At 39.8% G+C, this 144,179-nt stretch overlaps 5 protein-coding genes and 1 pseudogene across 10 annotated transcripts; all 6 read right to left on the bottom strand.

The window, feature by feature from the left end:
- Positions 1-4,774: 4,774 nt before the first annotated feature.
- On the bottom strand, positions 4,775-18,402 carry ZNF664 (zinc finger protein 664). Its single transcript, XM_074334493.1, is given in 5 exon segments — positions 4,775-7,783; positions 7,785-8,211; positions 14,432-14,558; positions 17,259-17,317; positions 18,358-18,402. Coding segments are annotated over 4 exon segments (657 nt in total). The 5' UTR covers positions 17,274-17,317; positions 18,358-18,402; the 3' UTR covers positions 4,775-7,695.
- A 6,721-nt stretch (positions 18,403-25,123) lies between these two features.
- On the bottom strand, positions 25,124-64,509 carry LOC109450121 (uncharacterized). Its single transcript, XM_074334606.1, has 13 exons — positions 63,750-64,509; positions 62,725-62,890; positions 62,103-62,584; positions 60,668-60,753; positions 55,902-56,028; positions 55,481-55,579; positions 51,044-52,176; positions 47,799-47,917; positions 46,922-47,202; positions 35,592-35,629; positions 30,776-30,902; positions 30,353-30,448; positions 25,124-26,687 (listed from the first exon to the last, which is right to left on the bottom strand). Exons 3-13 carry the CDS (start codon positions 62,227-62,229, stop codon positions 25,786-25,788), a joined length of 3,135 nt encoding a protein of 1,044 aa, XP_074190707.1. The 5' UTR covers positions 62,230-62,584; positions 62,725-62,890; positions 63,750-64,509; the 3' UTR covers positions 25,124-25,785.
- EXO5 (exonuclease 5) lies at positions 33,885-47,991 on the bottom strand. Of its 3 annotated transcripts, none has more exons than XM_074334488.1 (4): positions 46,922-47,057; positions 37,811-43,991; positions 35,592-35,629; positions 33,885-34,459 (listed from the first exon to the last, which is right to left on the bottom strand). In XM_074334488.1, exon 2 carries the CDS (start codon positions 43,963-43,965, stop codon positions 42,853-42,855), a length of 1,113 nt encoding a protein of 370 aa, XP_074190589.1. In that variant the 5' UTR covers positions 43,966-43,991; positions 46,922-47,057; the 3' UTR covers positions 33,885-34,459; positions 35,592-35,629; positions 37,811-42,852. The 3 variants fall into 3 exon arrangements, with proteins under 3 accessions (XP_074190589.1, XP_074190590.1, XP_019592669.2); XM_074334489.1 differs by having other exon boundaries at positions 33,885-34,325; XM_019737110.2 differs by lacking the exons at positions 33,885-34,459; positions 35,592-35,629 and adding an exon at positions 47,150-47,991 and having other exon boundaries at positions 42,480-43,991; positions 46,922-46,972.
- Positions 64,510-71,420: 6,911 nt separating the features above from the next.
- On the bottom strand, positions 71,421-84,492 carry LOC109450117 (zinc finger protein 69 homolog B). 4 transcript variants are annotated; one of them, XM_074334483.1, is made up of 6 exons: positions 83,781-84,492; positions 82,929-83,357; positions 80,409-80,494; positions 79,457-79,583; positions 78,925-79,020; positions 71,421-75,234 (listed from the first exon to the last, which is right to left on the bottom strand). In XM_074334483.1, the coding sequence occupies exons 2-6, from the start codon at positions 83,053-83,055 to the stop codon at positions 74,066-74,068; spliced, it is 1,605 nt and encodes a 534-aa protein (XP_074190584.1). In that variant the 5' UTR covers positions 83,056-83,357; positions 83,781-84,492; the 3' UTR covers positions 71,421-74,065. The 4 variants fall into 4 exon arrangements, with proteins under 4 accessions (XP_074190584.1, XP_074190585.1, XP_074190586.1 ...); XM_074334484.1 differs by having other exon boundaries at positions 83,866-84,492; XM_074334485.1 differs by having other exon boundaries at positions 83,873-84,492.
- A 4,599-nt stretch (positions 84,493-89,091) lies between these two features.
- SMAP2 (small ArfGAP2) lies at positions 89,092-131,968 on the bottom strand. The gene is made up of 10 exons (XM_019737165.2): positions 131,405-131,968; positions 107,521-107,654; positions 106,179-106,264; positions 105,108-105,186; positions 101,956-102,042; positions 100,855-100,936; positions 99,724-99,833; positions 98,752-98,917; positions 98,002-98,318; positions 89,092-90,471 (listed from the first exon to the last, which is right to left on the bottom strand). The coding sequence occupies exons 1-10, from the start codon at positions 131,505-131,507 to the stop codon at positions 90,346-90,348; spliced, it is 1,290 nt and encodes a 429-aa protein (XP_019592724.2). The 5' UTR covers positions 131,508-131,968; the 3' UTR covers positions 89,092-90,345.
- Positions 90,478-97,995, bottom strand: LOC109450140 (small ribosomal subunit protein mS35; annotated as a pseudogene).
- Positions 131,969-144,179: the final 12,211 nt, after the last annotated feature.

The following is a 144,179-nucleotide window of genomic DNA, read 5'->3' as shown; positions in this document are numbered from 1 at the left end:
CTGGAATCAAACAGTATGTAACCTTTGGAGACTGAGCACAATGCATTTGAGATTCATCCATGTTGTTGCATGTATCAATTGTTCATTTCCTTTTATTGCTGGGTGGTATTCCATTTGGTGGCTACCACAATTTGTTTGTCCATTTACCCACTGAAGGACATTTAGGTTGGTCCAGATTTGGGTGATTATGAATAATGCTGCTATGAGTATTTGTGTACACGTTTTTGCGTGGATATAAGTTTTCATTTTTCTAGGATAAATATCTAGAAGTGGGATTGCTGGGTCAAATAGTGTATGTTCAACTCTTTACAAAATTGCCAGAGTGCCTGTAAGATTTTGTATTCCCACCAGCAATGTATCTGAGTTCCTCTTGCTTTGCACCCTTGCTAGCACTTGGTATTATCCGCATTTAAAAATTTTAGCTCATCTAACAAGGGTATGTGGTAGGAAGCTTCTAACATGGCCTCCCACGGTATTCATGCCACCCGGTAATCACACCCTTAGATAATGCTCTTGAGTTTGGGCTGGTCAAATAACTTGCTTCTAACAAAAAGAGTAAGAGATACTAACAATATTAATTTCCCTTTCATTTTCTTAAACCAAAATAATTATGGCAACAGTGATGGGGTGTTATTTCTGTGACCAGATTACAAAAGACTATGACTTCTGTTTATGCTGGTCTTCTCTTTCTGGATCTTCTTACTAGCTTGCAGTGATGGAGGGAGCCACCTGACAAGGGACTGAGCATCTCCAGCAAACAGCAAGTAAGGAACTGAGGCCCATAGTCTGGTAGCCCTCAAGTAACTGAATCCTGCCAAATGGATCTTCCCTAGTCGAGCCTGCATTTGAGACTTCCACTCCAGCCAACACCTTTTCTATTCTGTTCCATTATTCTATGAGTATGTTATCCTTTTGCCCATATTATGCTGTCTTGAATACTGGAGATTTATAGTGTATTGTAAAATCAGGTATAAGTCCTCCAACTTTGTTCTTTCTCAAAATTGTCTTGGCTAGTCTAGTTCCTTTACCTTTATATATAATTTTTTGTTTGGGATTCCATTAAAATCTATAGATCGATTTGGGCAGAGCTGACATCTTAACTCTATTGAGTTTTCCAATCCATGAACATGGTATGTCTCTTTATTTCTTTCACTCTTTTTTCATCTCTTTCATTAGCACTTTGTAGTTTTTAACAAATAGAACCTGCATGTATTTTGTTATATTTATACTTAAGTATTTCTCTTTTAGAGCTATTACAAATGGTACTGTTTGTTAAATATTGGCTTCCAAATGTTCATTGCTAATGTGTAGAAATACAGTAGATTTTGTATATTGTTCTTGTATCCTGTAATCTTGCTAAACTTTTTAGTTCTAGGAGTTTAATCAATTTTTTTTTATAGTTTCCTTGGGATTTTCTACATAAACAATCACTATGAATACTTTTACATCTTCCTTTTCAACCAGAATGCCCTTTTCTCTAGCCTTATTGCAGTTGCTGAGTCTCCCAGAGAAGTATTCAATAGGAGTAGTGACAGCAGACATTCTTGTCTTAGTTTCCAATTTTAAGAGGAAAACATTCCATCTTTCACCATTAATATGATATTAGCTATAGTATTTTGTAGACGATCTTACCAGACTGAAGAAGTTCCCTTCTATTCCTAGTTTGCTGAATTTTTATTATGAATGTATATTAAATTTTGTCAAATGCTTTTTCTGTACCTATCAATATGATCACGTGATTTTTCTTGTTAAATATGTTAATGTGGAGAATTATCTTGATTTTCAAATGTTGAACCTGTCTTGTATTCCTGGAATAAACACCATTTGGTTTTTACCTTTTTACATATTGCTGAATTTGATTTGCTAGTATTTTGTTGAGAAATTTTTGCATTTAAGTTCAGAAGGGATATTGGTCTGTAGTTTTCCTGTACTCTTTATCTAGTTTTGATATGAGGGTACTGTTGGCTTAATAAAATGAGCTGTAAGAATTTCCTCTTTGCCTTCTGGAAAAGATTGTGAAGAACTGTTATTTTTTTCTTAAATGTTTGGTAGAATTCACCAGTGAAATTATCTGGACTGAGTTTTCTTTTTTGGAAGTCATGAATTAGATTTCTTTAATAGGTATAGGAACATGCACTTTATTTTTTCTTGCATAAGTTTGGTAATTTGTGTCTTTCAAGAAATTGTTCCATTTCATTTAAGTTGTTTTATATATGTGCAGAGTTCTTCATAGTATTTCCTTATTATACTTCTAATGTTGATTTCTGCTTTTATCTTTATCTTCTTATGATTTGGGTGTATTTTGCCTTTCTTTTTCTAGGTTATTTAAGGTAAATTACCTCATTTTAGAGACTGCATAATCATAATACCAAATCCTAATTAAAATAGTACCAGAAAAAGAAAAGAAAACAAACGTAGATGCAAAAATTACGTTTTATTAAAAATAATTAATACAATAGGGAAACCAATATTATAATATCAATAAATGCTAAAAAGCCATTCACTCATTAGACATTATTTTTAAAATAGGTAGTATGTTCAAATCAAAACTATATTTAAAAATACAAAAAGCAGTAAGTAAAAAGTACAGAAAAAACTCTCTCCCATCCCTGCTCCTCCAGACCATTTTATTAGTCCTTTGTTTATCCTTCCAGTGTGATAGTATACAAATATAAGCAAATATGGATATGTAGTCTCATTCTTCTTCTTATATAAAATGCATTATATATATATATATATATATATATATATATATATATATATATATATATATATTTAAATATATACTAAATTTTGATGCTTTTCCATACATATAAGTGCGACTTGTATTATCTCTGAACAGTCTCTTCAGGTTTTTTTGTGTTTTCCTTCTTGATATCTAAGAGCTCTGGATAAATAGGGAGATGGATCCCTTTGTGATATGGATTGCAAATATTTACACCAGTTTTTAATCTTTTAGCCAGTTTGTATTCTTCCTCAGAGAACTGATAAGAGAGAAAGTCCTCCTGTTTCCTGAAGCTCTACCTCAGGGCTTCTCTTTTCCATTCAATATTCATTCATTCATTCATTCATTCATTCATTCAGAGGGATTCAACAGAATGTGGATGAAGGCAGTGACTGGAAAAAAATAAAACTATTTCATGACCTATATACCCCACTGAGTTGACACTCCATAATAAACCAGTTATACTTACTTATGCATCATAATATTTTGATATTTTACAACAGACATATATAATTTTGTAATTAGAAGAATCAATATTATTGTCAGTAGGGATTGGGAAGCATTAGAGATTGCTGACAAAATCCTGAAAAGCATAAAATAGAAAATAAAAACATCCATTGACACTATTAATATATTAGTGTATTTCTTTCCAGGTTTTTTGCCTATGTGTGTATCTTTACATCTGCTATATCATGCAAATTTTCCTGTCATTAAAAATGATCCAAAAACATCATTTTTCTTGCTGAAGAATACTGTATTATATAGATATATTATGACTTAGAAAACATTTCTGTTATTACAAAGTATCCTTTCTTCTTTTTAAAAGTAGTAGAAATGACATGGTAATGTATACCTTTTATACATATTTCATCTGATTATTTCCTTAACATAGATTCTTGGATGCTAAATTTCTGAGTCAAATGGCACTGACATTTTAAAGGCTTTTGATATATATTTTGCCAACCTGTGTTTGGAAGGGATGCTGCCAAGTATTCAGGGGAAATTCAATTCAGTGAAATGCATTTATTACAAAACAAGCACGGCTGAAAATAAATAAGCTCTAACCATGTAACTCAAGAAGCTAGAAAAAATATAAATCTAAAAGAAGTAGGATATAATAAAGAATAAAAACGAATAAAACAGAAATTACCATGTAGAAACTGAGTGTGCCCTGATTAGGAAAAATATAAGTAAACCTACACCCAGATACATTTAGTAAAATGGCAGAATACTTGTTAGCTTTTCAGAATTTTACAAAACCTCTTTAAAGCTAAAGAAGTCATCTTAAAAACAACCAAAAACAAAAGCCAGACTGTCTGAAAGGAAATAATAATTAGACTAATAACAGACTTTTCAATAGCAGCACTGGTGGCTAAGGAACTGCTGAGTAAAACTAAATGTTAGCTTGCTAGACCCAGCTGTAATACAAGAGTGAGGGGAGAAATACAGAAACAAAGAATTTACCACTCTCAGACACACTTGCTGAAAAACGGAGGGATTCTTTTATTTTATTTATATAAGAAACATTTGTATAAGGCTTAGTATGTAGCAGGCACTATTTTAATCATTCTATAAATATTCATTTGATCCTAATAACAGCCCCATAAGGTAAATAATAATATCATCCCTATTTTACAGATGGAGAAATTGAAGCACGAAGCAATCAAGTAATCTGCTCAAGGTCACGTAGCTAAAGATCAGCAGAGCCGAATATCAAACCCATGGAGTCTGCCTGCAGAATTGGTGTGTTCAACCACATCACAAGCTGCCCCTGCTCTGGAAGGCTGAGGAAATGTACTCAGACAGGAAGGAGGAAATGCAAGAAACGAAACTGTGGTAAAAAAAAACTGGCAAATGTGCAGGTTAATCTAAACTTTCATTGGTTATTTACAATAATAATAGTCATTACAATAATAATGACAAATTTTGGGGTGTGTTAAAAACACAATGAAAATAAAACCATGTACAGCATGTAACATGGGAGAAGGAGAAGAGTTAAAGTGTTCTAGTCTATACTGTTAAGGAGTGACATAATACAAATTTTATTAAGTTATGTACGTTAATATAAAACAAAAAGATATAAAAATTTAACTACTAACCTTGTAGAGAAAAAGAGAGAAAACATCATCCAATGGAAGGAATGAAAGGGGAGAAAAAAGAAAGAGACAAAACCCCCAAAACTCTGAATCCAACAGATTTTTTTCAAGGACTTTAACAAGCTGATACTACAATTATATGAAAGAATAAAGGCCTTTAACTAGCCAAGACAATTTCTATAAAGCTATAATAGTCAAAAGTGTGTTATTGGCACAGGGATATACAAATAATCTATTAAAAAGAATATCTATCTGAGATAGTTTAGAACATGACACAAGTTAAAATCCATCAGTTAGTTCTAAATAGCATTAAAAATCTGAAAAATGTAATGTTTGGTAAATAAAGCACATTGCAAAAAGATAATATATATCTATATAAAAAATTAAAATATCAGGGACATACAGGTCATAAAAAGACAAAAACATATGCAGGAGTAATACACAGTAACTTAGGTATAATGGTTACCTCTGAGCAGAGTTGAGAGAAAAGATGGAGCATGAGGCTTTAGTTGTATTTGTTGCGGTTTTTTCCTTAACAAAAAAGATCTGAAGCTAGTATGGCAAAAATGTTAACATCTACTTAATCTCAGAGGAGGGAAAATAATTGTTATACTTTCTAAGCTTTTCTGTGTCTCAAATATTTTATACTTAAAATATTTTTAAAATCTAAACACAGAAAGAAAGAAAAAATAAAAGGAAAAACAAAGAGGAAGAAGGAAAAGAAACTAACATAAAACCTCAGAGCTCAAAACCTTCATCCAATGATGTTTGACCGCCTCCCCTGTGTCAGCTGTCATGACAGTCCCCAGGGATATAAACCCCCTTTCCCAACTTGGAGCAGTGGTGCCTGGACTGCTCAACTGGCGGTCCTCCTAAAGAGCCCCAAAGCCTCTCTAATCATGGATATCCTTTCCTCCAAAAGGACTGCTTAGGGGGACATAGCAGAACGCATTGCTAGGAGAAGGATTCCGTTGAAATGTTGACAAACTCTCCCTTCCTGACCTCTTCTTCACTGCTACTACCCTGGGTCTTCCCTCTTTATTGCCAGGCCCCCAGGCTTTGTCTCCCAATTATGCCTCCCAAAGGGAATCAGTCCTATTATAGCCTTCGTGTAAGATCCTTCTTTCCATTGGAGGGATAATGGTCTCACCTGACTTGGACCAGGTGGAGAAATGATGGGGCATGGAATTGCCTTCCAAGGCCCCTCCTAGCATTTGAGACCTCTGGTCTCGACTGGCCCTGACGCCAGTGGGGTCCACCTACCTGCCACAGACCACGCTCTGGTCAGCACAGACTTCCAGGGAGAGCCCTGGAAGGGGTCAATACACTTGCTAGAGACTTTGGAGAAGCCCATGAGATTTCTATCCCCACCATCTCACAACCTAGTGTTGTTCTTTTCTTTTTCTTCCTTCTAACGATTCCCTACCCTCTCAGATTTGCTTTCCTCTCCTTTAACTCGCTTCCATAACCCTGACCTAGTCCCTTTCTTAAGCTATGTCTTCTATAGACATCTACCTGGCAGATGCTTTACCAGGATGAAAGGCATCCAGCAGCCTGGTGATGCGATGGACAGGGAGACACTCATTTAGGGCTGGGAGGCTCTCACCCTAGAAGGGCACTTTGCCAGGTGTCCTTCCCAGGTGAGTGACGGGACCTGGGTAACTCACTGGTTATGTCTAACATGTGCCTCTGTGAGATGAAATATAAAAGAATAGTTACGGGTACCAGATTCTGGTGGAGTCAACCTTACCCACGTAGAGATAGTCAGTGCAGAGCTTCACACATATCTCATACCTCATTCACAGGATTTTCCCCCCAAATAATAAATAGACATGTTTTACCCTATGAGTTTTTACTAACGTATTTTTACAATTGACACAGTTTTGGGGGGTGGATTCTTATGTTGAAGATAAGAATATGGATACTACACTGATTTAATAACTCGAAAATTTCTCTCTGATTAAGTCCATTAGCATACTCATCAGGCTAACAGAATTTCTCTCCTGCAGGGATTGACTCATGATGAAACCCGTGATCTGACTGAAATCTTTACCACACAACATGTTTTTTAAAAAGGTTTCAATGTGTGGACCTTGAAGCCCTTACCACAGGTATCACACGAATAGGGGTTCTCTTCCACATGGATTTTCATTCAACAAGTATTTACTGAGTGACTACTTGTGCCAGGCACTGCGCTAGGAGCTGGGGACACGACGGCGAGCAAAGCACCCAGAGCTGCACTCTCATTATGCTCACCATCTTGTGAGAGAAATAGACTGTCTGCGAAAGGCGGAGAGCTGCACTCCAGCAGACGCTCTTACCACAGTCTTCACACTGGCAGGGGTTTTCTTCCACGTGGAATCTGACGGGTATGAAAATTTGAGCTCACATCTCACATGTACAGGGTTTCTACCACGTGGACTTTCTAATGAACAGGAAGGTTCGCTTTGTAACTGAAGCCCTTACCACAGGTATCCTGTTTACAGTTTTTCTCCTGCATCAACTCTGCTAGAGAAGATCCATGTTCCAAATGAAACCTTCACCACACTCAGCACACCTGTCACACTTCTCTCCTGTGTAGGCTTGTTGATGGATGCCAGCTCAGTGTTCTTTCCAAAGCCCTTATTACACTTATCACATATAAAAGGTTTTTCTTCTCTGTGAATTCTTTGAAAACTTCAGGATATATGCTCTGACTGAAGAAGCCCTTTTCACACATCATTTTTGTGGAGTTTCTCCCCAGTTCCATGCCCTGGAGGACACGAAGATTAGCGCCGTAGTCGAAGTCTTTACCACACTCCTCACACTTACCGGTTTCTCTCCTGTGTGGACTTTCTGACGAGCATAAATGTTTGCATCTTAGGAGTCCCACATTTAAACAGTTTCCCTTGTGTAGGCTCTCTGATGCATTTGGGGATCTTTGTTCCGACTGAATCCCTTACCACACTTAGCACATCTGTAGTTTCTCTCCAGTGTGGACTCTCTGATGGATGCGGAGATTGGAGCTCTGATGGAAGCCCTTGCCACACTCCTCACACTTAAAAGGTTTCTCTCCTGTGTGGACCCTCTTATGAACGCGAAGATTTGGGTAATAACTGAAGCCTTTACCACATGTGTCACATACGAAAGATTTCTCTCCAGTGTGGACTCTCTGATGGATGCGGAGATTGGAGCTCTGATTGAAGCCCTTGCCACACTCCTCACACTTAAAAGGTTTCTCTCCTGTGTGGACCCTCTGATGAACGCGAAGATTTGTGTTATAACTGAAGCCTTTGCCACATGTGTCACATATGAAAGGTTTCTCTCCAGTGTGAATTATCTGATGATAGCGGAGATCTGTGCTCTGACTAAAGCTCTTGCCACACTCAGCACAGTCATAAAGTTTCTTTCCTGTGTGGAAAGGGGATGCTTTGAGAATGAGAAAATGTTTACAATGATGAAGGATATGATTGTCAAATTAAGAAATCTTAATGGAGGGGCAAGCAATAGAGTATCAGACTAGAGAATGTGGGAAACTATGTTAGTCAATCAAATGACCAACTTGAAGAGTTCTATCAGGACTCAGGAAAAAAAGACTTTACAAAGTGAAATTGTGAGAAAAATATTAAGTCATGAAGGATACATCTAGAAGATCTTATATACATAGAAGAGATTCAGAAAGAGAGAACAAATAGAAGAAGTAATGAAAATGTATTTAATCTGAAAGAGAATTTGATTCTTTAGATTGGAAGTATTCCCCTAGTACCATGTAGGAGTGCCAAAAAAAAAAAAAAAAAAAAAAAAAAAAAGACAAACTAACATATACATATATCTGGATGAAATTTCTGAATTTCAAGGATCAAGAAAACATCTTATAAGCATACAAAATAAAAAACAAAACAAGTTACTCCCTCAAAACAAGAGTAATATTGGCAGAAAACGATTGCATAATGTCTCCAGAGTCCTGAGGGGAAAAGACGATAGTCAAGAATCCTAAACCTGAATTGATGATTCCCCTAGAAGGGCAAAAGGAAGATACCAAAAGAAAAAAAAACACAAAGACGACCACAATTAGTCAAAATAAAAACTCATAAAAAGGGATGACATGAAACATAAAAAATAGAAATGAATAATGTTCCTCCTTTCCCTCAACAAAAATCTCATCAAATACCAAAAGAAAACTTCCCTGAGCTGAAGGATTCAGAGATGAACGGGCTCAATGACTAGCAAACATGATTACTGAAGAAAAGAAAAAGAAAAAAAAACATATCTAAGCACATCCTAGCGCAATTTCAAAATTCCAAGGAGAAACAGAAAATTCTAAATGTTTCCAGAAGGGAGGGAAAAGAAAAACAGTTAAAATGAAATAAAATAAAATGACTAAATGAATTAGATTGGAATCAGCAATATAAGAAGCTTAAGAACACAGATACAATTACTATTTTGAAACTAAAGGGTTCTACTCTGTCAAACTAGTATTCACAAGTGGGAAGAATATAAACACCTTTTCAAACATGCAGGGACTTGGAACGTTTGTCTGAAAATGAAAAAATAGGGGGGAAAGGAAAGAAACAAGAATTTGTTTGGAATGCCAAATAATAATAAGGGGATTAAACAGAATGCATAAAATATCAGCAATCAAACCAATATGTCAATTATCACAGTAAACGTGAATGGGCTAAAGTCTTAGAGATGCCAAGATTAGGTTTAAAAAACCCAGCCATACTCAGCTTTCAAGAGACAAAGATATATACCAGGTAAATGCAAACTAAAAGAGGGCAGATGAACAACATAACATCGGACAAAGCAGAGTTTGAGGCAAAATACACTAAATAGGCCAAAAGGAATAATCCACTAGAATATAACAATCACAAAGCAATTGTCAAATCTAAAATTACTGTATATATATATATATATATATCTTTCTAAAACCCTCAGCAAATATGTCAACAGGAATATTAATTGCAGCATTATAATATTGCCAAATTGAAAATAGCCTAAATGTCCATCAGGAAGAGACTAGTTAAATGAATTATGCTGCTGTAGAATGGTATACAGTCCACCTTTTTAAAAAGGACAGGGTTAAGAAAAAAAAGAGTAAGGTAGATCTGGATACACTGATATGGAATAATGGCCACAATGAACCAATGACTAAAAAATAATGAGGTTACAGAATAGATCGAAAAATAGGTATCTGTGCCTCAGTTTCCTTGTCTATAAAATGGGGATGATGTTAATATCCACCTGTCTCACAGGGTTATTGTGATGAGAGTAAATCAATTAATTCCAGTGAAGTACTTTGAACAATGGCTGGCCTACAGATACGTCCATTGTGGGGAACAGTGTTTAAAACCTTAAAATGTGCATACACTTTTATATAACAATTCTTCTAGAACGTTGTCTTACTGAAATAATCAGACAAATGTACAATAATGTAGACTGAAGCACTGTTTCACAGCAAAATAACTACAAAGGCATACATTCAACATGCTACAGTCTGAATGTTTGTCCCTCACAAATTCATGATGAAAACCTAATGCTCAAGGTGATGGTATTAGGAGGTGGGGGCTTTGGCAGTGATAGGTCATAAGAGCGAAGGAAGCCCTCCTGAGTGGAAGTAGTACCCTTATAAAAGAGGCCCCACAGAGCTCACTAGCCACTTCACCATGTAAGGATACAAGTAGAGTGTCACCCTTTGGAAGACCCTCATCCGACCATGATGGCACCCTTATCTCGGACTTCCAGCCTCCAGTCCCGAGAGAAATAAATATCTGTTGTTTATAAGCCTCCCAGTCCAGTGTGTGGTATTTTGTAAAAGTAGCCCAAATGGACTGAGACACAATAATAGTGGATTGTTTATGGCACGTTCTTCCCCCACATGTCCTCAGTGCTTGCTCCCTCACTTCCTTCAGATTCCTGACCCAGTCACCTTATCAGAGAGGCCTTCCCCATCACACTCCACCCTTCCACTGTCCCCACCTTTCCTTACCCTGCTTCAGGGCACTCATCACCTGATACATGTACAGACGGTGCCAAAAAAATGTATACACATTTTAAGAAAGGAAAAAACTGTATTAAATTACGCTGACGGTAACCACTTTGAGCACCTCTTGTAATTGCAGAAGTCAAACATTATTGGTATATATTGAGTGTTACAATTTTAATAGTTTTTTCCTTTCTTAAAATGTCTATACATGGGGCGGCTGGTTAGCTCAGCTGGTTAGAGCGCAGTGCTCTTAACAAGTTTGCTAGTTTGATCCCCACATGAGCCACTGTGAGCTGCGCCCCCTGCAACTAAGATTGCACACAGTGACTGGACTTGGAGCTGAGCTGCGCCCTCCACAACTAGATTGAAGGACAATGACTTGGAGCTGATGGGCCCTGGAGAAACACACCGTTCCCCAATAATCCCCAATAAAATGTATTTTAAAAAAATGTTTATACATTTTTTTTGGCACCCTCTGTATATATGTGTTTATTGTCTATCTCGCCCCTCAATATAAGTGCCATATTAGTGGGACTTTGTTTTATTCACTGCTGTATCCCCAGTGTCTAGAATAGTGCCCATTATAAATATTTAATTCAATTAATAAATTTTTGGATAAATCAAGGTATTTTTCACACAATGGAATATTATGCAGCTATTAAAATGGAAAGGGGCTCATGGATGGGCTTCAGGGAGTTGATGACACCCCCAAAATATGTATAAAACTTTGTATGCATGTACTTCTGTTAACTTTTGGGGTAAGGGTCTTCTAAAAGAGATTGGTGAGTCAGAAAAAATAAAAAGTTAGAAAGATGGTCACACTATATTAAGTGTAAAGTGTAGATTAGAAAAATAGGCATTATATAACCCCATTTTGTATAAATACATATTTACATATGTGTATATATTATGTATCAGAAATAATAATGGAAGTGTACACATCAAATCTTATGTTTTTTTCTTGTTTGCAGGTTTGATTTTTTTTTAACCCCACCCCTTTACTTTGGTTTTTTTGTTTTAGCTGCAGTGTTGTTTTTAATAGACTTTATTTCATGGAGCAATTTGAGGTTCACAGCAAAACTAATCAGAAAACACAGTTCCCTTATACCCCATCCATCCCCCATCCCACAAGCTTCCCCCACTATCAACATCTGGTGACAAAGTGGTACATTTGTTATAATCAGTGAACCTACACACATTATCACCCAAAGTCCATAATTTACATTAGGGTTCATTCATGGTGTGGCACATTCTATAGATTTTGACAAATGTATAATGACATGTATCTACCATTATAGTACCATACAAAATAGTTTCAGTGCCCTAAAAAGTCTCCATGTTCTACCTATTGATCCCCCCTCCCCTCTGACCGCTGGCAACAACTCATCTTTTTATTGTCTTCAGAGTTTTGCCTTTTCTAGAATGTCATAGATTTGGAATCATACAATATACAGCTTTTTCAGAGTGGTGTCTTAGTAATATGCATTTAAGTTTCTTTCATGTCTTTGCATGGCTTGAGAGCCCATTTCTTTTTAGCACTGAATAATATTCCACTTTTAATGGAATATATTTAAAAATAAAATGTGGAATGGAATTTCATTAATCATCTGTATTTTCTAAGATTTCTACAGAAAATATATGTTTTCAAATCCAATTTTTATATATTTTTTTACATTTAAAATGATGAAGTCTACAATTCATAGACCTCATTCAAATTTCACCAATTTTATATGCACTCATTTGTGAGTGTATGTGTACTTAGTGCTATGCAATTTTATTATTAATACCTGTGTAGATGTGTAACTACTACAGTCAAGAAACAGAACTGTTTGATTACAAGGCTCCCTTGTGCTATTCTATTACAGCCAGACCGATCTCACCTCCTACTTCCCCCATCCGTAATCCCGGGCAACCACTAATCCGTTCTACATGTCTCTAATTTTGTCATTTCAAGAATGTTATCTAAATTAAATCATACAGTATGTAATCTTTTGAGAATGACTTTTTTTTCACTTAGCACAATTCCCTTCAGAGATCTATCCTAGTTTTTGTGTGAATAAATTGTTGTTTATTCCCTTTTACTGCTGAGTAGTATTCCATAGCATGGATGTACCCCAGTTTAACCATTCACCAACTGCAGGGCATTGGTATGGGAAGGTTCTGATCTGACTTAGTGTGTTAAAGGATCAGAGTGATTGCCATATGGAAAATAGGCTGGGATGAGGGGAGGAAGGAGGACCAGGTAGGAGGCTATTCAATGAGAGAGAGGATGGTTGATTAGAATAGGGTAACAACAGCGGAGGTGGTGAGGAGTGATTAGACTCCGGATATAATTTGAAAGCAGGACTGACATATTTGCTGATAGATCGATTTTGGGGTAAGAGAAAAGGAGTCAGGGATGGCTCCAAGGTTTTAGGCCTAAGCAACTTGAAGAGTGGAGTTTCCATTTTACTGCGAGGAAGCGAAGACTAGAGGAAAAGCAGGCCTAGAAGGAAAAGGGGGGAAATCAAATGATGGTCATTCTTACTTTTTAGATAGGCAAACAAACAAAAGATTGGGAGCAGTGAGAGTGTGAAGAACGGGAATTCTCATGAGAATATAAATTGACTCAAACTTCTCAGGAGGCAATTTGACAGTAAAGTAAATGTATAATCTTCTGATCCACCAATTTTTCTTCTACAGATTTTTTCTATAGAAATATCAGAATAAAAAATATCCAAAAATACAAGCACAAGCACAGCAATTTCAGCATTATTTGTAATAGAGAGAAATTGGTATCTTAAATATATATCAATAAAGCAGTGATTAAAAAATTAATTTCATTACATTAATATATCATAGAATATGATACAGCCATGAAAAAGGTTGAAGTGGCTCTAAATAATGAAAAACAGGATTGAAATGAGTCTAAATATTTTGACATGTAAAGATATATAACACATATCAACTGAAAGGATGTTGCAGAAGAACTCATTTTTGTCAAATAAATAAATACAAAGAAACAAAATAAACGCCTCATCTTATTGTACTGCGCTTTATTGTACTTCACAGGTGGTGCTTTTTTACAAACTGAAGGCAACACCCTCCACCGACAACTCACTTTAGTATGATACTCGTTTTATTGCGGTGGTCTGGAACCTAAACTGCAACATCTCCAAGGTATGCCTGTGTGTGTGAGTTTATATACTTTCTCCCTCTTTATATGTGAATATAAACAGAAAAGAATCGAAGAGATACTTTTCACTTTATGTATAATATCCTTTTAATATTTTTCTAATTAAAAAGTAATCACAGGGAGAGGGAATAGGGAGTGACTGCTTAATGGGTATGGGGTTTTCTTTTGGGGTGATGTTTTGGAACTTGATAGAGGAGGTAATTACATAACGTTGTAATGTCATTGACTTGTACACGTTAAAATGGTTAATTTTATGTTATGTGAATAAACATAAGAAAAAGAAAAAAGAGAACTACAAATGGGGGTGGGGAAAGTTTTTTTATTTAGGTAGCAACATTTTTCCTTCTTCAATAGTGATTTGGACACTCTGATATCTGAATCTCAAGCCCTTGCTTAGTTAAACCCTTTTGGAGCCCACAGCTTTTAACAACCAAGGAAACAAAAATTCTCTAAAGAGTAGTTGTCCTCACCCACTAAGACCAGGTTGGCATAGATCTCCAGCATCACCTCTCTGTACAGGGCCCTTTGTGCAGGGTCCAGTTGCCCCCACTCCTCCTCCGTGAAATCCATAGCCACATCCTTGAACGTAACAGGTTCCTAAAACACCAATGAACAGTAATTCCTCTTCAGTTATCAAGCGTCTACAACACCGTTGGTGGTACAAAGGGCAAACTTGGCAACACTGAGAAAGGTAGGCAGAATAAAAGGGACTTCAGAGTTCTGCCCCAAGCCATAAGAGTAATTAAAAGAACAATACAATTTTTTAAAAATACATAATATCTTATGCAGAGGCTCACCAAGACTAATAATATGAAGAGCACTTAAAAATCAATTTAAAAAGATAAAATATGCTGCCTGACAAATTATCAAAGAAATGGACATTCAGATAATGAGACATTGCTTCCCCCTATCCATTGGGCAAAGACTTATAATACCCATTACTAGTTAAAGTCTGAGGAAGCAGGTACCCTCATACACTGTTGGAAGGTATATAAACTGGTACAAACTCTTTGGGAGAACCGTTTGGCAGTATTTATCAAACATATCCTTTAATCCAGCAATTCCAATTCTAGACGTTCATCCTCATTAAGATAAGTAATAACTTTCTTGCTGATAAATCCAATGGAAAGTTTTTACTCCTTTTTATGCTTGACTCCGTGGCATTATTTGGCCCTGCTGACCACACGATCTTCCTCAAACTCTCTCCTCTTAGAGTCTGGATAGCCTAGTAACTTGGTTTTTGTCTACCTCTCTGATCACTTTTTCTTAGTCTCCTCTACTCGACTCATCAATGCTGGGGTTCTCTGGGTTGGATCCTATGCCCTCTTCTCATTCCCCTATGTGACCGCACCTATTCTGATAGCTTCAAATGCCATCTGAAGGTTGACAACTCTCAAATGTACACTGGCAGCCAAGACCTCTAGCTAGAACTAGAGTTCCACATCTAACTCCACTTGAACATCCAGTGTGAAGGAGGCCTGATCTATAGTAGGTAATCAATGAAATAAATACCCACTTGGATGTCACAAAGGCATCTAAATCAACACACTCAATTCAGACTTTATCTCCCTTTCTACACCTGCTTCTGGCCCAGTTCCCTGAATCAGGAAACCACACCTCAACCACCCAGGTGTTCAAGTCAGAAAAATAGGGGTCATGCTTGATTTCCTCTCTCTTATCCCTTATATCTGATCCATCACTAAATTATGGATGACTTTGAGGGGTTTAAGACTTCAGTGGAGGAAGAAACTGCAGAGGTGGTGGAAATAGCAAGAGAACTAGAATTAGAAGTGGAGCCTGAAGATGTGACTGAATTGCTGCGATCTCATGATAAAACGTTAATGGATGAGGAATTGCTTCTTATGGATGAGCAAAGAAAGTGAGATGGGATCTACTCATGGTGAAGACGCTGTGAAGATTGTTGAAATGGCAACAACGAATTTAGTATATTACATAAACTTAGTTGGTAAAGCAGCAGCAGGGTTTGAGGATTGACTCCAGTTTTGAAAGAAGTTCTACTGTGGGTAAAATGCATCACACACTACAGAGAAATTGTTTATGAAAGGAAGTCAGTCAATCGATGCAGCAAATTTCATTGCTGTCTCATTTTAAGAATTGCCCCAGCCATCCCAACCTTCAGCAACCCTGATCAGTGAGCAGCCACCAACATCGAGGCATGACCCTCCATTGGCTAAAAGATGACAACTCGCTGAAGGCTCACATGATGGTTGGCATTTTTTAGCAATAAAGTATTTTTTAATTAAGGTATGTACATTTTTAAACATAATGCTATTGCACAATTAATAGACTACACATAAACATAATTTATATGCACTAGCAAACCAATTTCATGTGACACCCTTTATCGTGATACTCGTTTTATTGCAGTGGTCTGGATTAGAACGTGCAGTATCTCGAAGGTCTGCCTATATCTATTACTCAAAGAGATTCCACACATATTTTCTCAATTACTGACGGGTCAAGCAAACAAAAATACATCAGCAAATATACAGAAATTTTGAATAAGTCATATCTTATGGACACCTACAGAAGTTGGCACTTACCTTTAGAGAATATACATCAAGCACACATGAAACATTGCAAAAACTGAGTATACACTAGGCCATAAAGCACTTATCAACAACAAAAAAACTTGAAAGAGGTATGGAAGTTCCCCATATATTCAAATCTTTTCTTTAAGAACTAAAAGCTCACCTCTTTCTAAAGTCTTCCTCAATCACCCCAGCGCACACTGATTTTTCCCCTCCTCAGCACACATAGGACTGACTGCAGTCTCAGCATGAATATACCACTGAGCATGGAGCAGTCATGACTAAGTGGATAAATGAATGAGCAACATGTTAGGAAGAGAGCAAACTTAAAGGAGGGCACCAGACAAGAAGGGAGCATTCCCTTAGGAGTCTTTCATTTCACAGATTAGGTCCAGCCCTCTAGTTGTGTACAATTTAGGATCAATCTCTGGATGAGGAGATTTGTCCATAGACAACACGTACAGCAGAGGAAACAGACCAAGAGATGAATCCTGGCTCCAACATTTAATAGCTTGGTGAACTAGACAAGTCTCTAAGCCTCACTGAGCCAGTTGCTATATGTGTAAAATGGGAATATCCACTTCTCACAATTGTGAGAGTTAAAAGTCAATGATGACTGTATGTAGCATGCAGTTAAGTGTTCCATAAATGTTGGTTTCCTTCTTTCCTAAGGAAGAAAGAGGAACTTATCATTTTCCTCAAGAGTAGATACATTCTAGACTGAAACGGGAAAATCGCACCTCACCTGGGAATTAGTCATGTCTTCTTCCTCGTGGGCGGGGGCAGGGTGTTAAGAAGGCCAAGCTGTAGGAGAAAGGAGCCATGAAGCCAAGCCTGACTTGCAGCCCCAGAGTGGCCAGCTGGGACAACTGTTCAGCCTTGCCTGAACCATTTCCACCACCTGTGATGCCTTCTCCACACCACAGATCGCCCACCATTTCAGGTAAGTCCTCTTCCCTCTATCCTGAGTCAAAACCTCCATGGACCCTCTGTTCCCTGAAAGTGGTCACCGCCCCAAGCCTTGCTAAATAACCTCTGCAGCTCCAGCAGCTCTGGAACCCCTTCCTCCTCCAGACGCTAGCCTTGGCACAGTAGTTTAAGCGGGAGACCACAGGTCACAGGTGTGTCCTCTCAGAATAGGTTCCAGCTGCCTGTGGGACTACAGCCTTCATTCTTATGGCTTGTTCCTATGGGCTCTGGAACACTTTTTCCTCGGCTGGCATCTTTCTGCTGGGCCCCAAGTCTTTGTACCCCCAGCAAGAGTCCTGCAGTCGGAAACCCAGCCGGACTCAAAGTTACGCTTAGTACCTCCCTGGATACAGACCTGGAGGAACTCAGACTGGGGACCTCTGGACACCGGGACTGCAACACTTGAGGGAGAAACCTGAGGCACCAAAGGGTGGAAACACCGGGCACGCACTGCTCTGTGAGGGGAGCTCCCCACCTCACCCCCGCGGCCGCTATCCCGGGATCGCGGCCGGGACCCGAGGCCGCTCACAGCCGGGAGCAGCGGGACACAGGGCTGCCGAGCCAAAGCTGGAATCGGAAGGCAAAAGGGATCCTGGAGCCACTCGGGAGGCAGATTCCTAATGCTCTTGTCTGAGGTGAGCTAAGCTGGGTGAAGTGACTGCTTTAGAGAAGTTGGAAGGATTCAACCCTCCGCCGCCAAATCGCAGGCGCTACTCTTTCTTGGGACCACAGCTCCTGGGGCCCCAGATATGGGGTTCAAGTTCCTCAATCCCTCCCCCGCTCTGGCCCTCTGATCGTCATCTTCCCGCTGAGCCGTGGTGCCCCTCCGAGCCCCAATCTTGCAGCGAGCAGCTACCTGCATTCCGAAGACGTACCCAGACTCACCCGTCCCGCACTCGCGCCCCGGGCGGAGCTCGCCGCTGGGTCCCACTGCGCCTGCGCGGAGAGAGCCGGAGGCGCCTCCCACAAGACCCCGCGGCCCGTGGTCTCCGCCGACCCCGCCGCTGCCCCAGTGCCCTGACCCGGCGCTGGGCTCTGCCCAGTCCTTCACGCTGTAGCGTGTGGACTTTCCTCTTTCAGCCTTATCAGGGGCTGGAAAAATCATTTTCTAAATTTCAGTTCCTGGGACCCGACAATGGGAGTGCAGACGGCTTTCCTTTTTGGCGTGAAGCGCGCGCCGCCCCGCGGAGCTCCGGTAGGGTGGGGTGGGCTGAGCCGGGGTGAGCCCGCCTTGGACTAATCCTACCCTGTGCCCTTCGGAGTCTGGCTCCTAAGCGATTGGGGACTAACAGGAGGGCAAAGAGACTGGTGTCTCCTATTTGGCCAGTGGTCCTCTCTGGAATGTCACCACACTGGCTACCACTGACATCAGCACAGGTGACGCGGGGCAGACAGGTATTATAAGGCAAGGTCGCGAGGGGCAGGTGTGTGCGGCTCTCCTGCACAGATCTCGGATGGAGCCCCACCTCACTGTGACCTCTTCCAACCCTCTGGGTCCGTCCCCACCCCCAGCTAGTATACTTAATAGGGTGTCCACTGGGCCTCTCCTTTGTCTGCTTTACTGTTTCTGTACAGGCTTCTAAGGCCCTTCTTGCCTTGGAAGGGCAAGAAGAACCCGTCTCCGTGGGGGAATCTCTTGGAACCATTCTCATTTGATTTTTAAAGAGAGATGCCAGGGATTCTCTCCCGAGGCTGAGTCCTGACTGCTAATTCCCATCCCGCCTCTCCAACCTTCTAGTTATATGAGGTTATGGGGGTTAGTAGAGCAGGTCTGGGGAGAGGGGTGAGGGGAGAGAAGTCGTTTTGGTCACTTTTTAATAAGTCCTGGAAGGATTTGCTTGCCCTCATTACCTCCCTTTACATCCTTATTCTAAGAGCAGTCGCTGCTTTGTTGTGGGTTTTCCATGTGGTTCCTTGGAGAGGTCTGTGTGGCAAAGAACTTTTGTCTCCCGCCAGATAGGACCTGAAGCCTGCCAACGGCCACTTGAGTAAGTTTGGAAGTGGATCTTCTGAGGCCTGCCAATCACTACATAAGTGAGCTTGGAAGTATGTCCTTCCCTCTGTTGAGCCTTAAGATGACTGTAGCCCCAGCCAGCATCCTGATTGCAATCTTAAAGGAGGACTCTTGAGCCAGAGGATCCAGTGAAACTATGTCCAGACTGTGGCTGTGTCATCTTCGGCACATTGGTGATAAGGTTGCTCTTGCTAATGCATTCTAGCCCCAGAGGAGCATCTCTGTTCCCAGCCACCTAGTCCAGGATATCACCATCTGTTGTCTGCATTCTGAGGCAATTGCCTCTTAATTGGTCTCCCTATTTGCCCTCTTGCCACCACCCCTACTACCTGTTCCCCCCCACACACATAGCCAGAGAGAACTTTTCAAAAGGAAATCAAACTATTGTACTCTTCTTAAAATCCTCAAAGCCTTCCAATCACATTTGGAATGAACTCACATAATCTGGTACCTGTCTAATGCACAAAACTCATCTCCACTTCTCTGCTCCAGCCAGACTGGACTTCTTACCAATTCTCAATGGGCCAGACTCACTCTTTCCTCAGGACCCTTGCACGATCTTTCCGAGACTCCCTCCTTCACTTCACTCAGGTCTGTTTAAAAGTCTCCTCTTAGAGGTCTTCCTTGGCCCCTCCACCTTAGTTTCCTGTCACATTCAATCTCCTCACAGGTTTTTAAAAATATTTTAGTTATCAATATACCTGAGAGTATTATATGTTTGATTATTGGTTTTTGAATTCTTTGAGCACTGGTATCTTGCCTTTTTTACTCACTGCTATATAATCAATATATAATCAGAACAGGGGGTCAGCAGTCTACACCAAAGGGCCAAATCTAGTTTGCTGGCTGTTTTGTAAATAGTTTTATTAGAATATAACCACATTCATTCATTTACATGTCTATGGCTGCTTTCATGCTACTGAAGCAGAGTAGTCATAACAGCGACAATTTGCCCACAGAGCCTAAAATATTTAGTATCTGGTCCTTTACAGAAAAAGTTTGCCAACCCGATTTATAGCAATTAATATTAATGCATCAGCTTTCTATTATTTGCTTAGTGGATTTTGTTATTCCTTTATTTTTCATCCTTTCTGTCTACTTTTGCTTCAGTGTTCTTGTATGCAACTTGTTTCTGGTTTTGTTTTCTTTTTAAATCTGATAGTCTCTACTTTGGAAAAATATGGATTTTTAGGTCTCTCTTTTGTTAAGACGAAAGGAAGAAGAATAAAAAGAATCTCCTCCCTCTTGGTTCAAATATAATGAAGGCAGAGAACCTTGATACAAAAGAAACAGTCACTTTGACCTTAAAGATATTTTGTACTGCTGCTGTGCTGTGAAAGACCTTGCTCAGATCAGACTAAATAAATCCTTTCTCTGCCCCACAGAAAGCAATCTCATTCTAATTAAACATGTTTACTGCCTTACTAGCCATAACTAACTCCTAGACTTAAAAAAATTATTTCAAGAAAACATTTTTCATAAGAGAGAGTATTAGTTCATCAAATAATTTAGTAATATCACCAATTTACCTTCTTTCTTCCTTCCTTTACCCAAAAAGCTACCAGCTCTTTTGATTTGGGGTTGGGGAGAGCACCTGATTATCTATCTACCTTTTGCAATGCAAATTATAAAGTGCTTCTGACAGATTAAAAAAAAACACAAAAAAAACCCTAAATATAACACAGAACATTAGTGTTCCTCAGGAAGATGATTTAATCCATTTGCATTTATTGTGATTAGTGATATACTTTGACACATTTCTTGCAGTTTCACTTTTGCTTTCTATTTACCATGCCTTTTCTTTGTTGCTTCAGTTTTCCTTTCCTGTTTTCTATTGGATTTATAGTTCTCATTATTTCCTTTATTCTCTCTATTGATTTGTGATGTAGTCTATTTTTTTTAATAGTTAGCCCTCAATTTTTAACATGCACATTTAACAAGGTATAAAGTTAATATTTTTATCCGTTTCCAGAACAAGGACTTTATAACACTTCCACCCTGATTCTTCCCCCTTTTCCAATATTATCTAGAACATTCATTTCACCTTACTTCGAACTCTCTTCCAAATCATCATTTAAATCACACCCAACGTAAAGTGAGATTTACCAACATGTTTACAATTTATTTGTTCATCAGTGTTTTTCGTATTCTACTCTTCTTGGATGTTTGATGTTAATGATGGTTTTCTCAGGAAAATGAGATTTCAGGTGATATTTTCTTCATCAGATATTTTTGGTTTTATGTATGTCTGTGTATATATATATGTACATATACATATAATAAGCATGCATTATATAGGCATAAAAATAAACCTATCTTAGCTGAAACTAAAATAATATTGTATGTCCACTATAACTGACAAAAACAAAAAAATATATACCTATCTTCGTACTAGAAAAAAATAAACCTAATGTCTGATTATAAACAGTACAAAGAAAGGTAACATATTTGAGTGTTCCTGTTAAAAGGGGGAAGTAAAAATATCTCAAGGTGTAACATTCTAGAGGGAAGGTGGGTATGAAAAAGGATATTCTGCTTACATTAGGCATGGCTATTTCCGAGTGTTTTGACAACTAGACAAAGGCTCAGACTTCAAATAAAAGTAGGCTTCTGGGAAATCTAAGGTCATGTTTGAGTTGAGTGTTAACATTTTGGGGTTCTTGCCAAAATCATGTTCTGAGGTTGAGGTTATACAGGAAAAGAATGAAAGCTCCCCATGTAGTAATATATGTGTCCAATACTAGAATATTAGGAGTTAAAGAAGTCTGGAAATGTGGGGAAATTATTTTTTATTGTTCTTTTTTCAGATTAATGGTCATACCTATAGCTTTAAATATAGAAGTACTTTGTCCACAAACGTCTTGAGGTTGAAAGAGAACATATTAAACATATTATTTGAAAATATAAATCATTATTTTAAAATTTCCTTGTAGCATTATTTACAATAGCTGAGACATGGAATGACCTAAGTGTCCATCAATGAATGAGGGGATAAAGAAATAGTGTGGGTGTGTATGCACATATATGTGTGTGTGTGTGTGTGTATCTATATCTCACATATATACATATACATACACACACACACCGGGGTGCCAAAAAATGTATACAAGTGGACACTTTGCTCAACGTTGCTCAAGCAGTAGTTTGCTGTAATTAGAAGTGTCTGGACGCTGATGGTAACCACTTTGAGCACCTCTTGTAATTGCAGAAGTCAAATGTTACTTGTATTCATCTTTTGTTATTGGTATATACTGAGTATTACAATTTTAATACAGTTTTTTCCTTTCTTAAAATGTGTATACATTTTTTGGCACTCCCAGTATATACAACATAATATTGTTTAGCCATAAAAAAGAAGGAAATCTTGCCATTTGTGACATCATGGGTAGACCTTGAAGGCATTATGCTCAGTGAAATAAATCAGATAAAGACAAATACGTATGATCTCATATGTGGAATTTTTAAAAATATGAATTCATAGATACAGAGAACAGATTGGTAGTTGCCAGAGGCAGGGGTAGAGCGTGTGCAAAACGGGTGAAGGGGGTCAAAAGGTACAAACTTCCAGTTATAAAAATAAGTAATAGCATGGAATATACAGCATGGTGACTATAGTTCATAATACTGTATTGTATATCTGAAAGTTACTAAGAGAATAATCTTAAAAGTTCTCATCAAAAGCAAAAAACTTTGTAGCTGTGTGGTAATGGGTGTTAACTATAATAGATTTATTGTGGTCAACATTTCACAATACATACAAATATTGACTCACATCTGAAACTAATGTTATATGACAATTATATCTGAATTTAAAAAGATAAATTTAGGAATATATTTTTAAAAAATATGTTCAAGAATATAAAATACTACAATAACTTGTGATCATAACAATCATTAACAACACAGGGTCTTTGCAAAGATAAGGGTCTTCCAATTATGTGTAAATATCTAGTTCTTGTAACCCTATTTTATTCAATTAAAATGTATGTGATGTTTTATGAAAAGAACTGGATTTTACTTAAAAATAATTTGCATACTTGATCATTAGTAGCCATGATTTTCTGCACACCTCACAGTCTCAGGAATGTTGCTGCTGATCTGTGCATTTGCATAGTATGTACAACAGTGTGGCCCAGTTTCCCCTCTCAAATGTGAGCTCTAGACCCAAGAATTGCATTATAATTGTGGCTAACAAACTGATTCTGAAAACAGTTCAAAATTATCTTGCAAAGTTCCCTTTTGGAATTGTCTTCAGCATCAGTTTGCCAACCACATAGGATATTCTTTAGGTATTTATAGTCACAGGACTTTCCTTTTTTTCAGCTCAACAGAAACTTCTGGAATGACTGCAAAAGTGAAACTAGCATGTAACCTCCTAAATAATTTGGAAAGTGTTAAAGAAAAAAGATATTCAACGACACTTGTTAAAGATGGCAAGGCAGACCTTATTCAGGACTACCGTGTTTCCCCGAAAATGAGACCTAGCTGGACCATTAGCTCTAATGCGTCTTTTGGAGCAAAAATTAATATAAGACCTGGTCTTATTTTAATATAAGACCGGGTATAATACTAGGTCTTACATTAATTTTTGCTCCAAAAGACGCATTAGAGCTGATGGTGCGGCTAGGTCTTATTTTCGGGGCAACATGGTGTCCCAGTAGGGACCACGGCAAAGGGATTTCAGTAGGGGAGGAAAGATTGAGCTCAACTCCGAATACAGAATGGACTAGTGGGAATTTATAGCCAAGGAGAAGGGTGGGGGTGGAAAATTAGTAAGAGGAAACACCAGGGGTAAAGGGGAGGATTCTTGCTGAAGACAGGCCAGGGTGGTCAGACATCATCTGAAGGATGGTAGAGGAAGAGGAACTGACCAGATATCAAGGGTGGGGCATTTTGGTTAAACTGACTTAGGGTTCTTGCTACAACTAAATTTTACAAGGAAGTATACAGATGGGCCTAGAAGGTTCAAGAGCCTGACTAAACTTTGGTCAAAGATCTTTATCAGTAAAGATTTAATTTAGATCTTTAGGTTCTAAGTATGCTTTTTCAAAAAAGCACTACCATTCATTTACAATCATTACTCCACATTACTCTTCAAAGAATGGCTAATGAAAGAAACAATGCAACATAGTTGTAACTGAGCTTAAAATTGAAAGGAAGAGGCTTGATTTCTGAATTTAGTTTCAAGCTGTTTTAGCACCACCCAGGTAAAGGCATAAAGGTTTTCTGACATTATCAACGGATATTGTGGACAGCAATAAAAACTTTAGCTTAAATAATGGATAGTTCATCCTTTTAAGGGAATACGTGGGACTTACAAAATTCACATTCCAAAGCAAAGCTGCTAAGCAGAAAAACTTGCTCTTTTCAACTTCATTAAAGCTGCGTATGCTGTTATATAGAATATTCCAGGCACCCCTAGGAGTTAAACCTGTATCAACTTCTTACAAAAAAATACAAAAATCTTACAAAAAACCACCAAGACTAGCTCCTTGGAAGTTGCAAAGTATCATGACACCCTACTTTATTAAAATTGCATATAGATGATACCTTAAACACTACTTGAACTGGGCTTACATCTTATGTAGATGCACCAATGAAAAAGAAGAGGAATATCTGAATGCAAATGTTTTATTTACATATTTATTTAAATATTTATTTTCAACTGAATACTTGTAATACAGAATACAATTGCTGTTGCCCTCTCAATAGGTATCTTGTTAATTTTTTTTTCTTGATGTTTTGTTTTCTTGATGTTTAGGAAAATATCTTTATAACAAATTTTATAATTAAAGAGGAGACTCTGAGATTCAGTAACACTGTCATGCGCTTTAAAAGTGCCAGCAAACAGATGAAAATATTACTGCAATTCATGTTACTTATTAAATCCTTTTTTTCACTTGCATGTTATTGTTAGAAGAAAAAATGGTGATATTTACTGCAAAATCTTTATTTTAATGTAATGTACAAACATTTTATGCTCACACTTGCATAATTGTATAACTTGTTATAATAATAAAAAATCAGGCATGATAAACGTGGTTTTCACTTATTCCCTATTTAATTTATGCTTACTTTCCAAGCTCTATCCTCTATTATTTATAATTCAAGTTTTCTGTGATCTTTTCTATAGAAACTTGATTATCGCTTCCAAAACATGATTGGCATTACCTTTTTATGGGAATCCACTCTTCCAAATTCATTCAAATTTGTGGATTTCACCTCATCATGAATTCTCTGCTTAGTAAGATTTAATACCTAAGGCTTTCTCATATTCATAAAGTGAGTATTATGTATGAATTTTCTGATGTACAATAAGCTGTGACTTCTGTGAAAATGCTTTCCTACATTTGTTACATTCATAGGGCTTTTCTCCTGTATGAGTTATTTGATGTCTAAGGAGATGAGACTTTTTGATGAAGGCTTTGCCACATTGAATACATCCGTAAGGTTTCTCTCCTGTGTGAATTCTTTGATGGGTAACAAGCACAGATGTGTTGCCAAAAGCTTTGCCACATACGATACATCGGTAGGGTTTCTCTCCAGTATGAAATCTAGAATGTTTAGAAAGGGATGAATTATACTTGAAGGTTTTCCCACATTCCTTACATTCAAAAGAGTTCTCCAGTGTATGAGATTTCACATGTTGATTAAAGGAGGAATGCCAAGTGAATGATTTCCCGCACTGACTGCATTCATAAGGTTTCTCTCCAGTGTGAAGTCTCTGGTGGACCACAAGATGTGCTTTGTACATAAAAGCTTTCCCACAATCACTGCACACAAAGGGTCTCTCTCCATTATGAATTTTCTGATGAGTTGCAAAGTGTGTCTTACTGCTATAGGCTTTCGCACAGTCATTGCATTCAAAGGGTTTTTTTCTTGTATGATTTTTTTCATGTCTAATGAAATGAAATTTCTTTCTGAAGGTTTTCCCACATTGCTTGCATTCATAAGGGTTTTCTCCAGTATAACATCTGTTATAATTAAGTAAGTCTAAAGAAGGTTGCAAACTCTTCTCATATGATTTGCATTTATATGATGTTTTTCTTGTAGGATTAAGACTTGTGCTCATATTATAACCATGGAGTCTCTCCACAGTCAGAATTTTATTGAACATGAACAAAACTGAATTTAAAAAATTGTCTTTGCTTTCCTGGTGCTTCTCTGTTTCATCAAGTGGGCACTCAGCTTCTAAAAAGGAGTACAATAAAACATTCCTAGTTAATATGTTCCATCAACAGTTAAAGAGACAAACTTACACGACTTCAAATCTAGTCTCATTTTGAAACAAATCCTCTATTTGCCTTGCTCCTGAGCTTTAAGAATAAAACTAAAGAGGAAATGGGAGCAGATAAAATGACAATAATGAGAACAGATGGCTTAGCTTTAACTTATGGAAAGACAGTAATATTAGCACAAGGTACAGTGATTTGGGTACAAAGGAAGTCAAAGGTTGCTCATCAAAGGTGCGAGGTTAATTCATAAAACGAGTATATTATGGAGATTAATAGACAGGGTAACTAGTGAAACGAGACACGAGGTTAAGGAAAAATATCCGAGGAAAAACTAGTTGAAGAAGGCAGATCAGAATGAGAGTCCTCGCTACCTAATTTCTAGATTACCTTGTGAGGACAGCTCCCTACTTCCCTCATTCATCGATCTTTTTCCTTTTAATCACCTGAAACAATGTCAGTTTCCTTCAGGAACATTCTTGTATCTCCAGTCCTCTAACTCCACCCAAACCACAGCTGAGACATATCTGTAGACAGGGTTTCAATTCTACTATAGCAGGGATTCATTCTTACATGTACTTTCTTGTACCCCAGGAACACAAATGTCCAGCAGGTCATTCAAGGATTAAATCGTCCTTAGTCCAGGCAGATGCTGTCTGCTTACTATCATTTTTATTCTGGATGGGTTTCTATAGGACAAATATGACTACTATTTGTCCTTTTTGTATTTGACAAGTACTGTTTTTACATCCTCTTTCCATCTGCCTAAGAAACTAATTCCCAGAAAGCTGTCTTGCTCCTGAAGTCAGTTTTTCACATCTATGCTCAAAACTATAAATCCCAAATTTAAAAAAAGAAAAAAGTAGGAAGAGGTAGTTGTAATTCCCTTGAGTTTCCTTCCATGTGGAGTGTTTTTGGCACAAAACCCTTAGCCTCTTGCTCTGTACCTTATCTTTCTCTTAGGAGCTGGACTGAGAAATGGGCTAGAGACATTAGTACATATTTCTTTATAGAGTGGGTATTGGTGGGTATATAGGAATGGGTATTTGATTTCTGTCTTCTTTTCTCTCTACTTCAACCAATGGGAAGCAGCATCCTGTGTGTAACCTCAACCAACAATAACTAATTGAAAAATCCAGGGTAATAAGCCTGGTGAACAAACTACACAATATAATGAATTCACTTATGGATCCAAGCATGCATTCCTCTAGTCCTGAACAAATACCTTCTATTCCAAGGATTCTAGACTCTAAATAACTGCAATCTTTTGCTCATGCTTCTTCCCCACTGTCACTTGCCCTCCCTCATCCTCTCTCATCCTATCTATTACTTAGATATCTTTAGGGAGGAGCCACTGTTCCATGAACTCAAAAATTACTCTTCTAATGCTTGCATGCTTTAAACTTTAAGCTCCATTTTCCCTGACCTGCTAAGATAGTCACCAGGCTGCCTAAGCCATGCATTTTGACAATTAACTAGAACAAAACCGCAATGTTATTATGCACTGAAGAAACATTCCACACTCGTCAACTCTTAAAATATTTTATGGCTATGTTTTGCCTTTTCAACAATGATTTACACACCTGGAAAAGGGTAATGGGTTGTTTTGCTTTCTCTGACTCCTTCTCAGGAAACATCAAAAAGCCTTGTTGAATAAAGAATAAGAAACATCCCCACAATGCTTGACTTTACAACAATGAATTAATGAAATATTCACTGAATGCCCATTACGTGCTCAGCAATTGTGTAAAGGAAAAAATAATATAGGCCTTTCTCTTCAGGGTATTATCATGAGAAAACATGCCTTAAAAGCCATAGGGTTAAAAACAAAACAAAAACTATTTGTCAAGTTTTTATGATAGAGCTATACTACAATTGGGATGGGAGTTTAAAGAAGGTAGAGATTAGGCTGGAGTTACCATGAAAGAGGAGAAAACTGAATTCAGATGTAATAGCATGCTGGTTTTAGTTAGGTGGAGCCCACCAGAATCAACAGGACTGATGCAGAGAAGAAAACTGTGATGCAGAGAAGATGCTAAAGAATCCAAGTGCCATGGAATAGGGACAAGATGGACAATGCTGGATGAACCAAATGGGATCACATTACAGAGGGCTGTAAAGGCCATTTAAGTATAACAAAACAGGTTATAAAGGAATAATACATGTTTTTTTGTCAGGAGAATAAGAAAAATAAAACAGTTTGGATAATCTTGCAAGAACATCTAAGACAAACCAGAAAATGGAAAAGATTTGGCAAGATAGGAATGTAAACAGCCTAGACACCATATCAGGAGTTAAAATTCATTTGGTTTCTGTCATTAGAAGTTGGAGTCACAAGAAGTCTAAAGTACACTTAATTGGTGTCTTAATTATAGGAAACATTTCTTTTGTGGGCTCTGTGGAAAGGGAAAATTTTATTCTGAATCAGACTTGGATAAGCTAATAGTTGAAATCATAGGCAATAAGTTACAATAGTACTTAAGGAGAAACTCTTGAGAGAAAAAAAACAAATGGTTACCACAGTAATTTTGAGACTGCAAAGCAGCAGGCCACTCATTATCCTTTACTGTGATATAAAGATAATGGTGAAGGTTGCAGAACATTGGCTACTATGAAAAAACACAGAGAAAATAAGGCCAGGTGGGGTAAAATTCGAGGGATGGAGAGTTGGCAAAGATGCTGAAGATGGCATAAAGTCATCATAAATGACTTTGGTCTTCAGAGTGATGAACTTTCTGAGGGAGTCACTGTGGAGAAAAGTCCAGAAGATGGCAGAGAAGGCAAAAAGCAAAAGGTGAATACGCAGTAAGAAAGAGTGAGGGCGTATTAGCAAGGAACCAACTCAAAGCTGGAAGAGAATTTCCACTAGACAATCAGGATTACCCTGTGAAGCAGAAAGATGCACTAGAAGGTAGATACTCAAGTTAGCACTGAGGCTAAAGATGTACAAGGCGGGGTACACAGGTGGGATATATGACGCTAGAAAAGGAATGAGTTATTTAAAAAGGAAAATACTTAGAGTATAATGTAACTAAAAGTTTTGATATAAAAACAACTAACATATGCTGAACACTTACTATCTGCCAAATATTTAAAAGATTTTACATGTATTACCTCATATTATCTTTACAAAGAAACCCGAGGTAAGGATTAATATTATCCCTATTTTATAAATAAAATTGTGCTACAAAGTAATTAGGTTAGACAGTGATTGGGGAGTGAGACTTCAAATCCACACAATCTGACTGCACTCTAAGAACTAAATGCATGGAAAAGATCTGAGAACACGTGGGGAGGGAAGGGAAATGAGGATTTTAGGAATTAAGAGAACAAAGCAAGGACATAGAAGCAGGCCTTGCAAGGAGCCAGAGTAGAGAGGAGAGGGACATCCCTTCATACCAGAGAGGAGCAAAGAGAATGAGCAGCTATGTGGGAAGAGTGAAAGTCAAGGTGTCATTTGGGGATATGATGGTGTTATTTACGTCAAGTGGACCCAGTCACTTCTAAAGGCGTGTGGCTTTTAAGAGATGCTTCCTGGAAAGTATTTCAAAGGTGCCTGTCCCTCACTGCCCAACTGGCATCTCCACTTCAAGGACTCCCTTCTCCCTGGTTCCTCTCTCTCACCTGTATGGCTCCAATGTGGATTCTCTCCCTCCACCATGTGTGGCTCTTGTCCTTGCTGCACCTTGAAGATCACTTTTGTTTTGGTAGCTGGACCCCCTGTTCATGGGAAACAACACAGAACTGGGAACAAGGTGCTAAGGACAAACAACTACCTCACAACTCAGGTCTGCCTCCTTGAGTCTCAGGGCCTGTAAAGGATGACAAACAGTCTTTAGAACAGAAAGACCCTTCTCCTCCATTTGGAAGGTAGAAGCATACGCAGACTATCTGACCCCCAAAAGAGAGTAAAAATCTTTGGTCATTAAAAGTCAGGGCCAAACTTACTAAAGCTTCAGAATGTTCACAGCTTTCTTAAGCTTTCAAGAAAGGGCACTATTCACACATTCTGAGTTACACTGAGAAGTTACCACCCACTGTCCTTACCCACTGAGATGAGGTTTCTAAAGTTCTCCAACATCACATCCCAATACAAGGTTCTCTGATCACAGTCCAGCAGCTGCCACTCCTCTGGGGTGAAGTCCACAACCACATCCTGGAATGCCACTGAGCCCTGCAACAGCACATTGATCTTCAAACTAACGTGCGCATCATTTGGGGACTCGCAAGAGAATCATGGCAGCCTCTTATGGTGACATCATGTTTATTGCTCAGTTTTCAGAAAGGTATAATATAACTCTATGTTTGATTCAAAAATGTACTTTGTGATAGAAACACAAATCATATTACAAATATTCAACAGGCCATGTCCACCCTTGCCCACATTTGTCCCTAGTTCCTGATGCACACACAGTAGGTGCTCCTGTGTGGGGGCGACACTCCCTGTTGGGTATTGGGAGCTGTGGGGGCATTAGACTTGAGAGGCCCTATGGACTGGGGGAGGCCAGTCAGAGCAGCCCGGGCACAGGTGGGGGTTTCCAGCCAAGACAATTCAATGGGGGAAAAGTACAGTCTTTTTAACAAACCGAATATTCACATGCAAAAGAATGAAGTTGGGACCCCCCTCCCACACATACCTCACATCACATACAAAAATGAGCTTAAAATGGGTCAGAAACCTGAATGTAAGAACTAAAGCTATAAGATCCTTAGAAGAAAACATAGGAGTAAATCTTTGTGACCTTGGATTAGGCAGTGGTTTCTTAGATGACAGAAAAAGCGTAAGTGACAAAGGGAAAAATAGATAAATTGGAATTCATCAAAAGTTAAAATTTTTGTGCTTCAAAGGACACCATCAAGAAAGTGAAAAGACAACACACAGAATGGGAAGAAATAGTTGCAAATCATATATCTGATAAGAGATTTGTATCTAGAATATAAAAAGAACGCATAATACAACAATAAAGAGACAACTCAATTTAAAAATAAGCAAAAGATTTGCACAGACATTTCTCCAAAGACATATGTAGTCCATTAATACATGAAAAGATGCTCAACATCATTAGTCATTAGTAAAATGCAAATCAAAACCACAATGAGATTTCACTTCACACCCACTAGGATGGCTAAAATAAAAAACAGACAATGACACGTATTAGCAAGGAGGTGGAGAAACTGGAACTCTTGGACGTTACTGGTAGGATTGTAAAATTGTGCAGCAACTGCAGAAAACAGTTCGGCAGGTCCTCAAAATGATAAACATAGAGTTAGCATATGACCCAACAATTCTTCATAGGTACATACCCAAGAGAATTGAAAACACATGTCCATAGCAGAAAATAATAATAGCCAAAAAGTGGAACCAATATAGGTATCCATCAACTGATGAACATACAAACAAAACGTGGTACCATACGTCCATAGGATGCAATATCATTCAGCAATAAAAAGGAATCTACAACATAGATGAAAATATTGCGCTGGGTGAAAGAAGCCAGTCACAAAAGATCACATAGTGTATGGTTCCATTTGTATAATACATTCCAATAGGCAAATCCATAGAAACACTAAGTAAATTAGGGCTAGGGGAAGGGAAAAATGGGGAGTGGCCGCTAATGGGTATAGGGTTTCTTTTGAGGGTAATGAAAATGTCCTGAAATTAGATAGTGGTGATGGTTTCACAATTCCATAAATATACCAAAACCACTGAATTGTATATACTTTAAACAGGTCAATTTGTAATATGCACTTTATATCTCAATAAAAGTATTTTAAAATACTGCTTATATGTTCTTCATTCATTCATAAAATATTTAATGAGGTCCGACCAGATGCTATACTAGTGATACAAAAAAGAATAAAATTATCACTGCCTCAGAGATCTTACATTCTATAAGACACTACAAAGTAAACATGTAAATGCAGTAGGATGTTCTAGGGGCTATAAGGTTAACATACCAGACTCACATAAACATAATAAAATAGGAAGATGTAGAATTTTTTAACATGACAAAATATATCCTCTCAACCATAAGCCAAAATCATGTTTAATTAATTTAAACTGAAATAAAAAAAGGCATGTGGCTACATGTCCATCACAGAGATAGTTAAGACCAAATAGAGCAGGGGTGAGCAAAGTCAACCCATGGGTTGGCCTCCTGTTTTTGTAAATAAAATGTTACTGGAATGTAGTTACACCCATTCATTTACTTCAGCTACCAGGACAGAGTTGTATAATTGCTACAGGGGCTGTATGGCCTTCAAGCCTAGAATATTTATTACCCAGACCTTTAAAAAGTTAAGAAACTAGGTAGGGTTTATCCCAGGAATGCACAGATAAGTTCAATATTGAGAAATGTTATTAGAAATTCTCTAAACTGCTATATTAAAGAAGACAAAATATATGATTCTTATTGACAGGTATTAAAAAAAGGATATGAGAAAAGTTCCCAATTTACGAAAACAATCTTCATAAGCTAAAAATCCTCAGTTTGATGAAAAACAAAAACAACTACCAGAATACAAGATGAAACAGTGAAACACTGGAAGCATTCCCATTAAAAATGGAACAAAAAGATTTGGCTAGCAATTACATTCAAAATTATAAAATAGTTACTAGAAGTCCTGTCTGTCCCTTGCAATAAGAAAAAAAATGGAGACATACAGATTGAGCAGTTAGGGAAAAACTCCATTTGAAGAGTATTTGACTGTCTAACTGGAAAATCTAAGAATCAACTAAAAACCTCTTGGACTTCGTAAGTGTTCTGTAAGTTGACACACAATTATATGCTGCATAACGATGTTTCAGTCAACAACTGACAACACAGACAATGGTGACCCCATAAGATGATAACATAGTTGGAAAATTCCTTTCGCATAGTGACACTGTAGCCGTCATGAAGCCGTACTGCAAGACATTACTCATGTTTGTGATGATGCTGATATAAACAAACTGCTGTGCTGCTGGTCATATAAAGACATAGCACATATAATTATGTACAATACATAATACTTGACAATGATAATAAACTACTGTTAAAAGTAATAAACTACTTTTTAATCGTTATTTTAGAGTATACTTTCTACTTATTAGGAAAAAAAGCAACCTCTCATATTTTGTTTACAGCATCTTTTTTTTTATTTTTTTATTGGGGAATACTGGGGGACAGTGTGTTTCTCCAAGGCCCATCAGCTCCAAGTCGTTGTCTTTCAATCTAGTTGTGGAGGACACAGCTCAGCTCCAAGTCCAGTTGCTGTTTTCAGTCTTTAATTGCAGGCGGTGCAGCCCACCATCCCATGCGGGAATTAAACCGGCAGCCTTGTTGTTGAGAGCTCGCACTCTAACCAACTGAGCCATCCGGCCACCTCTCCGGAAGCTCAGTGGCAGCTGGTTGTTTTCAATCTAGTCGTGGAGGGCACAGCTCACTGGCCCAGGTGGGAATCGAACCAGCAACCCTGTTGTTCAGAGCTCCTGCTCTAACAAGCTGAGCCATCCGGCCACCCCTGTTTGTAGCACCTCTTGATTAAACCATTTTCTCTTGTGCTTGGTTTACTCTCGTGTTGTTTTATACAGTAACGTGCTGTAGAGACTTGTAGCCTAGGGCAATAGGTTATACCATCTAGTGAGGTATGTGGTAGGCTGTACCATGTAGGTTTGTGTAAGTGCTATGATGTTCACACAGTGACAAAATCACCTAATGACGCATTTCTCAGTTGTAAAGCGATGCATGACTGTAAGGTCAAATAGATTAATCCATACTTTCTTATATACCAGAATAGCCAATAAAAAAAGAAAAAATATCCAGACTGTCCTCAAGAGCAACTTTAACCACATGTAAGAATAAACGTTACAAAAAATATACAAGAATTACAATAATAAAACTATAAAACAGTAATGAAGGACCAATAAGAAAAATTAAATACGTGGAGGACTCCTTATTGAAAAATTAATTCTCTCCAAATTAATCTAAAAGTGTAATGCAATCACAATTAAAAAAATACCCATCACACACTCCTTTATGGACCTTGACAACCTGATTATAAAATGTACATGGAAGAGTAAATGCTCAAGAATAGCTGCAGACCCTGGAAAAGGTACAAAGTTTACTTTTGGATCCAGATGAACATTAAACACATTTTTTGCGGGAAACGAGTAAACTCGTCATATCGCCTCTAGTTGGAACCGGCAAAAATTTTGCAAAGTAAATAGAGACCTCTTTTTAAACTAAAACACTGAAAGTTTCATAGAAAAATATCAAATAGATCGAAAGACATGAATATTTTACGGAAAGTCTAATTTTGGCGAGAAAATGTCAAAAAAGCCCCGCGTTACGACGCGATTTGGCGGGAAAATGCCCGCTTACATTAAAAAGGCTACGGGCCTAGACTTACAAATTGAGTTCATACAATGCTGCTTGGCACTGTGTTGTCTATTTATTCTAGGGAACACACTAAGAAAGTCGTAGGAAATCTGATGTTATATTTATCACAGGGTCCTTGCTGTGAGTGCTATTCTTAACATTATCTCTATTGAAAACCCATTATAAGATATTTTCTTCAGAGACTACTGCCAGGAAAAACTTTACTTGTCTGGGAACTGTTTTGCTTTATCCTCAGACAATGCCAATACTTCAACTGGTTGGTTATCCACTTTCCATAATCGTTGGAAAGATCGGGTACACATATACAACTCAAATTTATTTAGACTATGTGTACACCCTGTAACATGAATATTAACATATCAATTTTCCAAATTTCCTTGTGGACCTAATCTAGTCAATCTACATTCTCCGCACTACGCATTTCTTTTTTATATGGATTTTTTTCTCAAAAATTTAAATGATTGAATAAATAGATCCCTTACCTGGAAGTTGATCATTTCTGCAACTCTTGCACGGAGATCTATGAAAGTAGAAATGGGAAGAGAACAGAAAGACATGAAAAACCCGGCAGGACTGCAATGTAGAACCCTGCTCTATCAGAACAGACGTACCCACACTGCAGCCTCAGAGAACGCCATCTAGTGGAAGAATGTTTCTAGCACATCAGAAAAGCCCCTATTTATAAGCACCGATCTCTACTTGTGATTCTGTTATGAATATATGGATGCTGTATATTTCTGTCCTACTGATTTAACAGCAAGTCGTTAACCTCTGAACCTGAAACATTTTTTTTCCTCCCAGAAATTTATCCTAAGAAAATAATAAATTATTTAAAAGACTAATTAAAAGCCTGGTCTCTGAAGCTCAGGATCTCTGGCAGTCATTCCTACTGATTTTCTGGTCTCTGCTCTGAAGATGGGGTAAGAGATCTCAAATCAGGTTGGACTTTCTTGAGAAGGCTAGATCCAGAAACCTGGGAACAATTTTTTTTTTAAAAAAAACTGGAACTTTCAGTTTAGTGTGTCTCTCTCTCTCTCTCTCTCTCTCAACTCACCATCTCCTAAGAGCGCAAAATCTGGCTTTTTCAAATTCCAGCCAGCAGTGCCTGGGCCCTATAAAGGCTAAAATGTACAAGAGAGACACAGCTTTACTTACACAGTCTACCCTGGAAGATCTGCAGATTCACTTAGAGACCCTTAAAAAATGCCAACAAACCGAAATTTACACAGTATTCATTGCTCAAATATTTCAAAAGGAGAATAAATCCAACTTTTTTTTTTTTTACTATGTTGCAAAAAGAATGAAATTTGGACAATATTTCTAGATTTCAATCTCAGCTCTTCCACTTCCAAAGCTGTGTGTCTAGGCAAGTAACTTCGCCCCTCTCAGTTTCAGGTAATTCATATACAAAATGAAGATAACAGTTAACTTCAGACGATTGTTGTGAGAATACCTTAAGAAGACAGCATAGCAGTTTCTCTAGAAACACTTTCTTCCTAGGTTCTTTGCAATGGTTTAACATTTCCTGTTGCAGGCTCTGGTAGGGTTAATGGTGCTCTGGTTGGGACTGAGGAATTGTGATGGTGGCACTAAATCTATTTTTGAGATTTGGATTTCTGGTATAACTCAATAAGTGTAATTTAGCTTGGGACTTTTTGAAAGCTTTCTTTTCTTTGCCTCTTAATGATTCTACTCCCTACATATTTACTATGCAGTTTCAGTGTTTCTATGTACTCAGGCCCAGTGCTAACGGAGTGACTACGGAGAGGTTTTGCATCTGTATGGTGTCCTGCGGGGGACCCTGCGGGGTCTCAGCTCCCGCTCCCCACACAAGAACACAGGGCATGGTGAGGCCAAAAAGGCACTCACGGAGCCATAGGTAGGGGAGTCATACCACTATAGTCTCACTGGAGGCTGGATTCACAAGACGTGCGACCTGCTGTCCACTTTTCTGCCAACCAACCGACTGGACTCTACTCCCCAACGTACCCGTGGCAGTTATATTAGTGGCCAATGGCGCAATGGTTACAGCTGATGGCCAACTAGCCACACCTGACTGCCATCTACTACCTGAGCCAGCACCCCGCCAGGTGAGGCCGAGAGCCTGGAAACTGCTCTCTGGGGCCCTGTCTCCACAATGGGATCCGCACTCCCGGCTCTAATTTAAATCTACATAACATATGCAAAGGTTGCGATAATCAGCTTTACCGCACCTTCCCCCACCCCCAACTTCAGGAAAACATAAAACTTGAGACCAAACAAAAACTGATGCAGTAGTTGGCAGTAGTTTCCAGGAGACTCTGCACAGCTGACACAACTCTTACGTTAATCAATCTTCTACATTTCTGACTCGTGAATTCTTTCACGGCCCGCGAGCGAGCAGACACAACACTGTAACCAGGACAAGCGCAGTTTGATGCACAGGCTCCTACACACTGGCCTTTACCAACAAGGGCAGGAGTGCAAAGTGAGCCTGCCCCAGCCCCGCAGGGATCTGGGAACCCACTGAGTGGCAGTCGGAGCCCTTCGCTTACTTTCTCTAAACTAGTCCAGAAATGGACAGGACCCACACACCCAAACACAAAGTCACCGCACGCGCGGGTTAAGTTTTATCTTCTGTTGAGTAAGCCAATAAACCTGTCCGTCTTTCTCCCCGCCCTTCCCGTACGTCCCCCAAATCCCCCAAGTCCCGCAGTCATACCTGCCAGCTGTTCACCGCCACGCTCCCCGCGCCAGCTGTTAGATCAGTCTGCAGTGCTCTCTCAGAGACTCTGGGAGCAACACCCACTCTCACTTTAAGCGGCACTGGTTCGAAGATACTGACAGAATACCGGCTACCACTCCACTGCGCGTGTGCGGAAGTAACGTCCCACCTAGAGTTCCCAGGCTCCCCCGCGGTGCAGGCCTTCCATCAGAGACTACATTTCCTATAAGGCCCATGGAGCCGTTTCCGGAATGTGTCAGATGCTTCTACCTCTTTTGGGGGAGATTCCTGGGTTGGTATCTCTGGGGCTACCCTGAGAGCCATGTTCATTTAAAAAACGCAGGTGTACATATCATCTTCGCTTAAAAATATAGACATTAGATATAATACAAGGACTCAGCTCCCGCTCCCTGTACAAGAATGCAGGATATGGTGAGGCCAAAAAAGAGCAACAAGGGAGCTATAAATAGGGGAGTCATACCACTATATTCTCCATGGCGCTGGTTGAGACACAAAGGCAAACATCCGCCAGTACCCCAATGAGGGGTCTTCCTGCACGCCTGTCTCGCTGGTGGCCAGGCGAGACACAGGAAGCAGGATCAATAGATCCGCAAATGTAATCCGCTTGCTAACGTCACTTGCCAGCTGCAATCCACGCTTGCTAGCATAGCCATGGGCAGTTATAATTAGTGGCCAATGGCTAACCAGTAACAGCTGATGGCCAACTAGTTACAGCTGATGGCCATTTAATAACCCAGCCAGCACCTTTCCACGTAAGGCCGAGAGCCTGGAAACTGCTCTCCTGGCTCTGTCCCCACATCAGATTTTTAAATACTGGGAAATCTAAATCAGCAGTATGCTAAAAGAATAATTAGCCTTACACAGTTCGGTTTCTTCTACGGTAGCAATACAGTAGTTTAGATCTGGGAGATGAAGAGGACCCAACAAAGAAAACAGAGAAGGAATAATCTGTGAGGTAGATGGAAAAGTAGGAGAGTTTGGATCTGCAAAATCAAGGGAAGAAAATGTTTCAAGGAGGGAGTGATCCACTGTGTTAAATACTGCTGCTAAGTCAAGTAGGATGAGAACCAATAAATGCCCATTGAATTTAGCAACGTGGAAGCTGTTGAAACATGGCATTTTGGTGTAGTGGTGGAAGTCTGATAAAATCTGGTAAGAGTTTGGTAAGAGTGGGATGGAAGAATGGGTGGAGAGAAAGTGGAGAAAGCAAATATAGACAGTTACGCTTTTTTAGGCTGAAAAATATAGCTGTCTTTGCATGTGAATTATGGGTCCAGAATTTTTTTTAAGATAGAAGAAATTATGGTATGTTTGTATCCTAATAAAAATGATACTGTAGAGAGGGAGAAATGGACAATACAGGACAGACAGGACAGTTGCAGGAGGAAAGGCCTTGAAGAGAGAAGTGATGGAATCCAGTATGCAATCAGAAGGATCAGTTATAAGAGTATGGACAATTCATCCATTGAAATAAAAGGGGAGCAGAGTTCGTAGGTACAGATGCAGACAGGCAGACAGATTTGGCAGCGGGAGAATGAGAACATCCTTTTCTGAGAGCTTCTACTTTCTCAGTGAACTAGGAAGCTGAAAGTGAAGATAAGGAGAAGGTATTGGAGGTCTGAGGAGAGAAATGGTAATACTGTATCACACGGATTCTAATACACTTTTTCAATATGTCAACATCTGTGAAACTGCTATCTTACAAATGATGGTAAACCATAGTTTAATTTGCAGCGTTTTTTTCTTTCTTAGTAGTACATTTTATATCCATAACATCTGAGATTCTAATGTTATTTAGGAATGTGGAAGAGTGAATGGATTAAGGAAATGTAGTAAGTACTATTGCCTGGCAACATTAACAGCCCACTTGATATTAGTAGCCATCGACTTTATTGGCATTTTCAAAGTCATAAAGACATATTTTTATCTCTTTCTCTTCTCCCCAAGGGTTTAGGGCCCTTGGTGAGGCAAAAATTGTCGGCTCTGTTCCTGAAAATCTCAATGGGGCAGAGATTGCAAGCTGTCACTCAATATCCATTCTCTCTTCTTTGCAGTTGTCTATAGAATCTCGTTTTTGTCTGGGTATATGCAGTCCCAGAATAAAAAGTACATATCCCAACTTCCCTTGCAGGTAGCTATGACCAGGTGACCAAGTTTTGGCCAGTGGGATGGAAGTGGAAGCAGTAATGCAAATTTAGGAGCATCCTTAAAATGATGCCCTTTTCCTATTTCAACTCTATGCTGAATGTGTAATAGGTGACTGGAGCTTGGGCAGCCATTTTGGACTATGAAGTAGGAAGATACCTATTTGATCTTAGAGAAGAAAGAGAGAAGGAACTTGGGCTCCTGACACCATGGGGTGCCACGTCAGACCTAGACTAACTATATTTTGGGTTCTTTTTTCATAAGAGAGAAATAAATTTCTATTTTGTTTAAGCACTAACTATTGTTTTGGAAATTTCTATTATGAACAGTTGAACCTAATCCTAATAAAGGTATTCAACCCATTCTCTGGCCCAGGAAGCAAGTTTTAAAACATCAAGAAACAGCTTTGTTGTGACGTCTCTTTTCATTTAACCACTCACTGAAAAACATGCAAGAGGTCCATAATTTGGGGTTCAGACACCTTGGGCAGAATTCACAGAGGAGAGATGAAATTATTAGACATGCAAAGGCTGCAAACCAGGGAAGTATTTGTTGTAGGAAAAAATCTGTGATCCTGAGGTGAGCCCAACTACAGATGCCTCAACTATTTGTGAGAAACCATAAACTGGTAATTAGAAGATGTTTATTTAAAATAAGGAATTTAAGAGAGCTCAGGGAATTACTGATTTACAGAATTGCTGCATTCTGACAGGGTAACTAAAACCAACCAATTTTTCTCATTTTCCTCTTCTTAAAGCTTCTTGTATAAGTAAGATGATGCTACAGAAAACTGGGTGTGGGGACAGAGCCAGGAGTGCAGTTCCAGGCTCTCGCCCTCACGTGGAAAAGTGCTCACTTGGGTAATAAATGGCCATCAACTGTGATTGGATGGCCATCAGCTGTGGCTAGTTGGCCGTCAGCTGTAACCAGTGAGCCACTGGCCACTAATATAACTGCCGTGGCTATGCTAGCAGAAAAATGGGGGCTAGCAAGAAGATGGTGGCTGAGCTAGCAAGAGCGGATTGCAGTTAGCACGACGGATTGCAGTTAGCGAGACTGGTACAGGAAGACCCCTTGTTGGGGTGCTGGCAGATGTTTGCTTCCTGTGTCTCCAACCCAGCCGCCAGCGAGACTATAGTGGTATGACTCCTCTATCTATGGCTCCGTGGGTGTTCCTTTTTGGCCTCACCATGTCCTGCGTTCTTATGTGGGAAGCGGGACCAGAGACCCCGTGTGATACCCTGCACAACACTGGGCAAGTTCTCTTCTTGAAGACTACTAATTAGCTTGATACTGTTCATCCTATAAGGTCCAATTTACTATGCCCCAAATTTGATTTCAAACTTCCCAGGACCTAGAATAATATACAGTGCATGATGCTTAGCAGCAAGAAAAAATTACAGCATAATGGTTAAGAGCATAAGCACTGCAGACGTATCTAGACTGGATGGAGTCTACTATTTTCACACTGTGAGATCTTGGGCAAGTTTTATTCCCTTTGTAAGTCTCTGTTCCCTCATCGGTGATAATGTATGCAGATTTAATTATAAAAGTGCTTAGCACAGTACCTGGCACATAACATTCACTCAATAAATGGGAAGAGTTATTATCACAAGATTCCCATTTCCTGGGGAGGAAAGGAGTATGTGTAGCTCAGAGGGCCTGCAGAGGTAACCTACTATTATCTCCAAAAATGTCCAGGTGTCACCAGTTCATGTATAACATGGAGTCACATGAATATTCACCATGGTCTGCTGGCTCTTGGCCTTCAGTTAATAAACTCCACCCCTGCCAACTCCTCTCCCCCTCCATTTACTTCTGCCAATTCTCCAGTAGTGTCTCCATAAACAAGCCTTTACCCTCCAGATGATGCTGAATCATTCTTTCCTCTGGCCTCTTGGTGGTGTTTACAGATAAGGGCTCCACTGCCTTCTAAGATGCACTGAGATTCCTCTTCACTATCTTTACATTTTCCTTAAAATATTTTTGTTTTTCACTTTATAAAAAGGGTATCATATGATATATAACCTTTGGGGACTTACTTTTCACTTAATATTATGCAGTTAAGATTCATCTACATTGTTGCATGTCAGTGTAGCCCATTGTCTTGTCTGCTATACCACATCATCCACTCTTCTGAGGATGGAAGCCTGGGTAGTTTCTAGCTTTAGGTTTCACTACTGTGAAAGGGCTACAAAGTATATTCATACCTAGGAGTGGCAATGCTGGATTGTACAATGTAAATGTTACTTCATGTATTATATTTTTCATATCTAATATTTTCATGTTTTATGACTTGTTGTTCCTGCTTCATTTCCCTTATTTCTTTAAGCATATTCATTTTGCCTATTTAAAATTCTTGGTCTACTCATTCTACTAATTCTGCTTCAGAAATATGTTTATGTATGTACTTAAAGGCTTGGAATAACATACACACAACTATTTATAGTGGTCATCTTAGAAGGGCTGATTATGAAAAACAAAATCAGTTTAACCGATCTGCACAGTGTTTCGTTTTATTATATAAAATGTACAAAAGGCTTGACTTAGAAAAACTATGGAGACTTAACAGAAACTGAAGACCCTTCTTGGAAAGCAGTGATTGCTGAAGGATACCTTCGCTCCAGCCGTGATGAGCATCCGTCTTCTTGGCAACCGAGAGCGAAGCTGCGGGTGCAGCATAATCCTAGATCTCTCCCACTTACCCCTGAGCCTTGGTCCTGGGTTTGGGTGGTTAGAAGTTGAGGAAATATGAAAAGAATCAAAATAAATACACTTTCCATGAAAGCCAAGATCAGTGACTGATCCTCTTTTACTCTGTTGAGTACACCAGGAGCAGGAAGGATCAAAGTTCCTGAAAGCATACCTTGTGTTTATTTGGCTTTTTTGGCTTGTGGCTCTAGTGTGGCACTGTGCACGCCCCCATCCTTCCTCCACTCACAAATATCTGCATAGTTGCACATCCGGCATTTCCAAGCCTCCTCGATGTCAACCCCTTGAGGCTCTCGGTGGCCCATCCAGTAGGCCAGATAGTGCTGCACTTTGCTTCTCAGTTCCTTCTCTTCAACGGCCACAATCTCTGTTCCCAGCACAGTGGCAGTCTCTTGGTGGATATACTCAATCTTCAGAATATCAATAACTGGAAGGTCAGACAGTGTCAGAGATAAGAAGACCAGCTCCATGAGGTCACCCAAGGACTTCACAGAGAAGCCTCCCTGCTTGGCATGCCTCAGCACTGAAGGTCCCAGTGGCTTTTCTGGATGCAATTTTACATGGTGGAGTAGGCTAGCAGTGGTCACTTTCCCTTGGACCATGGCATCAAAGATATATTTGTATAGGCTGACTTGAAAACAGTCTTTTTTCTTCTGAGCTTCCAGAGGGAGCACAGGGCGCCTGCGCGTCTTGAGTTCAACCAGTTCCAGTTCCCCCTTGGCTGTGTAGTGCAGCTCATCGATCACTCCGACAAGTAGCACACTCTCCACTTCTCCAAACACTGGAAACTCTCTGACACGCCCTTCTGACTGCAGGGTAGGAATCATTGATAATATGTTCAGAAACTTAACTGCCCAAGCATCTTCTTTAGTGGTGATGGGGATAGTCATGAGATCATGAACTTCTAGTTCTCTAGCTAAGTGGATGCTGGCACCAGTGTCCAAAATGGCTGCCTTCTCATGAGACAAGAAACCAGGAAGCTCCTTTCCATATACCATTTGCTGTTCACACCAGTTCTGACTGGACAGGTCAGTGACATTCAAATATTTAAGATGGAATCGTTCCATGGGTGGTAAGACATCCAATCCTCTTTTCCACTTCGGTAAGCTTATAAGCATGCCATCCTTTCCAGGGAGTTCAGAAGAAGGGCCAGGCTTACTAAGTGAAGCACTTGACTCTTGGGTATCTTCCAGATCCAGAAACTCCGAGTCACTCAAGTCTGAGAACCCTGAGGCCTCTGCTGGCATCGTCTCCTCTTCCCCAGTCTCTGCCATGGCAAAGGTCTGGATTGGGCTAGACGCTGCACGTCACATTAAATAAATACATTATGCAAATAAAACATTTCTAAAAAACACTCTGAAATTCCAATGAGGTAAAAAGAATCATGAGCACAAAATGTGATATACAAATGATGTACTACAGAATTGTACACTTGAATCTTATGTAATTTTACTAACCATTGTCACCCCAATAAATTTAATTTAAAAAAAAAGAATCATGACTATTGCATGTGACTTTAAGCAAATCCCCTTCCTTGGCCTCAATTTCTTCATATAAAAGATTTGAGATTTGCTTTCCTACTTCAAAAGTCTACTGACTTGGAACATTATTTCATTATTTTAAGTGAATACAGGTCTTTGTAAATGTTGGAGCAAGATTTGGCAGTTTACCATGGGCCACTTCTACAAGTCCTTTGATACAAAGTCCTGGTCTAGGAAAATAAATCTCAGTTCCAAACTGTTCCTTGAGAGAAATCATCTCTACAATGACTGTTTTTAAATGTAGTTCTTAGGAACATAGTATGGAAAAATTTAAAGACTAACTATAGATAAATACAAATTGGTCCATCAAACACCAAGTTATAGCTTGAAGTAATGAGAATGTTTACAGTAACATATGGAAAGCAGTTGCTTTTTATACTTGAGATATGTTAAGGAAGTGGCAAGGAGAAAAAAGGTCTTGACAAGTTGCACCTTATGCTTACTGATTATAAATTATCCTCCTAACGTTATAAAAACCAGAGTTTCCCACTAAGTTTATTTTTTCCCTCCACAAGACATTAGCTTACGATGGAAAATATCTGTCAATAAGCACTATTAAATATCACTGTATTTGCTATAAATAATAGTGAATATGTATTGGGTAGTCATTGTGTGCTAGACACTGACACAAGTGCTTCACTACTTCAACATCTCACTACTCTGCCATGGGACGGGTACTTTTTAAAATTTTTTACTATGAAAAATTCCACACACACATACAGAGAAATAAAAAGAATAGAACACCCATATATACACACCATCTAGATAAACTGTTGACATGTTGCTGTATTTACTTCTTTCATGTATGTTTGTTTGTTTTTGCTAAACTATTTTAAAGTAAATTACAGACATCACAACACTTCAAACATAAATGCTTCAGCATGTGTTTCCAAATAAGTACATTCTCCTACATTAACTACAATGCTATTGTCACATCTTACAAAATTAACAATTCCTTAATACTCTGATATGTATTCCAATTTCTCCAACTGCCTTTAAACATCTTAGAAAGCTCTTCTTTAAACCAGGAAACAAAGACCACACATTGTGTTTGACTGTTTGTGTCTCACATATTTTTAATCTTAAGAAACTAGGCAAATTATCTTGTGAAGATACTCTTGTTAAGCCTTCCTCCTAAACTCACATATCTAACCTTGCATACAGAGAAAACAAAGTATGATCAGTTGAGTAGTATTTGACTTTGGGTGCCAGGAAAAGAAATAATTTGACACAGAATTTAAGCTGATTGAGGTAACTATGGGCCAAGTTTCTCCTTGCTTTTCTAATAAGCAATGAATTAGCTGAATGCACCAACTCCCATGTTAAAAGATTAAGAACAGATGCCTTGAAATGGTATACTTTAATAGCAAATAAACACAGAAGCTGCACATTTGCAAATGTGCCTTAAATGATGCTAGTTTCAAAATGAGTAATGTTATTTGGACTATGTAGTCCCTGAAGATTGGAGAGAATCATTACCCTCCACCAAGAAATTAAAGTTAAATGGCAGTGAACATGTATACTTTGGATTTTTTCTCATTTCCAGGGGGAGGGCACTAAATCCAAATCACCTGACCTTGAAAATATTTTATTTCAAATATCTAGACCTGGGCTGTTCAAGATATAGCCATCAGCCACAGGTGGTTAAATTTAATTAAAATTAAATAAAATTTAAAACTCATTTTCTCAGTTGCATTAGGCACATTTCAAGTGCTCCAGGAGCTACATGTGGCTAATGGGTACCACGTTATAAGGTACAGGTATAGAACATTTCCCTGATCACAGAAAGCTCTATTGGATAATACTGATTTAGATTATTTTATGTGTATGTATTAATTCCCCAAAGAGAGAATAAGCTCTTTAAAAGTATAGACTTTTTATTTGTTTTATATACAACATTGAGAACAGAGAAGCCCTAAACAAGTGAAATGTGTTGCTGAGAAGACACAAAGGGGGAAGGGTGTGTGCAAATTGTGGAATTATTCATTTAAAAGAAGAAAACAATATACTTGGGATGGACAATTTAGACTGAGATGTATTGCCTGGACTTTCCTTTGCAGAAAAAATCCAGGCGAGAGCATAACACAGTGCATTGTGTCCCAAAATACAGTTTGGATCTTTTAGACATGAGATGATTTTACATGGTACATTGATCAACATTTTTAGATGTATCTTAGAATAAACATAAAGCTATTAGAGCATCCATCAAATGCGTACTTTCATAGATGGTGTTCTTAGAGGACAAGTTTGATTTTTAAATAAATGTAAGTAAAAAATTAAAAATATCAGAATAACAACACAAGTAGTAGTACATAAGTATGACAAAAATCGTTAGGTGGTAAGTGAATGAGAAGTTTGGGAAACACCAGCATAGTGTCAAAGAGTCTGGGGGTCGTACAGATCTGGGTTCTGAATCTGATCCTGACTAAGTCAATATTTAGTAATATTCTACTTGCTTTAGGAGTACTCTTGGGCAAGTGTTTAGTTTGCCTGAGGCTACTGACACATCTTTAAAATTAGAGTATTCCTTCCAAATGTACTCAGCTACCCAAACGACTGAGTGATCAAACAGTGTATGTATTAGCACTCAACTAACGTGGATCTCCTTCCCTTTCCTAAGTGAGATGAGATTTTATCAGTTCCCTCTGACAAACGAGATTAAGCCTTAGGAGTGAGGAAAACTACTTACCTGGGACTTGGCTGATCTTCCTCCTCACTTGGCAAGGCTGAAATGACAAAACTGAGAGAAGAGAGAGGAGCTCTGAAAGACCAGGTCTGCATCGAAAAAACCAGATTAGCAACTCTGGGCTTTGCTGTGGTAGAACTGGGATTTGTGGTCCTTTCTCACCGGACCAGTCCCTCACATTGTGGTGGTTCCTCCTCAGCTCTGATCCACATTGCACAGACTGTTGCTCACCCCAGGTCCTAGATAACGCTTGCCTCTCTCCAGCGGCAAATCTTCCATGACTTCATTCCCCTGGATGCAGTTACTTGATCCAATCCCTGCTCCTCCAAGCAAAAGGATCAAAAATAACCAAGGTCGCCCAGGAGCTCCGCGGCCAGCTCCCTCTTCCAGCCCCAATCTCAATCCAGAAGTTCGGGCAGAAATCTCAGGTCAGACAGACGCTTTTCTTTTTTGATGGGTTCCTGCTGCTTGCGTAACTTCCACTGCTTTCACACTCAGTATCCTGACTTGTTCGGGGCAGCCTGGACTCCGAAAACCTTTGCCCTCCGCGAGGACCTTTCCACTGGACCCAAACCACTGTCTCCCCAGGAGTTCCATGCATGTCCTAAAGTTTATTGCGCGCTTCCTACAATGTCCTGGAGGAGCTGAGAATGACAGCAAGGGGTCGCTAGCCTCAGGAAGGGGTCGCAGCCGACCGTAGTGTCTTCCGAAGGCGAAGGGTCCAAAACCTACAGGAGCCTGGCCTGCGCTGGCAGACTAGACAAGCCGCTGCTCAGGAACCGCTGCCACCGGGGAGGAGGAGAAGGACACGGCAACCGCAGCGACAGACCCCACCCGTGGGCTCCAAAACGCCACCCCTATTTGCCGGCCTTCCCCTAACCTCGCGGATACTTCTGCGAATGCCGGACAACACCCGGTTCCGCCGCGGCCTCGGATCTGCTCCCGGACTCTACCCTCGACCCGCAGGAGCAGCTTGGGGAGCATCCCTTTCTTTCCCGGCTTCACGCAAAGACGCCGGGAGACCAGGCCCAGAATGCCCTACGGCCGCCCAAGGACCGCCCCCTCCCAGAGGCCTCAGCGGCGCTGCCTAGTACTCGGGAGGCGGAGGCTCGGAGCGGATCCGAGCGGCGAGGCGGAGGAGAGTCCTAATGCGGGATCCGCCTCTGGGCAGGGCCTCCCTGTCAGCCGCTGGCTGTGGGTGTGATTTAATTCGGGAGAGAACCGCCCACCTGGCGGGGTCGCCTGGCTACTGCCAAGCCAGTGTCCGAGAAAGGTCTGAGCATGTCCCTTTCTCTGGGGCACCTGGTCTCTGCCCGTTAAGTGTTGCCTCTTCGCTTTGCCACCTTTGGATTCTGTATCCCCTTCTTTCCCAGTTGAGAGAACAACCACGAACTCAATTTTCACAGATGGTAGCGCTCGTCCAATCAATGTATTTTTTCCATTTACTTTTTAATTAAACTTTTTAATTAGGAAATATAACGATTATATTTTGAAATGTAAAATAAATGTAAGTGTAATAATTATGGAAGACATGTTATCTATCGTTACAGCGAAAATCGAAAAAGGTCAGGCCCTTCCCAAACACACTCCCACGCCAACTTCCTGAGGAAACCACTAGCCTGACTTTGACAATCACTTACTTGCTTTCCTTTAGTTTTCTCACGTTTGGAAATTTGATTTATGACAAAGCTGGCATCGCATAGCAATGGAGAAAAGATGGTCTTTTCAATGAAGTTTCTGTGACAATAGGGTAACCTTATTTTTAAAATATAAAATGAGACCTCTATCTGATTTCATCACAAAAACCAATTCTGGAAGAATTAAATACCTAAAGGTGACAAGCTAAACTATAAAGCATTTAGAACATAATATACCAAAATACCTCTTGGGCTTCAGAATAGAGAAAAATAATTCTTAAATAAAAATACAGAACTGTTAACTACAAAGGACATTTTGGGTCAATTGGGGAAATTTAAATGTGACTTGTATATTAGACAATAGTGTCAATCAATTATAAATATCCTGAGTATGGTAATGGTTTTGTGATTGTGTAGGAAAACGCCCTTGTTCTTGGAAATATCAAAGTTGAAGAAAATCTTTTTAATCAAGTGAAATATGAGTAGGCATTGCTGGATTGAGGCTAGAGAAAGTTTCTGTGTCCTCCACAGTATAACCTTCCTTCACCAGGATATAACTCCCAATGCCAGGAAAATCCCTACTCAACACTTTCACACACTGACCTATCTTCAAATGTCATTGTGGGGCTGGAGGTAATGCTATTGGCTATATCCCCATTGATTTCTGTTATTTGCAACCTAAAGAGTCCCAACAAATATACTGAGTTTAGTCGGGGCCCATATGGGAAGGAGAAAAGTAAAACTTTAATAAAACTTTACCAGATTGAAAACTGAACACGTACAAAATCACTGTGGTCCTGACCTTGGTGCTGTTTTCACAACATAATACGCAATGTTAAATAATTAATGCTCTCATTCATTGTTTATTAATTATAAAGTCATGTTCTACTTCTTTTCTGTCTCTCTCCATGTGTTCACTATAACTCGCTACAGGAAGGTTATCCTGTAAGATGCTCCATATGGTCAGTTGATCATGGCAGACCCTGCCATCTCAAGTACTCTGACTCGTCAGTTTTCCTCCATTCCAAAGTGGTTGCAGCCAAGATTATATTTGCTAAGGCAGGTAGATCAGTCTCTTGAAAGGGATTCTCATTCATCAGTCTCAGCCTCAAAAGTCAAGGACTACCGTTTCCCCGAAAGTAAGACCTAGCCAGACCATCAGCTCTAATGCGTCTTTTTGGAGCGAAAATTAATGTAAGACCCGGTATTATTTTACTATCTTATATAAAACAGGGTCTTACATTAATTTTCGCTCCAAAAAGATTCATTAGAGCTGATGGTCTGGCCAGGTCTTATTTTGGGGGAAACAGGGTACGTAGAGTAGTTGGTGGAGAAATATCTTCTTGTGCAGCTGAGACTTTCATGAGCTTAACTGCTAATAGATAAGATGCAGATTCCTGTCTGGCTCCAGGGATGGCAAGTGCTGATCTTTCTGGGGATGCAGCTCAGCTTGTACTTCTAGGCTGTTAGACAAGCTGCTACTTCTTTGATGGCTGATAGGACTATTGGTCTAAGAGATGCTTCAGCACCAGATATGGAGTTTTATATCTTGCCAGTGAGAAAATAAATTGGTAAAACTTCTAGGAAGGTCAACTTGGCAATATTCATCATACAAATGAACATACTCTCCAGCACCAAAATTCTAGTTCTAGGAATTTACCCTACATATATACTTACATGTGTGAGAAATGAAAATGTATAAGACTATTCACTGCAACATTATATAAACAAAAAATTGGAAATCCAAGTCTATCCACAGTGGACTGGCTAAATAAAAAGTATAATACATTCAAACCATGGATTCTGCAGCTGTAAAAAAGAATAAGTAGGCACTTTATCTACTGATGTGGAATGACCTCCATGATATGTGGTTAAGTAATAAAAAAAAGTGCAGATGTGTTTTGTATAGGAGGTTGCCATTTATGCTCAAAAAGAAAAACTATGTATTTGTAGTCTCTTGGATATAAATAGAAAAATTTCTGGAAGGGTGCACAAAATTTTAGTTATAAAATAATGGTTGCGTCTAGGTATAATTTGATGGTGGGGTATGGAGGAAGGAAATTTGTCCTTACACAACTGTCTGTGCCTTTTGAATTTTGTACCATTAAAAGTGTTCCCCATTAAAAAAAATAAAATTTTCATTTAAAATATAGGTGGTGACATTTTAAACAGTAGTTTCCAAATGCTGATCTGTAAATCAGTGAATGCCCATGAATAATTTATTAATCCACCATGAAATCAGAAGAATAATAATGTGTTAAGTTTCCATATTGCTGAATTTAATTGGAAGGATCATCCTTTATTCTTAAGTATTTTGTATGGAGGTATTTTATTAGTAGATTGTAGTTATTGTAATGTTTACTTACACAATGGGCAAAATTAAAAGTTGGCAGCAATATATCCATAACTCAAGAGTCCTGAAATTTAAAAGTATAGAATCATTGATTTAGATTTGGCTTTTGTTCTCATGTTAGATAATCAGTTTTTACACATTATTTCGGAAGGTATTCCTCCTGTGTATTTCATGGTGTCGAGTAAGCGATGAATTATAGCTGAAGGCTTTTCCACACTCATTACATTCATAAGGTTTTTCTCCAGTGTGATGTCTCTGATGTTTCTTAAAGGATGAATCATGCCTATAGGCTTTTCCACAGCGATTGCATTCGTATGCTTTCACTCCTGTATGAACAGTTTTATGGTTGCTAAGGTGTATCCTCTGCCGAAAGGCTTTACCACATTCCTTACATTTGTAGGGTCTCTCTCCAGTATGAATTCTCTGGTGATGCGTTAGATAAGCTCTGTGACTGAAGGTTTTACAACATGCAGTGCATGCATAGGGCTTCTCCCCAGTATGAATTCTTACATGTTCACTAAGGTGTCTAATCTGTCGAAAGGTTTTCCCACATTCATTGCACGTAAAGGGCTTCTCTCCAGAATGAGTTCTCAAATGTTGGATCAAGCTAATGTTCTGGCTGAAAGCTTTCTGACATTTATCACATACATAGGGTTTCTCCCCGGTGTGAGTTCTGTGATGCTGATTAAGAGATGAGCGATGTCTGAAGGCTTTGCCACATTCTTCACATTCAAAGGGTTTCTCACCAGTATGGATTCTCTGGTGGGTATTAAGGGACGCACTTTGACTAAAGGCCCTTCCACATTCCTTACATCTGAAAGGTTTCTCACCAGTATGAATTCTCATGTGTTCAGTAAGATGAATAGGTTGTTTGAAGATTTTTTCACATATATTACATTCATAGGTTTTTGTTCTTATGTAAGTCATTGGGTCATTAATCAAATCTAATTTGTATTTGTTCCTCTTTCTAAGTGTGTCATATTTATGGTGCCTCTGTTCTATAATAACATTTGAACTCACAATATTTTCCCCAATTTTTTTACTTTCTTGGCCTCTCTTCTTGTGGGTCAATATGGCTTCTCTTACATCTCTTCCATGGATATCCTGATGCCTTTCTAGCTCATCATCATATTTGGTGACTTTTTTCAATCTGGAATAAATGACATCATCCCTCATGAACCTTTCCATCATAATACCATGATATAACTCTTCCTGTAAAATAACATTCTTTGCAGTTGATATATTGGTTTCTGTTTTACTCTTCAAGCCTGAAAAAAATGGAAAAAAATACAAATAATTCACATTCTTTATGCTTTGAAAACTCAATTATTGTAGTGGGTATGGAATAGAAATTTAGATAACAATACATATAAAGTACATGAGATTTTGATTATATTTAAATATGGTTCTGCAGTCTTAATTTTGAGAAACAGTAAACAGAGTCAAAGTGTGATTTTATATAGAGAGTAAAATTTGAGCAATTTAGTCCTGCTCTTTCTAAAATACTAAATAATGACATTTCAGAGCTATGTCTTAATAATACATCATTTTGGAAAATGATACATCTTTGGAAAATCATGTCAGAAAGATAAAAATGTCCCTTTCCCACTCCAGCAATAGCCTGAGACACTATTCAAAAAATAAGGATGGAACTAAGAATAGTCACAAGAACTGTCTTTTACTGAAACTTGTGTTAATATTTACACACGTTCTGTTTCCTATGCTTATTAATCTGTCGCTGGAAGTGTTATTTATACAAAGGAGACTTGTAAGAAACCCAGACTATGTTGCTATTATTGCTATGTTCTATGAAAATATCCTTTAACCTTTCAGGTTAAAATTCTAACAGGTTTTCTTACTTGATAAGTTGTACCCGTGACTAATATTTCAACTGACAGTTCTGAAAGGTATAACTTGTAGGATTTTTTGGTCCACAAAAAATGATCATTAGTACTTCCAAATGCTAAATGAATAGAAGCAAGAATAAAGTCTATGTTCTGCAGGCCCCTGATCCTGATCCTAAATAGCAGAGGAGTAAGAGAAGAAGACGGAGAAAGACAGAAGCCATGTATGTCCCCATCCCCCATTCAGTGTCCATGCCTGCAGGAGGCCCAAGCTAGGGGAGAAGAGAACATTTAACTTTGAATGAACATGTGAATTTTTCTTATTGCAGTGAACTAAACATTTTAGTAAAATCAGACTGTTTTTATTATTTAAAGGGAATGGACCATCTATGAGACGTCTTTGAGATTTCATCCAGAGGCAGGGAAAGAACACGACTGAAGTTTTTATTATTGTTTTTGTTATTATAAGTTGAAAAAGAGAAAACCCAAGAGAATGTTCAAATTACTGGAATGAATAACAGAGTGAAACAAGGTAGCTGGTTATAAGGTCAATGCACAAAACCAGCTGTGTTATCACATACCAGTGACAAACAGAAAACATCATTTTAAAAGTACACCATCTACAAAAGCAATAAAATACAGGATCTTCAAGATGAATCTGAAAAAAGAGATGCAAAATGTATAAGAGCTTTATGGGGAAAATCCTGAAACTTTATTGAAAAAAATTAGGAAATATCAACAAACAGAGCAATATACCATGTTCCTGGATAGTAGGACTCAAAATCATAATATCAATCCCCCAAAATTGATCTATAAATTCAATTATATTCCAATCAAAATATTACCAGACGATTTGTAAGTGTGTGTGTATGTGTGTGCACTCATTATTTAATTTTGATGAATTATATATAAATTTGACGCAGTCATTACATAATTTGTATGGAAAAACAAGGGGCTAAGAATAGCCAGGACAATTTTGAAGAACAACATAGAAGAACTACTTATACCAGATATTAAGTTTCAGATGAAATATATTAGGTTGGTGCAAAAGTAATTGCCGTTTTTGCAATTATTTTTAACCTTTTAAACCACAATTACTTTTGCACCAACCTAATGGTAATTAACACAGCCTGGCATTAGAGTAGGGAAAGAAAAACAGAAAAATGGAACAGAATAGAGAGAGCCCAGAAACAGATGCAAGCATACAAAGAAACTTGACAGATGACAGAATGCCATTAACTATGAATAAATCATTATTAATAACTATAATAAACTATTATAAATGATCCCTAAACTGATTATCCATGGGGAAAATACTACACTACTCACCTCACACTACACATAAAACAAATCCCAGGTAAATTGAACTTAATCAAACCTAAACATGAAAAGCAAAAATTTTTAAATATAGGATAATATGTATTTTTTCTCTATCAATAAGAAAAAAAGATAATAGGACAATTGGCAAAGAATATAAATAAGTAATTAACAGAAGAGGAATCCTGGGTGGATGGTCAATAAACATGAAAAATATGCTCCCTCTCATTAGTTATCAGGAAAATGAAAGAAACAAGATCTTCTACTCACCCATTTACAACATTTTTTAAGTTTGATAGTGCCAAATGTTGAGAAAGATGCTGAGTTCTGGAAACTCTTAAAACCTACTGACAGGAGTACAAATAGGTGCAACTGAGTGCACTTTGGTAATACCTATCAAAACGAAGGAGCACACACACTCCATGACCAAACATTTTTGCTTCTACCAAATATCTCAGAGAAACACTGGTATATGTACACAAGAAGAAACATACATGAAGATTTACTGCAGCATCTTTGTGACCCCAAATTTAGAAACAGTATAAATGCCTACCAACAGGCAAATGGATAAATAGTGGTTCATTAATCCAATGGAAACGAATGTACTAGAACAACATGAATAGGAAGAGTGCTGAATGAGAAAAGCAAGAAGTTTATATGCTATATATTGTTGAGGGATATATACATATAATAAAATTATGAAACACATATGGGAATGGTAATATTTAAACTTAGAAGAGTTGGTTATTTCAAAAGGTAGGAGGGGAACAATGAGGCTTCAACTCTGTTTTATTTCTTAATCTGGGTGGAAGCTACGGAGAAACTTGCTATAATGTTCTCTATGCCTTTTTGAACATCACAAATATTTCATAATGTGGCAAAGTTTAAGGAGATTGTTGAAGATCACTGAATTTGGTAAGAAGGAATCCTACGATAATTTCTCTTGCAGAACTTTTCATAAAGTAGTTGTTAAAAAAAATTAAGATACGTGAGTTAAAAAGAGTGAGAATCGAAGGTGGGATTACAAAACGAGAGTCGGTAAAAGTGGAAATAGAACGCAAGAGAGAAAATTAAGATTTGTAGAATGCAGTGAGAGTCATGAAAAGAGATCTGTTTTCTGTGAGGAGAGGCAACAAACTCGTATATCTGACGGAAAAGAGAAAGGAGCTTTTTGTTGGAAGACTTTAGAATACTGAAGAAAGAGGGAGAATTATGTTTAACCTTAATGAAGATAAGACATGTCTTCCCTCCTACTCCAGGGAGATTTTCACAAGGTCAAGTTAAGGAAAGGGTTGGTAGAGGGAGGGGTGAAACTGGGTTTAGTGCAGTTCCTGTGGGTTCTCCGCACAGCCTGGGAGACTTTGGGCCCTCGGGCCTACGTATGAAAAGGCACCGTCCGCCTTGCTCTCACCTGCACTGGGATGTCCTGGGCCTTCTTTCTCTGTTATCCATGGGTCTTCTCCTTTCTCCAACTGGGAAATCACCCTAGGTTTGGAGAGTTGATATCCTGCTTATGGAATGAAAAAAAAGGAATATGAATGTTTATGTTGAGGTGTAAGAACCACCCCCAGATTTTAGTTCCAGTCCTATGGTAGAGACTCTGAAAATGGAAAAAGGCACCACAGCATGTCTTTCTATTCTAGCTCTACAAAGTGAAGTTGTTCCCCTAAGGAAGGAGAATCAGATATGCCCTGGCTTGATTTTCAAAGGAATGAGACATCTCTAATACAGAACCTGAGGCCAAGATCCAGGGAAACCATAACATTTAATAATTTAAAAATAATGATTCTCCTGTATGGGCAGGTTTAGATGTATGTTTAGCCCATCCTTACCCACTGAGACCAGGTTCCCATAGTTCTCCAGCATCACCTCCCGGTACAAACTCTGGTGAGCAGGGGCCAGCTGCCCCCATTCCTCCTGGGTGAAGTCCACAGATATGTCCCTGAAGGTCAACTTTTCCTAGAATATCAAATATATTCCTTTTTAGCCAGAGGCTACCTCCATCAGGATCCAAGGAGTTCTGACAGTATTCTAAGTTCTGAGAGATTCTGAACTTGTTTTACTGGGACTCTCCTCTAGATCTGTTTTGAAATTCTCCAGAGATTACCATAAATAATTTAATACATAGAAGGACATTTGCTCATACATGCCTTAGAAAAAATTAAACAGGATAAGGGAATAAGGAGAGCCACAGCGAGGGTAGGGGTGATCCTCTATGTCGGGTAGCTGGGGACGGCCTGTCTAAAAGGGTGATATGTGATGAGAGATATTAATCCAATGAGGAAGAGACATATGGAAATCTAAGGGGAGAGAATTCCAGGCAGGTATAAAGGAACTAAGGTGAGAATGTCCTTGGCTTGTATGAAGAACAGCAGAGTGAGCAGCATCGCTGGAGGCAGGTTAGTAAAGAGGAAAGCAGAAGAAGATGAGATGAGAGGTCTGGGGAGGAGGGGGAGAGAGAAGAGAGGCTTTTAGCACTTATTGTCACAAAGACCAATGCATTACTGCTAAGCTTAAATTCTGGGGCCCTGCTGGAGTGTAATGCAAAAAACTGTCTAGAACTGTAGTGTAACCCCTTCCTAGCTCAAATACTGAGAAGATAAAAAAAATCATCCCCTCTACAGTGGCAGTGTGGGGCACTGGTAGCTGGGTTTATCAGAAGTGAACTCAATCAAAGGTGTATCTCAGCCAGAGCTCAGTCACAGGTCTAGGAGGAACACGAATAATCAATCCCTTACCTTGACCATCAGAGGAAAGGGCTTAGTCTCTTAGAAATAAACAGAACAAAACAAAACAAACCATATATATATATATATATATATATATATATATATATATATATATATATATATATAGTTAATCCTCCATTGTTCTCTTACACACAATATCTAAACTACAATAAAAAATTGTTAGATATGTGAATAAGGAGGAAAATCTGACATATAATCAAGAAAATACAAATTAACAGAAACAAACTTATGGGTGACCAAGTCATTGAAATTATTATTATTAAAACAATTATGAAAATATGTTAAAGAATTTACAATAAAATATGGATAGAACAGGTGAAAACAAGGGGGTAATTTAGGGGAGAGATCGAAATGCTAAAAGAAGAACTAAAAAAATTCTACAACTGAAAAATACAATGTCTGAAAAACTCATTGGATGGACTTAATGGCAGACTGGACCCTGATAAGACAAGATCAGTGAAACTTAAGACAGGTCAATAGATATTAAAACTGAAGCACTAAGAGAAAAAAAATCTGGGATAATATGAAGTGGTTTAAGACACCTGCATTTAGAATCTCAGAAGGAGATGAGAGAATGAGCAGAAAAAAATATTTGAAGAGATAAAGGCTGAAAATTTTCCAAATAAACCCACAGATCCAAGAAGCTCAGCAAGCCCCCAAAGAATGAATTTTAAAAAACCATGCCCATGCACATCACAGTAAAACTGCTGAAGAGCAAAGTTAAAAGGAAAGATCATAAAAGTAGCCAAAAGAAAGTAAGAAAGGAGGAACGAAAAAAAAACAAGAAAAGTTGGCATTAAAAAAAAAAAAGGTTCGGCGGTAAGAAAAGATGATATAGGAACATTTGTGACAACATGGATGGATCTTGAGAGTGTAATGCTGAGCGAAATAAGTCAGACAGAAAAAGCAATGAACCATGTGATTTCACTGATATGTGGTATATAAACCAAAAACAACAAAAGAACAAGACAAACAAATGAGAAACAGAAACTCATAGACACAGACAATAGTTTAGTGGTTACCAGAGGGTAAGGGGGGTGGGGGGTGGGGGGTGGGAGATGAAGGTAAGGGGGATCAAATATATGGTGATGGAAGAACTGACTCTGGGTGATGAACACACAATGGGATTTATAGATGAAGTAATACAGAATTGTACACCTGAAATCTATGTAATTTTACTAACAATTGTCACCCCAATAAATTTAATTAAAAAAAAAGAAAAAGAAAAAGATAGCAACAACAACAAAAAAAAAAGGCAGAAAGACACATGACATATAGGGAAACGATAAGAACAACAGCTGACTTCTCATCCCAAACAATACAAGATAAAAGATCATGGAACATCTTTAAAGTGCTTAAAAGAAAGAACAGTCAACCTAGAATTCTGTACCCAGTAAAAGATCCTTAAATAGGAAGACAATGTAAAGGCATTTTTAGATCAACAAAAGCTGTGAGAATTTATCATCAGGACATCCATGCTATAAGAAATGCTAAACGACATTCTGTAGGCTGGAAGGAAATGATGCCAGGTAGAAACTAAGAACTAAAGGAAGAAATTAAGAGTGCCAGAATTGGTAAATATGTGGACACATATGAAAGACTCATTCTCTTTTCCATTTCTTAATTTTCCTATGACACAATTTACTGTTAAAAGCAAAAATAAGAACAATGTATTGTGGGGTCTATAACATGTAAAGTGAAATGTATGATGACAGTACATAAAGAATGGGCAAGAGTAAATGGAAATATAACATAAAGCTTTCATATTATATGTGAAACAGTACAATATTAATTCAAAGCAACTGTGATAAGTTTAAAAAGTGCATATTGTAATGGCTAGAGCAACCACTAAAAACAAATTTAAAAAGTATAGCTAAAAAGTCATTAGGGACATAAAATGGAATACTAAAAAACTATTCATCAAATATATGGTGATGGAAGGAGAACTGACTCTGGGTGGTGAACACACCGTGGGATTTATAGATGATGTAATACAGAATTGTACACCTGAAATCTATGTAACTTTACTAACAATTATCACCCCAATACACTTTAATTAAAAAACAAACAAACAAACAAAAAACTATTCAATCCAAACGAAGGCAGGAGAGGAGGAACAAAGAATAGATGGAACAAAGGACAAGAATATACACTTAAATCCCACCATATCAATGATTATGCTAACTACAAATGGACTAACAAAGCAAGACCCAGTTATATTTAAGAAGGTCACTTTAAATATAAAGACACAGATATGTCAAAAGTAAAGAAATGGAAAAGGCTATACCATACAAACAATAACTAAAAGAACACTGGAGGAGATATATTAAGTTAGACAAAGTGGACTTCAGGAAAGGGAATATTACTAGGCATAAAAAGAGAAATTTCATAATGACAAAAGTTCATCAAGAAGAAAACAATGGTAGTGTTTATGCATCTGATAACAGAATCCAAAATAAAGCAGAGCTGACAGAACCAAAGGGAGATAGATAAAAACCACAATAATTAGAGATTTTAACATTCCTCTCTCAGTAACTGACACAAGTAGACAAAAATTCATCAACCTATCAACCAACTTAACCTAATTGACCTTTATATAACACTATACCTAGCAACTACAGAATATGCATTCTTGTTTAAACTTTTTATTTTGAGATAACTTTCCACGTAAATCTACTTACATGCAGTTATAAGAAATAATATAGAGATCCCCTGTACTCTCTACTGGGGGTGAAGCAGAGTTTTGATTGGAAAAGGGCATGAGGGAAATTTCTGTGATGGTGGAAATGTTCTTTATCTTGATTTGAATACATGGTATATACATATGTCAAAATAGAACTATATACTTTAAGTGGTTTCTCCTATATGTAAATAATACCTCAATTTTTAAAAAATAATTTTCCCAGAGCTAAGAAACCCATCAGTTTTTGATAAATATCAGGAAAGTGGAATGCAGAAATAAAGTAACTTTAAATAACTAGACTATTATCACTTCTTCCATATTTCTGTAAATAGCTCGGGGATACCTTTCAATCCTAGAAGGTATTAGCATCTGAATTAGCTGAGGAAACAGGGATTGTAAATAACTGGGGAAAAACAAATTGCCCCAGATCACCAACCAAGTAAATATAAGAGATAAGTTCAAATCCTATACCATCGAATTTCAGAACCCAAGTTCTTTTCACTTAAAACTCTCTGTCCTCGAAAAACATCTCTTCTTTAATAGTCTTCCTTTAACTCTTATTCAACAATTGTCCTTCTTTTTCACCTATTCTTCCACCAGATAGTGAGGACACCCATTTCTGACACCCTGTTGTATCTGTCCAGCCTAATGTGTGCACTATGTAGCCTGACCATTTCTTCTCTACTCACTTCTTTGGCTGCAGTTTAATCTCTGCTCCCAAAACTATACTAAGGGTCAACTCATGAAGTTTACAAGCGATATGTGTATATCACTAAGAATATCAATACTTTCTTCTCACAAAGTTTTTGAATATGAAATACCAAAAAAAATAAAAAATAAAAAATAATCAGGCTTATCTTAGATCCCAGGTGGTATCTTATTGCTTCTAGGGGCTAGAATGATATCATTCATTTTGCTTTCTTTACAGAAATTAGCACAATGTTAGATCTAGGGGTTGGTTAGAAACAAGAGTTACATGGAGGGAGGCCATTATGAGCATGTAAATTGCTATCATCACGGCTCAGTTTTCTGTACAAGAGCAACTTGCTCTGAGCTCCTTAAGTTGAATTCATTAGCCTCAACAGCCTCCTCACTCCCCCAGAAAAGGGCAAGTTATAGCCTTAAAAGCTGAGAAGCATTTTAAGAAAATGAAACTCCAACTCACCTGGGATTCTGCTCTCGGGGCCCCATAGGTCACTTCATCCTTTAAACGCTCTCCCTGGGTCTCACCAGCATCCTGAGATAGCAGAGCTGGGGAAGGAAAAGAGCCTTTGCATCTCCCCAAATCCCCCAAATCAAAAAAAACTGCCCGCAGACCTGTTGAATGTGGCTCCTCCCTCAGTACATTCACCAACAGGGACATTCAGGGCGACTCAAGAGCAGACTGGAATCTCCTGGGGATGTGCCGAGCACCACTCTGGGCATTAGTATTTCCCAAGTGTCAATCATGATCCAAAAGCACAGATCTACCAGACCACTCTTTGGTTCAGAGGTTCCCAGCAGCAAAGAAAAATCCAGACACTTCCCATGGACTTCTAGGCACTTTACAATCCATGTGAAATATTTTCCCAGCATTAGTTTCCTCTAACCACCATCCTTTACCTGTCGGACACATAAACCTACCACATTCTTAACCCTCAGTTAGACTACAGTATTCTCCATTCTCCGAACCACTCTTCAAAGTACCCACTTTTGTATCCTTTCCCAAAATCTTCTATAAAAAGCTTATGCATCTTTCAAGGCCCAATTCAATGCTATCTGCTTTGTGAAACTTTCCCAGATAAGCACAATTGGAAGAATGTTTCCTATCTCTTGTCTTCCCAAAGAACTTTACCATAGCATTTTCCTAGGCTACCTTCTATTATTTTGACTTGGGTATGTGTCTATCTCCATCAATTAATAATTAGCATTAAAGATCATTATTAATTTTACCATCTGTCAAAATGCTTGGTAAAGTCCCTGCTTGACACGTCTAGAATATAATAAATATTAGCTGAATTTGAAGTGTTATAGATATGAATTAAGAGACCATATGAATTCCTCTGTCCATCCATCTGTCCTGACCACTAACTATTGTAAAATCTTGGACATGTTTCCCACCGAACCCATACATTTCAAGGTAAAATGAGAATAATCAAGCATGTCAGTCCTTCCTCTCAGCAGCAGATGAAAAGAAAGAACTGATGCTTGTGAAAAATACTGGTTTGGGGCTAAAATGACTGAAACTTGTGAAGGAAAACCAATGGAGGGCTTAAAGGTGCCCACATTTTTGACCTGGCTATCCATGAATCACATTTCCACACTTGGGAGCAGCTGGTGGGAAATATCTCGTGTTCTGTCTTCTGGCCATGTATTGTATTTGAGGACAGGAGATGGGAGCAGCATGGAGCACAGGTCGCAAGGAACCTCTGCTGAGAGCACAGTATTTTCTCTCACAGCTATCCCTTTCCTGAAAGCCAGGAGCATGAACCCCAGAGACCTGCTTTCTCCCAACTTTCTCCCCAAGAGACCAGAACAATGAAGTGTGTACTTGTCTTTTCACACACAAACGAGACCTCCTTCGTCCCCTTCCGTCGCCCCACCCATCAGTCTATTCTCACCTTCTCCTTCAAACATCTTAGTCACGTCCTCCCACAGAGGCGCCCCCTCTTTGGCCTTCCTCGGATGGTGCAACTTGACCCAGGTGCTGGCCTCGGTGGGCAGGGTGATCAGGAGCCGCTGTAGCATGACGATTCTGCCCGACTGGGCTTGTTTACTTCTGGTGAGGAAACTTCCAGAACTTCCGCTGAGAGGCTTCACAGTTGTATGGTCCTCCTCTGATCACAATCTCCTGCCTTCAAGGTTGTGGCATGTCCCTGCGGCGCCAGAACCAGGGGGCTCCTAGAGGCTGATATGAATTTAACAACACTGAAAAACACTTCTCTCTTAAATTAAGTACTGCCTCCTAGGGAGGCAGCCGGTTGTGTAGGTTTGAGTGCATGCCTCCATCTTCTCCTAGAGGAAGAGAAGGCAGGAGATGAGGGATCTCGAAGCACGGATCATACAGCCAGAGCTCCAGAACTTGCATAAAATATATTTAAAACTGCAAAACATCCAAAAACAAAGGTTTGGCATTCATGTGGGAATAAGTATAATCAAGGCTCTTGGATGTGGCTCTACTCCCAGTTCCATACACACAAACAGACAAAGATACACAAACACCAAAGATATACAAACACACACAGACCCTGCCTTGACTTCCCTCCTTGCGAGCTGCGTGCATCTTCAGCCTGGATAAGGCTTGAAAGTGAAGAGGACAGGCATTGAAATCAGACAAGCTGCGTTAGAATCCTGACACTTGTACTTCAAAGCTCTAAGGCACTTCAACTTTCTGAGCTTGTTTCTTCCCCTATAAAACAGGAATAATTGTACTTCATAGGGTTGTAATGTTGATTAATTGAGACAATGTCGGGCATACAGTAAACTCTTAACAAACATCTTAATAAATAAACTCTTAATAAATCTTTTGCTTTAATGCTGCATCATAGCATTATCTTTTTAAGTTATTTTTTAAAACAATTAGCGATCTCAATTTAAAGTTCATATCCAGTATCTCAACTGATGGAATAATCACATAGCTGCAGTTTTCACGTGGGCAAGCAGTGACAGACACATCACCACCCACGTGTTTGCCCAGCAATTGGCAAGTCCTTTTACCCTCTCTGTTAAGATGCATCCTGGTTTTAAAAATGTTAAAATTGGGGAGAGGAGTATGTCTTCAAATGGAGGAAATACAGTACTTCGAGTATAATGAGGATGACTGCATAACTGTAACAGGCAAATTTGGAAAAAACTCAAATGCATCAGCTATCTCATCCAACCCCCAGCATCTGAGCAGGCAGATCGATCGCTCCACAGCAACGAGGTCCAGTGTATCTGAGCCCAAGAATAGTCCTAGCTCTGTGGAAAGGAGGCCCACCCAACTTTTTGAAGTTTGTGGGGAAGGGTATGTGGTTGATTGGCGTCTTTTTTTTTTCATCTGTGACTGATGGAGAGAAAGAAGCTGCATCCTAAGAACTGGAGCATGTGAGACATACGCTGCCTCTGAATATATAAAAAGTAAATGTCTTGTTACCAAAGTGGAGAAACTTATGAACCGGTTTATGACAGAGAAGCTTCCCTTCGAAGATGCTCCTCCCCACTGCCCCCAGACATGCCTCCCTCGGACTTAGAGACAGCACACACAGGCGGTGTAGCCTCCTACTCACCAGCTCGGCCTTGGACGCTGGTAGGACCAGAGGTGGAGACATGAGAGCACTGGCTCTTGAGGCTTTCAGCTCCAGAGGGTGTCTCTTTAGAGGAGGACTGGGTGGTAACAGATTTTCTTCTTGCCCAGCCTTTTATAGGCAGACCACATCCCCATTCGACACAATCATTCTTCAGAAAAACGCCCAACGTTCACGTCGGCCTCCGGACTGGAAGTGGGTCTTCACCAAATTCCCAACGAGAGGCGGCCTAGGGCGGGTGTTGCTGCTTCACATCAACCCACCGCCCATCCAAGGTCGCCTTTCCCAGCTGCACCCCCAGGAGCGGGGCTTTGAGGGCCGTAATGGGAGGGGTGCCCTGAACCCGCTTCCCGCAGAGCCGGGCGAGGATACACCTCGCCGCCTGCGGCTTCAATGCCGGGGCGGCGGCAGCGGTCAAGTGCACTCCAGTGCCGTTTCTTGGGCCGCAGCCCTGCGTCTCCTGGAGCCTCTGCCTCCCGACGCACCCCCGCGGTGGCCGGCGCCGCGCGACGCCCTCACGCCGGCCCCAGTGGGCTCCCGGGTGCGGCCCACCCACGCGGCCGCTCCGCCACCCGGCCCAGCGCCCGCGCGTCTTCCAGCGGGCTCCGCCCGCACCGCTGCAGGCTCCGCCCACGAGGGCCGCAGAGGAGCCCGCCCGCTCTAGGGATGCGGGGAGCGCCCGAAAACCCGGAACCTGGATGAAGCGGAGCGCGCCCACGAGGGCTGCCCAGACCCAGGAGCAGCGGCCACCCAGGCCTACAGCCCCGCTTTTCCTGTCGGTGGTCGGTAGAGACCATGTGGCTGGCCAGCATTTCCTATGGGGAATCCCCTTCTCTGTCAGTCATTCATTCATTGAACAACCGTCCTCATAGTGCCTATGATCTACTCATTGTTACAGGCTCTGAGGATACAGCAGTTATCAAAATGCAGTCCCTGCTTTCTTGGATCTTAATTCCAGTGAGATTAAATAGATAAATAAATAGGAAAATAAATAGATAATATCCCAGGTGATAAGGGCTACCCAGGAGGAAAAGGGAAGCAGTGTGTAGAGTGGGGGATAGAGGATAACTGGTGTTCCTCTTTCTAGTAAGAGTAGGCTAGGATATTTATATCGACCCAACTCAAAATACAAGAATAATACGAAAAAGTAAAAGCCTGATAGATTGTATATGTATGTATGTGTGTGTATATATATATATGTATATATGTATATATGTGTATATGTTTATATACACATATATACATACATATACATATACATATACACATACACATACATATACATATATATATATATATATATATATATATATATATGTGCGTTACTTTGCTATGGCTGCCATAAAATACGACTGGCTGGGTGGCTTAAATTATAGCAATGTATTTTCTCACAGTTATGGAGTCTAAAAGTCCAGGATCCAGGCCTCAGCAGGGTTGATTTCTACTGAGACCTTTCTCCTTGGATTGCAAATGGCTGCCTTCTCCCTGGGTCCTCACCTGGTCTTCCCTCCGAGTGTTTTCATGCCCCTGGTGAATCTCTGTGTGTCCAAATTTCCTCTTCTTATAAGGACACCAGTCAGATTGGTTTAGAGCACACCCAAATGCCTCATTTTAACTCAATTATCTTTTAAAAGTGATTAAGTTTAATCACTGAAATAGGTCATTAAATATGGTCACGTTCTGAGGTACTGAGGGTTAGGGTTTCAACGTATGAATTTTGGGAGCACAGAATTCAGCCCATAACAAGGTGTCTAAGAAATAGCAAGATAGAATTACCAGACTATAAGCTAGAAAGCCAGGATCCAGGGATGTAATCTAACTGGGAACACTGGCAGATGCTTTTGGCCTGAGGCATTTACCTAGCTGGGAAATGATCTTCCTTTTGCACTTCAAAGAAGAAAAAGAAACCCACAATATGTGAGGAGTTAAAAATAAGACCCTCTGTACAATAACTGGGATCCCAAAAGGCTGCACCCTCTGGATGAGGAAGAATTGGAAGTGGAATAGCTTAAAAGGAATTTACAGGCTGAGGTCAAATTACCTGTCTCAAGTCTTGATCTTGGTTTCAGGTAGTGTCTGACTGTGATGCCACCAGCCTGGCAAAAGCAAATACAAATCCTCTCTGGAGGAAAGCATTATAATTGTAGGCCTTAAATTGTTCCTACACATCATTTTTCATAGAAATGTTAAGCACAGAATTAAAGATAAACAAGTACACAAGGAAACTAGACTCTTTTGGTATTTCAGCAGAAACACAAACAACAGAAATAGACATGCAAAAACAACTTCTTTTGAAATTATCAGATGCAAACTATAAAATAATTTATATTTTCTTTGTTCAAAGAAATAAAAGATAACTCAGTTTTGATAGGTACTGGAAATAATAAAAAGTGATAGAGCAGGCATAAAGAAAGAACTAAATAGAAATTCTATGACTGAGAAATACAGTAACAAATTAAGAATTCAGTGAATGCATATAACAGCAGATTAGACATAGCTGAATAGAGAATAAATGAAGTGGAATGTAGCTCAGAAGAGATTATCTAGAATGAAGCATTAAGAAACAAAAGGATAGAATGTATATAAGAGAGGATAAGAGACATAGACAATACAGTGAAAGATCTAGCATAAGTTTAAGAAACTAGGGCAGATTTGAAGAGATAATGGCTGAATATTTTTCAGTACCTATGAAAGCAACCAAATCACAGCTATAAGAACTCAATAACTCCCTAACAAGATAAATGCAAAGAAATCCACATCTAGACACACTATAATAAAACTGCAAAAAACCGAAGACAAAGAGAAAATCTTAAAAGTGGCTGTGGTGGTCTTAAAGTATGTTCACTCCTCCCTCCAACAGGTGACTAATTCCTCTCTCCTTGAATGAGAGGCAGATTTACTTCTAAAGAATAGAATGTAGTAGAAGTGATAGTGTGTGATTTCAGAAGGTAAGTTATAAAAGACATTGCCACTTCTACCTTGCACACTCCTTGACTGCTTGCTCTGAGGAAAGCCAGATGAATAACCAGCATCGAGTTTCTAGCCATACGAGTGAGCCATCTTGGAAGTAAGTGTATCCTCTAGCCCCAGTCAAGCCTTCAGTGACTCCAACCTCAGCCAACATCTTTGTATATTTAATGCATCCTGAGCCAGAACCTCCCATCTAAGGAGCTTCTGAATTATTGACCCCTGAAAAATGTGAGATTAAAAAACTGTTTTGAAGCCATTAAGTTTTAGAGTTGTTATGCAGCAATTGCTAATGAATACAGTGGCAAAATTTGATAACTAAAATAAGTGGCATTATGATAGTAAACTCAGCAAAGAAAGCCAGAAGACAGTGCAAGGAAATCTTCAATGTTTTGTGAGAAAATAATTGACAAACCAGAGTTATTCAATGCAGAGAAAAAAAATCCTTTAAGAATAAAGGTGAAATAAAGACATTTTCAGACAAATGAAAACAGACTTTGCCACCAGCTGACTATATTGAAGGCAATTCTCAAAGTTGAACTTCACGCAGAAATAAAATGATTCCAGATGAAAGGACAAAGATGTAAAAAGAAAAGAAAAACAAAGAAAGCAGAACATGTGAATAAATCTAAATGAGCATTAATGATATATACTGAAAAAAATCTTAATAATTTGTGAGGTTTTTAAAAATATAATTAAAATACCCAAGAATAATAGCATATAGGTCAGGAGGGGGAGTGAATGGAGTTAAAGTATGCTAATTTAAAATATAACACTTTAACTAAGTGTTAACTAAATTAAACTAAGTTAAAGTACTCTAAGGACTATCTTTGAAGAGAGTAGAGGTATTCATTAACATTAAATTTATAACATTAAATAAATAAGTAAAAAATGTACATTGTTAGCTGGGATACTTATATTACTGAATATGAAACCTATTATAAAGTTATAGTAATTAAGACAATGAGGTAGGTATTGGTGCAAAAATAGGTAAACTGAAAAATGGAACAGGTTGATGAGTTCAGATTCAGACAAACACATCAACCATCACCTGATTTATGACAAGGGTGGGGAAAAGTTTCTTTTTAATAAATTGGTACTGGACCAATTGCATATTCATACTGACCCCTACTTTACAACACAAAAATCAGTCCGGATGGTTTGCAGAGCTAAATGTGACAGGTAAAACAATAAAACTGTAGATGCTAGTAGGAGAATATTTTTATGACTTGGGAATAGGCATAGATTTATTACATGGAGTAAAAAGTGATAAACATAAAGAAAAATCTGATAAATTAACCTGATAAAAATTAAGGACCAGACATTTCAGATACTCCTAGTGAAAGTATAAATTGGTACAACTTTATTTGAAAAGTATTTGGCAGTAAAGGTGAAGGTTATGACCCAGCAATCCCATCCCTGATATATACCTAACAGAAATGCACACATACATTCTCCAAAAGACACATTCTAGAATGTTCGTAGCACACTCTTTATATTAGCCCCAAACTGGACACTACTACTCAAATGCCTATCAACAGTGGAATGTAAATAAATATTTCACTATCACAAAATGGAGTATGCACAGCAATGAAAATAAACATACTACAATTACACACAATATTAATTAATCTCACATATTGTTGAGAAAAGACACAAAAGAATACACATCATGTGATTCCATTTATATAAAGTACACAAATTCACATATAGTGTTAGATATTACCTTTGGAGGATAATGACATGAAGAGGGCAGGGGGATGCTTCTGGAATGCTATAATTTCTGTTCTTAATCTATGAGCTGGTTACATCGATATATTTAATTTTGAAGATTCATCAAGATATTTATATGTATGCACTTTTCTTAATGATTATAATTTAATGCATGCTACAACTTTCAGGGCAACCACTAAAAGAACAGGAGTAACTTCAAACTAATAAAGAGGGTGAAAAAACACTAAAATATAATCAATCCAAAAGAGAATAGCTATAAGAAAGGAGGAGCTGTCTTATAGAGGGTAATCAAGGAATGCCCCTCTGATGAGATGCTATTTGAATCCTGCCGGAAGTCAGGAAGTGAGCCATGTTGATATCTAGAGAAAGAGCATTCAGCAAGCCAAAGGCCCAGAGGGGGAAGCGTTTGTGGGCATGTGCATGGACCAGCAAGGAATGCGCATTGCTTGAGGCAAACCATGGTAAGAACATTGGATCTATTCTGAGAAAAATGGGAAGCCCTTGAGGGTTTTGAACTGACAAACGGGATGATCTTACAAATTAACAACATCATTTGGGTGCTATCTGGAGAATGAACTGTGGGGGATGTAAGTGTGCAATCATCCAGGTGAGAGAACATCATAGACTGGATTAGGCAGGCAGTAGTAGTGGAGGTGATGAGAAAATGTGGATTTTGAAGACAGAATCCACAGAATTTTTTGAATTGAATGTAGAGTTAAAGAAAGAGGAGTCAAGGATGATTCTGACTGAGCAATTAGATGTTCTATTTACAGAGGTAAGAAATACTGGAGGTAGAGCACTTCAGAAATGGACTTGTTAAATTTCAGATGCCTCATACACATCCAAGAGTCAAGCATGTAATTGGAATTAAGAATCTGATGTGCAGACAGAGTTTGGAGTTGGAAATATAAATTTGGGTGTGTTATGGTCTGAAAGATTGTGTCACCTCAAAATTCATATGCTGAAATCCTAATGCCCAATGTGATGGTAATTAGGAGGTGGGGCCTTTGGGAGATGCTTAGGTCATAAGGGTAGAACCTTCATGAATGGATTAGTGCTCTTCAAAAAGAGACCCCACAGGACTCCCTAGCCCCTTCCACATGTGAGGCCCCATCCAGAAAATGGCAGTCTGGCACCCAGAAGACCTTCACCAGAACCCAACCATGCTGATATCCTGATCTTGAATTTCCAGCCTCCAAAACTGCAAGCAGTATATTTCTACTGTTTATAAACCACCCAGCCTATGATATTTTTGTTATAGCAACTAGAATGAACTAAGGTAGGGTGTTAAAAACATACACATATGGAGTTGAGGGTGTTTGCAAAGGTATGACTAAAAGCTGGGTGGGGAGAGAAAGGAAGACACTTGGTATTTCTAACCGTGTTTATTTTGCCCTCACCCTTGTTTGGTAATTGGTTGGGCAAAGACTTTTAGGCTGAAAGTCATTTTTTTCCTTAAAACTTTGAAGATGTGGTTTGATTATTACTGTGAAAAGTCTAAGGCTTTTCTGATTCCCATATACCATGTTTCCCCGAAAATAAGACCTAGCCGGACTATCAGCTCTAACGCATCTTTTGGAGCAAAAATTAATATAAGACCCAGTATTATATTATATATTATATTAAAGACCCGGTCTTATATTATAGTAAAATAAGACTGGGTATTGTTAGGTCTCTGAATGTTAGAGACCCTGACTTAATGTTAGGTCTCTGAATGTTAGGTCTCAGAGACCTTGACTTACAGACAGAGCCATGTCTGCAAGGAAACAACAAAGTGTCTGTTGGCCTGCACCTGCAGACAGAGCCAAACAATACTACCCTGTCAACACAGCCCCTATAAAACCCTCCTCACCCACTCCTTTGGGGCTGCAAGTCTCCTATAGGCGTGCAGCCCGGACTGTAGCAGTCTTTGCTCAGTTCAATATACTTTTCTCTCTTACAATAAAAAGTTTAACTTCCTGACCACGCGCATTCCTTTACCAGCTGACCTATCAGGTATTATAATATATTATATTATTATATATTATATTATATTGTATTATACCCGGTCTTACAAATTATATATATTAATTTTTGCTCCAAAAGACGCATTAGAGTTGATGGTCCAACGAGGTCTTATTTTCAGGGAAACACTGTATAAGCCCTGATGTTTTTATTCAAGTATCTACAAATATTGGTGCCTTTGGTACATCCAGTTTCGCTAGACAAGACTCCTCCAACCTCCTGCTTGTGTGAGGATGAGGGGTGGAGACTGTTGAAGGGGTAGAGCCTGGCTTTCACTGACAAAGGGAGCTAAAAGTCCCACAATTCAGTATGTAGTCTTAGTCTCCATTTTAGCCCTGTTTCTTACCCCTGGTCTCTATTGTCTGGTGTCCCTGATTACAGAGCAACTCTGGTCCTTCTCCAGCGAACAAACTTCTAGTCTCTTTTGAGACGGGGGAAGGTGTTGGCCTGCACTTGCAGACAGAGCTAAACAATACTACCCTGTCAACACAGCCCCTATAAAACCCTCCTCAACCCCTCCTTTGGGGTTGCAAGTCTCCTTTAGGCGTGCAGCCCGGACTGTAGGGGTCTTTGCTCAGTCCGATATACTTTTCTCTCTTACAATAAAAACTTTCTTAACTTGCCTGACCACGCGCAGAGAGAGGAATGTGTGTGTAGCAGCCTGCTGTAGGGGGCAGGTGAGGGGACCTTGGGAATCTATAGAATTCCAACCAATCCCAATTTTCAGCCTGTCATCTTCTATGATGCCCAGTGTCTCCTAGGCCTCGGCCTTCCCAGAGACCTCCTATTACCTGTATACTTTGCTGTAGGCCCTGTTAAATCAGCAACCACTCTTATTACCAAAATTGTGTTGACATCTCCTGTCTGCTACTGTATTCTCCCCTGCTGCTGTATTCTTTTATCCATCCCGTTTTTTATTAACTCATACTTACATAACAAAGATAGCTCATGTCATTAATCAGCTATATTTAAGTGCATTTCTGACAAATTAACTTAAAAATACCCTTCCATATTATGTTGGTTATAATTCATAATTCTTGGAAGTCTATAAATTCTATTCATTTGCAAAGCAATAAACAAATAAATAAATAAATAAATAAATAAATAAATAAATAAATAATAATAAATGGAAACAAAAAGCTCTTACATATAAAATCTAGGTAGGAAAGTACAGGGATCACTTTTCTCTGTTGTCATAGGGATACACAATTCAATTCAGTTCAAATAAAAACAATTCAACAAATATTTGAGTCCCTACTGTGTGCCAGGCAGTTGTAGGCACTTGTGATACATCAGTGAGAAAAACAGAGCCTTGCCCTCATGGAGCTTACATACTAGTATGGAAAGACAATAGTAAACAATAAGCACAATAAATATGTAAAAATATCTAGTATTTTAGGTAATACATGATGGAAAAATAAAAAGTAGAGCAAGTTAAGGGGTTTGGGGAATGTTGGAGTCGGGGAGTAAGGAACAGGTTGCAATATGAAGTACCATGGTCAGGACAGGCTTCAGTGAAAAGGCACCATTCGAGCAACGATGAGAAGGTAAGGGTGTAGGATAGCTAAAGGAACAGCTAGTGCAAAGGCCCGATGTCAGGAACAAGGCTGGAGTTCCTGAGGGAAGTCTGGGATGGACACATGAGCTTGGTAGTTAAATAGAGACGGCATCTTGTGCTGTAGGATGATGAGGTCACTAAGGGACTCTGGAGAAAAGTGACAGTCATGCCTTTCACTGAAAGAAGCCATCAGAGAAACCCAAACTCTTAGGAAATGTAACAGCACAGAAACATGGTGAACATACGTAAGGAACAGTGTGTATCCCCTCTGTACTTTGGCCCATCAAAGTCATACAAGGCCTTCAGAACTAGAGGCCAGTTCAATAAAAAAAAAGTAAATGTAGTAAAAGAAAAAAATCAAGAGATAGTATCTATTCTGGATTTACACTTTTACTTTTGATAGTTCACACTTATAAATCTCAGGCAATTGAATTGTTCTGCCACTTAAGAATAAGAAGTTGAACTTGACCTACCTCCAATTATGTTTGGAAGGATACGGTATCTACTAAGCTTAGTGAAGTACTATGAGTCAATTCCTCCATTTCTTCTCTCACACTTCCCTGCCTCAAAATAGCCCCTGCAGTCACCTCCCTTGCTCTCTTTAGTAGGCAGATACGTTGTTCTGAGGGCTATCTCCCAGTTCCTCTCAATCAACAGAAAGCACACTTTCAAATCTAATACTGTATCCTGATCAAAAAGGAAAGTTAAAAAAAATAGTAACCGCCAGTCTCAATATATCCATCTTAAAAAAGTCATCAATATACATTAAGGAATTATGGCCTAATCTTTTTATGTGTAATAGTGGCATGTGGTTATATTTTAAGAGTGCTTATCTTTCAGAGATACATCCCAAAGTACTTATGAATGGACAAAATAAGTATCGTTATACACTGAAGTCTTCATAAATATCTCCAAAAATAATTCATAGGCTTCTACAACAGCATTACAAATGTAGTTTTTTAAATTCTTGCAACAAAATACCAAAGAAATTGATAAGGAGCTAAGACTTATGGCACAGATATACACAAACATACTAATTTGACATTAAATGAGTTTCTTGCCATTAGTCATTATGCTATAGCAGAAATGGCAAACTACAGCTCTTGGACTAAAGGCAACCCAACACCTGTTTCTTAAATAAAATTTATTGGAACACACCTACATCCATTCATTTATGTCAGTTCTCAAGTAGGCATAATCTCGACTCCCAGGGAACATCTAGTAATGTCTGGAAACATTTTTGGTTGTCACTATGGGTGGGGGAATAGTTGGCATCTAGTACGGGCATCTTGTTATCAGAAATATTGCTAAACAGTGCATAGGACAGCTACCCATAACAAAGTATCTAGCCCAAAATATCAGCAATGCCAAGGTTGAGATACCCTGGTTTACGTATGGTAGAGTTGAGTATTTCTGACAGATGCCTAATGGCCCACAACACCTAACATATTTACTATCTGGTCCTTTATGGAAAAGGTTTGCCAATTCTTCTCTATAAGAAACCATAAAATATATATATAAGTACCTCATGGATAGTAGGTTATCTATCAGTTCTAGAAAGCTTCTTTTAACATTATTTCTTCCAGAGTGAGCCAACCAATATTTTTATTTATACCTCTTCTAGCCATATAAAGCGCTATAGTAAAAGTTGTTTTGATATGTTAAAGGCATATTTAAAACAGTGATTCTCAAAAGCCAGTCCACAGATCACTGACCTGCAATGATGAAGTTCTCACTGGCCCACAGTAAAATGAGAAAAATAAAGACACATTTAGGAGATTTTCATAAAGCTGACTTAATTCAATGTAAAGGGCTGTTCTTTATGATTATATCCCTCCTGTATTTTAAATGCCCTTGCTTTTCTGAAACAATGCTGATAATAGGTGTTTTTTTTTTAAATATGGCAAAACTAATAATAGTTGTAACATTTGATTAAACCAATAAAAAATATTGTTTCTTAAAATCCAAAAGTCAGAAAACTACTAATTTAGAGGCTTTTGTTCCAATATGAGGATTTTTTGATGTTGAACATATTTCACATATTGTTGCTGAAGGTATTTCTTAAATGTGTTTTGCAATGTCTAAGAAGTGATGAACTACAGCTGAAGGCTTTTCCACATTCATTACAATCATAAGGTTTTTCTCCAGTATGAATTCTCTGATGTTTAGCAAAGGATGAATCATGCCTAAAGGCTTTCCCACAATGATTGCATTCATAAGGTTTCACTCCAGTGTGTACTCTCTGATGAATAGAAAGATGTATTCTCTGGCTAAAGGCTTTCCCACATTCCTTACATTTATACGGTCTTTCTCCAGTATGAGTTCTCTGGTGTTGAGTTAGGTATGTGCTGTGGCTGAAGGTTTTACTGCATACATTACAAATATAGGGTTTCACACCAGTATGAATAATCTCATGCTGCCTGAGGTGTCTAATCTGAAAGAATGCTTTTCCACAGTCTTTGCATGTAAAAGGTTTCTCTCTAACATGAGTTCTCACATGCTGGATCAGCCCAATGCTCTGGCTGAACGCTTTCTCACACACACCACATTCATAGGGCTTCTCCCCAGTATGAATTCTCACATGCTGAGTAAGAGATGACGGGTGTCTGAAGGTTTTCCCACATTCCTTACATTCATAGGGTTTCTCACCAGTATGGATTCTCTGATGTGGAATAAGGGAAGAACTTTGGCTAAAGGCTTTTCCACATTCTTTACATCTGAAAGGTTTCTCTCCAGTATGAATTCTCATGTGTTCTGTAAGGTGAATGAGCTGTTTGAAGATTTTTTCACAAATACTACATTCAAAGGTTTTCATTCTTGTATAACTCCTTGAATGATTAATCAAATCTAAATTGTATCTACTTCTTCTTCTACTTTTGTCATATTTATGGTCTCTTTTTCTTGGAGGACCTACTGGGCCTGGAATAACTTTTGAGCTCACATTAATACTTTTCTCAAATCTGTTAGATTCTTGGCCTCTCCCCTGAGTGAGCATTTTCTTGTGGATCAAGGGAATTTGCCCCTCACCCATTCCTTGGTTTTCCTGGTGGCTTTCAAACTTATCATATCTGGAGACTCTTCCAAATGTGGAATACAAGGTCCTTCTTCTTGTGGACCTTTCCATCATCAGGCCATGGTGTAATTCTTTCCACAAAATATCATTCTTTAAGGTTGACTCTCTGCATTCTGTTTTACTCTCCAAGTCTGAAAGAAAACCAAAAATATAAATAGCCCATATGCACTGCATTTAAAAAAATAAATGGACATAGTGAGAATGGAAGGGAAAAACAACAACATATATTAAGTACAGGAAGCTCGGACTGTCTTCAAATGTGATACTGCCATCTAGAAAGCTAATATAAAAGGAAGTGAAGAAGTGGTCAAAGGAAGCAATTATAAGTATGTGAGGTGACTTTAAGAAATTGGGAGAGTCCATCCATGTGAACTGCAAGAGGAAATGGAGTAAGAAGAGAGCATTGCTATAAGGGCAAATATCAAGAGATAAGGTTAAGGGAGATAGGCCTCTAATACCATATCATCTCAAGCCCATATTTCTGTGACAAAATTTTATTTTCTTTATTTAAAAAAAATTTAAGTATTTATCTCATACTTTTTACACTTTAAAATAAAACATTAAATAATATAGGAATGCATTCGCTAAAAAGGGGTAGACTCTCTCAATCTCATCCCCATTTCCTCCAGTCTCTTAGGATTTTGCAATGCATCTGTTCAGAGATTTCCCAACAATATGTGCATGTTTGCATTTATGTATCTATGGTCATAAATATACATTTGCACAAAAACGGGATCATGGTGTGTGTGTGTGTGTATTTTTGCATCTGTTTTATTATTTTTTAACTCAGCTATATCTTTTAGGCCCCCTTCCACCATGTCTGTACATTTAGATTGATCTCATTCTTTGTAACAACTGCATAGCATTCCACTTTATAGACATATCATAATTTTCCCTACTGAAAAATATTTAGTATTTTAGTATCCAATTTTTTACCTTCTCATTACACATACATTTGTGTACACTCCTGTCAGTATTTCATAGGATTTACTAAAGAGGAATTACTGGGTCGTGGGTATGTGTGCTCTCAGTGAATGTGAGTACCTTTCCCTGCAAACTTGGGCTTTTTATCAATCTTTGTAATTTTTGCCTATGTAAGAGGTGAAAAATGGTCTCAATTTGTGCCAAAATATTAACTACATTGTAAAATCTTACAGGATAGAGAGTATGTATTCTATCCATAGTACATATGGCACACATTTTTGGATGAGGGGTTTCCCTGATTTTTACTCTCTATTTCTATCCTTCCCTTCTGGAACCCTGCCCTAAAATATGAATATTTCCCATTTACAGTGAAATCTTATTCCCCAGGATTTCTAACTTCACTTTAGTTATAGCACATACAAAGTGTTCAGTAGTAGCTGGATAGACTTTAGGATGGATTTAAAAAGCAAGTAGAGATGTTTAGATTACTCACTACAGGGAATAGGGAGTCACTTAACTTTCTTTGTAGGGAAAGAACAAGATAAATGTAGATTTCAAGTGGCCAAATCTGGCAGTAACATTCAAAATGATTCAGAGAAAGAAAATAAGACTTAACAAATGCAACTAGAAAATCACAGGAATAGGCATAAGATGATGGGAACGTGGCTTAGCACTTCATCAACAGACATGAAGAGTAGGAACAGATCTAACAGGTCATATCAAAGAAGAAAGCATCGGGAATGAGGGGGAAACTGAGAGTAGAAAGCATTATACATTCTTGCTGATACCATGATTTCCAGTCTTAGAGACTGAAAGAACAGGAGGAGTCATTCAGGATGAGAAACTTGTTTGGGAGAGAAGATGGCTTCTGTTTTGGGATGCACTGTGTTGGAAATGACAACAGTGAATCTATATAGAGAGGGATGTGTGGGGATAGAGTCCATATGGATGTATAAGACCAAGATAAAAATATGGCAAATACAGGTGTCAAAGGGACAGTTGAAACCACCAAATGCATTGGTGGGAGTTTATGAGGAAACAGAATTGCAATGTAAAAGAGAGGCGTCTCAGGGATTGTGGCAGAGGCTGCTTGCTATTCACTGACATCTGTTCTCCCCATTTTTGAATACCTAACTACATTATAGGCCCCATACGTCCTTGAATTTGATTGAGTGAAGTGACAAAGGTCTCCCCCGTTAAGTGAATGAGAGTGGAAGTGATGTGAACCACCCCAGCTTGGCCCATAAAGTGAGGTCCTCTTTGCACTTATATGACCGCTGGCTAAATTCAGACAATGGGAAGGCCCTGAGGGGATTGTGGAGCCACCATCTGGAAGAAATCTTGGTCCCAGAGTTGCCAGGTGGAAAAGAACTGTCCAGTGAACTAAACAGTTCCCCCAGACCAGTATATAAGCAAGAAATTCCTACTCTGTTTGAGCCAAATTTTAGAGTCTATTTACTACAGTAGTTTAGCCTATACTAACAAAGGTGTAAATGATACATCTGTATTAAAAAGGATGTTGAGGACCAGCCCGGTGGCTCAGGCTGTAGGAGCTTTGTGCTCCTAACTCCGAAGGCTGCTGGTTTGATTCCCACATGGGCCAGTGGGCTCTCAACCACAAGGATGCCAGTTCAACCCCTGGAGTCCAGCAAGGGCTGGTGGGCTCCGCCCCCTGCAACTAAGATTGAACATGGCACCTTGAGCTGAGCTGCCGCTGAGCTCCCGGATGGCTCAGTTGGTTGGAGTGCGTCCTCTCAACCACAAGGTTGCCAGTTCGACTCCCGCAAGGGATGGTGGGCTGCGCCCCCTGCAACTAGCAACGGCAACTGGACCTGGAGCTGAGCTGTGCCCTCCACAACTAAGACTGAAAGGACAACAACTTTACTTAGAAAAAAAAAATCTTGGAAGTACACACTGTTCCCCAATAAAGTCCTGTTCCCCTTCCCCAATAAAATCTTTAAAAAAAAAAGGATGTTGATGAGAAGTACCCCCCGCCAAAAAAAAAAAAAAAAAAAAAAAAAAAACCAGAGAGAGGAGACAACAATTATTAAACTAGCTGTTGAAGGAAAGGATACCAAGAAGGTGATGAGGTCTAGATAACCAGTACTGCCTTGCAGAATAGCACCATAAGAACACAAACTGCAGACTTGGAGTCAGAATGATTAGAATTCAAATACTGACTCCAAGTTGTAGGTATGCGACCCGGTACAAATTTCTTAACCTATGAGGCTTCTTTTCCTCATTTGTAAGATGAGGCTAAAGTCAGCACAGGACTCAGAGAGGTCAGCTTGGTAAGTAGCTGTCATTATTACTGCTCTTAGAAGTTGAAGAAGACTGTTAAAAGCCACCAGATTTGGTAAGAAGGAATTATGTGGTTATTTCCCAGAGTCATAAATTACCTGAAATAAAAAGTTTACACAAGTTAAAAAGAGAATCAGAATTAAAGCTATGATCACAGAACAAGATTTAGGGAAAAATTTTAAATGGAATCATGAGAGAAAGTGATATCCACGATAAAATGACATGAGAACCCAGTGAAGGATGCTGTATTTCATGAGGAGAGATCCATGGAAATCTGAATGTATAAGAGAATGAAACTATGCTCAGGGTAAGATTGAGAATGCTATAGAAAGCAAAAAAAGAAATAATGAAAGTCAGGCCAGGAGACATAAAAGTCAGGTCAGGTGAAAACTAACCCTGATGAGGAAGGCATCTCTTCCTCTGATTCCGGAGAAACTAATGAGAAGAGACAAGTGCAAAAAAGGGGTAACCGAGTGGTAATCAGGTTTCCTGTGGGTTCCATCCAAATGGACTCAGTCTTTCCCCACAGCCTGGAGAAGCCCTTGAGTGGAACTCTCTAGCAAACATAACGAAGGCCCCATCTGCCTTACTCTTACCTGAACTTGGACATCCTGAAATATCTCTCTCCATCAGCCATGGTTCTTCTCCTTTCTCCAACTGGGAAATCACACCAGGTTTGGAAAGCTGGTACCCTGTTTATAGAGAAGAAAAAAACTGTATGTGCTGAGGTCAAAAAGCCTTCGCAGGGGGCGGCTGCATGGCTCAGTTGGTTAGAGCGCAAGTTCTGAATGACAGGGTCGCCGGTTCGATTCCCACATGGGCCAGTGAGCTGTGCCCTCCACAACTAGATTGAAGACAATGAGCTGCCACTGAGCTGCTGGAGGGGCGGCCAGATGGCTCAGTTGGTTAGAGCGCCAGCTCTCAACAACAAGGTTGCCGGTTCAATTCCCACATGGGATGGTGGGCTGTGCCCCCTGCAACTAAAACACCACAGCAATCCTGACTTGGTATTCAGAATGAACTAGAAATATTTAATAGAGGGTCCAAAGCTAAAGCATAGCACTTAACTTAGAAATAAAATTTTTCTTCCAATAGGCAGGTTCTAATTCCAAGGGAGCCCATCCTTACCCACTGAGACCAGGTTCCCATAGTTTTCCAGCATCACCTCTCGGTACAGATTCCGGTGAGCAGGGGCCAGCTGCCCCCATTCCTCCTGGGTGAAGTCCACAGATACGTCCTTGAAGGTTAACAGTTCCTAGAACATCAAATATGTTCCTTTTCAGCCAGAGTTCAGGAAGTTGTCCTGACCTTATCTAATGCTAAGAGATTTTAGTCAAGTTTTCCTGGACACCCTCTTGAAAATTGTTGTGCTGATTCTCTGCTAGAAGTTATGAAACAATGCTGAGAGCATGTAAGTTGTCTTTTGCAACTTACAATTTGGCAGAAGGCAAAATACTCATGAAATATTAAAGAAGGTCACACTAATTTAGATTAAAGACAATAAAGGTCAGGAATATTTGAGCAAGAAGGGAGTTCAAAATGGGCAAAGGCCACAAGAGAAGACAGGGACCACTGTTGGGCTGAAAGAATTGGTGAAAATGAGAACATTTCAGCTGGGGTAAAATACCATTAGCTGGGTATTTCTGTTAGAAAGAAAAGTATGTGAGAATAGCATGCTTCTGGAGGGAGCAGGAATTCCAGCTAGTAAAGAAGATTCCTTGATGGAAGCAGACATTCTGTGCTGTAAAGTATAAATGCAGCTTAAAATGTTTCACGTTTTTCCTTCCTCCAGATACCATCACGGAAGTTTAATGGTAAGAACCACACTACTTATTTTTACACACACAGACACACAACATGCACAATTTTTAAATTTGTTGGACAGAGGTTTGCTAGAAACAAGAGGGGTTCCTGAGGAAGGTTACTACCGGTGAGGAAATTACCTGTGAATGAGGATGCAGCCTCATTTCAACCAGGCTAAGAACATCCAAGTGAAGAAGTCAGCTCAAAGAAAATCCAGTCCAGGGCTCCTAAAATCTGAGAAACAATTTCAAGAAAGTGACAGGAAACTCCAACCCACCTGGGATTCTGCTATTGGGGGCGCAGGGATCACTTCATTCTCAAAACTTTCTCCCTGGGTCTCATCAGCATCCTGAGAGAGCAGAGCTGGGAAAGGAAAAGAGCCATGAGGTTTGCATCTCCCCAAATCCCCCAAATCTAAAAACTGCCTGCAGACCTGCTGAATGTGGCTCTTCCCTCAGTACATTTGCAAACAGGGACATTCAGGGCGACTCAAGAGCCTCATGAGGAGGACCAGCAGTGCACTGTTTTGGGGATTAAAGTTTCCCAATGTCAGTGCTCGTGCAAAAGTACAGCTCTGCCAGGCACTCCTCTGTTCAAAACTTCTTAGAGCTTACCCACTGACAAGAAAGAAAAATCCAAACACTTCACCATGGCCTTCAAGACCCTCCGCAACCAGCACAAAGTTGCTTCTCCAAGTCCTGTCTCCCCGGAACACCATCCTTCATCTACTGGACACATTCCCCCACGCTATCCCGTTCACCATTCTTTGAACACACCTGGAGAGCAGCCACCTCAAGTACTCTCCCCCAAGGCCTACTAGGCGAAAAACTGAGGTATCCTCCTGGACCAGTTCAAGTCAAGTTTTCTGACACCTTTAATAAGAAGAAAGCTTCCTCTCCCCTGTACTCCACCAAAGCTTGGTTTTTATCTCTGGTGTCTATCTCAGGCTGCCTATTATATTTATTTTTATAATTCTCTCCCTCAATTGAGTACTATTATGAGTATATGCATAGAAACTGTATCCAGTTCATTTTTTCCCCATCTTCTAGAGTGTTAAGCATAACACCTGCCAAGTTGCTAGAATTCAAGAAACAGTGGCTCTGAATTTGAGGTATTAAAAATATGAATCAGATGGGGTGGGCAGTTAGCTCAGTTGGTTAGAGCGTGGTGCTAATAACACCAAGGTTGTCAGTTCGATCCCCACATGGGCCACTGTGACCTGCGCCCTCCTTAAAAAAAAGAATTAGGAATGAAAGCACATGAATTGTTGTCCTTGTATTTTTTCCCAACTTTTTATCATGAATATCAAACACCCATGTAGCCACCACCTACATTCAATGACTGTTTACAAACATTTGTCATATTGGCTTCATCTACCGGTATTTTTTTCTAAATCATTTCAAAGTTCCAGACATCATGATACTTCATCCAAAAATACTTCAAATAAGGATCTTCTCCTGTATCATGACAATACCAATTGTCACACTTAAGAAATTTAACAATAACACCATAGTATCATCTAAATAGTCCATATTCAGATTTCCTCAATTGTTCCCAAACTGTCTTTTATTCTGGATTTTATTTCCTAACCAGGAGCCAATCAAGGTTCATACATTCAAAGTGATTGTTATCTCTAGTCTCTTTTACTCTAGAATAGTATTTCCCTTTTTCCCAAGACATTAGTTTTTTAGAGACCAGAAGTCTCACAGTATCCTCATGGTGGGTTTTACCTTATTTGTCCATCCCTTGTGTTTTCTTTAAACCAGAAGTTCAGCCTTTAAGCTTAATTTGGATCAGGTTAAACATTTTGGCAGGAATACTTCATGGGTGATACCATGTGTTTTACAGTACATTACCCAGAAGGCACCAAATGCCAGGTTATCCTATTATTGGGATACTTGGTTAAGATCTGACTACCAGATCTCACCCCTGGAAAAGGATGTTCTTTCCTTGGCATTTAGCAAATAATGTGTGAGAGAGACACTTTGACAGCATGTGAATAACCTGTTTCCCATCAACCTTTCAATTATTTCATTTACGGTAAAATATTCTATCATTTCTTCTACATTTATTGTCAGGTATTTTCTATAAACAGCTTCCCCTCAGCAACTGGAAATGATCTAAAAATCAAGGTAAACGCATCCTTCATTTCCAGAATAACCTATTTTCAAAGTAAGAAATCAGTGTGTTCATCACCACCAACGTTGGCAAATGAGTTTTTCTCCCCTTCTTTCTCTATTTTAAATGTCATCATGAACTTGTGGGATTTTATTTACTCAAGGTGTTACAATGAATTTGGACACTTAAAACTGTCCCAAATTTGTCCAGTGGAAGCCCGTTGAACCTGGCTATTGCATCCATCTGATAAATGTCCATTAGTCTTTGAGCTCTTCCTTGCTTTCTAGCACCAGATACTCTAGGCTCACCTGGCACTCTCCCTGCTGCCTTCTACTTATGACCTAGCCACCAACTACCTGGTCAGGTCTCTTATTTGATTCACAATTCCTCAGTAAAGTAAGGAAAACCAGGCAAGTCCTCCCTGCCCCACACGCCCATGGGGAAGACGAAAAGAAAGAACATATACAGCCATGGCACTGAAATATTGGTTTTATGTTGAATTGACCATAACTACTCAGGAAAACCCCAGACCAAGAACCATAATCAAGACTCCAAAAACCTCTTATCCAATGGTCTCCCCAAGAGATGCTTCTGCTCAGGTGTCCACCTTCCTTCTCACACCAGAGGATGTTGTTGCTTTTCCTCCCCCACCCCCCACCCCCCATCCGTCTATTCTCACCTTCTCCTTCAAACATCTTAGTTAAGTCTTCCCACAGGGGCGCCCCCTCCTTGGCCTTCCTTGGATGGTGCAACTTGACCCCGGTGCTGGCCTCGGTGGGCAGGGTGATGAGGGGCCGCTGCAGCATGATGACTTCAGCACTCCTTTCTGGGGGACTCTCCACAAGGCGGACACTCCTGATTGGGCTTGTCCACTACTGATGAGGAAACTGCAGGAAGCTCTAAATGTAGGCTTTACAGGTGTACAAGTGTCCTCCCTCTCAGGAATCCAGGGCACATACAGTACCAAAAGCCGAGTCTGGACCTTTCAATGTCAAGGCTCTCAAGGAACACTTCCTTCCCATCTTGAGCTCCATCTGTCTCCTCCACAAGCAGCTGGAGGCGCCAGGTATTTATCCTAAGCAGCCACCTCTGCAGCGTCCTGGTGATGCTGGACAGAAAACATTAGAATCAGCAAAAGGATCTAGAAGGTTCAGTTCTATGATCAGAATTCTAGAACTTGCACGAATCACTGAACAATTTTTACAAAAGATACACGGAGACCGTGGATATACACAGCCCTCGTGGTCCAAAACACTGCTGGAGTCATAAAGCATAAAGAGCTGGGTAAAACCCAATTCTTTGTTTTTAGGCACTATTATGTTTAAAATAGACTGAGATGTGGAATCATAGCGGATCTCGGTTTGAATCCCCGCTCCTTCACTTGTTGGGTGTGGCAAATCATGGAACCGCTTTAATCCCGTTTCCTCCCCCCTAAATAGAGAGGATAAATAAATCTTTTGCCAGAGCTGGACTGGCCCGGCCCTGCCCTCGCAGCCTTTGTCTGAGCCCGACTCCCGGGCTTTGGGCTCACCGCGCGCGACGCGTCACCGCGGGCGGGGCGGAACCGGCGCATCCCGGCTCGTCCTCTCCCCAAGCCCGGGAGAGTTGCTGCTCACCCCTCACCGGCTCGGATCGCACGCCCTGGCCCTACAGCCGCGGACGGATGGTGTCCGCGCAACGCGAAGATGCGCCTACGTAGCGAGGCCCCCGCCGGTGCGCCTGCGCGGCCGCGGCCTCCGCGCGTGGTTCCCAGCGTCCTCCGGGGCAGCTCCCTGTTCGCAGTGGCCTCCCGGGGATGCTCGTCCCGCGGTCCCGTTGCTCTCTGCTGCATTACAGATCCGAACCCAGGTTCCTCCACACACACCCTCTCCCCCCACACACAGAGACTACTGAATAGAACCAGCTCTCCTCTGCCGAGACTAAGCATGTGAATGATTTTTTCTGTGGAGGTTTGAAACACTTGACAATAGGGAAGAAAACATCAGTGTCACTTCTTTGGCGAAACAACATTGGTATAAAAGAATCCATACCACTGTCACTTAATAATAAATACGTGGAAACGCATGAAAATGGAATGGGATCCAGTGTTTTATTTAAAGATCAGGTAGGTTTTTTTTGTTCTAGTATTCAATGTTTTTAAGTCAACCGATTTCCTTGTATTTCTGAAATGTCAGAAAATACACAAAAGCAAAATGTTTATAATCTCACCAAGCAGAGATAACCATTGCTAACATTTGGTGCACACACTTACCTGCACCCTACACACACACACACACACACACACACACACACACCAGTGATGTTTTTCATGCATTTTTATGTTTTTTGGGTGTTTTTTGTGTGAGCCAAAAATGACCATACTGTAAATTGTTTTATTCCTGGGTTTTGTCTCAACAACATAGGAGTACATAATTCCAAGTACATACTTCTACTTCAACAGTTTACAAAATTAACAATTTAGAAAGTAGAATAAAACTTTGTAGTTGCTAGCTGTTATGGACTGAATGCTTGTGTCTTCCTCACCTACTCCCCCAAATTCATGTTGAAGCCCTAACCCCCAGTGTAGCTGTATATGGAGAAAGGAAGTAATTAAGATTAAATGAGACCATAAAGATGGGGCCCTAATCCAATAGGATTGGTATCCTTATAAGAAAAGACACCAGAGGGCTGTCTCCTTCTGTCTCCTTTCTTCCTTCCCTCCCGTCCTCATTCCCTCCCTCCCTTCCTCTTTCTTTCTCTCTCTCTCTCTCTCTTTCTCTCCCTCTCTCTCTCAGTGCAGGCACTGAGGAAAGGTTATGGTGAGGATTTAGCAAGAAGGCACCATCTATAAGCCAAGAAGAGAGCTCTCACCAAAAACTGACCCTGTCAGTCCTTCATCTGCGATTTCTAGCCTTCAGAACTGTGAGAAAATAAATTTCTGTTGTTTAAGCCACCCAAGCTATACTTGGTTATAGCAACCCAAGCAGACTAAGTCACTAGCATATAGTATTTATAGAGTATGAGGCTTTGTTTTAAGTGTATTAGGTATTTTAACTGATTTAGTCCTCATAACAACCTCTTAAGGTAAGTACTATTATTATTCTCACTTTGCAGATAAGAAAACTGAGGTTTGGAGAAGTTAAGTAACTGGCACTGCATCATGTAGCTTGCAAGTGGTGAATCCAGACAGTCTATACCTCTATCTGCTACTCAACAAAAACACAGCATAAAATACATTATAGTAAAATGTTAATGGTGGAGTCTGGGGAGTAGTACATGGATGCTCACTGTAAAATTCTTTCAACTTTTCTGTGTTTGAATATTTTCATAATAAAAATATTAGAAAAATATACCTAAGGATAAACAACAAGAATGTGGGACATTATAAATAAAATTACAAAAATTACTGATTTAAATGGAGAGAATAGTGACATACCATATTCATGGATTGGAATAGGACATTCTAAATCCATTACGTTTCTTCCACTTTAATGCTCCCCAATCAAAACCTCAACTTTTCTTTTTACTAAATTAAATGATTCTAAAATTTACCTGGAATGGTAAGTGTTCCAGAATGGCCAATAGAAATTTTCAACAATAATGAAGTCAGACTTGCCTTACCAATATAATTGGTATAAACTGCCTTACCAATATAATAGAAGATAATATTTTGTATTATTGAGGCACAATAATCAAACTAAGATAAAACTAATGCCAAAATACTCATAATTAGTTGAAATGAAGTTGGAAGCCCAGAAACAGACGTGACAATTTATTTAAATTTAATGTTATAAAAGTAACATTTTAAATTAGTGGGGTAATGATAGATTATTCAATAAATGTCATTAGGACAACTAGGTAGCTATTTGGGACCTGAACAGATCCCTCACCAAAGAAGATACTCAGAAGACAAGTGAACATATGAAAAGATGTTCAATATTATATATTAGGGAATTGCAAATTAAAACAACAAGATACTGCTACACATCTATTAGAATGGCAAAATCCAGAACACTGACACCATCAAATGCTAGTGAAGACGTACAGCAACAAGAACTCTCATTCATTGCTGGTGGGAATGCAAAATGAAACAGGCACTCTGGAAAACAGTTTGGCAATTTCTTACCAAACTAAACATACCCTTATCATACAACCCAGTAATCACACTCCTTGGTAATTACCCAAATGAATTGGAAACATACCCAACACAAAAACCTGCACACAAATGTTTATAGCAGTGATAAAAGTGAACTGGCATCTTAAGATGACTAACCATAGAACTGGGAGGTCTATGGGCGGAACTGGGCTCCCTGTTACTCTCTAGTTCTGACTTCCTGTTAAAACTTCATGGTTCCAACTTCCAGGAGAGGGATTTATTTATATAGGGGGCCATCTTGGGAAGAGGTAACTTTTTGCACATGGGCGGCCAGCCGGTGGTGTGCGGCTAATGTGTGTCTTCACACTGCTGCGGTGGTTTTGTTTCTTTTTCTTTTCCTGAATAAAATCTTTTTTGGTGGACTATCTGGAGAATTATTTTGTCCAGTCAACAGCAACTTTATTCATAATTGCCAAAACTTGGAAGCAACAAAGATTCCTTTGTAAGTGAATAGATAAATGAACTGTAGTACATCCAGACAGTGGAATATTATTCAGCACTAAAAAGAAATGAGCTGTCAAACCATGTAAAGACATGGAGGAAACTTAAAAGCATATTACTAAATGAAATAAACCAATCTGAAAAGGCTATGTACTGTATGATTCCAACTATATGACATGCTGGGAAAGGAAAAACGACGAGACCATGAAAAAATAAATCAGTGGCTGCCAGGAGTTAGGGAGAAGAAAGGGATGAATAGGGAGACCACACCGGATTTTTAGGACAGTGAAAATATTCTGTATGATACTATAATGTTGAATTCATGTTTAGGTCATTGTAGGTTTGTCAAAATCCATAGAATGTACAACACCAAGAGTGAACCTAATGTAAATTATGGATTTGGGGTGATAATGATGTGTCAACGTAGGTTCATCAATTGTAACAAATGTACCACTTTGGTGCTGGGTATTTGGGGAGTCTCTGTACTTCCTGCTCAGTTTTGTTGTGAATCTAAAACTGCTCTAAAAAAAATAAATTCTAATATAAAAAAAAGTCTTTACCACAGGACTTTTCAGAACCATTACTATTTGGATAATATATTGCAGATGTACAAGAGCTGATACTCGTATAACATGCAGTCTTTTCCTAACTTATTTTAGTGTTGTTGTGGAATACTTTTGAGCATCTCACATCCTTATAACCAGTTCATGAATTGCTGCTGCTCTAAGCCATTCCATTCTCCCCTACCCTGCTGTCAGCTCTTGCTCTCTCTCTGGTCCTCTACATCTGGTTTTGTTCCCTCGAATACACTGCTCTCAACAGCCTGAAACTCAAATCTGACCATATCACTCCACTGTTTACAACACTTCAGGCTAAACTCCTTCCTAGGGTATAGGAAGACTCCTGCGATCCAGCCCAACCCCACCTGTCTCACCTCTCACCACACCCTGACTCACATCAGACCTTAGGAACATTGAACTGTTGTGCGTCCCCGAATGTTCTGTGTTCTTGTAGGCTCTGCATCTCATTCACATGGTGCTATCTGTCTGGAATACTTTTCTCCCCACCCCACCCCACCCACTGGCAACCTCTCTATGCGCCACTTCCTTAGGAAGGCTTCCCTGACAGGGCGAGGTGCCCCTCTACCTCCCATAAAACACAGATAAGAGAGTCTAAGTCTGTTGTCGCATGATACTGTGAGCTTCTCAAGAGCCAGGACTATGTCAGATTCGGTTTTTATCTGTTCCTCCAAAATTCTAAAAGCTGATGCGCCCCAGGGCTCAGTCCTCTTCTCATTATGCTTTCTGAGGTGACACCATCCAGTCTGAGAGCTTTACACACCACCAATTCCCTGATCGCTCCCAAACCAATACCTCCAGCCAAACAATTTCCAGTGCAGACATTTACCCTTGTTCTGCTTTTTCCAGATCCCAAACAACTGGCTGTTTACTCAGATCTCAGTTCAAATGTAACCTCCTCCTGACTACTCCATTCAAATGGCCCCATACCCACACATTTTCCTCGTCTTACCTTGTATTAATCCTGTCTGAAATTAAATAATTTATTTACTTGTTTATCGTCCACCTCTCCTGCCACACTGTCCTATTTGATTGGGGGATTTTGATTTATTGCTTTATTCCAGAGCCTGACAGTGTTTGGCACATTGTAAACACTTACTAAACATTTGTTGAATGCATTAATGCCTAACACAGGTCTGGCAGGTAATACTTGCTTGCTAACATTTGCCTGCTAAGTACCCAATACTGTGCTACATGCACCACAGAAGTTGTGTCACTTTACCTGAAGTATTACAATGAACCCTGTTTTACAGACACGGGGTTCAGTAGCTTACGCTGGTCACAGAGTAAGAAGGGATATGACTACAGGCAGCCCGATCGAGACTCATTTTCTTATCCTCTTGTATCTGTGTGCTCTCCTCTCATATCTGAAACTATTCAAAAGGTATACGCAGAGGAAGGGAGGGAGGGTCTCGGCTGCCCTGTCTGGAGGGGATAAAAAGTGCTTCTAGTTCCGATGTTCCGCGACTCTAGCAGGTGCAGATCTCCACAGTTCCCTCTGGTCACAACTCTAGACACAGTGGAGAAAGAAGCCCTTTCTGGCTGCCTGAGCCGGGGCCTGGCCCTTGGGTGTGCCCCATACAGAATGTTTTAAAACACAGGAAGTGAGGGAACCGACCCCCAGAGCAGAAAACCTGGGTGGAACTCGCCCTCCTCCAAGAGTGACACAGAGTAACAGCAAGCACACAGTCCTTCCCTGCAATATTTATTAAGGAATTTACACATACACAGGAGAAAGGCAACCAGGAATTGTGGTTCCCACAGATGAAATCTCTTAAGCAAAGTTTTCTTAATTTTCAAGTAGGGTGAACAATGACTGAGCGGAAAGCTGTCCAGGCTCTCTGCCTCATACACCTGGAACAGGTGGGGAAACAGAGCAGCTTGGGATACACAGGCATGAAAGAGTGATTGGCAGGTTGGGAGATGGGAAAGGAGGAAGGGAGCCATCAATGAAATTGCAATTTTTTTAAACTATAAGAAAAACTGGCAACAGTTTTAGGCTGTTGATAAATTAACTCCTCTCTGTTGTAAACCTAAAATTGAAAAAACAAAAACAAAACTACCCAGAGCAGATGGGGAGGGTGTGGGGGTGGAACACGAACACGCACACACACACACACACACACACAGAGCAATACACATGTTAAGCTCTGCATTCTCACTGGAGGGAATGGTCTTCCAGCCGTGGAGCCAGATCCTGCTGCAGGCAGGATGGAGGCAGGGAAAAGGGTGTGTGTTTTTGTGTGGGACTTTCAGAGTCTTTGGTGCTAATAAAGGCTGACTGAAGCAGCAAGTTCTGAAGTCTCAGATCCAGAAAGCAATTCAGGGCACAGTAAAGTAATATTTTTGCTCACCCCACAGATGGGGGTTTGCTCACCCCAGGGCTAGGGCTAAACTGATCTAAGACCCAAGGAGTAGTTCATTTGATTTCAGTACTTTCTTCATTCCCGTAAATCATGGGACCATGATGGCTCCCTCTTCAACCAATAATTTAAACATATAGACATAACTTAACTCACATGGAAGCACCTCTAAACCCTCCCCTTTGCCTAAAACACATCATCTTGCAGACTCTTCTGAGAGTCTGAGAGGAGGTTTAACCTTGTGCGAAAGGTACTCAAAGGCGTGCACATTTCTCCCACAGCTTAAGTGCCGTCTGCCAACAATTCCTAAGGTGCTGGTGCAGGAGAAGACTGGGGCTGAGGCTGGAGAGGAGTCAGGATGGCTAGGGAACATGGACAACATAAAGCAACAGAGAGGTCTGCGTGTTTGGGAAGTGGCGGGACTGGGCAGAATGCCAAACCCCAAATGACAGATTGAGCAATTTCTAAACCAAACAGAGAGAGGTAGGAAAAGGGGATGGGGTGAAAGGGCTGAGGAAAGAGGAAAAAGGGGGACAGAGAGGGCGGAGGAGAGTGGCAGCCATACAGGTGTTTTGTTTTTTATTTCCACATCTGAGGGCTGAGAGTCTGGTTTGCTGCCTGTCCATTTCCGCCGCTCATCGACTGTCCATAGCTCAGCATGCCATTGGCTCCACAGAAGTTCATCCCAGCCATCTGCTGGGTCATCTGAAAGGGAGAGAGGAGACTTTCAGACCAGGATGTGGGCATGCAGCCAATTAGTGCAAAAGGCAGAGGAGGAGTCCTTCTGTCTGCGGGGAGCAGGAGAGTGAGAGACAAAGGGGAACTCTGTTATGGTACATAATTGCCCTGAACCTTAAGAGATCGTTTCAAGGACACCAGACCATGTAAATGAAGGACTTTTCAGAAGAGAGATGTTGACAGAGCCTAATGCTCAGAGAAGGAAAGAAGGGATCTTGGAGCCAGTCAACATAAAAGCAGCCTGAGAAATTAGCGTCTTTTTCCTTTCCAGGATCTCCTTCTAAATAGAAGGGGCCTATTGTTAACTTGCTGTAGCCAACCCTCAGAGTACAGAGAAACCCCCACGCCAGTGCCCCTGTCTTATCTCCACCGGGGAGTTATTACTGTCAGGGAAAGTGCTGTGAACATTCAAGTAGAGAGAAAAAGGAAGAAAAAGAAACTGGACTGTTCAGAATGAGCAAATGAAAGCAAAAAACAAAACAAAAAACACCAATGTCTCTTCAGTGCATGAGAAGGGAAGATGTTGGGAGAAAAGAGTCAGTGGAGTAAGGCCTGACTGGGGTTAGTGTAGGGCCTCTTTATGAATTAGGCTGAAAGACTAGCCTCTGGCAGTGAACAGAAGAAACAACTTATCAAAGAAATGTGCCTTAAATTTCCTAAGCCTAGTACATTTTCTATATAAGTTCTTTTTCTTTAGGATGCCTATTTTTCTTCCACCAACTTTTAAATAAAATTTCAAGTTTACAGAAAAGTTGAAAGAATACTACAATGGAACTCAAATATCCCTGCCTTTTTTTTTAACATTTTCAACTTTATATCAAGTTAGATAACAATTACAGATAGATTATAAAATTAATAAATCAAGCCGATTTTTCTACATAATTCACATCAGATTTAATAGCCTCTTCGCTGATTCCTTGTATTAAGAAGAAAGGGTATTTTCATTGCCCCCCTCATTCTTAAGACTGACTATAGACTTTTTGTAATCTTCAACTTCTTTAGTATCAAGGAGCTTTTCTTTATTTACTTCCAGATTTTTCTCTGCAGCTTTAAATTTGCAAGTGTTTCTAGGATATTTTTTCTGAGGAGCTATTTTTCCATATATACTCTTCCATGTGTGCTTCAGTCTTATTTTCTCCCATTCTTCAGTTTTCCAAGACTCATGGTATAAAACTGTTGGCAGATACGTTGCATAATCATAATTCTGTCTCTTTAAAGGGCACCTATTTGTCTTGAGGTAAGCACATCTATGCTGTGAGCTTGCAGTGTTGCTCGCCTACAAGTTTAGCAAGTTTCTTTTTTGCATGATCATCTGAATTCAAACAGGAAAGTTTAACCCTCAATGTTACTACTTCTGCGTTGGGGTTTCAAATGGATGGTCCTGATGAAACACAATCAGCTGTGTCAATTTCAATTGGAAAATGCTTCACACATTTCTTTCTCATCACTGTCTCGTGCAGGTGGCCACTCAGTGCAGAGATCTCTAAGAGCCGCACAGAAGTCAAACGCAGAAAATTGGGGATCTTTAAAGTCCTAGATTTATCTCCTTTGCCATGGGCACTGGATCACCAATTTGATCAGGAAGAGGTACTGCCGAGGGTTTCAATGATGCTGCAACAGGGTAAAACTAGGCCAGTCCGAGTCAACGGCCATTTTCTCGGTCCTAGGAAGTAGTGCCTCTCTTCTCAGGGGCCTTGCAGATTTGGATGGTCTTTCTATAGTACACAGGCTTGGTTTCTGGGCAAGAGCAGCTGGAGACACGGTGGTGAAGAAAGCATGCAGGGTCCTGGCTCCTGGCTGCAGGGCCAGCCGCGCGGGGAACGCAGCAGCCTCCGTGACTCCGAAGACGACAAGCCTTAGAGGACGAGCGCAGTCCCGCATCAAGGGAGGGGTCCTATATGTCCCTTTTTTAAATTCAACAATGGTTAGCATTTTGCTATATTTTCTCTCTGGGATTTATGAATTATAAACTTTTAAAAATTTTGATGAGCACTGAAAATTGCAGAGATTGTGACATTTCGCCGGTTAAGTCAGAATGCATCTCATAAGAAAGAACACTTTTCCTGGAACCACAATCAATTAACATGCTCAAGAAATTTAAGATCAATAGAACATTCTAGTATGCATTTCATTGTCACATCTCTTTAATCTAGAACAGTTCTCCCACCACATTTTTCTTTGTTTTCCCCTGGCATTGTTTTAAGAATCCAGGCCACTTACATATATTTTGCAGAAAATCTTTCAATTTGAATTTATCTCACGTTCTCTTGTGATTGGATCAAGGTTAAATATTTTTGGCAAGAATTCCATGTATGTGATATTGTGCCCTTCTTAAGTCTTAGTACAAGATACTAGAAATCACATGACATTAATTTGTCCCATTGTTGGTAATTTCACTTGGCTAAGGTAGTAGCCTGTAGGGAAGATGTTAAGTTAAAAAAATTTGCTTTCATTGGTTGATGTGAGCTTTTGTCTATTAGCTGTTATCTGTTCCTGTATATGGGGTGATTTCTGTGCCGTGATCAGGAGTGGAGTAAATTCCCCCTTTGGTCTCATTCTCCCGAGCAGGGGAGATGTGAGATGAGGCTACTGTTCTGCCTGTGTTGTGAGGTGATGGTTAACTTAGGGTTAAAAGGAATTCTGGATCAGGGGTTGAGAGAATTGCCTCTTTGTTCTGTCTGTTTCGCCCGCGTCAGCAGAAGAAGTGAAGTAGCTAAGTTATATCAGGATGACGTGACAGGCACGTTGCCAGGCTTTGGAAGGCCCTGGGCTGATGGTCCCAAGCAGGAACAGTAGATGTTGCTTGACCGGATGAACTAGCCCTTCAGCCGGATAAACAACATTTTTATCACAGTAACTGCCGGACCCTCCAGGAACTGGCCATTCCCGGAGGGGGAGGCAGGAACAAGGAGCTTGGCTCTAAGGTACGTTTTTAAAAGGCTAGATAAGACAAACCTCAGTTTGCTGTATAATTTTGGTCATTTGGTCATTTGTTATTGGTGATTCTTCATCATTTTAACATTTTGGAAACTTCCAGCAACATGCAGCTTACAACACCCAGAGACGTCCTGACTTCCAGCTGCAGACCTGGTGAGGTCTGGCTGGTTGCCGACCTCTCCAGTGTTGTTCCCCATGGATAGCCTTCTTGAAAACTGTTAACATTTTAGAAGCTTGTAGGCACCTTGCAGCTTACAGCATCCGAAGGTGTCCTAACTTCCAAGCAACAACAGCCGCAACAACAACAGCAGCAATAACATTCTTGAGAACTTGTTAGCATCTTAAAAACTTATATGTACTTTACCACTGCCAATGGTCCATGTATATGTCAAATGGAATAAAAATGTTTGTTATAGAAGAAAAAAACAACAACTTATATGCAGCTTGCAGCTTATAACATCAGAAGACGCCTTGACTTCTAGCAAACAACAACAACAACGCCAACAGCAGCAGCAGTCTTGGGGACTAACAAGCAGCGGTGTGGGAGATGCCTGAGTTTCTCTCAACTACAGACCTGGCAAGGTTTTGATTTATGACTTTTCCAGTGCTGTTCTCCCCTGGTTTGGTGAGCTTTTGGCATCTACTGTAATAGTTACTATCCTATAAAGCTTATTACCGCTTTTGGATATGCCTTATTGTTATTTGTGTCTTTAGCCAAGTGATTTTTGATCAATAGTAAACATGTTGAGGTCTCTTAAACTTATATGTATGTATACTCCTTTGACATGACATTGTTATCAATGTATATAGTTTAGTCTTAACCACCTTTACTTTCTGTCATTAGCACATTCTATTAATTGCCTTTGTATTTTGCTATTGCATATTGCTAAATAAATTGATTAGATATTGCTAAATAAGTAAATTCATTAGCTCCTCTCTAGCATGTCCTGCTCCTTCTTTCCTCCCGATTGTCAACATGGCCATGTTTTTTCATTGTAATGAATACATAATCTGAAGGGTATTTCTTTAAGAATGTGTGAATATTTTGTTCTTTCTACAATTATAAGTTGTCATTCTTCTATAAAGAAGGCTTTCCCTCTCTTTATCCCACACACATTAAAAAAAAACAACACACTATGGACTCATGAATTTTTTTCCCCTCAGTGTATTATAATCCACTAGTGTTATTCTTTTTTATGTTAAAATTGTCGCATATTTGACCAGTGGAAGCCTCTAGAAGTTGGCTCATTGTGTCTTTTTGACATGTTCCCATCCATTTTGCAGCACTTCAATACTTATATAAACAAAAAAGAATGAAAATAAGTGAATTAAAATCCCATCTATGAAAGCCAAAAAAAGAAGAGCAAAGTAAATAAAAAGAAAGCATATGGAAGGAAATAGTAAAGATAAACCATAAATTGAGGTAGAAAACAGAAAAATGTAGAACTAAGAAATAAACCAAAATCTTGGTTTTTTTTTGAAAAAAAAAGTTAAAATAGATGGACCACTATTAACTGAACAAAGTATAAGGGGGAAGAAGTGCATAAACATACAAAATAAGAAATGACGAGACAGAAATAACCATTGAAACAGGAAACTGAAAAATCATGAGACTACTTGGCATAACTTTTGATAAATGAATTTGAAAACCTAGATGAAATGGATAATCTAGGTAAATACAGTTTTCCAAAAATGAATTCCATAGAAGAAACAGAGAAAGCAATCAAATACATAATTTCTATACAAAAAAGCCAAGACCCATACAATTTCACATGGGAATTAAAGCAAATCTTCAAAGACCAATAAATCATTCTAGGCTACAGAAAAAGGAACACATGACAATACTTTTATAAAGCTAGCATCACAGATACCTACGCCTGATAAAGACAGCATGTGCATGCACGCATGTGGCATTCATTCCTTTGCCCATCTCTTTATATTCAGACATTGAATCATTTTGTTTCACCTGCATTTTTTGTATCTAGTATAAAATAGGTATTGCTTTGTGAGCCAATTTGAACATCTTTTTCTTTTAAGAGAAGAGCTGCCTATTGATATGACTGATATGTTTGGTCTCAATTCTATTGTTTTTACTGTGTTTCTATTTGCTGTCCTTTGTAGTCTATGTATTCTATTTTGTTGCAAAAAAAAATTCCTTTGTTTTTTAGAAAGTCTCTTTTTTTTGTTGTTCTAGTAATACTTTCATACTAACACTTTTTATACTATCTTTGGTCACCTTTATTCTGTATTCAGACTTCCACTATTTGGTTTGTTACATCTTTTGACTTCCACATAATTTCCAATGCAACAATCAATTTATTCTACTTTCCCCCTTTTTCTCCTCTACCTCCCTATTATTTTCAGTTGTGTTGTTTGTCAGAATACAACATATATTCTTCCACCCTTGTCATCACCTTTGTTTTAGTCTTAGATTCACAATTAAACCTTCAATCAACCATCAGTCCTTCACCCAAAATGTCCCCAGTCATCTCTTAGTTGAATGAAGCTTATCTTCTGGTAAATTCCTCAGGAAAGACTTGTATGATATTCCCTGATTTCTTGCATATTTGTGTGTGGTTTTTTTTGTAATAGCCTTTATACCTGAAGAATAGCTTGGTTGGCTATAAAACACTTGTTTTACATGTACTTAAGTGTCTTAAAAATACTACTCTCATTGTCTTTCTGTATGTTGCTATTAGGAAGTCTAATGTCAACCTGAGTGTTCTTTTTTCTTTGTAAACGACAGATTTTGAGGGGTGGGAGGTAAGGAGAGGGTTGGAGCCCTGAAAATTCTTCTTGTCTATAAAGTCTAAAAGTTTACTGGGGTATGCATTAGAGTTGACCATTCTAGTCAATTTTTCCAGATACACAGTGGACTTTTTCAATATTACATGTTTTTATTTCTATAAAGTTTTCTTATATTATAGTTTTTAATATACTAATTCTGTTCCACTATTTCGTTTTTCTCCTTTGGGAGTCTCCAAATATATGTGTCAGGCTCTTGGCCTAATTTCCATATTATTTTCTCTCTGATTCTTTTTACTACTTTCTATATTTAATTTTCATTCTCTTAGCTCTTTCATGCCTTTCTTCAATACCAAATATATTTTCAGCTAAATCTGATCTCTCCTGGCTAATTTGTAATTCAGTCTTTATTTCTGAGTTCAGTACACTTTCATAACTTTCAGGTTTTTGCCCATTTTGATTCTAAGTTTTTGATTTTCTGATTCGAGCTGTTTTGTCTTATCTGTAAGTGTTTGTTAAAGGACATTTAGTGAATGAACTAATCAGAGACAGTTTTGGAAACATGGAGGAGAAACAGAGGGTTGCTAGAGGGGCGGGGGGGTGGGGATAAGGGGAAGGTGAGAGGTTTTGAAAAATAGTCGGTAACCACAAGATGGTCATGGGGGTTTGAAAATTAATTTGGGGAACGTACAGAGGGACAGTGGATGGGGGGAGGGGGGTTCACACAGTGTGAGGGATATAAATGATAAACCTCTAAGTTTTGCTTTGTCTTGTGCACCTGAAACTAATTTAAAAAAAAAAAGAAAAAAAAGAAAAAGGACATTTAATTCAGGTTGGTGGACTGCATAAGTTTTCTTCTGCTTCATGACTGTTTTTGGGGGGAGAATTTTTATTTCCTAAAATGTTTTTATCTTCATTTTCTATTGTGTTCTCGTAGTAGTTTTGTATGACTATCATCTGCCACTTTCTGTTTATTTTGTACTGCCTTACTTTTTCTGAATCAGCACTAATACAGATAGGTGTGAGGGTTTGGAGAGGCTTACTAGATTTCTTACTTCAAGAGCACCTTCTTTTGTAAGTACAGTGAAACGACTATGGCGGGAGAAGGATGGTGTATTTCTGATTTTGTGATTACCATTTCCATCTCTCATTTCTTACTTTCCCTTCACCACCATGTCTCCAAATAGCACATTCTCATTATAAGTCATCCCCATCTCCCCTAGAAGCAATGCTTTTCCAAGGCTACCATCTATAATCCTATATATTTCAATCCCTTATTTTTGATTCTCCAAGTAACCAGAGTTCTAATCTACCAGGTCTCAGACCTATTCCTAGCATGGCTCCAATCAGCGTAGGTCTTTCTCTTTTTCTAGGGGGTGATTTTATCTATGTTCTGTCACCGCTAGCTTCCTGCTTCCTCTCTTTTCACAGTTTCCTCTATGATGCTGGCCCTGATTTAGGTGTTTATATGCTTAAATCTGAAGTCTGTAATATTTTATCTACTAGATGAGGTAGTCATGGGTAATGGGTGGTTTTATTTGTGCTCCTTATTTATCTGTATAGGTTGTTTTCGTTTTGATGGATGTGTGAAGAAATTTAGAGTTAGGCAGTTATTACCCTTATTCTATAGGAACCCAGAACTCCTCAGAAAGTCTGACTGTGATAGACCTTCTAGGGGGAAAAAAAGGAAACCTAAGAATGTCTCTTGTGTTATCCCATCTACATTAGGATTCAGAGGATAAGGGAGAAACACCAAGTGAGGGGGCCTTGAGGAAGTCTCAAAACTCTTGTTTCGAGTTCAATGGGGCAGCTTACCTGAGTAAGGTTCCATTGAAGCTGCTGAGCTGGCTGAACCCCATACATAGTCTGGGGCATAGCTGCCATGCCTGCCATGTAGCCAGCCTGCTGGGTAGTCATCATTCCATTTGGCACACCCATCATTGATGCCTGCATGCCACCCATATAGCCTGCAGGCATGGCCATGGGGGCAACCATCCCAGAAGCTCCTGGCTGAGCTACCATGCCTACTGGTGGGGGCATCATGCTCCCCATTATGCTGTTAGGAGGTGCAACCCCAGGGAAGCTGGGGTAGGCTGTAGGATATGCCATCTGAGCAGGAGCCATGAACATTGCTGCCAAGAAAACATATGTATACATCTGTTACAAGGAAAGCGTAAAATTCTGTCCAAAGTCTCACTGGCTACTCCTTTCCAGCCTGAACTTCTCAGGACTACTCAACTCAGAATGCTCTTTTACACAGTAAAACAGACGGACTCCTTACAAGACTTGCTATGGCCCACCTGTGGGTGACTGACCTCGCCACTTCCCTTTCTGGTCTAGGCCCAGACCTTGAATCAGATTTCATTCATAGAGTCGTGACATCACTCTCCACAGACGTATCTACTGATATTCTGTGGCTTCACAAGAATTGTCACTCGTGTTCAGGCTTGTGTGGAGCATGATGTCCCAGCCCCCAAAGCAACTACCCCGTCACAACAAACAATCCTTGCATGTAAGTCTTCATGGCTCTATCTGCCATTTTGCCATGACCCCCACGAAACCTACCTTGGGCAGGCATTTGAGGTGTCTGGGATCCATACAGTGAAAGGATAGAGTCTTTAGAGAGCTGTTTCTTGCCTGTTTCTTCTGATTTGTTCCCTGGCTCTGGAAACAGGTTCAGATTTTCAGGAACAGAGCCGGCACTCCCTGCAGTTGGCATGGAACCTACAACCTTCGGACAAAGAGGGCAGGGGGAGAATTGGAATGGTCCTCAAGGGGGTCTCTGGAAGGACCTCCCTCATCTCTCTGCTGCTTCTAACACTTGCAATAAGAATTCATGGCTCAAGTAAATAGCCATGACTTTTTTACCCTACAAATATCTGAAAATACCTGACAGTTAAGCTCTAGTACGATTTTTTGTTCTTTAGCAAAACAATGGGATTTGGTAAAAAAATTAAAAATGAACAATAAATAAATAAAAACAACCTACAAATGATGCCGCCCGAAAGAAATGAGTTTAGATCCCAGTGTAGCCATTTACTAGTTGTATATCGAAAGGCTAGTTACATAACTTTTCTGAACTAATGTTTCCTCAGCTATAAAATATCCACTTTGCAGGGCTGCAGTGAAGATTTTAAATCATAAATGAAATATACAAAATGATACACAAACACTGTGCCTGGTGCATAACAGGTATTCCACAAACGGTAGCCATCAAATGTTTCAAGTCTCTCATTATCTACAAATTCTCTGGCAATAACTCAGGCTGAGGAGTTGACCTAAAGTATCAATCAGCCTTTATAATCTGATATACCCTAGATAGAAATCCACTCAAAGGGCCCACCCTTGCTGGGCAGGAGACAAAATAGAATGAATAGCAATCTTAGGCTGTAACAGAGACAACACAGTGTTAAGGGAAGAAATCCAGAAAACCAAAGTCCAGTTCCACCAAGGAAGCATGACTTGGTTCTATGATTAAGTTATCAAAATCCCTCTTTTCAGAATATTCTTTAATCCTAAGGAGCCCATAAGACTTACCTTTCTAGGAACCGAAGAAGAAGGGGACGAAACAGAGGCCAAAAGATCTAAATCCTTCTCTAGGGTATTGCTGGTCTTACTGTTAGTAATGGAGCAGGCCACAGGAGCATCTGGAAAGAGAGATCAAAGTTAAAATGTAGCACTGCTCATTAAGCCCACGCCTTCCCTCTATTCTAGACACAAAGCTGACAGATCAGGCCCATATACTCCACTATGGATCTGGAAATCTGTGCTTCTGAAACCACTTAGCTTGGATGGGGCATCTCAGAAGAGGCCTCACCCCACACTTCCAAGAGCACTCTGGAGAAGCCAGCAGCCCAGCTGTCAGGCACAGGGCAGGAGAAACCCAGGCCTGAAGGCTGCATCAGCACCACAGCAAGGGGGATGGCTGGCTTCCTTCTGGCCATCTGAGGGGCAAAGCTGTGTAGGACCCATTTTTAGAGAGAAATGAAAGGTATAGAATGAGAAGTCTAAGGAGCCATTAACCTAAATCAGTAGAAATGGACTGAAATAAAGTACAACCACCAGTACTGTGAAAGGTAAAGAACAGGCTCTATTTCTGAAAGGGGTAGAATCACTAGTTCAGGGTTTCAAAGGTTTAGAGAAAAATGACCACAAGGTAATCGGCCATCTCAGAAACAGGTGGCACCTAAAAACTGAGCGGGATGGGGGCCGGGCTCACAGGTGCTGTTTTCGGAAAATTGCTAACATTTACTGAGTGCGTACGATGTGCCGGGCAAGGGGCTAAGAGCTTTAGAGGCATTGTCTCATCTCATTCTTCCAATAACACCTTTGAAGTAGAGACTTATCATCGTCCCTGCACAGACACAAAAGTAATGTTCAAAGGTTAAGTGAACTACCCAAGGTCACATAACAGTAAGTGGCAGAGTTGGGACTCTGGCTCCCAAGGCCATGCTTTTAACCACTACACTGTACGGTCACTCTGAAAACAGCACAGTAAACACTTCCTTAGCACAGTGCTCAGCTGTAAAACAACAGGAAGAACATGAGAGAACAATCTTAGTGACAAAGACACAAACTGAAGACTCCCATCTCTATGTATCTTCCCATGATCAGAGAGAATTCATCAAAACTTGTAAGATTATGGGAGTGGAAAAGTCTAACTCTTACCAAGGCCCAACAAATCCATGACAGGTGCTGTGGATTTCGGGGAGCTTTTCCGAGGTAGCTGTGGGTCTTCTTTTTTCTGTGGCTAAGGTGAAAATATGTTACAGGAAGAAATAAACAGGTGTTTTGACCCCTTTTTTCCCCTCTACTGTAAAGCCACAGATACTCTTGTGGTATGATTGCTGTTATTCAAAGAGAGTTATCAAAGAAACAAAACTCAGGAAGTGTCAGGTGAAAGAATCAAGTCAGGAGGCATGAGGGCATAAATTAAACCTAAAGTGAAAAACAAAGATATCATCTGTGCTTGTTTGGCTTTCTGAAGAGACAGATCTTTCTGAAACCAAGACAACCACAGATCAGGGGATCCAACAGAAGTAGCAGTTTTTGGTTCCAGGAAAAACCAAGAATAAAGGTAGGTGTCTGATGGTGCAAGAGCTGAGAGCCAACAAATCTCCCAGTGATTAGAAGACCTTTAATATCGAAAGGGAGATCAGTTTAAAGATTACCTGATTCATTCTGCCAATGTCACTAGTTCTGCAGACAGTGTGATTCGGAATGATGATATAAGACTCTTCCTTAAGCAAATAGTACAAAGTCCCCTCTCCCAAGATTCCAAGTTCTTATATTACAGTATCTACTACTATAGCCACAATATGTCCTGTGGAAAGAGAAAGGTGTCTACTTCAATGTGACAGAGGAAGAATATAAGAAGTGACTGTTTAAAATGGATTAATATGGCCCGGCTTTTGGACTATTCTTGACTGCCACAGGAAATGAGGTACAGAAGGTCTACCAAGAGAAGGACTAATGTGGAGATAGTATCTGCTCAGAAGGTGTCACATGGCCTTGGCATTCTGGCATGGAACGTGCCTTTTGCTCAAATGGGACAGATGCAGTTCCCAAGCTCCGATCTGGCCCCAAAGAGAAGTGTTACAGAGCAGATTAGGCAACAATAAGAATGGAAAAGAAGCAGAAATGGCAGCAGGTGATTTAATCTAAATGTGGAACCCTTTAGCCCCAGGTGCAATATGCTATCAACCCCACCACACACACACACAAACACACCTGAGGCCATCCACACAATGCAAATACTCTCCCACTTACCATTTTCACTTTCTCAAAAACAACAGGTTCCATTTTTTTCTCTGGTGCTGGTTCACTCCCTCTTTTCCACTTGTCATCTTTTTCTTTCTATGATTTTACAAAAAAGACAAAGAACACAGGCCCAATGGTAACTAACAGTTTGATAAATTATCATTCCAAAAAGGATACAGAAAATCCCTATTGAATCTGATGCTAGAGTCTGACAAGCTTGGTGGTTTCTAGGTGTGGGCATGAGAGCTGGCCTCAATGCTCTAAAAGGCATCCTTCAAATATCTAAAGACCTGCCCTCCTTGTTCTGTCTTACGACTCTTGACATGTACAGTTTACGCGATCTACAAAGGATAACACATTTCACTAGTCTGCTGCCCCTTTTTTACTCAAGTTTAACTTGCTCATGCTTTGAGGGGTCCCCCCTCTTCTTGGTATACCAGTGAATAAGTTCACGTTCATCTAACTCGGCATATATCCTTTGTGATTTTATCAATTCAATCATCTCTCTTGTTAAAAATGAGAAAATAAACTGTAATTTCAAGCTTAAAGATGAGAAAAACTAAAATCAAGGAAATAAGGCAAAAAAGAGTAAAAGGATTAAAGTATCCCTTTTAGGGTGTCCTGAATGAGTTGCCTATCAATCAAAAAGCACATCAAAATAAAATATTAGAAAGTCTCTCGGTTTTTGTTACTTTTGGGGGCAGTTTCATAATACGTTCATAGATTATAATATTACTGGTCACATTTTTAACATCAAATAAACATCTAAATGTAAAACAGAGGCACAAAGTAAACTAAAAAACACAGGCACATGGAGGCATATACAGCATACATATGAAAATGTTTGACCTTGCTAGTGCTCAAAAAGTGCAAATTAAAATGCATTTTTCTGGGGAAATCTTAATAATACCTAAAGTTGGTAGACATGAAGTAAAACTAGTACTCTTATACAATGCTGAGAAAACAGTATAAAATAATAGTATAACTTCTGGAAAGTATATTGACAAATGTATGAAACACAAATACTGAATCCCTTTGACCTAGATAATACCATATATTATATCTTAAGGAAATATGGAAGAGGTTATATGCACCAATAAATATAACCCAGAATTATTTATGCCGAAGAAAAACTTAAATCACAACCTTTATGACATAGAAGGAGAACAATAAAATAAATTGTAATCTAGCTACTCATTGAACAATGATGCAACAATTAAAAATTATGAAAACAACATAAGTAACATAAAAAGGCATGATATGTTAAGTTGAATGAAAGTAGGAGACATTCCATGTAACTGTATTACAACTGTGCTGCCAAAAAGTAACAACAAAGAAAAAGAGGGACCATACCAAGATGACAATCATTACTAAAGAGAAGAGTAAGCATGGATTTTCCATTTTAATTTTCTTATTTTCTGTAAAATATTATAATCACAAAGATGCAGCTATGTCTCTTTCACAGATAGTATATAACACATTAATATGGGACACTTTATTGCTTGAAGTTAAAAATGTTTCATCCATCCATTAAAAAAGAATACTCTTTAATTAACAAAACTAGTTTCTTTCCAATTTGATATTAAATGTCTTGACTAAGCAAATATTAATTCTTGGCATATAAATATTCACAAGGATATTTTTAAAAATCTAAGCACATCAAATTTAAAAAAGAATTGAAATAGCTATTTGGTAAACAGGAAGTATTTCCTTCCTAAATGAGAACAGCCAGTGAGTAAAATAGGCTGTTTTCATGGGCACAACACATAAGAAACAATTATAAACGAGCACTGTCTTCATACAGCAACAATTCCCACCTCCTCCATCTTCGGGATTACCTCAGATACCCTTTTCTCATCTCATCTAATTTCATATCTTCAGGTACAATGACCATAGTTTTCTACAAATAAAAGGAAATGTATGTGTTTGGGTTTCAAACCCTTTTTGATGATACCATCCAAGCCATAGCTATACACTGGGTTACACTTTCTTGGAACAGTTATGATAATTTCCATGTCCCTTTTCTGGATAACTATGAGGTAAGAGTCCTTCACAGTAAATTGAGAAGGAATTATTTTTACCTAACTACATGTATTACCTTGCACCTACTTGCCTGTATTGAAATTCACCTACCAGTTAATGCCTTTTCACACAACCTCAAAAGATCAATTTGGAGCTGATTCCAACCAGCTTAACATTAAATTACCTGGAAAGGTTTAGAGCTCCATGTAAACTTAGTGATTTCACTGGCTAGTACATCTGCCATTAAAATAAATAACTAGATAGATGATAGATAGATAGATAGATAGATAGATAGATAGATAGATAGATAGATAGATAGACAGACAGACAGACAGATAGATATAGATGGACAGAAAGACGTGACCTATGCTAGAACTGGAGAATCCCATACTCTATATACTTCTGAGGCTCAAGAAAAAGTTAAGTATTCCTAAACGAATTTACTGTAGAATCTTGTCAAAGCCTTTTTAAAGGTCTAAATAGTCATATTTACGGGTTCTCCTTTAGTTGTCACTAGTCAGGATTAATATTCTTCTTCTAGAAACCATGTTGTATTTCCTCCTGTATGTTATACTTGTCCTAGTTATCATACATTGTATTTCAGATTCTAGCCTCATGCCTAGGATGAAAAGTGTACTTAGCAACTGGTAGTCTCCTCCTAAAACCCTTCTCAGGAATAAGGGTGCCATTGGCGATCCATCCATCGACACACAGGAAATACACACTGGTCAAACTGAAGGAAACTTTGGTGATTTAATTACACCTAATTTTGTTGACTTCACATTTACAGAAAAAAAAAATTCATGTGTGAATTTTTCACACACACACACACAATATTATTGATCTGATAGGCCCATCATGTCCATTTGAAGAAATAATTTCAAACTGGGAATCACTAACATCCCAATACAGATCAAGACAAAGAACTCATTGACGGTTTGCCCTGTCCACTCCTGAGACCAAAGTTTGCTCTCAATCATATCTCATGGCCTTGACTCAGTTAACGGCTTTTTTCTACTTCTGTGTGTTTTTAAATGATAGTTTTTGAGCATGTTGGTAGCTGTTCTCCAAATTCTCCCCTGGCCTGGTTAATAAGCAAATTACTTATTATGAACAAAACTTGAAAGGTTTACACCAACCCTAAAGGCATTGATGTCCAGACTTCGGTCCATGTATTTCTTCTTCTCGTATTTATCTCGAATAAACCCCTCGACAGCTCTGCAAAAAGCTTATTAAGGATAAATTGAACAAATCTTTCCCAGTATGGCTATAAAAGGTCAATCTGTATCCCACAGAACCTCGTTCTCCTCTCTTCCTCCTGCCTGTTTGCCCCATATGGCTCCTGACTCTTCACACGCAACCTCCCTGACAAAAACTTGAAATGCTTCCTTCACAGTTGTTGCAGGGAATCCTACCTCCTCTGAGTTTCCTTCAGAGTAATGATAGCAACAAAGGGAGTCAATCTTCATATTGACATTAGAGGAGACTGTGGCTGTTCTGGAATACAGCAACAGTCAATTATCTATTTTAAAGCCCTTAGATCAACAGGCCTTAAACAAAGCCAACTGAGTATCCCTAAAAACTATAAACTCTTGCACCCCACTACCAGATTCTGACCAGTGGGTCCTCTGCAGGGCCCCAAATCTACATTTTAACAGGTTGTACCTGCACCAACCAAAAAGCAAACTCTAACAAGATAACATCGTGGACAAACCACATTTTGAGAAGCACTGCCTTCAGGGGGTTTGGTTTGTGAGCTGGATGCTATCCCATGTTGAGGGGGTGTGGGGAGAAAGTTATTAACTGGTCAACCACAGTTAATTCTTTTACACAGGACATAAAAAGACATTAAAAATGAATGGTAGTTTTGCTGATTCAATATAACACAGTTAACTATTTTTATCAAACAATCATTTCAGACATCCAAAAACTATTGAAGATGTCACTTTACAGAAGAAGTCACTGTAAACCATTGCAGTCTTATTTCCTAAATGAGTCTTCCCCAGGTGATACAACCATTCTGACACTGAAAGTATACATATGCTGTTCGTATGTCTTGGCTGCAGGAGAGAGGGAAAGCAAGACTTTGACTAATCTACATAGATTAGATCTGGCCCTGCCCAGTGAGATCATAGGTCTTGAGTCTTATGTGACTCTCCCCAAAACACCAAAATACCACTCAGCCTTCTAAGTCGCTCCAGAAAAGATACGGGTCTATCTGAGGTCGCCGAAAGGTCTCAGGAAGGTAAGCTTCATAAAGTCGGTTTGCCTTTCCATTCCCCATCTCTTGCATGCACTGCAATCAGAGAGATGTGGAGACATGGAATGTCAGAACAGGAAAGAACTGAAAAACTTCCCACCCCACGGCAGCATTTTACAATTGAAGAACCAACCCAGAGTGGCAGAACCAAGATTTAAACCTGTGTATTCTGATTTCCAATCCATGATTCTCTCCACTGCACCACTGCACTCCCAAACATTTACCCCCACAGTTGTCTTTCCCACCCCCACCCCCCCATGAGTTCCCTTTATTGAAAGATCTGACAAGATACAATTAATTCAGTAAACATTCAAGATCCCATTTGAAAGTCCAACACACACAGCTAACAGTCAAAATGTCTACATGGCAGGTAATCATCAGTGCCTAATCAAGCAGGCACTATGCAGGCAATAACTATATTCGGAGTTTACACTATTAATTAACCTATTTAGCTTTATTACCAATAAATGTGTTTCACACTAGGCTTTTGAAATAGACTCCTTAACACTTGAGGGATAAACCCCAAGATCTTTTTAAATCTCCAAATTCTCAAATACCTCCATGGCATGTAATTTCCTTCCTAAGATACACAATGAGGTGCAACTGAAAAATATAACTAACTTTTAATGAATCCATAAAAACAGTCTAAAGTATTCCTAAAGCCATGTCCTGGTGAAGAATAACCTCTTATTTCCACCATCAACTTTAGTAACTGGTTTGCTTTGGAGCTACTCTCTCCCTCCCTTCCCCTAATTTTTTTTTTTCAATTACTTTACAAAGTTTCAATGCAGGAAGAGAATAGAGAACAATGAAGCCACTTAGAGGTACCTATCTTAGGCCAGCGGGACTCACTAACTTAAGAGTCTCACTCCCCGCCCACCAACCTAATAGCAAGCAAGATTCACATATGCACTTTAGCAATAAAATATTATAAGTCCTATAAGGTTTTTTTGTTTGTTTGTTTTTAGAGAATATCTAAAACTATAGATGTTAGATCTGCAAATGCCAAGGGTCTTAGAAAATAATCCAAAAATCCCCCTTTACCCTTTCCTGGATCCATGGGGCACTAGACCACAGACTGTGTTTTAAAGTAGGTAAAATATAGGTAGAATAAACTGTATTTTAAATAGAAAGATTAAAAATGTCTCTATTAAGGTATGAGAATTTGATATAAGTGTTTGACAACTAAACTTTTCGTTGTCTTCACCTTTGTGCGGGTTTGAGTTTCCCCTGGAACTACTTTACCGCGGGCACATGGGAGCAGCTGAGCCATGCTTGTGCTGTGGGAGTACCTGAATCTGTTCCTGAGTCCACTGGTCGAGGTTAACGGATTTTACCCTGGATATGTGCACCCCCAGATTCCGGTGGATGCCAGCACATCGGATGCAGATGAACACACCAATGTTCCAGGAGGCCCACCGCGGCCCTGTGAAGTCAGGAACAGGCAATAAGGAACATTAGCACAACAGTCAAGGCCCACGCTATATATTTAGATTATCAGACACTTGTGCGAGAACGTACGTGAAAGAATTGTTACCACAATCACCTTTTTATTCGTTTTGTTCATTCCTCCATGGATCAGCTTTTTTTTTTTTTTAAGCTTTTTTTTAAATAAGTGTACAATACAGTGGTTTTTAGTGTATTCACACGGTTGTGCAATCATCACCACTATCTAATTCCAGAATATTTTCATCACCCCAAAAAGAAATCTCAAACCCATTAGCAGTCACTCCCCATTTCCTCCCAACTCCTCTCCCCCAGCCCCACCCCTAGTCCCTTGCAACCACGAATCTAATTTTTGTCTCTATAGATTTATCAATTCTGGATATTTCATATAAATGGAATTATACAATATTTGGGCATTTGTGTATGAAGCAGCTTTTTACAGCATCTGATAATGAGTGTTGAAATACAGATATAATACTGTTACTCATATAAAGAAAAAAATCCCAGGAGAATAGTGCAAAGTTATATCACATTCTATTTAGTATCGTACATGAACAGCCCTCCCTTAAGAAATTCTTCAATGGTGGTGGGACCTGGATTCACATTTCCTATTAGGAAACAAGATATAGACATGCCACGTCGGCCCAAGGCTCAACCTGAAATTTAAAACTCTGTTTATCCTCCCCTCCCTACCAGGCCTATAAAATATGCATCCAGATTAACTTAATAGGATCCTTTCCCTTTCGGCTGATGTCCCTACTTTACCCAACTACAGAATCATCTAGATTCAAGATTGTCAAATAATAAAAAGATGACTGTTGACATCAAAAAGAAATCTCAGGTATATATTTTAATAAAAAACTATTACATAATCTCCCATCCCCTGCCAACTTTGCTCACTCTAATAATCACTCTGGAAAATTATAAAACTCCTCTTCATAGTTTTTATGCAGGAAAAAAGCAACTTACATGACACTTGCCAAAGACTTACTGAAAAAAGACTATCATTTCCTTCTCCATCATTCCACTAGGCAGCAATTTACCACATAAAGTAAGTATGATACCTAAGTTAGAGGTTGCAATAAAGAGGTGAAAAGACATGAACTGATTTTCTACAGAGATAAACAGAACCTGTGTTTGGAACACCTAAGGGCACAAGACTTCAATTCTGAGGGACGCAGACAACTTTTGGTTGGTCTGCAGGTTTTTGACAGCAGTTTTAATGAAGGAATGCTGGAATTGTATGGCAGATTATTCTTAGAAATTTGAATCCACAATTACTATAAACAAGAATGCAATTTTTTGACAAAGACATCATTCAGATACTATGGTAAATACTACAAATACAGAAGGCTCAAATCCTCCTTATAACCACCAGGTGGTGGTCTCTGCCTGAAATTTTATCCCAATACCTTCTTACCGTTATTGTCTCCATAAGCTCAGATTTATCTTCTAAAACGACCTTCAGTCCCTTCAGATTTGCACAGTAGGCCTGCCATATAGCTAATAAACACACAAATGATTCACATACTTCTTTTGGTGGCAGGGAGTTACGTAAACACAAAGAAAAACCTAAACAGATGTGAATGAGGTTTCATAGGGGGGCTGCATGTCTCTTTTAGGTTATCGTTTTCATAAAGGAACTCAGATAAGATCTAAGTTATATAGGATTAAAAACGGGACCAAAAGTTAATATCTCATGTTTTTTTACCATTTTCCCTTTGCTCTAGATTCTAAAACTCATGATAAGCTGGTTAAAAATATATTTGTTTGCCAACAAACTCAGAAGCAAAAAACACTAAAAGTTAGTGTGGAGCATGGAGAATAATCAATAATATTGTAATGGATAGTGCCAGGTGGGTACTAGACTAGACAGGGGGACCACTTTGTAAGTTATATAAATGTCTAACCACTATGCTGTACACCTAAAGCTAATGTAATTTTGAATGTCAACTGTAACTGAAAAATTTTTAGAAAAAAGTTTTTAAGAGTTGCAAAAAAAGTTGGCTATGGAATATCATGCTGTTTGCTTCTTGGCCATCTGTCTGGAGAAGATGATTCCCAATTCAGTAAGCCACTGTCACAACTGTGGAATTTCTCACAATCAAGACTCTGCCTCTGAGGAACACAAGACTAAGCCCTGAAGCTCTGGAGCAGCTAACAAGGCCGCAGTACAGAAACAGGCAGTAATATTTTCATGACCAGTCGGAGGAGAGGCTCCTTTGTCCCCCTCCCACATCCTTCCTACAACATTTTCCCAGTGAAATTGTGACAGTTCTATCCCAGACACTCAGCCTCCCTTCGTTTGAAGTCACTAGATTTATCAGTCAATAGCGGCATGCTCCATAAAAGATTCTGAAATTGGAGAAAAGGAAAACACAAGAGACAAAAGTTACTTATATGGTTGACAATGTGAGAAAATGGTGTCATTATTAAAAGTACAATCTTTGCAGCCAGAAAAAAATTTAGATGTCTATGTCACTTCCATCAATGATTAGCTGTGTCACCCTCAGAGAGATACTTCACTTTCCTAAGTCTCAGTTACCTCATTTATAAAATGTGTACAACAATATCTATCTCGCTGCTTAGAATGCAGAAGGGTAACAATAACAGAGCTACATATAAGGAAGAACATGTTATAGAATGAGGTTTCCAGAACCCATTTACGATTCATCTTCTTCATTGATAAGGGCTGGTTAACTCATTCATATACACCTACCAACACGATGGAACACGAGAGAGGGCTTCTTTTTAGGCAGGAATGAGTTCCAGCCCTAGAGTGTCAGCACCAAAGTTGACTGAATACCAGAAAGAAGAAATTTATCCTGGATCTAATTTCAAAGTCTTCTAGAAAACATGAAATTTTAAGCAGCTTCCTTTATCTCCCTCAAGATATTCCTTGAAAATAGACTCTCTGAACCCCCACCTGTTCTCCGTCTCTGCTACACACCCCGCCCCTGCCCTTGCGCCCACACGTGCCTCCACTGCACATACAAAGGCAGGCCCACAGCTGCCAACCTGACAAGCTTGGATTCCACAGCAGCTGGTATTGCTGCTACAAGGCCAGGCTACTGAAATCTGGTGGTACACTTGCCAATAGAAATAAATCAATTGGTCACGGCAACCAAGGAGGAAATATAAAAGATACCACTTTGAAGTTGAAAATGGAAAGAGACTCAGAGAGGAGATATTCAGAACAATTCTGAAAGCAAAGAGGAGAGACAAGTGATAGAAACTGGTAATGGTGAGCACAACACAAGAACAGGTCATGGCTACGTGAACACATTCAACAGGAGCCTAAGAGCAGGCGCAGGAAGCAGGAAGCAATATTTAAATTAACATCTAAACACTCTACAATAAAGAATCGGTGAAAATGAAGAAAGTATGTATATGGATGTGGTTGATGAGTCAAGAAGTCGACTGTAGTAAGCCGCGGCCCAGTATCAGGGAAATCTGGGCTTACACTGACAAGTTGCATGCGTTTTGGTAAGTCTCTCTAGGGCTTATGCCTCCATTTATAAAATGAAAAGCATATAAGTCATATCCAATTTACATTCAAATTCTGAACAGCTTCTACTGTCCAGTAACTACGAGTAACTACTGCTGCTCTGCTGCCAATCCCCTTTCTGCTAGAACTTCCCCTAACTCCAGAGCTGCTAGGCTTAGACGGGCTCTGAACTTGAGAAGTCAGCAGAGAGGAGAACTGGAGTTACAGATAGAGCTTGGAACTACTACTACAATAATTATAGCTGACTGGCCTCTAATCTATGGGGTTCCAAACAAGTAAGTGCTGAGGAAAAAAACTGACAAATCAATGGCTGTCCATACATAGAGGTGCTGGCGTCATGGAGCTGTAGAAAAGCTCTTCAACAGAAGGGCCAAGGAAGGGAGAGAAAATCTCTTCCATCTTATATCCAAGCCCTGTTGAATCTATCTTGGAACCTTTCCCAGAATCTATCCATCTCTACCTAGACCTTCTCATCTCTCACCTATAAGCATTCATTCATTTAACATTATTTATGAGTACCTACTATGGGCCAATCACTCTGCATGCTAGGTACTAGGGATACAAAAACAGAGAAAATAAAGATGATTTTCCTGATTCAAAGAGCTCACAGACAAACAATTAATTGGTCTCCAGACTCCCATCAGAATAATCTTTCTAAAACACAAATCTGTACAGATCTGGCCTCTGAATATAAACCTTTCCTGTAGTCTTATATAGAGAGGTGAAAATGTAAACTGATGCAAATTTTCTAAATGGCATATTACAAACAGCTCTCAATCTCTTGCCACAAAACGGGCTCTTCATTTTTCTCCATCTTAGTCAATTACACCTCCAACCATTCAAATGCATCAGAAATTTGATACCTCTCTCCTTCAACCCTCATATCTATACCATCACAAAGACCAAAATATCTCTCAAATCAGTATCTTTTCTCTCCACATGCCACACTACTTCTCTAATCCAAAATCATCAGATCTCTTGGATTAGTACAATAATCACCTAATGTCTCTCCCCTTTACTTTTACATTTCCTTCTTCCTCCAATCCCAAACCAAAGCCCTTCTCCACAAAACAGTCAACTTGAGCTCTTAAAAAAGCAAATGTGACCTTGTCATTCAGCTGCTGAAAACTCTTCTATGGAAGGATTCCTTGTCACTGTTGGATTGAAAAATAAAATCCTTAACGTGGTCTCCACCGTCTTATATGATCTGGCCCATGTCTACTGCCCCGACCTCTCAACTCTGACGATACCAGCCTTCTTTCATTTCCTCAAAGCACCAACATATTCTTTACTTAGAGCTTTAGGACTTTATACATGCTGTTCCCACTACCTAAAAAGCGGTTCCCCAATCATCATCTACCACTTGTAGCTTGGTCAGCCCCTATAAATCACAAAGGTCTCAGCTGAAAAGTTTCTTCCTAAAAGGAGCTTTTCTGGGCACCCCCTCCAATTTAGACCAGATTATAATCTCTCTTCTATCTTCACATTTTATTATGGAAAATTTCAAACACAAAAGCGGTGTGTAATTAACCACCAGCTTCAGATTATCAACCTCTGGCCAATCTTGTTTCAGCTATACTCCCACCCACTTTCCCTCACCCCCAACCTTGGAATATTTTGAAACAAATCCCCAATATCGTATCATTTCATATATATATATATATATATATATATATATATATATATATATATATATAATCAAAAAAATAATAACTTTTTAAAGATTATAAACTGTTATTTGCCTTTCAATTTTTCTTTCTAAGTCGTACCACATGTTATAATACCATATATTTGTCTGATTGTTTAATATGTCTTTTCCACTAAACCATCAGTGCCATAAGAGCAGACATCACATCTGTGACATTCACTGTCATATTCACAGGATATAGCACACTTCCTCACACGTAGCAGTGAGTCAAAATTTATTTAAAAAGTAATTAAAAGTAAGTAAATCCTTTGACTGCCCCCCCTCCTACCAACTGTAAGAATTTATCAAGGAAACAACAGGTCAAGTACAAAGAAATATATTAAGAATGTTCATTAATATACTATATTAAGAATGTTTTAATAAAAATTATAAAACATCAGCAGATTACATAAAGGAATTATGTTGTCACTATGCAATAGAGGCAATACTTTGTAGCTCTCTATTTCATACAGTGATGCCTCCATGTTAGCTTGTTGGAAATACAAATTCCTGGGCTCCACTCCAGACCTACTAAGTCAGAAACTCTAGGGGGGAGGCCCAACAATCTGTGTTTTAACAAGTTCTCATAATTCTGATGCATACTCAAGAAGAAAAAAAAGATCTCCATGTACATTAATTTTAAAATAGTTTTAAAACGGTACACACAGAACAATTCCATTTTTGTTTAAGAATGTGAATAAGTGTGTATGCACAGAAAAAAATGTCTAGAATGATACATGTAAAATATTAAAACCTGTTATTTCTGAGAAGTGGCATTATGAAATTTCATATCTATTTTATTTTCTATATTTTTATCCACTCTCTGAATTGTTGGCAATGAACTTGTATTACTTTTGGAATGAGAACAAGACATTAAAGGTATTTTAAAAACAAAACAACACCAGTGTCCATGGCTCCTTACTGGCTGCAGGGTTAGGTGACACTCTGTATCATTACATATCAAGTCCTGTAAGGGCCTGTGCTTTCCACGTGCTGAGCAGGTCATCACTGTGAAACACGCCATGCACTCAAGCCCACTTTGCCTACACCATTCTCCCCCAATCACATGCTTGACAGACTCAAAATCTAGTCCACTGTCACCTCTTCTGTGAGTGCCTCCAATGGAATAAATCTTGACCTTCTCTATGGCTAAAAGTCCACTGTATGCTTTGCTCTACTAATACTTAATATCTTATTATAGTTAGTTCCTTACAGGTCTCTCTTGCCCTAAAAGACTGTGAGCTCTAGAAGGCAAGGATGATGCCCCTTCATCATTTATCCCAAGCAGCGCTTGTAAACAGTATATACAAAACAAGTATCTGTTAAATGAACTCAATAATAAGATTAAAGTATACATTGTTTCCCTGTTTTGGAAAATGAAGGGAGAAGGAGTTTTTAACACCTTGAAGTGAGGCTATCACACAGAAAAGGGAGTAGGTTACTCTGGTGAGGTTTCAAAGGCAGAACTAGCATCAATGAGTGGAAGCTGGTTTTAGCACACTCTGGGGAAGAATTTTCTAACAATTAAGGTTGTGCGAAAACAAATGTAGCATATCCAGAACTGACAGAAGCCCAGAAAGCGCAGGTGTTTAAGGAGAAGCTGGATGAGCAACTCTCAGGGATGGTAGCAAAAGGATCCCTGCACAGCGGATGGGCAAACCATGAGCCCTAAGGTCCATCCTTCTACTACTGCAGTGCTACCAGCTGATTTGTAGGTGGGTTTTAGGTCCCTTCCTGCTTGACAGTCAATGGTTCTGAAAAATCAACCTGTGAAATGTTAGGTCTTGATGAACCTAAAAAACTGGATCAAATTCAGTTCATGGAGCCTGTGACTGGCACTGAAAACAGGTTTAAATGTGATAGACACGCAAGGAAGAACCTAAATCAACAATCTCTGGTGTGAAAACAGAGGTTAATTCTCTTTGACTTGGCCTGTCATTAACTCTAATATGAAAATTAGGAGTCAAAGTGAAGAAAAAGCAGTATTTGTTTTAAGAACAATTCTAATGCCAGTTCCCTTGGTTCCACTCAGTTCCCTCCAGCCTGCTTCATTACAAAGAATACACAGAAAAACCAGTGCCATCTTGGAGAAACTAAGTAGGGCTGAGAGGTACGTTTACCGGTCTATTTTCATCTACACAAAACAAAATTCACCTAGTCCCCTATTCCAAAAATAACAATAAGCAGGAACCTTGAACTTCTGTAAGTACAAGCATTTCAAGGAACATGGTAGCAAAATAAGGACTTACTCAATCACCCTTTGCTTTCAGAATGTTCTGCGAGAGAAGTCCCTTTCCCTCCGGTCCATCTTGCAAGAATGTTGTTTCCTTTGGTCAAAAAGAGACACTGTCCACAAACACTGACTGAACATACATCAAGAACATACAATGAAACTTTGCAGAAAATTAATCAAGAAGGGAATTTACTGCTTAGAAATAAAGAAGAAACTGCCCAAAGTGTACAGAAACATCAGCAGTATACACCAGAAGTGCGACTCCTGTGGGAAGACGGCCAAAGACCTAGAGAGAAAACTGGAAAGAAACACTTCCTTCTATCAAAGATGGATCATGTCCCATGAGTAAAAGAGCTCAATAAAGTTGGTTGGCACCTCAGTGGACTGAGAGAAAGCTAAATGAGTTCAGAAAATGGTCCCAGCAGACAAAAATTGGCTAAAACAGAGTTTAAATCCCAGCTTTCCCCAAGTGGCTCCTGTGCCCCTGCTTTTCAACAAGCAGAGTCCTGGGTCCGTAAGTCCTCCTTCAGGTTCCCAGGGAAGGAGTGTTAAATGGTGAGGGCTGAGGGACCAGGGTCACACTCAGGTTTGAGCTACCACAGCAGCAGCCCCCGGCACACTCACAACCACAGGAAAACATCTGCCTATGTTTTCTCTCTTTAAAAGTAACTTTGATTTATCTGTTTTCAGTCAATGGCTGTTATTTAACTAATGCTACATTAGCTCTTATAATTCCTAAGACAGTGCTTCATATGGCGCTTATGGGCATACTATTTCTACTTCATTGGACTCCCTAGAATTAGACAGTGCAACTGTTGTACTTTGACTGAAATAAAAGATCCACTATCACTTAAACCATTCATTGAAGTTTGACATGACCAACTGGAGGCATCTGAAACAATAGAGGAAATGCAATGAGCTGTTATTAAAAATCTATAGAAGTAACCTAACATCCATCTCAATACATTTTGATTGATTTTTTAAAAATGCAAAACAAACAAAAACTAAACATCAACAACACCCCCGGCTAAACTTAGTCATATTTTTATTAGTTTAGCCCTAAATTCATAGATTAATTTAGGGGACTTGCCATCTTGCAATTCTTTGTTTCTGATTAAACAAATGCTCCCACAAGCCCAATATAAAAACTGTGGCACATACTGCTGGACCTCCAAGTGCGAAGGCCCATTCTTTCGGAGAATCTTGACCACCGCCTGGATGATGTCTCTTATTATGCCAGTAACCTCAGGAAGGCGCCTGAATGCCTATCTACTGAGAAATGAGTAAAAGAGCCCCAAGTGGGCAGCAGCACAAAAAGGCTAGTTTGGCTTTTCCCTCTAGGTCAAGTTCTCTCAAGAGTAAATCCTGGGAGGTGGGTCTTTAGATAGCACCTCATACATGGCAGAGGGCCTGGTGCTGAGAAAGAAGAAATCAAGCAAAGTAATTAAGAATCTACGCTGGTCCTATAAAGATAAGGCACAAAGATCTGGGAACAAGCCAAGGTAGGATCAGCAATTAAATCCTAAAAGGGTGACTATTTTTCAGTTTCGTATATTTTGTGATAAATTCCCTTTTTTGTTCCCCCTTTGTATCAAAGTTCTAAACAGTCTTAACAAGGCTAAGGGGAAAGAATCAAAGGAAGTGATTTGTGTCTAAATGTGAACCAGAGCTTTAGAGCAGAGGCGGCAATGTGATGAAAGCATGACGATCCAGAAGAAACAACCCAAAGTGGGAGAGAGAAGCAGGACACTCGGGGGCCACCTGGGAAACTTTTCTCCTCTACTTGTGGATTCTCCTTCCTGAATTCATATTTTGGAAGTTCTCCATTTTGACCAATAAGGAAAACTGGACGACTTACAACTTCTGGTATCAAATTAAGATCTGAAACAAATAGCTTTCCAGGGACAAAACATCATTTTATGAAAATCTTGCTCCATCCACTTTCTCCATCAGGACTTTTCTTCTTCCTATCCTGCCTCCCACAGCACTCTGTTGTTCTCCTGTGACACTCACCTATGATTGTTCTATTGCTGGGTTTTATTTTTGTTTATTTTTATGAGTCCCTTTGGGTGACAACTGCCTAATTTAGCATGTTAAAAAAAAAAAACACTAGTGTATTTTTCTTATGTGAGCTTCAGGTTCGAGTTGCTTATTCCTCAGAAAAATCATACAAAGGTAACTGATACATCTCACACAAAAAGCTGGAAGAAAGGGTGTCCTTCGCGTTGTCTCCAGTTAGCCCACGATATTTCAGCTCTATCCAATTTCCTCTGCATGAAGACCCTGCTTAAAGCATTCATGAATAAGCTAGAAGAGTAGTGGCTGAGACATGGCTTCTCTGAAAAGGGGAGGGAGGAAATAAAAAATAGCTCCTTTCATTAGGGGCAGGAAGGAGATTATTTCATTAGGTGCTAAACAGCAAGACTATCTCTGTATAAACAACTGTTTGGCTTGAAGGCTCCATGTGGCCAATTACTCCAGCAAAGGCTCAGCTGGAATGGAACCCAGAGCTTGTCGGGACCAAGGGCTAGGAACTGACACACGCTCATGTGTCAGCTTCATCATGGCTTTGGGGTCCCAGAACACCTCCGCAAGGATGTTCACAGAAAACACTCTACCCCAATCAGTAAACATTGATTCTGCACCCAACCCAGTGCGGCCGGATGGCTCAGTCGGTTAGAGCGTGAGCTCTGAACAACAGGGTTGCCGGTTCGATTCCCACATGGGCCAGTGAGCTGCGCCCTCCACAACTAAGTTGAAGACAACGAGCTGCCACTGAGCTTCCGGACGGCCGGCCGGATGGCTCAGTAGGTCAGAGCGCAAGCTCTCAACAAGGTTGCTGGTTCAATTTCCGCATGAGATGGTGGGCTGCGCCCCCTGCAACTGAAGACTGAAAACAGCGACTGGACTTGGAGCTGAGCTGCACCCTCCACAACTAGATTGAAGGACAACGATTTGGAGCTGATGAGCCCTTGAGAAACACATTGTTCCCCAATACTCCCCAATTTTTAAAAAAATGTGGGTTGAAAGAGGTTGGGGCAAATGCAAAGTTAACCAATCTAAAACTGACATTTTATAGCAAACAAGTATTAATATAAAAATTAGATCTCATAAAAGAGCTAATACATTTCAGTCACTCTCAGCGGCTAACAGCAGGATGGGGAGAGGATTGCTGAGCTAACAGCTAGGCAATCATTTCAAAGTCTGCTAGGTGGACCTGATATTTCAAAACTTGACATTATAACTAAACTAATTTCCCATTTTTCATAACCTCAATTTAGATAACAGGTGCCAACTTAGTTCACTAGAAGTCACTTTCTTTACTCCCTGGGGACACTTAGTTCTTTACATTTTTAACACTGCTTCAAGTTAAAGCTTTAACTTCCTCTTTGCAACCACCAGTATCTACTCTGAAGAGAAAAAAAAACTGAAGATGCAAAGTGAGCCTGCCCAGTTGGGGAATGCACATCGTTAGAAGAAACTACTAAAGAAGGATGATATGGCCACGAACCAATAAGACTTCATCCCCCAAGCCTAAGATAGGTAATAAGCAGAAGAGGAACAATATAAAAATGGATATTAAAAACAGCCCACCTTGAAACAGTACCACTCTTTTCCCTTTAGAGCAGTGGTTTCAACTGAAGCAATTTTCCCAAGGGGCAAAGTCAATGTCTGGACCCATTTTAGTTGTCACAACTGGCAGGAGGTGGGGAGTGCTAGGCATCTAGTGGGCAGCGACCAGGGCTGCTGCTAAACATCCTGCAATGCGCAGGACAGCCCCCACAACAAAGAAGTATCCAAAATGTCAAGCGTGCTGAGGTTGGGAAGCCCTGATCTACAGGAACAATTTTTAAGACATTTAGTTTGGAGCATGTGAGATATAAGAACATACCAATTCTGGGGAAAAGCCTCCTCTTGTTCTGTAACAATTTAGAGTACAGGATTCCAAAATTGGAAAGAATCTTAAGGATGATCTAGATCAAGCACAGTTGGAGAAACTAAGGCCCAGAGGGGTCAGGGTCATTTACCCTAGCTCATAGAAGAAATCATCAGCTGGACTGGATTAGAATCATCTTTATAACCCGCAATGTGTATTATACATGGTATTAATAGATGCTCAATAATGGTCGCTGAATTGATATCCTGTTTTTTTGGTGCTCTTTTCTATTATAACACCCAGTTCACTCTGTGCTGCTGGGAAGCCCCACCCTGAAGATTGTACGCGAAGGCTCACACATCACTTCCAGTCAACATCCCTCTTCCTCAAAGGAAACCCAGAAGTGGTGAAGGGTGTCACACACTAGAGCTCAAGAGCAAGTGGCCAGACAGAAAATGCTTTTCAATTATTTCAAGGGAAGTTCATGCCCTTCACTCAGGCAGAAGCTTGACAGCAAATGAGTCATCAAACGAACCCTTGTGCAAGACCATGGACGTGTGTGAACTTCCCTCCACACAGCGGGCGTGCAGCAGCTTTCCTCACACATCAGAGGAGCCCCAACCACTGGCAAACACACGGAAAATCAGTACCAGGTTAACTAAATCACAACCGTATCCAAACAAGCCAGAGAATGTTCATTTCTAAACAAACAGCAGAACAGAAATGAATTCTGGGATCAAAGTACAAGATGGTTAGTCCAGTGGCATGTTGAATATTAGTCATCAAAACAGCCCTGGCTTAAGGGAGGAGAGCAAAAGGTGGAGGTTTGCCCTTTCAAAGAGAAAACATTCCCTGCAGTGTTTCAAAACTAGGTGTTTCAAAATTGGGTGAAATGAAGTCTAGGTCAGAAAGTATGGTGCAAGGGGGTGGGGCAAAGATGCCAGCCACATGACTAGAAAGATCCTGCAAAGGGAACATTGTGTAGGTAAATGCAGGGCAGGTCTCTAGCAAAAAAAATCGCAGCTTCAAAAGAGCCAAAGCAAGGTTCTTCAAATTAAACCTGTTCCAGTGGGAACAAGGACAGCTTCTAATGCTGCTGCAAGGTTATTATTAATTTCTACGGCACCTGAGAACAGGGTCTAAATATTTAGTCCCATCGCACAAAAAGGCTAAAGGATTGCTATTTCAGCCTCCTGTTTAACACCCCATGCTACATGTCCCCCCCAGATGATGTGTCACACTAAAACCTCCTACTGAGAGGGCAGAGTACTAGCTTCGTGACTGGCTCCAGTTTGCAATGCGGCACAGATGCCAGAGGCACACAAAAGAAATGGCGCAAAGAATCAAGTACCGCAAAGCCACCACGAGATTTACCTGCTCAGCTTCCTGGACTTGTCACAGATCTTCAAATATCTGAGTTAACAGCATGAAGGTGACTCAAAAAAACAAAACAAAAAGAATATAATCTGAACACACATTAATAGAACAATAGTGTTTATGATGGAGACGTTAGATACTGTGTGCCAGACACCGTGCATTCGGGATACAGATATCAATGGGACAGTCTTCACGGAATCTCCAGTCTAAGGGAAGCCCTTGAAAAAATGCAGTAGCTATTATCCCCTTTCTGCCAAGGGAGGGCCTCTAATCTACCTTCCCAGTGAACTGAATTTCAGTGTAGGAGGCCTGTACGAACAACATAAGATGCTGATCGATGACACAACAATACTTCCACATACCAAGCATATAATGTGGCAGATTGGGCATGAGATTTAAGAATGTATTTTGGCCCTTCTTGCTGCGATCATGTCCCATAAAACTGTTCCTATGGTCAAGCCAGGATTCTGCCGCTCTCTACTCCTTGCCTCAGCAGATGTCCACTGCCGAGAAGCAGTTCCGAATGACTGCCCCACAGCGAGACCATCTCTGCACGGGCTCAACCCAGAGGGCTCCCTGACAACATTTTACTATTCGAGGGCCCACACCACTACTCAACTCTGAACACCCAGCAGTTGAACAGCAACACAAAATTTACACTGCACCATTATTTACAATACTGAAAAACTACAAACCCAAAATATCCAACAACTGGGCAAGAATTAAGTAATGACATATTGAAATGATGGAATATAATAAAGGTGTTTAAATGTTTTTAATGTCATAAGAAAGCTTATGATAAATGTTAAGCAAAATAACAATGATAAAAAATTATTATGCTATAAGCTCAAGTAAAAAATGGGTGGTTTGGATTCTCGGCAGTATCTTCTGCATCATTATACTTCATTCTTCCCAATGATTTTTATCACAGACATGAATAATTTTCATAACCAGAAAAAATAAAGTTTCTGCTTTTTAAAAAAAATCACATTTAACGATGTTTAGCTCATAAGCACACGGACTCTCCAGCTTCCCTACCCCCAAAATCCCACAAGACAAAAAACTGGTCTGGAAGTCTGTTCCTATGGTAACAAATCTTTTTTCCCCCATAAATACATAAGAAGTCTAATGAAACTGAGCACTATTTTTACTCTGCCCACAATATGGACCCTTGATTTGAGTCACTTGTGTCAAGCTGCTTCTATTCATGGACTAAGCTTAGAACCAAATCCAAACGCTCAGAGGAGCTGATCTGGAGTCTTCCTGATTCCAATGCTGCATTTAGTGACACTTTCTCTCACATACAAGCTGGGAACAATATTATAGCATTCCCTCTATAGGAAAGGCCTTTCTCAAAATTCTCCTTGGTCTAAAACAGTTCTTGTAACCAAATTCCACGTGACCACCTTCAGAGAGACAAAATCCCCAGTTCTGAACAGCTATTCTTTCAGTAAAAATGCTTTCAACATAGCAGAAGAGCCTGAATCTTTTAATTCTTTCTCAAATCAGCTATCACACTTAAATTGGTTTCCACTAGCTCTGCTGTTTACAGCTATTTTGAACAAAAGCCTCACGGTGAAAACAGGGAGTTTCCTTCCTATTTCTCATAGGAGGGCTTGTGTCAGTGATAACCCTAGCGGTAAAGTATCAACAAGAAAAAGACAGTAACACCCCCACGAGCTTTATATTATAGCATAAGATGTTCCCAGCTCACATAGAAAATTCTGTAAGAATTTATTTTTTGAAGGCATAAGAACCAGAACAACCATCTAAACAGTATGAAGACACTCTTCAACTCAAGGCTTGAAACACTAGAGAACTTATTTCTAAATTCACACACTGGGGACTTCCAGCGAGACAAGAAAAGAGGAAGAAGTTAAATAACAAAATTTACTTCGTGTGCACTTGAGGAAGTAACGTCGTATGAGTAACGTGTAAACCACATTTAAGATGTTAACTGCGGTAGAGGCTTGGGGATTTATGGTCTTTCCATCACTAAAACTGCTGCAAAAGACTGCATGGCTATTTGAAAGAAAGGAAAAGAAAAGGTGTTCTTTTCTCTCAATTCACTATGCTAGGACAGGCTTCTCAGCTACAGCTGAGACTAGGTCTCTCTTCCTCCTATATTTGCTTTACTATTTTCAAAAAATGAGACTGTTGCACATTTGTGTTTTGGGTGAGGAGAAATGACAGGAAGCCTGAGGAATCCAGTTCTCACTGCTTTGGATTAAGAAATTTCTTTATAAAAATTTCTGACTTGAAGTAAAAAACAAACAAAAAAATCAATAAAGCATCTTCAAAACGGGCTTATGAAATCCAGTATTCCCTCAATAAACCATATTTACAAGTACTTAAAAGCAAACCAGAATACCCATAGGAAATATACAAGTTGGGGGGGAAATGAAAAGAAGCAACAATAATAAAACCCTATTACAAAGGTGGGATTCCAGGGCAAGTTTCAGCCACACATGGGGTGGGGCGGGTAACGGGAATGCTGGACAAACTGAAGACAGGCACCAGGGCAACCTTCCCCTGATGGATGGCCACTGCTGAAGGCAGATTTGGCTCATTCATCTCTGGGGTTTTCCAGTGGGGAGGGACCTGCAGTACAGCCATCAACAGAGCAGCATCCACACAGCCTGTGGGGAAATACAGGAGAGTGGGGTAGGGAAGGAGAAAGTTTAGAAACGGAAGAATCAAATACAATGTGAAATATTGTACTTATTAAACACGAGGCTTCAAAACTGAATAGATTGACCTCTTAAGTTGAAATGGACTGGCTGAAAAGAACTGGTACTCTGGAAAGCAGTCTGATACACTTTTTAGAATACCAAATTGCGTTTTAATTACATCTGGAATTATAGCAATACCTGCCAAGAGGAAATTAACTTTTGGAGAAAAGAGAAAAACAGTGAAACCTATGCAATTTTTGCAGTTGGTAACTTTACTCAAACAACGAGGGTCCCCTATCCGTGGCCTCTGTGGAAAAGAACAGCCTAAAAGCAAATATACTCACACTCCACTGAAAACTTTAGCTGGCCTAGTTCCACCAATTCCATTAACGTGGCAGGGGCCCGAAGGCAGGTGACCTGATTGACAAAAAAAGCACTTCTAGAAAGTGCTGAACTTATATCCTGTAACTCATTAAATACTTTATAATCAAGAAGAAAACTAGTAGCAATAATTTGAGAAGCTTTGCCTTTAAACGGAGCAGCAGCAACCTTCCTTACAAGACAAAATACTTTTCAGGTCCAGGATAGAAGAAAGTAGAGCCAGTGACCTGACCTCCCTTCCCCAGTGCTAACCTATCTGAAGTTGGCGGGGAGGGGGGACAAACAAACCAATAAGACCAGTTAAAATGACATGTGGCACGAGGCGAATCTGCTCCACTGCATTACCTTAACTATTAAGGAAAAACTAATCTGTACCATGTTTTAAGGCTGCAATCCTCAGAACTCTTCTTGTACGTCTGTGTTACTAACGCAAGTCTTCCAAGTTGTAGATGGGACAAGCTCGATGAATATACATCCTACCTAAGGCTTCCCAGAATTGACAAAGTGGGAACTTATTTTCTGAGTAACCAAATGATAAATCGCTCCTGGCAGCCACCAACAGTCAAATACAGATTCCACAGAAGCCAATTTTCCTAGTCACACATCCTAATTATATAGGCAATGACTGAGTTGTTTCATTACTTCCTGGGACTAATTATTGTTTTAGCAACTGTTGAGATCCTTTTTAGAAGCACCCAAGTTTGTATCTGCCTGAAAACCCTTCTTACCTCTTGTCCAAAATAACTCAACTATTTACTTATAAGGAGAAAGAATTACATCTTAGAGATTTTTTTAAAATGCTTTGCCAGTTTCCACTTGGAGCCACTCTATCACAGGGAACTACATCTCCCAGGCTCCCTTGCCAACTGATTTCTGGGTAAGTTCCATCAACGGGAGGGACTGATAAGAGGCAGGAGGGAGAAGCCAGGATTCATGCTCTCTCTCTTACTTGGTCTGAGTTCCAGCTGCCACCAGACAGCTCTTCTTTCCATGCTTCTAGCTTACACCAGATGGCTCAGGCTTCTGGCCTTTGGTAACACCAGCACCTTCTAATTTCCTTAGGGGCATAGTAGCTCCCAGGTGTTGCTACCCTCTGGGTTGTCTCACCAGCCCCTTTACCTTCTCAGCTCTTATATCATCTGTGTAACCAATTCTGTATATTAAATTCACCCTGTTTGTACCACCTACTATGATTTCTGTTTCCCTGACTTTAAAATATATTTTAAAATTTAGCTTTCCTAAGAATTAAGCAAATATTCAGACAACCTGTAAAAGGTTTTTTCTAATAAGAAACAAAGGATTTATAGATGACAAAATCCATTCATTCATCCAAACAAATATTTACTGAAAACCTGATCTGTGTCAAGCACTGTTCTAGGTGCTGAAAATGCTACAGTGAACAAAACAGGCACGAAACCCCTGCCGTCATGGAGCTTACATTCTGGTTGGACATGTTAACTGTGACGAATTACAATTTTAAAAAATTAACCAATATGGAAGTATTTAACAATAAAGGAATCTGGCAGAAGTGAATTCACTTTCAGGTGTACTACGCTACCCAGACGTGGTTCCTACCTTTGCAATGCGGTAATGCTGAACTGTCACTCCAGAAGCCAATACAGAACTTCTTCAAAGTTAGTATCTACTTAAACTGGCCACTTGAGCTCAAACAGAAGTACAACTGTGAGGAGGATTTAAGCAGACATAATAACCAAAGTTAGGCACCGTGTGCTTAGGATGTAAAACACGTGTGTTTTATACAGATTCCTGCATGGCATCTTTTTCACGGGGGGCATCATGTGGAGGAATTGAGTCTGAGTCCATGTACTAAGTCACTTTATCCCTTGTCTATGGCACAGGAAGAGTCCATCAACATAACACACAAAGCCAGCTGCAGTGTACATAATGAGTAAAGCGCTGCAGTCACCCAGTGCATGACATTATTTCCAACACCGAATTTTCACGCAGAATAGAAACACAATGACTCATGTGGTTGAACAGTTATATATACAACTGTGTCCAAGAAAGCTGCCACCTACATTCCACAATGACATCAGATGAAAAATGCAGAAAGAAAGCAGTTTTCTGATTTACTTGAAAGCACAGGTTTGCGGAGAAGTGTACTGAGAGGTCAGGCTGCAGCTACCTGTTCGCACATCCTAAGCACCGCGTAACCACAGGCACACATCAAACGTGCAGTACTTGGACTACTTGAGTATGAAAGCATGTTCAGCCTCCAAATCAATGTCAACTCCAGAAATGACGTAACCTCTATTGCTGCCATTCCACTAGGCTTTTCTAAGATAGTTTAATGTACTCGTGAAGGTCTACTTCCATGGAGATCTTGTGGGCACAATACTCAGATCTTTCCTACTACTCAACAGTTAGGAAACGTTTCACATCTACAATACTTGTGATTCCATCGGAGTAGCAGGTGGACTTCCAATACTGTGTATGGGCTTCTTACACAACAGGGAGTCTAAAGCATTATTCATAATCTCAATACCACACAGCAAATCAACTCCAGAGCTTGGATTTTAACCTTATTGGTTCCTGCCTACCTTATTTATCCCTCGCCACTCCCCAACATGTAGTCAAAATATACTACAGAATACACACACACACACACACACACACACACACACGATACAGCACACCTGGCAGCTTCTGCACATTGTTTCTTCTGCCCAGAAAGCAAAGTTCCCTAAATTCACCTGGCAAAGTCATACTTATTATTCAAGATACAGCCTACTTGTCTCTTTGAAGCCACAACTTCCTGAGGCAGACTTGTTTGCTCTCTTCAATGCTTTCTTTTGTCCCTGTACACAATGCCATAATGCTAATTACTACATTGCATCATTTATCTGTTTACACATCTGCTGCCCCATTAGACTGTAAAATCCTTGAGACCAAGGACCCTATTTTTTAATCTACATACCCTGGTACAGTGTCTGACACAAAGTAGGTGCTTAAGAAATATTTTCTCAATGAACACATGTAGTGCGAGGTTGCAGGCTTGCAAAGAGTTCCCCCTAAAAGTTATGGCATTTTTGTACTCTCTGTCCCACTGCCACTGGATATTTAAAGTACAGGGAGAACGAATAGGAAAGGATCTCCCAGGGAACAGGTTTAACAAGTTGGTATTAAAAGATAATTAATAGGGACTTTGATAAATTGCTTTCAGTAAAACTGTGTCAGGCTAATGACAACTGTCAGAGTTAAGGTGCCTTAGCTGTAAAAACCCAGAAAGTTATTTGATCTTGGCTGGAGAAGGGTGTTGGATTAGAGATGGAAGCAAAACTCCTTCTGTTGTCTAAATTTGATGGACTGTTTTTAACTTCTCAAAAAGTGCCACAGACACAGCTAAAATAATTAAAATTTGCTAGGAAAGTTCATATTCTAAGGAATGATGTTTAATAAGCAATGATTTAGCTATCAACAGAAAACAAATGTTAAGCAAAGCTAGAGATTAATTTATCAGAGTTAAAATTTAGGACCACTATTTTAAAATTTCCATACAAAGATTCCCTCTTTCAATCTTTCACACAAGTTTGAAGAGTCAAGAAACATCCAGAGACCATCCTCAAGGATAAAGTATACAAAAATGCCAGAACCCCCACATATAGGAAATGGTTTTGGCTTAAAGATTAGGGAATAGTTGGGTGAGTCATTCTAACTGTGGCTTCCAGTAACCAGAATATTCAAGGGAATAAAGTCAGGAAGTGTAAAGAAAAAAAAAATCAAGATAAAATAAATAAGATCAGCAATAATAATAATAAATAATGCTGACATTTGCGTAACACTTTAGTTTATGAGGCACTTTCATTTTTCAAAGGAGGAAAATTAAACTGAGAACATTAGGTGGCTTGCTGAAGGTCACAAAGCTAAAATAAGCAGAGTAAAGGAGTGAAACTGGATTTTTCAACATCCAGTCTATAGCCCCTTCCACTACTCTGCTTCTTTGCCACCTGAAAGGTGGGCTTCTATGTGCTGTGGATGGGCCCAGAACATTTTCTCAGATGCCTTCAATGAGAGCAGATGTTTCCAAATCACATAAGCATATCTTTCAATTTAAACAAGATAGCCTAGGTAGAGCCTTAGAAAATATCTTGAAAGAATGAAGAAACTCCTCAGTGTGCAGGAACAGAGACTCTTCATGTTCTCCATGTTATACTATTGATTAAAAAATGCAAGGTGCCATGAATTGTGTGTAATACTCTACTGTTTGCACAAAAGCACTGCAAAGGAAAATATTTAAATGTAGTTATTTGTCTATGCATATGTTATCTCTTAAAAGCCACATAAGAAATTGCTGGGGTGGCCTGTTAGCTCAGTTAGTTAGAGCACTGTGCTCTTCACAACCAGGTTGCCAGTTCGATCCCCACATGGGCCACTGTGAGCTGCACCCTCCACAACTAGATTGAAACAACTACTTGACTTGGAGCTGACAGGTCCTGGAAAAACACTTAAAAAAAAAAAAAAAAGAAAGAAAGAAAGAAAGAAAAGAAAAGAAATTGCCAACAGTGGTTACTTCTAGGAAAGGACAGAAACACAACTTTTCACTGTACACATTCCCTTTTGAACCTTTTGAATTTTGAACCACATGAAAGTGCTACTTTTCAAAAAATAAGTTTAAATATAAAAATATATTAGGTTGGTGCAAAAGTAATTGCGGTTTTTGACATTTTTAACCTTTTAAAGCACAATTACTTTTGCACCAACCTTATACAAAGCAAACTGGAACAGAGGCAATGGGTAGGTGATTCAAGGTGAAACATTTCAGAGGCAGGATGTAGCAAAAGAAGGGAAAAGAAAAAAATTATTGCAAAGTTCCTGTCAGACTCCAGAATTCCATGTGTTATTTCACAGTCTGAAGTAAATATTCCTCAAGACCATCAAATTCCTTCCGTTTTAATTCTTTTCTCATTATACAGCGCTCAATTCTTTATGAACCTTGATACTAAGAAAGGAGTGTCCCAATAGTAGGCACAAGTATTCAGGTCATCAGAAAGGTATATCCTTTCATGGTAAGTAAGATAGTGTCTAGTTTAAACCAGTCTCTGAGGACGTTGATAAGGAGTTATTTCAGGCACGCTGATAAAATATGGAAGTGCAGAGCTAAAGACTAAACCTTGGACGAGTAAACCCCACCCAGGGTCTATCCAAAAATGGGACCTGCCCTCAACTAGGTAGAGTTACCATCAACATATCTGGAATTTTTTATGTCTGTCCTCTGTTCTATCACTACTATTACTTAAATCAGTCCAAAAATTTACCCTAAAGGTCACAATAACTTGAGAAATTGGGGTGGTGATGAAACCACATCCTGGGGCCTACAGCGAGTTGTAGCATGTTTTTTTTTTGTTGTTTTTTTTTTAAGGCGGTGTCAAATCAGCTTTGTTTGCCACACAGGAATCACTCCATGCCTTACAGGTCCCAGAAACTGGTGAGTCTTGTGCTCAAGAGTTAAAAACTCAGGACCAACAAAACTTGTACTATATAAAGAGTACATTCTTATTTTCTATTCTGATGTTTAAATTATGTATCTAAAGATAATAACATTCTTAAATAAGTGTAAGTTTTTCAAGAGTCATTACCAAAGAGTTATTTTGGAACATTACCACAAAAATACCTGCTCCTAAGTCTTTAGTCCAGGGCTACATAATCTGATTTAATATTAATGGGTTAGGAATCACTCAGCACGTCCTATACAATTAGCTCTCAATTTTCTAAGTAAGAAAGGACATGAGACATAGAGATAAATAAACTCAAATCCAAGTCTCATTTTAGCCAAAAGTTTTGAAATTTGTCATGCCACTAAATATATTTTTTACCACAGCTAACAGGCAACAATCTATTGATGCAAGTGTCTCTTCCTTCCATAATATGACAGTTGTCTAGATGATCATTATGACAAGCAAAATCAGGAAAAAGGAGGAGGAAAATGAGTGAGAGGGGTTGAAAGAGTAGAAGGGGCTATATAATTCACAAACCGGATAAACTGAGGCCTCAACAAATGTCTTACTTAACTGAATTGAAAGATGACTGACACACTGTCATCTCATTTTTAATAACATGGCCACGTGACTGAAGCCACCAAGTCAAAATGTAAAACTAATTTGAGAAAAGAAATTGTTTCAGGAACCAGGATTCTACCATCAACAATAATTAATACGGTTTACCAGCCAGCAGTTACTACTTGTCACTAAGAATTAACTAATGTTTTGCTACCTCATCCCCAGTAACGCTATTGATAAAGAGCAATGGAAAATTTGGAGAAAGAAGTGATGAATCAACCTCTCTCTTCCATATGCCATATTTTATTAGACGATGAGTAACTATAAGACGTGTATGAGAAATGGGGATGGGGGTGGTACTAATCATCAAAATGGCATCTGACTCCCCAAATGTAGCATGGCTCACTCCAGCGAGTTGCTTCACTGTGACTCAAGATCTGTCATCTGAGGACATAAGGGAATTAGAGTAAAGCCAAGAGATACACTACTAAATTTTAAACCAAATCTTCCAATAGATCTAGGACAAGATCTAACAAGAATCAACTATAAGAAATTAACCTACTCAACCTAAGTTGATTCTAACGTACTTTTGAAAATGCATTCTTTCTAATGTAAAATTTCAGGAAAGAAGTCTGGGGACCCGCTTTCCTAATGACACATGCCATTTATCTATTGGTAGAGGGCACTAAAATATACTATTAGGTGTCTAAATCAATGTATCATCCCCCTAGTCTCCTCACATAACCTTATTTTTTCTAAAATAAAAGGTAATTGGTGAAAGCATCAATTATGCATGTACTTCCTTTCTCAATGTTGACAAATACATTTAAATACATTTGAATCCTTGTTGTATACTATATGCCCAATATGCTATATGGCAAACAACTCTGGCAAATCCACTGTATTATGAACAGAAGAAAATTAACAATAGCTCCCAAAATATAACTATCCCTGTCTCCCCAACCAAAGGAAAAAGAATTTTCTCAACTCCTCCAATTACGTTCCCAAGAATTCAGAATGAAAATTAGAAAACAAAATATTTATAGATGCTTGTATCTATAAATTTTGAGTGCAAACATTTCACTAATAACCATGCTTTCCTACCATACTGATTTTTAATTGGATCAAATCATGAATCCTTGAGGGCACAGAAAACAAAGACTAAATGACTCTGCCAATTTATAATGATCATATTTCACCTTTAGAAGGGTAATTACCATGGAAGCAACAAATTAGATGCATCTCTTGCTTCCTTCTCTCCAGTGATTAAACGGATACTACTCTACAGCCACAATATGCTAGTTTCTACCACCACACACACATTAGGCCTCAAACGCACTCCCTAGCCAGAGCTCGGCTGTTTAGAAATCCGCACTGTGTCACTGCATAAGGCAGTTTCCCACTGTACATATCCAGGAAGAAGAAAGCCACCTAAGCACTCTGTGAGATGTCAGCAAGGCTGTAAAATGACATAAGGAGCTGCTAACCAAAAGGCAGGCAGCAACAATCAGCACCTTTAAAAATCATTTAAGCCCTTTTCCTCCCCATCATCTTCTCACTTCCCCCCTCCTTCTCCTTCTCTTCTCTCTCCTTCTCTCTGTCACACTGTCACTCACACACACACACACACACACACACACACACTGCAGTTCATCCCTAGCGTTGCAAGTGGAAGGCTGTGAGCGCTGGGCTGCCGCTGACAGCCCAGAACTCATTCAGAGCCCTGAAATACAGACACACTCACCTGCACATACCATGCCACCCCCCCAACCCCCAAACACACTCGCCCTCGCAACCTCTCCCCACACCAATCCCGGCGCTGCAGAACACCCAGCAGGCTCAGCAGCAAGAGTAGTACACGGTGACCATTTAGGGCGGCCTCAGCTCCAGAAACCCCCTCCCCACACAGGCCACCTCCCAGGCACGGCCCGGAGGCTGGAGGACCCCTCGCCCGCCGGGGCGGGGGAGGATGCGCTACCTTTAGACTGGCAGTCCGCACAAAACTTGTTATCCTCCTCCAGCAGCAGGTTGGCCAGGACTGCCTGGTACCGATCCACGTCCTTCACCGACTTGCCCGTCATGGCCAGGGTGCCGGCGGGGGCAGAGGGCAGCGCGCCCTCCTCACCCCCAGAAACTGCTGCCTCAGTCCGGAGGTGAGGACTCCGGGTCCCCCGCCCAGGTGCACCTCCTGAGCGGGGGAGAGCCCTCTCCTCTGGTCTGGCGCCCCTTCTTCGGTCAGCGGCGCCCGCCCCCCACTCTGCAACCCCTCAGTGCGGCGCCCCCTGGCGGGCTTAGGGAAAGGCCGGAGTTCAGGGGAAGTTGCCGGACCAGGGACCTTCAGTCCCGGAAAAGGGGACTCTCGGGTCTCCTGGGTGCCGGGCTCACAGACGACCGCTTCGCCTGCCTGTCTGCGGACAGTGAGTCTCACGCCTCGGTTTCACTGGCAGCTGCCGCTTGCTCTGCCACCACCTCGGCCGCCTACTTCCGGCAGCTCTTCCTCTCCACCTCCACCCAGCCCAGCCCGCGCATGCGCCCCGCCCCCACCGCTTCATACTGGGCTCTTCCCTGGGCTTCGCCTGTCAGGAACCAATCGGGGCAGAAGTGAGGGGCGGGGCTTGGAGTGGGCGGAGGGAAGGGTGGACACGCCCCCTGCATGCCCTTGGAAAAGAATGAATGGGAACTTGGCAGCAAGGGTGTATAGGGAGTGGAAGAAAGTGAAGAAAAACAATGAACATTTACTGAGCTATTACTATGTACCAGGCACTGTGCTAAGCTCTTTACATGAATTATTGTAATATAATCCTTAATCTGAGTTAAGCACTTTTCACCCTTATGTAACCTGTGGGTTGTGGATACACCAAAGACCTCCGGCTTATTCTTTCCTTCAACACCAAAGAAAAGGGCCCAAGCTTCTAATCCAGGATAAGAGGGACATCACGTCTTCCCCAAATTTTCAGAGGATTCTGCTCACCTCTCACTTGGAATGCCTAGGTCCACTGAATTCTTGGTCCCCCTGTTCATTAGCTTTCCGCTTTTATTTACTGCCATCTTGGGACATTGTTTTGCCTGGTGTCCAGACACCTTCTTCTTTTATTCCTTAAATCCTTCCCAAATAGTGCAGTTTTGTGCAGCAGGCTTTACTGAAGGTTATTTGGAGGCGTAGTGTGGGGAGAAGGGCTGATTACAGCATATCACAGAATAAACAACCACTTAAAAATGATTATTAAACATTGTTCAAAGCCACCCTTGCTACAGAGAATTTCTCGTTGACTGTCCTTTTCTTTCGTGAGGGATCCACCTGCCGTCTGGCAAATTTTTTCATTCATTCATTCACTCAGCAAATTGTTACTGACCAACTTCTAAGTATCAGACACTTACTGGGGGAGAGAAAACATCCTGATCCAATATGTGGTTTTAAAATATAACTGGTGGTCATGGGAAGAATGGATCAGGGAAACTGGTAAGACCGGATTGTCAGAGTTACCTTATTTCTAATGAAACCCTTTCCTCCATCTCTTTACTTTCTCCATCTCTTTACTTTCTCCATCTCTTTACTTTCTCTCAAAACTTTCATCTCATCAGAGGAAAACTAAAAATTTCTATTCCTTAATTAATCAAACAATTTAATTCTCCTTCAAAATTTCTTACCTTCTAGCCATGCCTAGGATACTTGACTTTCATAAACACACAAGTTCATTAATGTATTTTTCCTAAACAAAACCTTAGTTCTTTCTCTAGAAGGAATTCTGCCTTCCTCCTAAGCTAGTTTTCTCAACCTACCACCAGTTTGCAATAATTTTTCTTACTTTAACTTATTTAACTTTTCTTACTTTAACAGCTATTTTATAAATTAGTAACCTAAGACTTAGAATAATAAATTCCATCTAGTGAATAGTAGAGCTAGGATTTTTAACCTAGATCTCTGATTCCAGCCTGAGTATGGTCAGAGTTTTTGCCTATGTTATCTTTTATAACACTCAGAAATCCATGAAGATAGGTCTTAACATAACTATTTTTCAAGAAATGAAACAGGTCAAGATTACCGAGCTAATGTTGGTAATTGTGTCTTCGTTCAAGTCCTCTATTTCTTCTTTCCTTCACTATGCAAATAGCCTTCCTACCTTACTCTAACCCTAGTTAAATGGATCCTTCATCCCAGTCTTTGGAGAGCAATGACAAGTCTGATTAAATCATACCCTCCTGCTTAAAAATCCTTTAGTTACTTTCCCTCATTTATGGCAGTACGTCTCTATTTTCCCATCCAGTAAAGTCTGGTGGTTAAGCACACAGACTATGGGACCAGAATGACTGGGTTTAAATCCTCAGCTTCACCACTTACTATCTGTGTGACTTTGATTAGGTTACTTAAGTTCTCTGTGCCTCAGTTATTTTATCTATAAAATGGGAATTATGATGATATTAATAGTACCTATGTCATGCGATTTTTGTGAAGCTTAACTGAGATAATGCTTATAATACATTTAGAACAGCTCTTGGCACATAGTGATTGACAGACAATTAATGCTCTTCACTAAATACAAGTATTTCTGGCTTTCTGCCTTTTAGGTACACGGTAGGATTTTAATTCCTGGCCCTCTTATAGTTGAGTATGGCCAGTGAGTTTGAGCTGAAAGGATATGTGTCACTTCACAACTGAAGCATTTATTTGCTGCCTTGAGACTCCTCTGACTCTCTTTCCCTCTGGCATGTTAACCATCAGTGTTCAAGATGGTGGCTATTTTAGTTTGGCTTATTGTAGACTAGGTGGCTTAAAAACAACAGAAATTTATTTCTTACAGTTCTGGAGACTGAGAATTCCAAAATCCAGGTGTCAACACATTTCAGTATGTGACATAGAGTGAAGGATATAGAAAAAGAAATCTGAAGTCTCATCTTCCACAGGGGGAAGTGAATAGGCAAAGCTGAAGAGGTAAACAATGATAGTATGAGCATGTCATTAGGTAAATTTGTAAATTTCACAAGAAACAACTACAAGAGTTGAAAATGGTTGCCTCAGACTAGTGGTTATCAGGGTGGGCAGAGGTGGGGCAGGGCATTACATTTGTCATTAGAAGCCTTACGTAACTAGACTTCTTAAGTTATGTACATGTTTTACTTTGATAAAAAAATTTAATTAGCTTAATATTAAAACCCCCTTACTATGATCAATGCCATGAACTCATGGACTCTAAGAGATGTTTCTTTTTTAAAATTTTTTTCATTTACAGATCACATTCAATATTGTTTTATATTAGCTTCAAGTTAAAAGATGTTTCAAAACATTTCTTGTCAAGGCAGTTTTTTAAAAATTAATTTATTTTCAACTACAGTTGACATTCAATATTATTTTATATTTGTTTTAGGTGCACAGCATAGTGGTTAGACATTTATATAATTTACAAAGTGATCCCCTTTCTGTCAGTCTAGTACACACCTGGCACTATGCATAGTTAGTACCTGTCAAGGTAGTTTTTAGTACATGTTAAGTGAGCATGTTGTTATTTGGTTCTTCCAATCAATTCTCCTAGTACTGTAGGTATCACACACTTGCAATATTCATCCAGGTAGACTCAACAGTTCTCCAAGTAATTTTATTAACACCCTCAATTAAGGTGGGAACTTCCCTTGCTCCAGCTAGTGGGGCCCTACTTACCCAAACATATTACACAACTAATAGGCCTGAACAGGAAGTGGCCCAGATTTGCAAATTGCCACACAAATTCTGTGTTGTACCAATAATACAGTCTTCCTCTTGGTTTTGTTTCTTACCAGAAAACAGAAGTATCACCCATACTTGCCATCCCACTTTCCTCTGTTCGTGAAGTCTTCACTGATTCCTGGGTCTCTTCTGGTCGTGCTGCTTTGGTCTCATGGGCTAAGGACCTCAGGTTTGCACACTGCCCTCTGCACCCTTTGCTGCTCTCCAACGTGGTGTGGTGGGTCTGATCTGATTCCTATGTATCTTGTGCTGGTGTACCCTGAGTTACAGATGGTTCTGTTTCGGTGGCTAGGGAAACCAGTGACTTTTCTGCTGGATCCCCTGGCTGGGTTTCTGGTACTAGTGATGTGCAGCTGTTGGCTTCATCATGTGGCCCGTTCAGTGAGTTCGGAGCACCCAGCTGGGCACCCAGTTCGTGGCTTCTTGAAACTGGGATCCCATGGCCACACACCTGCTCCTCCTCACTGGTGGGCGATTCACCCCCCACAGTCTCTGAGAGACAATCCTTGCCTTCTATCTGACTCACTAGCCCTCTGCCATTTCCAACAACTGCCTATGAGATACCATCTTGGACAAGGAGCTCCTGTAAGTGACCTTAGAAAGCATGGAAAATTGATGCTTGGACTGCAGAGAAAATAACACCATACAAATTGTCATGAGGATTAGAAATAATAAACAGCATTTTTAAGAGGAGAAAGTCTGGATGATATTTCTGTTTTGTTTTCTACAAACAACAATAAAAGATAAAAGCAAATGAATATTAACCTTTAGAGTTGAGGAGTCTCCTTTCCATCAGTGGACTAACCTGGAGTATGACAGTTGTGGCTCCAAGTGTTTCTTGCTTTGTAGCTGGGAATCAGCTGAAATCACCATAGTTATTAGCGAGGCAACAGTCTGGCCCCTCAGTGCTCTCACTTCTGCCACAGCCATTCACAGCTCAGCATGACTCCCACTAGCAGGATGATTGCTTGGGACACCTCTGCCAAAATCCTCCAGCAACTCCTGGATTGAGAGCTCATGGAACAGAATGCGTGAGCTGGAAACAGTCTTGTCCATTATTTCTCAAAGCAAACACTCCTGAAGAGCCTATTTCGCAGTAGACCTTTGCTTGGCACAGAGGACACAGCAATGAGGCAGACACAGTCCCTGTCCTCATGGAGTTTACAATCTAGTAGAGGAGACTGAAAAGGTCACTCCAGTGTCATATGATACAACCCTGACTTGTGAAAAATGCTGGAGCACATTGGAGGGGAACACATAACCCAGGGAAGGCTTCCAGAAGAGGATGATACCTACACTAGACCCAAAGAACAAGTAAGCATGAATTCGATGAATAATGACCTTGATGTCAGCTTGGAAACTGACATCAAGGCTGCAAACAGTGCAATATGGCTGCATTGCAGGGTGCTCGTGGCAGGAGGGAGGGGAAAGGTGAGAGAGTGTTCAGCAGGTAAGAATGGCCAGATAATAAAGTTCCTATATAACAGCTATGATAGAAATTTGGTCTGCATGCTGAAGTACGTAGGAAGCCATTGAAGAGGGTGTTTTGTTTTGTTTTGTTTAATTGAGGTATAATTGACACATAATATTATATTAGGTTCAGGTGGACAACATAAAGATTTGACATGTGTATATATTGCGAAATGATCACCACAGTAAGCCTAGTAAATATCTGTCACCATACATAGTTACATAAATTTTTTTTGTGATGAGAACTTTTAAGATCTACTCTCTGAGCAACTTTCAAATATACAATACAGTACAATTAACTATAGTCACCATGCTGCACATTATGTCCCCATGACTAATTTATTTTATAACTGGAAGTTTGTACCTTTGACCCCCTTCACCCATTTTGCCCATCCCCCAGCCCCCACCTCTGGCAGCTGTCAATCTGTTCTCTGTATCTATGAGCTTGGGTTTTTCTTAGATTCCACATATAAGTGAGATTAGACTGTATTTGTCTTTCAGTGACATATTTCACTTAGCACAGACTAGCATAACTGAGTTTGTTTGGAAAGACTATACTGGCTAAAATTGGGGGGGGAGGCCAGAATAATGGCCCCTTGAAGATATCTACATTCTAATCCCTGGAATTTGTGACTATGCTACATTGCATGGCAAAAGGGATTTTGCAGGTGTGATTAAATCAAGGCTCATGAGATGAGGAGGTTATCCTAGATTAACCAGATGGATTCAGTGTAATCGAAAGCATCCTTAAAAGTGGAAGGGCAGGGGCGGGGCAGAAGAGAGAGGCAGAGGAGGTTTTGCTGAGGAAGAATGATTAGAAAGATGCATAGTTGCTAGCTTTGGAAATGAAAGAAGGGGGCCACAAGACAAGGAATGTGGGGAGCCTTTAGAAGGTAGAAAAGGAAAGGTAATAGGCTCTGCCCTAGAGTCTCCAGAAAGAAACGCAGGCCTGCTCACATCTTAGCTCCGTGCTGGAGTTCTGGCCTACAGAACTCTAACATAACACACTTGTATCATTGTAAGCCACTAAGTTTGTGGTAATGTATTACAGCAGTGAGAGAAAACTCATATAGATTTTGGTACCGCTGTAACAAATACCTAAACATGTGGAGGTGACTTTGGAATTGGGCAGAGGCAGGAAAACCTTTGAGAAGCATAATAGAAAAAGCCTAGATCGCCTTCAACAGACTGTTAGTAGAAATGTGGATGTTACTGACTGCCGGTGAGCACTCAGCAGTGAGGCGCATGGTAGAGAAAACATGTCAATTTAGAAAACACCCAAATCATTGTTAACAGACTTGGTAGAAATATGGATGTAAAAGTTGCCTGTGAGGGCTCAGAAGGAAATGAGGGACCTGTTATTGGAAACTGGAGGAAAGGGGAACCTTGTTACACAGTGGCAAAAAGGTTAGAATCGTGTGTCCTGCAGTTATATGAATAGCAGAACTCAGAACCAATGAACTTTCATATTTAGCTGAGGAGATTCCCAAGCCAAGTGTTGAAGGGTGTGCCCTGGTTTCTTCTTATTGCTTAGAGAAAAATGAGAGGGGAAACTGATAAATTGAGAGAATTGTCAAACAAAAAAGAACTAGGACTTGATGATTTGGGGAATTCTCAGCCTGTCTAGATTGCAAATGATATTAAAATGAAAAGATTCACTGTCGGGAAAGGGTGCTTTCGAAGGAAAAGCTGAGGATGTGGCTGGACAACATTTTGCTAATATCTCTGAAAGATGAAAAGCTCTAAGTATTCAGTCTCATAAAAGGCTTTTGGAAGAAATTTAGTATGTGACTCATAGATCCTCTCTGCTAGCTCAACAGAAGCCAAATTATAGAAATGGATTTATTTTGGGAAGATCATGAAGGAGCCTCTCGTCTAAAGGAGTGAATCCCTGAAACACACATGAGAGACCCCCAGGTTCTTGAGAATTTTATACTAAGAGGGAACAGAGGAACTTGGACTGAAAGGGACAGTGAGAGTATGAAATAAAAGAAGGCTGCAGGACAGACCCCCACAGTTCTGCTGGCAGGAAACAGAATGATAAAATTACCCAGCTGTGGGCCCACAGAGCCGAACCTTGAGCCACAAGAGTATTCTATTCCTAGGCTTTGAAACCTAATGAAGTTGGTCCAATTTCGTTTTGAAATTACTTGGGACTGATGACTCCTTTATTTCTCCCACTTTTTTCTCTTTTTGCACAAGAATGTCTGTTCTCCTATGCCAGTCCCACCCTTCTATTTTGGGGGCAGAGAACTAGTTTTCTAGTTTTACAGGTCACAGATGGACAGGAACTTCATCCCAGGATAGATTACTCTAAATCTCAAGTAACACCTAATACCATCAGGCATTATGAGCTGGTGGGATTTAGATGAGATTTTGGACTTTGAGTTGATACTTTAATGGGCTGGGACTTTGGGGGGACTTTTTGGAATGAGGTGGATATTTCGCATGTAGGGCAGGCATGAATATTTGGGGGCAGAGAGAGGACTGTGACAAGCAGAATAATAGCCTCTAAAGATGTTTGTGTCCTAATCCCCAGAAGCTGTGAATATGTTACATAACATGGCAAGAGGGCCTTTGTAGACACAATTAAGGATCTTGAGATGGAGAGATTATCCCGGAGTATCCGAGTGGGTCCAACGCAATAACAAGGATCCTTGAAAGTGGAAGAGGACAATGAGAGAAGCAGAGGGAGATTTGACTATGGAAGAATTGTCAGAGCAATGGAACTTCTCTGGCTTTGAAAATGGAGCAAGGGGGTCACGAACCAAGAAAGTGGGAAGCCTCTGGAAGGTGGAAAAGGCTAGGAAATAGACTGTTCTCTAGAGCCCCCAGAAGGGAACACAAGAGGCAAATGGGCAAAACTGAGGCAGAGTCAAATTCAGAGGTGGCTGTAATAATCCAAGCAAAAGTGGATGGTGTATAAAGTTGCGGCAGGGATAAAGAAGGTGGGTGGATTAGATAAACATATGTGCGGCATGGTGACTGAAACATGGTGATAATATTGCTGGCGGAGGAGAGAGGAAAGAGTCAAGGCTGACACCCATGTTTTTGGCTTAAGCAATAGGGCAGAGGGTGGAACCATTGGCTGTGTAGGCTACACAAGAAGAACAGGTTTGGAGGCAAGCCGATAATTTCATTTTACACATATCAAGTTGGTGATGCCTGTGGAACATTCAAGAGGTAGTTGGATAAGCAACTCTGGGGAAAATATACAGGTGTTAATTAAAGTCAGTGGAGTGGGTTGGATGAGCCAAGAAGAACATGGGAAGTAAGAAGAGAAGGACAGGACAGGTCCCTTTGGAGTGATGAGGGTGTGCAGAGAAAAGACACCCACAAAGGAGCAGGAGAAGGATGAGCTGGAGAGGCAGGAGGAACCTCAGAAGGACGTAGCTCACGGAAGCCAACACTGCAGTTCATCAATGTTCTGTAAGAATTTGGAAAGAAACAGATGGAACAAAGAGTGAGTCAGATGGAACCAGGGTCAGGATTGGGCAGTTTCAAGGTATTTAGAAGAGCTCTGCTCGAGCTTGAGAAGGAAGCCTAGAGGCTGGCGTTTTCTGCCTAAGCATGTGAGGGCAGCCAGAGGCCAGGTGAGCAAACCTACTTAGGACTGGGTCTCAGCCCAGAGGGGGCAGCTGGTTCCAGGAAGGGGTTCCAGCTCCTCTCATTGTGCTATGGTTGAGACTCATGCTCCCCCCGACCCCCACCTTTCTCCATGGTACTGACCTTCTTCCCAGTAGGGAAGAGGGAGCATGTTACCTATCCTGTATTCTGAACATTTGCCATGTTCCCTGCCTTTGCTTGCAAAGTTCCTCTACCTAAAATATCCAAAGCTTGCTGGGCACTGTGCCGACCACTTCACCGACATCAAGACTCATGCTCAAAGAGGTGAAGTGGCTTGCCCACGGTCACTCAGTTAGTATGTGGTAGAACCAGGATCCAAGTCTAGCTAAACACAAATTCTGAGCTCTAATTCACCAGAATCCACGCTCTCTCCCTTCCTGAGTTCCCACAGAGCTTTGTCTTCTCTCCCCATTTCATCCCCCTAAGAGCTAGCTCGCTGAGAAAAGGGCTTTTATTCCACTTGTCAGCATGGTGCGCTGCGGCAGGGGACCACTAGGTGGCCCCAGAGCACTAGAGAGACTGATTTATTCCTGGCCAGGAGTTGGACAGTCCCAGGAACAAAGGAAAGCGTGGGAACCGGGGGAAATGGTGGGACTGTCTTTTCTTCTAGCCCTTCACATCCAACCCTCCTTCCAGAGTTGGGGAGAAAGAGTCAGGAGATTGGAAGGTTAGAGATTAGAGGTCTGAGGTTGGTAAACTGAAGTGATCCAGGCCTCAAGTCAAAAGAAGATTCTAAGAATTCTTCTCTAAGGAGGGCTGGGACCAGCATACAAAGCTTGTGGCCAGCTTGTGGTCAAGCTGGATTTCAGCCCCACTCCCCACTCTGTCATCCATTTTTTGTGCAGAGCCCAAACGGCATCACCTTATGCTGTGATCTTAGTGGAAAGGGGAGGAAATGCACAGGTACCCACCTTGAGCCAGAAACAGTGGAAATGCAGCTGAGTATCCCCGGCTGAGTATTCAGTCATATGCCTGGTGCGTTGGTGTGGACAGTTGGAAGGCTGGGCTCAGCTGGGCCCCTCTCTATCTCCAGGTAGTCTCCCAGCAGGATGGTCAGACTTCTTACATGGTGGGTCAGGGTTGTTTGATTTTAATATTTCAGAGGTGGGGCACTTCTGGTTGAGACCAAAGTCCTGGGTATGGCCTTGAGATTATGGCTGAAGTGGTATTAAAGAGACAGCCATCAAAAATGAGGTTGTTGAGAAGCCAAACTGTTAAATGAGTCATTTAAGAAGATGTAGAAGTGCCCCCAGATGGCAGGACTCTGAGAGGAGGCGAAGATAAGACTCAGGGGCCCAAATCATTAGTGAGTGACGAAAAGTGAGCCAGGGAAAAGAGGAAAAGGGGTTACAGAACCAGATGGCATGTGCCTAAAGGAACAGAGGTTTCTATAAGCTTGTGTCTGGAAAAACACTTAAAGAGACAATGTGGACACTGGTCCCACTGACAGGGTGGTTAGATAGATAGAAATAAACAGGAGAAGGTGAGACGCCAGTTAGGAAGCCCCTTGCTGCAGCTCCTACTTGGGTCAAGACCCGTTGCAGCTGCCCTCACGTAGGGCACCAATGCCTTACTAGCCCAGCAGGATTCCAGGCTCACATGTGCCCCTAAATCAAAGGGGTGTATTGTTAGAAGATAGAGAGAGAAAGAAACCATCCTGCTTATCAGAATGTATGCCCCGCTTCTCAGGGGCATTGTAACAAGCGCAGGCACCCTTGGGAGCAAGAAGGGAGTATGAGGCAAGCCAGCTGGGAGAATGAGAGGTACTGGGGGTGGGGAGACAATTCTACCATAGAAATAAAAACTCTCACACAATGTGAGGAGAGGCTGCTTCCCTCTCTTGGGTCAGCCCTCTCCATGTCTCTGAGTATACTTGCTTTTACTAATAAACTTCTTGCTGTTCTATGCTGCACAAACTCTGTCTCTTGACGGAATTCTTTCCTTCAAGAAGACAAAGAGCCAAGGTACAGCATCGTTCCCGGTAACTCCACTTCCTGACTGAGGAATTCAGGGCCTTCTTCTGAGACAGCTGCAGGAAATCAGTGTTGCCAGGGAGGTCCAGGCTTAGGGATGGAGGATGTGGTCTGAGGAATTGAGAACAGGCAGGAAGGTTGCTGATCATTGAACCAATATTTCAGAGGACACAGTGAAAACGTTGGGATGGGAGATTGGCTGAGAACTTGGATGCTGGCTCAAGGAGGGGAAACACAGAGCAACAAAGTGGTGTTTTGCAGAATGACCAAGGCGATAGCGGTGAAAGCCTGGTGGTTTGGGCCATGTGTAACACAACTTAGTTCATCATTCTGAACTTAACCCTGAGAACCTGCCCCTGAGTGAAAGCGCATGGTAGGGAAGGTCCTGAGGGAAGTCTCAGTCCATGAATCCAAGGAGTGCTGGGAGTTGATTTACTGATGTCACTTGCTCACTCAAAACTCTGTGGTTATCTGCTTTTTGGGGAGTACAGAGGATGAATCAGATTCAGTCTCTGCTCAAACACAAAATATCTTTATGCTTGAGATTTAAATTTTTATTGAAGGAAAGGAAAGAAATCTTGAGTTAATTTGGATGAAAAGGAAACATACTAGAAGGAACATTTCCCTTCCTCCTATTTTTTGCTCTCATCCACAGAGAGGATGTTTCCAGGCTCTGTGCATTCTTCAGGAGAGTGGGGCTGGTAGGGTGTGGTGTCAGTCCTCATTCTGGCCCAGGACCTGGCTTCTTGGGCCCCCGTTTTCAGGCTTGTTCTTGCAGGGAAATTATTTTGGCAGGTGAAAAGACAAGAACAGACATTTGAGTTTCTTTTTTTCTTTCCTTTTCTCTCTCTATATATATTTTGTATCCTTGAGATAATCTTAAACTTTTCTTCTTTAATAATGTGGTGAATTACATTAACAGATTTTCTCATTTTAAACCATCCTATTTTCCTAGTATAAAACCAACTTGGTCATGATGTATCTTTTAATAGATTGCTGTATTCAACCTGCTGACATTTGAAATAAACTGTTTTCATCTGTGTTCATAAAACAGATTAGCCTCTCATATTCCTTTCTCTTACTGCCCATCACGGGTTTGGATATCAAGGTTACATTAGCCCCATAAAAATGAGTTTAGGAGTGTTTTTTGGGTTTTTTTTTCTAAAAAATTTGTTGATCATTCAAGTTAGATGTTCTTTTAAATGTTTGATAGAAAGCTCTATCCTTATTGATTTATAAAAGCTCTTTGTATGTTATCCATATTAATTGTTTTTGGTCTGGTAATGTGTATTGTGATTATTTCTTCTTTGTCTTTTAATTTTATTTACATATTCTTATTATAAACAGACATTTTAATAAGTGTTATGAAGGCAAATTTAAACATCTTTTCATGGCTTGTGTATTGCTGAGCAAAGTTTTCCTTACCACAAAATTATAAAACAATTTCTCTTCTAGAATCTGTTTAGAATCAGTTCGTCAAGTTTCATGAAAACTTCATTGATTTTTATTGAGATTGCATGGAGTTTACAGATTAATTTGACATCTTTGCAACTCTGAATCTTCCTATCCAGGAATGTGGATAGATGACCCTCAATTTATTCAGGGTCTCCTGCTCCTTAAGAGCTATATGCAATTGGTTGGAACCGCTTGTGGATCCAAAGCCTTCCCTAAGACCTCTCTTAGTCGGCCCCAGCTTTGAGCTTCAGCTTGGATTGGAACCAACTGGATTGGTTCAGTTTATAATCCCAAAATTGGTAGGTTGTATTTTCCAAAGATATCTGCACCAATATATGTCCCATCCTCCATGCTCTTCTTGAAATGTCACATCGATACTCATCCAACAAGAGGCGGGGCCTCTGTTCCTTCCCTTTGAGCCTGGGCAGACTTTTGTGATTGCTTGGACAAAAAGAATGTGGTGATACTGACACTGTGTGACTTCCGAGGTTAGGTCCTCAGAAGCAATC

Source organism: Rhinolophus sinicus, linkage group LG06, assembly GCF_036562045.2.
Source record: "Rhinolophus sinicus isolate RSC01 linkage group LG06, ASM3656204v1, whole genome shotgun sequence".
NCBI lineage: Eukaryota > Metazoa > Chordata > Mammalia > Chiroptera > Rhinolophidae > Rhinolophus > Rhinolophus sinicus.
This window is presented reverse-complemented; position numbering and strand designations above follow the sequence as displayed.

What these genes read in the sequence shown, in the direction of transcription:
- EXO5 (XM_019737110.2), bottom strand. Translation starts at nt 43,965, where the DNA reads ATGGCAGAGACTGGGGAAGAGGAGACGATGCCAGCAGAGGCCTCAGGG.
- LOC109450121 (XM_074334606.1), bottom strand. Translation starts at nt 62,229, where the DNA reads ATGCTACAGCGGCTCCTGATCACCCTGCCCACCGAGGCCAGCACCTGG. An exon ending in TAAGATGTTTGAAGGAGAAG is followed by an intron (nt 60,754 to 62,102) that starts GTGAGAATAGAC and finishes TTCCTTCCCCAG; the next exon opens with CTCTGCTATCTCAGGATGCT. An exon ending in TAGAAACCTCATCTCAGTGG is followed by an intron (nt 30,449 to 30,775) that starts GTAAGGACAGTG and finishes TCCCATGAACAG; the next exon opens with GGGGTCCAGCTACCAAAACA.
- LOC109450117 (XM_074334483.1), bottom strand. Translation starts at nt 83,055, where the DNA reads ATGCTGCAGCGGCCCCTCATCACCCTGCCCACCGAGGCCAGCACCGGG. An exon ending in TAAGATGTTTGAAGGAGAAG is followed by an intron (nt 80,495 to 82,928) that starts GTGAGAATAGAC and finishes TTCCTTTCCCAG; the next exon opens with CTCTGCTCTCTCAGGATGCT. An exon ending in CCCCAATAGCAGAATCCCAG is followed by an intron (nt 79,584 to 80,408) that starts GTGGGTTGGAGT and finishes TTGATGTTCTAG; the next exon opens with GAACTGTTAACCTTCAAGGA.
- SMAP2 (XM_019737165.2), bottom strand. Translation starts at nt 131,507, where the DNA reads ATGACGGGCAAGTCGGTGAAGGACGTGGATCGGTACCAGGCAGTCCTG. An exon ending in GGACTCAGGAACAGATTCAG is followed by an intron (nt 106,265 to 107,520) that starts GTACTCCCACAG and finishes CTCTGATTGCAG; the next exon opens with TGCATGCAAGAGATGGGGAA. An exon ending in CATGGATTTGTTGGGCCTTG is followed by an intron (nt 99,834 to 100,854) that starts GTAAGAGTTAGA and finishes CTCTCTTTCCAG; the next exon opens with ATGCTCCTGTGGCCTGCTCC.